Source organism: Hippopotamus amphibius, chromosome 6 (assembly GCF_030028045.1).
Source record: "Hippopotamus amphibius kiboko isolate mHipAmp2 chromosome 6, mHipAmp2.hap2, whole genome shotgun sequence".
In the NCBI taxonomy this organism is placed as follows: Eukaryota; Metazoa; Chordata; class Mammalia; order Artiodactyla; family Hippopotamidae; genus Hippopotamus; species Hippopotamus amphibius.
Window position 1 is genome coordinate 47,008,339 of NC_080191.1, and position 121,896 is coordinate 47,130,234.

The 121,896-nt window shown below is 35.2% G+C and overlaps 3 protein-coding genes across 6 annotated transcripts in view; 2 read left to right on the forward strand and 1 right to left on the reverse strand.

Annotated features, from left to right (window-relative positions):
- The window catches only part of NMBR (neuromedin B receptor), a 15,299-nt gene extending 10,988 nt beyond the window's left edge, over positions 1 to 4,311 (reverse strand). Inside the window, exon 1 of the mRNA XM_057739917.1 lies at positions 3,890 to 4,311. Coding sequence (XP_057595900.1) covers positions 3,890 to 4,311 — 422 coding nt within the window. The remainder of the gene's footprint in view (positions 1 to 3,889) is intronic.
- Positions 4,312 to 38,600: 34,289 nt separating this feature from the next.
- Positions 38,601 to 40,781, forward strand: GJE1 (gap junction protein epsilon 1). The gene is made up of 3 exons (XM_057737998.1): positions 38,601 to 38,639; positions 39,310 to 39,492; positions 40,386 to 40,781. Exons 1-3 carry the CDS (start codon positions 38,601 to 38,603, stop codon positions 40,779 to 40,781), a joined length of 618 nt encoding a protein of 205 aa, XP_057593981.1.
- A 10,650-nt stretch (positions 40,782 to 51,431) lies between these two features.
- On the forward strand, positions 51,432 to 121,132 carry VTA1 (vesicle trafficking 1). Of its 4 annotated transcripts, XM_057739300.1 has the most exons (9): positions 51,441 to 51,597; positions 69,047 to 69,141; positions 74,800 to 74,927; positions 75,560 to 75,635; positions 93,420 to 93,528; positions 106,069 to 106,242; positions 113,356 to 113,436; positions 117,146 to 117,239; positions 120,032 to 120,159. In XM_057739300.1, the coding sequence occupies exons 1-8, from the start codon at positions 51,486 to 51,488 to the stop codon at positions 117,208 to 117,210; spliced, it is 840 nt and encodes a 279-aa protein (XP_057595283.1). In that variant the 5' UTR covers positions 51,441 to 51,485; the 3' UTR covers positions 117,211 to 117,239; positions 120,032 to 120,159. The 4 variants fall into 4 exon arrangements, with proteins under 4 accessions (XP_057595281.1, XP_057595283.1, XP_057595282.1 ...); XM_057739298.1 differs by lacking the exon at positions 117,146 to 117,239 and having other exon boundaries at positions 51,432 to 51,597; positions 120,032 to 121,132; XM_057739299.1 differs by lacking the exons at positions 113,356 to 113,436; positions 117,146 to 117,239 and having other exon boundaries at positions 120,032 to 121,132.
- The last annotated feature ends 764 nt before the right edge of the window (positions 121,133 to 121,896 follow it).

Below are 121,896 nucleotides of genomic sequence, written 5' to 3' on the forward strand. Positions count from 1 at the left end.
TATGTGGCCAATCAGAACTCTCTGAAAGAGTTTAGAAGCACACTCTGAGTGCCAATCTCAGCATCCACTGAGAGGCAAGGCCTTCTCAGAGTACTGTGCAGGGTTATGGACCAAAGGAGAAAGCATCTCCAATCACGGCCAGGTGGTTAATTAGCACCGAGCTTCAGTCAGGAGTTTGGGGGAGAAACCAGCAAACAGATAACAGCATTCCCTCTCACCACTGGACAAAGACTGATGAAAAAACTTCATAAAGCATAGGGAGTGTTAGACCTAGGGCCCATATTTGATATGTTGCAATACTTTAACAAATAATCATTCCAAAGAAAATATCTCTACAGAGGTATATCATCCAAATAATGTTAATGACATTGGCTGTTTAGTATCAGAAAAACCTGGTACATTAAATTAATATTAATTTTATTTTCATTGTCTTATAGATTTTTAAAATTTAATTTAGAAATGCATTTTAGTTAACAGTTTTATAAAAAGCAGGATAAGAAGCTGATACCTAATTTTATCCTTATAAATATGTAAAATGATAAAGTTTATCATTTAGCTCTAGGAATCTGTGAAAATTTTTATCCTATAAAGGAAAAAGGAGAACTCATTCTTAAAAGTTCCTTGCCTTTTAATTACAGGTTTTTAAACACCAAAAGTCTTCAAGAATCAAAGAAATAATATTCTAAGTTTGGAAATGCAGCTACTATAATAGATAGTGAAGGAGATATTAAAATGGTAACCATAAGCAAAGTAAGGCTTATAAGGCCCCCCTTACCTGGTATCACAGCACACATGTCCCAACAGTGGGGGGTGGGAATGTGTGTGTTTGAGTGTGTGTGTGTGTGTGTGTAAAACTGTTAGAAACATGATACAACAGAGAACATGCAAATACTTTTAAGTAGCTATTTAATGTAAACAAGAAAAAAGTACATTTTCAAAATAGTAATAAAAATTTCACCAAGATAAAAGTGAAAATTAACTTAGAGCACTACTATCACTATTTCCGGTCATGCACTGTCTCTCCTCCTTCCGTTATTATTATGATATGCCTCTGAGGCACATCTACGGGGGACATATGTGAACTTTCCTAAGGATGTATCAGCTGAAGCTCCTCAAAATAGTATGGAATGTCAAGAATTAATAATCACATGTACCAAAAAGTGTCACCTGTACCACCCTTTGGCCATATTAAACAAGGTGATTTAGGCCTCAAGGTAGATTCATAAATATTGCATTTGTTTCAAGTCTTTGCTGTTCAGTAGTGCTGTCATCAATTATATATAACATTTAAGTCTCCACCTCACATTGGGATATGCTTTCCCAAATCTAATTATCTTCCTGTTTCTTCTACATTATTGTAATTGTCTCTAATCTCTCTACCTTTATTTTCTTAGGCAAAAATAATTAAGCCATCACCTGAGGATAGGATATTTGGTTTAACAAACAATTGAATTTCTTGTTTAAAAACTCCAAGAGGAAGTTTTTGTGGGTCTTTGTTTTTACTTTTCCTATGCCACAACTACTTTATTTTGAATTCAAGGTTTTTGTTGTTTTTTTATTCTTCAGTTACATTTTACAAGGTTCTTTCATCCAATTGAATCTAATGAATCAGTTTTGCAACCATTTTTCTTTTTTTACTCTTGGATGCTTTGCTTTAAACTTAACTTTTCAATTTGCCATTAAATAAGAAAAGCCATTAGGAATTTCTTATACCTGGGAAAGTAATAATGTGGCTTAACAGTAAAGAGTCCAGCTTTTGAACTGTGTTCAGATGATGTCTCCATCGCTGTGAGATCATGAAAATGTTGCTCATTTTCAAGGATTAGTTTTCTTCACTTTAAAATGGTAATAATTATAGTGCTTGTTTCATAGTATTGTGAGGATAAAAAACACACAAAAAAGTTAGCACAGTACTAAGTGCAATTAGTCTTATACTTGTTTCCAAATCCAGAGGAAATCTAAACGTTTAGTGAGATGAAGTGTGAGGAGGTTAAGTACTAATCAACATTGATTACTATGTTCTAGAAGAAAAATAGAAGTGTAGACAACATATAACAAAACATTTCCAAACCATTTAAGTGAATGTTGGACTGTGTTGTGTAATTTCATTACTAGTAATTCCAGTTCCTTGATTTAAATTTCTAAAATGCACATTGAGAGGCAAGAGTAGGCTCTGGACCAAGTGGAAGAGGCAACCCACCTTTCTTTATCATTGTTATTAAAGAATCCATGCTGTGTTTACAAAGTACATGATAAACAAAACTGAAAAAGTCAGTAAATATATAAAGAATAGCATTTTATCTGACCTTAGTCAGAGCCAATTTACCAATCTCTGTGAAAATAGATTGAGAAAATTAGTATGAAATAAACTCAAGCCCTGGGCCTTGCTCTTAATATCACCTTTAAAAATTCAAAGCATAATGAGAGTAATTTTAACTATTATATTGATAGCTCTTAAGTTTTATGCTAATCATTAAGTAGAATTTTTTTAACTTTCTGATTAAACTGAGTTCCGTAAAGAAGGACAAGTAAACTAAAAAGTCACATTGTAATTATGGAATACAAAAAAACTTTTTAAAAGATAATAGAAATGGTGTCAGAGAAACAAAATGAAGTACATAACTTACCCAAAGTCACCATCCATTTTTACAGGAATGTGGTTTTAGGAAGAATATTACACAAACTAGCATTCAGTTTAAAAAGACAATGGCTCTCCACTCTCCACTCCATTGTGTTTCCTTCAATGAAGATTAACTCCTCAATGCCAAAGTGATATAAGGGTGCTATTGCAAATACCAGGAAATTTACATGGACTGATTTTTCATTAATAATTTAATATGTAAATTAAAGAGGAGGACCATGAACACCACCTTAATCATCCAAGTTAAACTGTTTATCTAAGTTGCTTAAGTCAATGCCTCCCCCCAAGGGAATTAGACCAAGGCTCCATGCAATGACGCCTAATTATACATCTCCCTCCACCCCCATCCAGATATCCCTCCTGCTTAAACGCCCCAAATCATAATTATAGAGAGCCTGGGATAGTGGCACTGGACCAAGAGTACAGGACTGGATTCTCCTCCCAGCTCTACCAGGGGAGCTTACATTCCCTGGGCTTCAATATCCTCACCTGAAAAATAACGCAGTTGAACTAGTTGATCTACAAGGTAGAATAATAGACATTTCCCACCCTTTAAATATGCGGAAAGCAGATTTGATATCAAAGATGTATTTTTACAGCACTGTTTTAAGATACTAAAATTTAGTACCTACCTGTTTGTGGGGGATAAAACCATATAACTTGACGAGGTATTAAAACAAGAAAATGTATAAAGTCATGTCTGAAGACTATATACTAATCTAGTTGCTTTAGCTTCAAATAAATAGCAGAATTTAGTTAGTGTAAATGATGTTTCTCCTTATTTGAAAAAAAAAATTAAAATCAAACACTTCCCCAATATCAAGGCAGACAGTCTTACCTATCAGGGTATTAAACTACTGAATAAGGAAAGTGCACCTCTAAGTTTTTAGGGACACTCAAAAAGCTTCTACAAGATTGTTGCACATTTATTCTGTAGCTTTTGTATGAAATGGATAATAAAGATTCCCAAAATGTGTGAAGGGCAGGGAAAAGTCTAGGCTATGCAATTTTCAAACTACTTTTAAACTAATGCAATTTTAATTATTTTTAAAATAATGCTTTTCTTACATTTTTTCAAGCTTCACATTTCAGTGCATTTTAACTCCTTTTACTCTAATTCCCAGACACAGTCTCCCTTCCTCTTCCCGTCCTCCTCCCAGCCCTTCCTTTCTCTCTCCTCTTCCCAGGTGCACTCCCCGCCCCTCTCCACTACTTTTCTAGGCCACCCACCGCCACCTATGCCCTTACCTGTCGGCGCTGAGGGCAGTGAGAGTGAATACGGACACCCCCACGGAGGTGAGCTGGATCACCGGGATGAGTTTGCAGCCCACCTTCCCGAACATCCACTCGTCAAAGAAATAGCGCGAGGCGTCCACCGGGACGCAGGTGAGCAGCAGCAGCACGTCCCCAGCGGCCAGGTTAGAGATGAAGATGTTGGGGACGCTCCTCATGGCGCTGTTGGTGATGAAGATCTTCACCAGCACGATGTTGCCCAGCAAGCCCACTGTGATAATGAGCAAGTAGAGGGACGGGATCACACAGCGGATCACCAGCTCCGCAGTGGTCCCGTCCGGGAAGGGTAGGAAATCCCTTTCGGACACCGCGGGAACGAAACCGCTCTGATTCACGCGCGCGGTCTGGGAAAGGTTGGAAAGAGACTCGGGGGTCATGGTCTCTTTTCCAGGAGAGTCCGCTGGAGTTTTCACGCGCTCAGGTGCCCTGAAGAGTACAACTCACTCTTGGGCTTAATGGATTTCCTTTCGCCAGGTCAAGTTTACCGCCCGCGGGGATCGCGTTAACACCACTTGTCCAGAGGAGGACGGGGCCGGGTGAGGAGCGGGTCCACACGCTCCAACGCTTCACTTTTAGAAGGGACACATTGGCTCCTGCTGGCTCCGAAATAAAAAAAAAAAAATTGCAAAGCAGTTGAGTTTTTGTTCCAGTCCTGAATGGTTTGTTCTCGCTTATAGCTAGCAAAGAATAGCGCTTTTGTGAACAAAGATTTATCCCTCTGGAATTAATTAAAGTACCTGCCGGACCTTTTGCAGACAGGAGAGGAAATCATCCTGTCGCTGTCCAGCGAACCGCTGCTGAAGCACTAGGAACTACCGTGGGGCGGCTGGCACTTTGCTGGTCCCACAGCTTTGCTCTTATTTCTGCAGTTCCTGCTGCATTCTGTGGGATTGGAGGGGCTCTGAGTCCTCTCTCTCACACTGCCTCCCTGTATAAATCCATCCTTATCCGCCTCTGAGCAGGAGGTGCCCCAGACAGAAGTTTGTGAACCTCTGAAGATTTGGGGGCGGATTTGGCGTGTCCCTGAAGTTCTCACACTGAATTTAGGAAAGAAAAGGGGTGACAAAAGAGGATGTAAATGGATGGAATTCCTTCCCTACTTTTCTTCCTTGATCCACTTTTCTCACTCCAAATATAGAAACTCTTTCCTACAGCTGGCATATTATTAACTTACATTTTATTGAAATATAGTGTGCGTAGGGTACACAATTCTTAAATGTACAGCTCAATCTAACCACCATTCAGAACCTACAATCTACACTACAATCTAACCACTATCCCCTAATGTAACCACTATTCATTCTGCCTTTTATCATCTAAAATTAGTTTGCCTGCTTTTTGAGCATCATATAAATGGAATTATAAAATGTTTAATCATGTGTCCAGCTTCTTTTACTCAACATTATATCTGTGAGATCCACCCACGTTTTTGTGTGCAGTATTTTTGATTCCATATAAATATACCACTGTTCAAGTATCCCTTCTAATGCTGATTGACATTTGGATTCTTTATAGCTTTAGCTAATTTGAATGTTTCTGTAAATATTTTTGTGTCTGTGCATATTTGAATTACAGGTGTGGATGTGCTAGGTCACAATGATTATGTTCAACTTGACCAGAAATTAACAATTTTTCAAAGTGAATTTCAAGTTTTTTCTTTTGGAAACTTGCTTGACAATATTTATTAAGGCTGAACATATGCATGTCTATGACTGAGCAATACCACCCCTAAGTATAAACTCAATGTACATCTGACACACTATTTTAAATAGAATGTCACTAAGAATGAAATAACTCTTTAAATTAACACCATTTGAGTCTAATATAAACTTCTCAGAAGTGCACAGTCTGAAGTTAGCCAAACACTTTGTACATTAGGGAAAACATTTGGCTAGTTCTTGGTTAAAGGATAAAATTGTATGATGACAAGAAAATTGATCAAGGACTGCCTACAATGATCTAGTCATAAGGTGATGAAATGTGCCAAGCCATTTGTAAAATTTAAATAATTTTTTCAGACATTGCTGACCAAGAACAGCATTTAGTTATCATAGTTTAATTAGGTAAACATTTGCATTGTAATCAATTTTTTGTTTTTCTAACTCAATTACAAATCCTAATTATACTCTTCCTGGATTTCATTAGTTAAAATAGTCTGTTATTGAGGTTGGCTAAATAGAATTCTTATATAACACGTTTGAATATGTGTTAATGAACTTTGTATTTATATGTTATAGACATCAAGGCAATTAATATTACATATAAGTTGAAAAAGTCTTTAGGAATTTTATCTTTAAAGCTATTTAAGTTTTCACTTTAAGCATTCAATCTCATTATGCAAAGTAAATTAACTACAAAGCAATCTCTTAAATTCTGAACTCTCTCAACCTTTCAAACTGCAACTATCCATTTTAACCTATTTTATATAAAAACATATTGTAGTCTAAATTGATGTATGCTTAGCCATATTCTCTTCTGATTGTGTCTGACTAATGCTAAGGATTTAGATAAGAAAAATGTCTAGTCTAAGACTGGGTGAATAAATATCCAATTGCCTAGCATTGTAGAAATAAGGCATTTGAATTGTTGATTTTTTTCCATTTCAAGTGAATCCATATGCATTTACTCAAAGGCTTGGGTTCTTGGGAGTGGAGAGTAATAAACGTGTTAATAATGATGGCCTTCCTGATATTCTATTAAAATATGTTATACAGTCATTATGTATGTATTATTTAGATACATCATCAAGTTACACACAAGTACATGAGTGTTGTCACATTTGTATAGAATCAATATACATCAGAGATAAATATCTACTGAAGGGGCAAACTTCTTTATTGAAATCAATGCATCATACACTACATTAGATTCCTTAGCATCATATCTAATTTAGAGTTTATAAATATTCTATGAAGTAGATATTTGAATCTTAATTTTACATATGAGGCAATCAAAACTCATAGAGACAAGATAACTTGTTTAATTTCATAAAAACATCAGTAAAGCTGCATTTTGAAGCTTACTGTATTTGACTTCAAGGTCTATTGTATCTCATGGTTCCCAGGGAACAAAATTGCCTGGGAAAATGTGATTTCTGTATAATTGAAGGATACATTTTTTTTAACAGACAGTAAACAGCATATATTTAGAGTGTTCAATTTGGTATCCCAGTCTCCCAATTCATTCCCCCCCAACCTTCCCTGCTTTCCCCACCTGGTGTCCATATGTTTGTTCTCTACATCTGTGTTTCTATTTCTGCCTTGCAAACTGATTGATTTGTACCATTTTTCTATAGTCCACATATATGTGTTAATATACGATATTTGTTTTTCTCTTTCTGACTCACTTCACTCTGTACAACAGTCTCTAGGTCCATCCATGTCTCTACAAATGTCCCAGTTTCAAAGAACCAGCTTTTAGTTTTATTGATTTTTGCTATTGTTTTCTTTGTCTCTATTTCATTTATTTCTGCTCTGATCTTTATGATTTCTCTCCATCTACTAACTTTGGGTTTTGTTTGCTCTTCTTTCTCTAGTTTCTTTAGGTGTAAGGTTAGGTTGTTTATTTGGGATTTTTCTTGTTTCTTGAGGTAGGATTGTATTGCTATAAACTTCCCTCTTAGAACTGCCTTTTCTGCATCCCCTAGGGTTTGGATTGTTGTGTTATCATTGTCATTTGTCTTTAGGTATTTTTTGACTTCCTCTTTGATTTCTTCAGTGATCTCTTGGTTACTTAGTAGCATATTGTTTAGCCTCCATGTGTTTGTGTTTTTTACAGTTTTTTCCAGTAATTGATTTCTAGTCTCATAGTGTTGTGGTTGGAAAAGATGCTTGATATGATTTCAATTTTCTTGAATTTACCAAGGCTTGATTTATGACGCAAAATGTGATCTATCCTGGAGAATGTTCCATGTGCACTTGAGAAGAATGTGTAATCTGCTGTTTGGGGATATAATGTTCTATAGATATCTATTAAATCCAGCTGATTTATTATATCATTTAAAGCTTGTGTTTCCTTACTAATTTTCTGTGTGGATGATCTATCCATTGGTGTAAGTGGGGTGTTAAAGTCCCCCACTACTATTGTGTTCCTGTTGATTTCCTCTTTAATAGTTGTTAGCATTTGCCTTATATATTGAGATGCTCCTTTATTTGGTGCATATATATTTATAATTGTTATCTCCTCTTCCTGGATGGATCCCTTGATCTCTATGTAATGTCCTTTCTTGTCTCTTGTAACATTTTTTATTTTAAAATCTATTTTATCTGATATGAATATTGCTACTCCAGCTTTCTTTTGATTTCCATTTGCATGGAATATCTTTTTCCATCCCTTCACTTTCAGTTGGCATGTGTCCCTAGGTCTGAAGTGGGTCTCTTGTAGACAGCATATATATGGGTCTTGTTTTTGTATCCATTCAGCCAGTCTGTGTCTTTTGGTTGGTGCATTTAGTCCATTTACATTCAAGGTAATTATCGAGATGTATGTTCCTATTACCATTTTCTTAATTGTTTTGGGTTTGTTTTTGTAGGTCCTTTTCTTCTCTTATGTTTCCCGCTTAGAGAAGTTCCTTTAGCATTTGTTGTGGGGCTGGTTTGGTGGTGCTGAATTCTCTTAGCTGTTACTTGTCTGTAAAGCTTTTGATTTCTCCATCGAATCTGAATGAGATCCTTGCTGGGTAGAGTATTCTTGGTTGTAGATTCTTCTCGGTCATCACTTTAAATATATCGTGCCACTCCCTTCTGGCTTGTAGAGTTTCTGCTGAGAAATCAGCTGTTAACCTGATGGGAGTTCCCTTGTATGTTATTTGTCGTTTTTCCCTTGTTGCTTTTAATAACTTTTCTCTGTCTTTAATTTTTGTCAATTTGATTACTATATGTCTTGGCGTGTTTCTCCTTGGGTTTATCCTGCCTGGGACTCTCTGCACTTCCTGGACTTGGGTAGCTATTTCCTTTGCCATGTTAGGGAAGTTTTCAACTATAATCTCTTTCAATATTTTCTCGGGTCATTTTTCTCTCTCTTCTCCTTCTGGGACCCCTATAATGTGAATGTTGGTGCGTTTAACATTGTCCCAGAGGTCTCTTAGGCTCTCTTTAGTTCCTTTCATTCTTTTTTCTTTATTCTTTTCTGCATCAGTGATTATCACCATTCTGTCTTCCAGGTCACTTATTCGCCCTTCTGCCTCTGTTAATCTGCTATTGGTTCCTTCTAGTTTATTTCAGTTATTTGTGTTGCATATCTCTGTTTGCTCTTTAATTCTTCTAGGTCTTTGGTAAACTTTTTGATCTTTGCATCCATCCTTTTTTTCAAAGTCCTGGATCATCTTCACCATCATTATTCTGAATTCTTTTTCTGGAGGGTGCCTAGCTTCTCTTCATTTAGTTGTTTTTCTGGGGTTTTATCCTGTCCCTTCATCTGGTACAAAGTCCTCTGCTTTTTCATTTCCTCTGTCTTTCTGTGGCTGTGGTTTTCAGTTCCACAAGATGAAATACTGCTGATACTGCTTGATACTGCTGTCTGCCCTTTTGTGGAGGAAGCTATGTAGGAGGCTCATGGGTGCTTCCTGATGGGAGGGACTGATGATGGGTAGGGCTGGGTGGGCAGAGCTCAGTAAGACTTTAATCTGCTTGTCTGCTAATGGGTGGGGCTGTGTTCCCACCTTGTTGGTTGTTTGGCCTGAGGCTACCTAGCACTGGCGCTTACAGGCTCTTTGGTGGGGCTAATGGCAGAGTCTGGGAGGGCTCACGCCAATGAGCAGTTCCCAGAACCCCTGCCACCAGTGCCCCATCTCCTTGGTGAGCCACAGCTGCCCCCCACCTCTGCAGGCAACCCTCCAACACCAGCAGATAGGTCTGGTTCAGTCTCCTATGGGGTCACTGCTCCTTCCCCCTGAGTCCTGGTGAGCACACTTTTTTGTGTGCCCTCCAAGAGTGGAGTCTCTGCTTCCCCCAGTCCTGTGGAGGTCCTGCAATCAAATCCTGCAGGCTTTCAAAAGGTGATTCTCTAGGGATTCCTCCTCCCATTGCTGGTTTCTCAGATTGGGAAGCCTGATATGGGGCTCAGAACCCTCACTTTAGTGGGTGGGCTTCTGCAGTATAACTATTCTCCAGTTTGTGAGTCATCCACCCAGCATTTATTGGATTTGATTTTAATGTGATTGTGCCCCTCCTACTGTTTCATAGTGGTTCCTCCTTTGTCTCTGGATGTGGGGTGTCTTTTTTGGTGCGTTCCAGTGTCTTTCTGTCAATGATTGTTCAGTAGTTAGTTGAAGGATACATTTTTAATACTGAGGTAGTCAATGTTTATAAAATATACATTATACATTTCATTACCTTAAACTGAACAAATGCTGTTTGGAACTATATATAAACATTTCTTGCCATTTCAAATTCATGCAAATAAGTTGGAAACCACAACCAAAAATAAAGAAAATATCAGCCTATTGAAACTAAGCCAATAATGGCACAGATGATATAAGTAGATAAGGACATTAAAAATGTTAGCAAAATCTTATTTCATGAGTTTGAAGAGGAAGAGGAAAACATTAGCATGTAAGGAGAGACATGGAGAATATAAAAATACATGTATTGAATTTATATACAGGAAAAAAAATGTCTGTGATGGAAAATAAACTTTATAGGATTAAGAGCAGATCAAACACTGCAGAAGAAAAGGTTAAAGAATTTGATAATATAGTAAGAGGAGCTATCTGAAATGAAATACAGAGAGAAAAAGACTGAAAATAATGAATAGAATATCAGGGCACTATATCTGTAATTAGGTCCCTGAAGGACAAGAAAGAAAAGAAAGTCTTTAAATATTTGAAGAAATAATGGCCAACAATTTCTCCAGTTTGATGAAAGCCAATCCCATGCAGAAGAAACATGAAGAAAACTCCAGCAAGATTGAAAACTAGAAGCTTTCCCACTAAGGTCAGAAACAAGGAAAGGATGTCATCCTTCAGCACTTGTATCCAACATTGTACTGCAAGTTCTAGAACTGCAATAGGGGAAAAGCAAATGTAAATGAAAGGTATACTCAATAGGAAGGAAGAAAGAAATAAAACAGTTCTTGTTAGGAAATGGCATGATTGTCTATGTAAAAAATCCAAAAAAAAAGAACTCCTGCAACTAAAAAGAAATTATAGCAAGGTTGCAGAATACTAGGTTAATATATAAAAGTCAATTGCTTTCTTATAAACCAGCAATAAACATGTGGAATTTGAAATAAAAAACACAATGCCATTTACACTAGCACCCTCCAAAATAAAATACTTAGGTATAAATCAGACAAAATATGCAACAGATCTGAGATTATTAAAGCAGATGAATCCATGGGGAACCCAACTGGGCTCAAATGCTGGAGACCACATTACCTATAATCAAGGTGGCCTATGGGAGACCCTCAAGGCACACACAAATAAAGGTATATTTAGGGGTAACCAGTATCACATGAATTTGCCTTGCAAATTTTTCTGCACAAATGTGTTTCCTAATGTCACTCTGGCAGTGAGCATACAGTAGATACAACATATATGGTAGATAAAATGAAACTGAACTACCATGTCAAAGAGACCATTAGGGGAAATGAGACTAGGCACAGATAAATCAGCACAAACAGAATTCACCTTTAATGCAAAGAGACATTCAGAGGATAAAAACTTCTTGCAAGAATATGGTGCCCATGATATCTTATTCTAGGGAGAAGGCAAATGATAGCAAGCTTCTTAGTCTAGTAAAGAAGCTTTAACTAAATTTCTTCCAAAGGGAAGAAATGTTAAGAAAATGTGAATGAACAAAAGGTGGGAAGGAGTTTGTACTCTGAAACAAACAGGGCTTTTAGCTATATTATTACAAATAGAAGCAGAAGTAGCCCAGGTTGGAGGACAATTTCTGGAATGGCAGCACAAAGAGCTCTACAGACATTCTCCTAGTGAAACAACCATAATTGGTGAAAATTATAAATAATCACTTAATGTCTCTAGAAATTGTCCAAAGTATATACAGCAACAGAAGAAATATTATTTGATATTATCTACTAAATCTCAATGAAAACATCCAAAATCTATTTGAGACTCAGTCCTCTTTTTCTATCCCCCACAATGCTAACTCAGCATGACAAAAATTCCTCTCCATGTGGGTGCAGCCAAGAACACAGGACTCCCTCTCGTCACAGCAGAGAAACCAATCATTAAGCACCATGAAGAACCATGATAATGTAATATCACACACACACAAAATGACAATTCTCCAGAAACAAAACTTAAAGTCATGGAATATTGTGATCCAACTGATAAAGAATTCAAGATAGCTGTCATGAAGAAACTCAATAAGCTATAAGAAAACTGAGAAAACTGGTTCAGTGACCTCAGGAGTAAAAATAATGAACAGAAGGAATCCTTTATCAAAGAGATTGAAACTCTAAAAACAAACCAAACAGAAATTCTAGAGTCGAAGAACTCAGTAAGTGAGATGAAGAACACATTAGAAAACACTGGAAATAGAGAAGGCCATATGGTAGAAAACATTAACGAGCTCAAAGATAGAAATCTAGAAATGATACAAATAGAAAAGGAGACAGAATTAAAATGTTTAAAACTGAAGAAATTCTATGGCAACTATCTGACTCCATTAGGAAGGGCAATGTTAGAATGACGGATATTGCAGAAGGAGAAAAGAAGGAGAACAGAGCAGAGAGTTTATGTAAAGAAACAATAGCAGAGAACTTCCCAAACCTGGGGAAGGAACTGGATATACAAGTCCGTGAAACTAAGAGCACGTCAAATTACCTAAAAGCAAAAAGGTCTTCTCCAAGACACACTATATTAAAGCTGTCAAAAGTTAATGACAAAGAAAGAATTTTAAAAGCAGCCAGGGAAAAAAGAATGGTAATCTACAGAGGAACCTCCATTAGCCTATCAGCAGATTTTTTTCATCAGAAACTCTATAGGCCAGGAGAGAGTGGAATGACCCACTCAAAGTATTGAAAGTATTGAAAGATAAAAGCTCTCAGCCAAGAATACTGTACACAGCAAAGTTATACTTAATATATGAAGGAGAAATAAAGGCTTTCCTAGACAAACAAAAGCTGAGGGAGTTCATCGACACTAGGCCTGGAAATAATGAAAGAAGGAAATAATGAAAGAAGCTCTTCTAACTGAAATGAAAAGGGAAAAGTACACAAAACTTTGTGTAAGGTGATAAATAAACATACAAAAAACTGCAACTCTGTATCCGAATAGGTTGTTAAAAACTTAATTGTAGCACAAAGGTTAAAGGGGGAAATGCAGTTAAAGCAACTGTAACTAATTTGGTAACAAACTTATAACATAAAAAGGGATAATTTGAGACAGCAAAAACAAAAATGGGAAAGAGGAAAAGAATGGAACCTATATAGGCAAATAAGATAAGATATATCAACAGGAAAAGGATTATTTTATCTAAGAGATATTTTGCACAAATCTCATAGCAACCACAAAGTATAAATCTAGAGCAGAGACACCAAACACAAAAAAGAGGAAACTGGAACTTCCCTGGCAGTCCAGTGGTTAAGATTCTGTGCTCCCAATGCAGGGGGCACAGGTTCAATTCCTGGTCAGGGAACTAAAATCCAGCATGCCTCACAGCATGGCTGAAAAAAGAAAAAAAAAAAAGAAAAGAAAAGAGGAAAACTGAAAAAAATGAATAGAAAACCACCAAACTAAAATGACAGACTGAAAAAGAAGGAAAAAGAAATAATAGAAGTATATAATAACCAGAAAAAAAGATAAAATGCCAGTATTAATTCACGTTTATCAGTAATCACTCTATATGTAAATAGATTGAATTCACTAATAAAAAGACACAAAGTGACTAGATAGATTAAAAGACAAGACCCAACTCTATGCTGCATCCAGGAGACTCATCTCAGCTCTAAAAACAAATATAGGCTCAAAGTGGAAGGATGGTAGATGATACCCCAAGCAAATGGTAGCCATAGGAAAGTGGTTATAGCCTACTTATATCAGACAAAATAGACTTCAAGCCAAAAAAGGTAACAAGAGACAAAGAAGGACATCATATCATAATACAGGGGGAAATTCATCAAGAAGACATTACAGTTATTATATGGATATAACATAGGGGCACTAAAATTTATAAAGCAATTATTAACAAATCTAAAGACAGAAATTGACAGCAACACAATAATAGTAGAGCTAATAGTAGGGGACTTTAACACCCCACTTGAATCAATGGCTAGATCACCCAGAAAAGTCAATAAAGAAACAGCAGCCTTAAATAAAACATTAGACCAAATGGATTTAGTACACTGCCACAGAACATTCCATCCAAATGCAGCAGACTATACATTCTCCACAAGTGCACATGGAACATTCTCAAGGATAGACCATATGTTAGGAGACAAAAAATGTTTTAATAAATTTAAGAAGATTGAAATCATGTCAAGCAACTTTTCTGATCACAATGGTATGAAACTAGAAATCAACTAAAAGAAGAAAGCCAGAAAAACCACAAATATGTGGAGAAAAAACAACATGTTACTGAATAACTATTGGGTCAATAAAAAAACATCAAAGGAGAAATTTTAAAAATACCTGAAGACAAATAAAAATGAAAATACAACATACCCAAATCTATGTGATGCAATAAAAGTGATACTAAGAGGGAAGTTTAGAGCAAAATAGACTTACTTCAAGAAACAAGAAAAATCTCAAATAAAAAATCTCACTTTACACTAAAGGAACTAGAAAAAGAAAAACAAAGAAAGCCTAAAGTCAGTAGAAGGAAAAAAATAATAAAGATCAAAGCAGAAATAAATGGAGACTAAAAAAATGATAGAGAAGGTCAATAAAGCTCAGATCTGGTTCTTTGAAAAGAAACAAAGTTGACACACTTTTAGCTAGTCTCACTAAGAAGAGAGAAGTTTCTGATAATCAAAATCAGAAATGAAAGAGGAGAAATAAGAACAGATACCACAGAAAAACAAAGGATTATAAGAAAATATTATGAAGAGCTATATGTCAATAAATTAGATAACCTAAAAGAATAGAAAATTTTTTAGAACCATACAACTTTCCAAGACTGAACCATGAAAAAATAAAAATCTGAACAAACCAATCTCTAGCAAGGGGATTGAAACAGTGATCATAACCTACCAAAAAACAAAACTCCAGGACCAGATGGATTCGCAGGTAAAGTCCACAAAGCAGTCAAAGATTTAATAACTATCCTTCTCAAACACTTCCAAAATATTGAAGAGGAGAGAATATTTCTTAACTCATTTATGAGGCCAACATTATCCTGATACCAAAACCAGACAAGGACAACACAAAAAAAGAAAACTACAGGCCAATATCTCCAGTGAACATGGAGGCAAAAGTTCTCAACGAGGATCACACATCATGATCAAGTGGGATTTACCCCAGGAATGCAAGGATGATTTAATATCTACAATAAACCAACATAATACACCACATTAGCAAATTGAAGAATAAAAATCATATGATCATCTCAACAGATGCAGAAAAAGCTTTTGACAAAATTCAACATCCATTTATGATAACCCCAAAAGACGGGGTATAGAGGAAACATTCTTCAACATAATAAAGGTCATATATGACAAACCCACAGCTAACATCATATTCAACTGTGAGAAGCTGAAAGTATTTCATTTAAGATTAGAAACAAGATGAGAGTGCCCACTCTTGCCACTCTTATTCAACATATTATTGGAAGTCCCAGCCAGAGCAATTAGGCAAGAAAATGAAATAAAAGTCATCCAAATTGAAAAGGAAGGAATAAAACTATAACTATTTGCTAGTATCTTGATTTTATATATAGGAAACCCTAAAGACTCCACCAAAAACCATTAGAAATGTTAAGCAAATACAGTAAAGTTTCAGGGTACAAAATCAATATATGAAAATGTTTGCATTTCTATACACTAAAAAAGAACTAGCAGAAAGAGAAATTAAGAAAACAATCCCATTTACAATTGAATTAAGAAGAATGCAATACCTAGGAAAAAATTTAACCAAGGAGGTGAAATACCTGTACACTGAAAACTATAAGACATTGTCGAAAGAAATTGAAGACAGAAATAAATGGAAAGATATTCTATGCTCATGTATTGAAAGAATTAATATTGTTAAAATGTCCATATTACCTTAAGCAATCTAAAGATTTAATACAGTCCCTATCAAAGACCCAACAACATATTTTCACAGAAATAGAACAAAAAAAAAATCCTAAAACTTACATGGAACCACGAAAGACCCCAAATAGCCAATGCAATCCTGATAAAAAAAGACAAAGCTGGAAGTATCACACACCCTTATTTCAAACTATATTACAAAGCTATAGTAATCAAAGCAGGATAGTAATGGCAGAAAAACAGACACCCTCATCAGTGGAACAGAATTGAGACCCCAGAAATAAACCCACAAATATATGGACAATTAATTTATGACAATGGAGTAAAGAAAACACAGTGGAGAAAGGATTGTCTCTTCAATAGTGGTGTTGGGGGAACTGCTACATGCAAAAGAATGAAAATAGACCATTATCTCACACTATACACAAAAATCAATTCAAAATGAATTAAAGACTTGAAAGTAAAGCCTGAAACCATAAAACTTCTGGAAGAAAACATGGACAATACATTCTCTGACATCAATCTTAGCAATATCTCTGGATATGCCTCCTCAAGCAGGGAAACAAGAGCAGAAATAAACAAATGGATTAAATAAACTAAAAAGCTTCTTCACAGCAAAGGAAACAATCAACAAAATAAAAAGAGAATCTACCAAATGGGAGAAGATATTTGTAAATCATACATCTGATAAGGGGTTAATATCCAAAATATATAAACAACTCATACAACTCAACAACAACAGCAAAAATCTGATCTAAAAATGGGTAGAGAACCTAAATAGACATTTTTCCAAAGAAGACATGAAGATGGCCAATAGGCACTTGAAAAGATATTCAACATCACTAATTATTAGGGAAATGTGATCAAAACCACAATCGGATGTCTCCTCATGCCCTTTGGAAGGGCTATTATCAAATAGGCAAAAGGAGAGGATGTGTAGAAAAGGGAGCCATCGTATATTGTCAGTGGGCATGTACATTGATGTAGCCATTATGAAAAACAATAGGGAGGTTCCTCAAAAAATTAAGAATAGAACTACCATATTATCCAGCTTTTATCTGAAGGACATGAAAATGCTAATTCAAAATGATATAGGCACCCTTATGTTCACCATGAGCATTATTTTTTCTATTGGAGTATGATTGCTTTACACTGTTGTGCCAGTTTTTGCTATACAACAAAGTGAATCAGCTGTATTTATACATATATCCCTATATCTCCTCCTTCCTGTGACTCCTTCCCATCCTCCCTATCTCACCCCTCTAAGTCATCACCCATCATCGAGTTGATCTCCCTGTGTTATGCAGCAGCTTCCCACTAGCTATCGATTTTACATTTGGTAGTGTATATATGTCAATGCTACTCTCTCACTTCATCCCAGCTTCTCCTTTGCCCCCCACCCCACGTCCTCAAGTCTGTTCTCTACATCTGCATCTTTATTCTTGCCCTGTCATGGGGTTCATCCGTACCATTTTTTTAGATTCCATATATATGAGTTAGCATACAGTATTTGTATTTCTCTTTCTGGCTTACTTTACTCTGTATGACAGACTCTAGGTCCGTCCACCTCACTACAAATAACTCAATTCCATTGCTTTTTATGGCTGAGTAATATTCCATTGTATATATGTGCCACATCTTCTTTATCCATTCATCTGTTGATGGGCATTTAGGTTGCTTCCATGTCCTGGCTATTGTAAATAGTGCTGCAATGAACATTGTGGTATGTGTTTCCTTTTGGATTATGGTTTTCTTTGGGTATATGCCCAGGATTGGGATTGCTGGGTCATATGGTAGTTCTATTTTTAATTTTTTAAGGAACCTCCATACTGTTTTCCATAGTTGCTGTACCAATTTACATTCCCACCAGCAGTGCAGGAGGGTTCCCTTTTCTCCACACCCTCTACAGCAATTATTGTTTCTAGACTTTTTGATGATGGCCATTCTGACCAGTATGAGGTGATCCCTCATTGTGGCTTTGACTTGTATTTCCCTAATTATTAGTGTTGTTGAGCATCTTTTCATGTGTTTGTTAGCCTTCTGCATGTCTTATTTGATGAGCATTATTTATAATAGCCAAGTTATGAAAACAAACTAAGTGTCCTTGGCTGAATAAATGGATAAAGAAAATGCGGTATGTATATAATGGAATACTACCCAGCCATAAAAAAGATAAAATCTTGCCATTTTTGACAAAACAGGTGGACCTTGAGGATATCACACTAAGTGAAATGTCAGACAAAGACAAAGTATGATTTCAATTATATGTGGTATACTTTTAAAAATAAAATAAAATAGATGAACACACCAAACAAAAACAAACTCATAAATAAAGAGAACAGAATAGTAGTTACCAGAGGAGGAGGGGGGGCTGGTTTGAGGGGAGGGCAGTAGAGTAAAGGGGTCAACTATATGGTGATAGATGGAAAATAAGCTTTTAGTGTTAAGCATGCTGTAATGTATATAGAAGTCAAAATATAATGTTGTACACATGAAACTTATAGAATGTTATAAACCAATGTTGCCTCATTTTTTAAACAGTTTGTTCTTTGTTCTTTGAAGAGATCAACAAAATGAAAAAACTTTAGCTAGACTACAGAGAAAAAAAGAGAGAAGACTCAAATTACCAAAATCAGGTATGAAAGAGGGGCATCATTTTGGTGCTTTACAAAACACAATCAAGAAAGAGGAGAGACAATCCACAGGATGGAATCTATAAATCATGTATCTGAAAAGGGACTTGTATCTTGAAAATATAAAAAGCCCATACAACTCTATAATAAAAACATAAATAAGCAAATTTAGACATGCACAAAGGATCTGAATAGACATTTCTCTAAAGAAGATACATAATTCATCAATCAGCACATGAAAAGATGTTTAACATCATTAATCATCAGGGAAATGCAAATCAAAACCACACTGAAATACCACATCAAACTCACTGGGATAACTATAATAAAAAATAAAGACATCGGGAATTCCCTGATGGTCTAGTGGTTAGGACTCCATGCTCTCACTGCCAAGGGCCCAGGCTCAATCCCTGGTCAGGGAACTAGGATCCCACAAGCTGTGGAGTGCGGCCAAAAAGAATAAAATAAAATAAAAGTCAAAAACAAGTGTTGACAAGGATGTGGATCAGAAATTCAGATCCTTAGAGAAATGAAAAATGGTGCATTCACTGTAAAAAACAGTCTGGCTGTTCCTCAAAAGATTACACAAAGTACATGTTACCCGGCAATTCCACTCTTAAGTATATATCCAAGAGAACTGAAAACTAAAGTTACATAAACCTATACATAAATTATCAGAGCTTTATTCATAATAGCCAAAAAGTAGGAACAACTCAAATATCTACAAACTAATGAATAGATAAATAAAATGTGATATATCAATACAATGATAGTCCTATATTGCATTAAGGAATCAAGCACTGATATGTGCCACAATGCAGATGAAATCTGAAAATACTATGCTAGGTAAAAAAGCTAATCACAAAAGACCACATAATATATGATTCCATTTATATAAAATGGAATTTATGAAATTTATATGAAATGTTCAGAATGGGCAAATCTATAGAGATGGAAAGTACTTTAATGGTTGAGTTGCCTAGGACTGGGGAGTTGGGGGAAATGGGAAGAAATGGAAGGAAATACTAATGGGTATGGGTTTGTTTGGGGGTAATGAAATATTTTTAAATTGATTGTGGCAATGATTACACAACTGTGAATATATCAAAAACCATTTAATTGTACACTTTAAGGGGGCAAATGGCATGGTATGTGAGTTAAATATCAATATTTTAAGAAGAGGTTGAAGAAAAGGAAGAGACATTAACTTGTGTTTACTACTTAACCTATTTACAGAAAATCTGTGAACCCTCTGAATTATGGAAGTTTCTAAACGGGGAATATAATTCACATCAGTCTCCTTGACAGCTTTGGTTTCACAGGTAGATCAAAATAAGCCATACCCAGTTGTTGACTTTGTGGGGACTGGGAATATTTTACATTTCTCTCAGACAATCCCACCGAGAAGTTGCTTGGCTGCTTTAGAAGACCCTTCCTATTGGGAAGCTATTTCAACTAAATCCTGTAAAATGATAAAAGATCTGTGGCTATGTCCACAAAATACTCGTATCCTGAGCTCACCGATGCATATCCTTTGGTTTACACTACTGTACACAACAAAATCTGGTACCTGGGAAGAGGTCATTTCTGTTGGGAAGAGGCAATGAATACAACCGTTATAGTTTCTGATTTGCTGATAAAAACAAAAAAAATAATTTTATTAATGAAAAACTTGCTTTGATTATATAATAATGAGATTTCTCTGACTTTTCTAGTTATTAATGTTACTTGTAAAAAAAAAATTAACTAGACTGCCACTTACAAGCAGCGCCTTCACCATAGTCATTTAGAAGGAACTTTGAAATAGTTCTATACACCTGCTGGCTTCAAATAGGATTCACAAAAAATGGGAAAAAGATCATTTGATACAAATTAGAACATGGAATTGGGATGAGATTGTATATTAATGGAAAAATTGGAGATTGGAAAACTTAGGGTACCAGAAATGTCAGTGACCATTTAATCTGTGTAGAAATGTGACTTCAAAGAATATGCATTACTGTATTCTTAGTAAACTCCACTGAATTCCCATTTAAGATAAAGCTCGTTCTCTCTTTGTAGGATATCTCTCAAATAACTTGCTCAGGAACCACCAAGTCACTACCTAACACACGAGGAAATAATATTCGTGTAGCTTAATTATTAACTTGACAGAGTAAGTAAATACTTCAATTCTGTCTAATTAAATAATATTTTCCTATTTTAAAAAGTTCATTTAATTACCACAGCAGGTTAGGTTTTCATTCTAAATGTTTAGTAGAGTCACAAAACAAAACATAAAAATTTCAAATTGGAACAGTTGACCTGAAAGTGAAACGGGTAAATTAACTGCCAGGTGTCTCTCAAAAATAATCAGGATTATAATTTCTTGGGTGTTAGTAGCTCCCAAGCATCTCATTCGAATTCCATATGTTGTGCTTAAAGGAATCACCACAATGTTTTCCCCTCTTGCAGCATATAACTGGAAAGTAATTCATACAGGCAAACAATGTGGTTTAGTTTTCAGTAGAAGAATGTGCTTTATTTTTTTCAAATATTATGCAGTAGACAAGAAAGAATAAATATTATCTTCAAATTCAGTATAAAGTAGGGATTGAATACATCTCTAAAATCATTTGATGTGGCATCAGCACTCCTCAAATACGAGACAGGATGACTAGTACGTCTTTACCCACTAAATCCTTATTACTAAACTGTAATATATCTTCACTGGCAAGATGTAGCTGACAATCCAATATTTTGTGTCTCATTAGCGCCACCTACTGAGTGCTGGTCAAATTTCAGATATCTCAGTTACAAGTAAATGCAAAAGGAACAAAATCAAAGTAACAAAAGGATGACAATAGAATGATTATATCTCCAGCATTTTCTTTTCACCCACACTATTTAAGTAGAGGTTCAGTAATCAGAGCACTGAATGTGAGGTCAAAAAAAGAATTAGCTTTAAATTTTATTTATGTAAGTATGATACTTAATTTGATTAAAATATTTGACAAAAGCAAATATTAAGCCATACCTGTCTTACCAGAATTATAATAAAAATTATACAAAATAATGCATGTGAAAAATCTTTGCAAACCACAAAATGCTGAAAAACATTTAAAACATTCTATACAGTGTAACCCATAATGGAATGTCATTTTCAGTTTAATTTTTTTCAAAAAAATTAAGAATGCTACAACTAAACTTATGATCTAAGCTAGGCTCCTACTTCAAGTTCGATTAAACAAAGCATTTGAAAGAGCTGAACTATTTCATTTCACCAGAAAGAGATTTTCTATATTTGATGTTTAAACCCCTTTCTTAGCATCTTCTCATTTCTAAAAATGAAGGTAGGGCTATTTTTACAGCCTAAAGTCGTATTTTATTTTTCAGTTCTGAAAATTCATTGAAACATACACACTGAACATGGCATATAAAGACTCAGTTGATGAAAATGGAGTGGTAATTCAAACTTCTGACTTCACTGAAACTACTGAAAGAGTCAAGAAGCATGTGAAGAACTTAATGTGGTTAGGTATCGAGTTTATTGATATTCAACTGTCAGTAAGTTTTATAAAACAGTGATTCTATTTAGAAAGCGTTCTTCTCACAAACTTTACCTCTTTCACTGCCTTCCTGGAGAGCTTGTCTGAAGTAATAACATAATAAATAATAAAGTAACATAAACTAATAACTAATAATAAAATTAAAATTCTATAATTCCATATATCTGGTTAAATACATTCATTACACTTTTTTTTTTCTGCCATGTACATAATGCAGGTAGGACACCAGGACTGAGAAATCAAACAATGCTCCCATTACATGTTTTCTCATCCACATTTTCCAACTGTATAATTTGGAAGCATCTAAATATTTGTAAACATTTAAATATTTGCCACTTTTTCCTGAACTTTGTATTTTGTCTGAACATTTCCTTTTCACATAGAGCTGTTGACATTTTGAAAATATAAACATAGCCAAAATATTGAAGTCACTCGTACTCTCCAAATGCAAATATATGAAGGTTTAGCAGAAATCTTCCTCTGGTCCAATTCCTTCCTACATTCACATTTTCCTGGCTGTAAACCTCTGGTGAAGCCCCAGAGTTTTCTCAGCATGAAGAGCCCAATTATGAAATAGGAAAAGCTCCACTCAAAGCTGATGCATGCAGTTACAAAGTGCTCTGGAGAGGTTAAAAGACTGATATGAATTTGGTCCACTGAATATAACCTGCAGCGATATTGCCAGAGAAGACAAGAATTTGAATGAGCGTAGGTTGGAAAAATAAATTACCTTGTCGCCTTGAAGGCAATCTCCTTGGGTCAAGGCTAAGGCCTTTTTCTTTGGTGTTGTGTGGAGAATCATCTCTATCACTTTTTTTTCCCGCATAACTAGGTGGTTTGTGGTCAGTAATCTGCTATTTCTTCACAAATTGGTTTTCAAAAAATGGAACGTGTACTCATTAGTTGAATGGGAATGATTGATCATGCTAACAAGTGTCTTTCTCAAAATCCATCATACCTTTAAATCAAGGTCAAGGTATTAACAGGACTTCTACCTTCCTCGTATTTATTTTCTCTCTCTGGGTTTGTATGTCAGTATGTGTCTAGTTAATGTCAACAGCAGAAGAAAATAACATCATGCTTCAAGAAATGCAGTTTTGTTAATTTTTACTTAAGAGGCACTGATGTGATACTGATCATCAGTAAGCATTTCAGTCAAAAAAACAAAAATGCACTTATGTGTTTAATTTCCACAGCAGAAACTTTAATTCAAGGAGAAAACAGACTAGTCCTGAGGCTAAGGATGGTGCATAAAACATAATAATTGTAAAGGTCAGTACAACTTACCAATTAGGGTTTCTATGCCAAATAACTAGCTAGACAATATGCGTTCATCATCTCATGTCTTATTCTTACCAACACTATGAACTCCATACTATTATGCCTGTCTTACAAGAGAGGTAAACTAATATAGCCAAGGTCACCCAGCTAGACAGTGACAAAAAAGAGAACTGAAGTCTAGTGAATCTCCATTCACCAGGAAAAATGCATCCTGGCACGGAGCTACATGTGCTAGGGTTAAGAGGTACTTTTTTCTAATTCACTTAGAATCAGAGTCAGCTCACAAAGCTGTGTGCATGTCGGACTGTCTACCCAAATTGAGTGAGTTCTTCTCATTTATACAAAGATGTCATGGTCTAGTATTAGTCCTGTGTGTTGCCAAATGTTCTAAAAATTCAGAGAAGTTTGCCATTAGCTCAGTTGATCAGAAATGGGATCATACACATAAAATTTAAATTTAGCCTGAAAAAATTTAAATTTAGGTTTTAACTAGGAAGATGAAGAGTGGGAGGGTAAACTAGAACATTTTTGGAAAATGAAAAGGATCCACCCATTGCTCTGTGTATTCTCTTAATCTCACCAAAACATATACCTACACAAACACATATACCCACACCCACACAAAAACATATCTTTAGCCTACAATTACTATAGGAAGCTGTGCGTAGAACATTTGGCTCAAAAGGAGTGTGCAGCATTATTAAAATCTTGTTTGAACACAGATAAAGTCCTCAAGGGGTTCTATTTTTAGAACCTTTTAGGAAGAACTCGTGTTCAAACCATACTTCTACTAACAGTCTTGAAATCTTAGTAGGTTGTTGATGCTTTTGAGTTGTGACCTCTCAGGAATCAGGAGAGGTTCTATACCATATCTGTGATACCACTCAATTCCAAATTGCTCTGTCTACCAACTCCAGGGTCTTGCTTTTCACAAGATCTCCTTGAGTCATTTGACAATTGATAATCAGTTTTCAGCCAAGTATGACTTAGGCATTCTTTTATTTTCTTATCCATCAAATTTCCATTCGTAACTGCTACGTATTTTAATAGGCTTAAGATCTACTGGCAATAAATCATTTTTCAGATCATTTTATTGTAAATTTTATCCAGTTTGCCAAATAACTCCCTACTTATTATTATCTTTGTTGTTAACATAATTGCTTTAAACAAATTAACTTCTAGCATCGTCATTAGAAACCTGCCACCTCACCCAAAATAAGTTGTCTTATATACATTTTATAGGTAAAAAAATGTTATCAGGAACTTGTAGCACATAAACTCATCTTAAATTGTTTATATCTCAATAACATAAATGCTGGGACTGGTTTCCATTAGCTGCGGTGCACAAGGATGCTTGTGATGCTAAGGTCACTAAAGGTCTCTAGACATTCACAAAACCTTTCACTACCTCTTAAAAAGTATGTATCCTGAATGTATAAAGCTGGAAAAATCATTCTTTCTAAAACTATCAGAGACTACGTGATGGTTTTAGTTCATCTGACTCATAAAACTCGAATAATTATAGTCAGTAGCATATTTATATATTCATCTCACATATGGTTTCATATTTTACCAGCTCCAGTACATTTGCATCCTGAAATCTATATTAACATTTTAAAGATAAATTAACATATCCTAATACTTAATAAGTAGGAATTCATAGAAAAATGGACATTAAAATTTGCTTCTAAAGGGGAGAAAAGGTGGTTTGTGTATTAGGTGTTCATAACAGGGAAAGGCATTAATCAGCTTTCAAAAGCTAAATTTGTCTCAAGTTCATTATTATTCAAAGCAATGAATTTTCCCTGGTAACATGTCACAAAGGGAATAAAGAACGGAAGTTCTAATGATAGACCAGCAATTTAGCACAGGGCTTTAATTCAGTAATCTGGAGTTTATGCACATAAGACTGATTATATGCACAAAAATTTGATTCTACAAGCATTTCATAAATTAAAGAAATGCTGTGTATTTCAATAATGTACAATATGATTCAATATATACTGAAATTAAGAAGCAGTTGGAGTATAGTGCTTTGCCAAACATAAAACAATCATTAATTTTCTCCATACTAAAGCATGCAACAAAAGCATGTACATTTTCTCTTTATGTCCAACATTGGAAAATTACAGCAAATTGATCACTTATAGAACCTATGTTGATGAAAATTGGGGTGAAATCAGGGATAAGCACTGACAAAGGAGTAATATTAAGGCTGGGCTTCTGAGTTTGACTCTATAGCAAATAATTTCATAAAAACCATTGACTGTCATATGTTTAGTTCCCTGCAGGTATTTGGTTCACAGAAAATAATCTAATAAAAACTGAGGATGAGTAAATTTTAAAATTTAGTATTTTTCAGGAAGGTGAATAAATCCTCCAAACAATAAATCTAAAGGGCCTCGTTACAGCGCCGTAATGCTTACTAACTCCTTTGGTATTGAAGTAATTTGAAATAATATGAAAACCTGGGCATGTTAAAGGTATAGGCTAATACACATATTTGTAGTCATCTCTAAGTTATTGCTAAGAATATTAATCATGTGAACATAGCCAATCCTAATACCTAAGTTTCTCATTTGCTAATGGCAATTTGTGATAACTTCAGATAAGAGCCCTCCAAAGTCAGGTCTGTTGATAAAAATTGTCTCATATAGGGAGAATCTGTTAATTGAAGGATTTTCCTAATACACTTTCAGGTTTATCTAGGAATCACTTTTAGGAGAAATGCACATGTCTGAAGATCTTTTGGAATACGTGGACTATTCAAAAAGTGTCAGGAAGCATGGAAACTTTGGGAAAGTTGATATGAATATGAGACTTAAGAAATATTCCATCTTCTGGCACATCTGAAAGATGAACACCTCAGCTACCTAGAGCTATCTTTTTCTTTTTTTCAACAGTGCAAGTTGTTCTAATTACTGCTTCCCTTTCTACACTTTCTCCATATCTGTCCTTCCTTCCATCCTCTTTAAGCTTGAAATGTATTCAGGAACACGTATTATGAAGGTTTCCAGTTTAAAAAGAGAAAACATTTCCAGATTCATGTGGGTGGCAGAAGGTTGTTGTTAAGAACCTCAGGGAAGGAAGGCATAGGAAACCATCTTAGCAGTTGTGCAATAACTCTTGATCTCAATACTCCTGATTCAGAGGCCTATGTCAGGTCTCAAAAAGAGCCCGAGGAATGGATCACCTGCACGCCGAATTACCACTCTCTCACTTGGGTGTGTCTCACTTTCATGCTGCCCAAGTGTCTCAGACGGGTTTTCACAGGAACGGACTTTGAGATGATGACATGTGTGCAGGTTTATTGAAGAGTGCTCTCAGGAGTTGACACTGTAAGGAAATGAGGAAAGCAAGACTGAACAGTTGAAGAAACACCTGCAGTGGGGTTGCAACTGACCTCTCCATCAATCCCAAGGGTTGTTCCAGAGCTGGAATGGCCCTTTAGAATTGTTCTGAAATGGGATGGGAGCAGGACTTCTAGCTCTGCATCAGCCAGTTTCTGCCCACATATTCCCTTCCCTGTGGAAGGGACACAAGCTTGGGGGAGGCATTTCCCTGCAATGGAGGGCTATATTCAGTAAAGAATATAACAGTGCATTGCCAGCAGCCAATATTCCCAGCAGCCGGGGAACGGTGCAAAGGCAAAGCGCCATGGCGTCCACCACCGAGGAAGAGAGCTTTGACTCAGTCAGATTTGACTTTAGATCCCACTAAATAAGAACACGTCATTAGGCCTGGCCTTCTCTACCATACCTACACATGGCCAGTTTCAGCTGGTGCCCTAAGAGCTTGTTCAGTCTGTTGAGGCCAAGTAAATTTGTCTGCTTTTACCCAAAACATAAAGCAAGGACTCTAGCAAAATGGGTACTTAAATGTTGATAGATTCATCTTCAGTACAACAAATGGCCAACTTCTCAATAACAATCACATCAACAAAAACAATAAAACAGTATTTTATGTTAATTTGGTACTTACAGTGCTAGGTACTATGTTAAATACTTCTATATAATCTGTCTTATTTAATCTTGACAGCAATCCTATGAGATGTGTGCTGTTATTTTTATATTACAGATGGAAAATTGAAACCCAGAAAAAAACCAGAAAAAATGTATTTAATATCGCGTGACTGATGAGTCATGGAACTTAGGTTTCACATTCTATCATTGTAAGAACTTTACTAAACTATCTGCACAGCTTGACTTATTACTAACCATATACTACTTGACACTTTAATAGAATTCTGCTTTCATTTTATTATTTTATTTTATGCCACACCTGTGTGGCATGCTTGGGGGATCTTAGTACCCTGACCAGGGATTGAACCCATGCCCCCTGTGGTGGAAGTACAGAGTCTTAACCACTGGACCACCAGGGAAGTTCCTGAATTTTTAACTTGAAATATAAAGTTAGAGCTACTGTGTTACAAAGATTGCAAAATTGACATTATACTTATTCAAAGGTCATATGATCTTAACTCTTCGAAACATTGCCAACAACTATGAAACCAGTGTAAAAGGGTTTTATGTTCAGACAGAAATGGAGTAATGAAGATTGAGTGTTCTTTTCTGCTTTCTGCTTAACAACAACTAGAAAACTGGATCAAAAAAGGCAACCATCATTGTGAAATATGAGGCAGCCATTGGAAAACAAGCAGCACAGGACTGTAATCACCGAGAAGAGGGAAGCAAACCACAGGAGGCTTGAATGCGAGGACTTACTGCCTAGAGGCAGTTTTCAGGCCACTGGTCAGGAAGTGGAAACCCTAATAGAGCCCAGTGGCATCACTGAATTGAGGAACCAGAATTAGCATCTGAGGAGGCAGAGATAGCTAGAATTTGGAGGGCAGAATATGATCAAGGTGGGAGCTAAACAGAGAGAACTTCAGAGTTCTGCAGGGGGTGGTCCACTTAAGGTTTTGACTGAATACTGATCTGCTTATGCATGAGAAGGAACTTTCAACAGCCAGAGAAAGAACCACCCATTAAGATTTAAAGTACAAACTGGGCTGAGAGTAGTTTGTGTCTCACAGGAGAGCAGAAAGACCTTCTAAAGCAATGTGTACCCTGCAGAATACTTAGAAACATTATTTTAGTTGTGAGCCTAAATATGCCCCATACTATGAGTGTAAACTCAGCTTTGCAATGCTTCGATCAAGCCTCAAATGTGTCCAACCGATTCCAGTGATCTACCTGCATGCTAAAGCAAATTCTAACACTATTGAAGGGATGACAATACAACACAGCAGCCAAAGATATCAGGCATCCAGTTTAAAAATTATCAGTTATATAAAAAGCAGGAAGATATAACCCATAATGAAGAAAAAATCAACCATTAAAAAGAGACATAAAAATGACAGAAATGATGGAACTAGAAAACAAGGACATTAAACAGATATTAAAATATACTTCATCCTCAACATCACTAATCATGAGGGAAATGCAAATCAAAACCAGAAAGAGATGTCACCTCACACCTGTTCGAATGGCCATCATCAAAAAGACAAGAGATAACAAGTGTTGGTGAGGATGTGGAAAAAAGGAAACCCATGTGCGCTGTTGGTGGGAATGTAAATTGGTGCATCTATGGAAAACAGAATGGAAGTTCTTCAAGAAATGGAAAATAGAACTACCACATAATCCAGCAATTTCACTTCTGGGTATTTATCTGAAAAAAAACAAAAATACCAACTTAAAAAGATATATGCACTCTCATGTTCATTGCATCTGTGTTTACAATAGCCATACGTGGAAGCAACCGAAGTGTCCATCAATGGATAAATGAATAAAGAAAATGCAGAATATATATGCAATGGAATATCATTCAGCCATAAAAAAGGAGGAAATCTTGTCATTTGTAACATGGATGGAACTTGAGGGCACTACACTAAGTGAAATAAGTAACTGAGAAAGGCAAATATGATATGATCTAATGATTCTAACACTTAGAATCTAAATTTTTTTTTAAAAAATTGAATTCATAGATACAGAAAACAGATTGATATTTGCCAGAAACAGGACATGGGGGGTAAGTGAAATGGGTGAATAATGTCAAAAGGCACAAGCTTCCAGTTATAAAATAAACAAGTCTGGGATGTAATGCACAGACTGGTGACTATAGTTAATAATACTGTATTGTATATTTGAAAATTGCTAAGACAGTATATCTTAAATTTTCTCATCAAAATGGGAAAAAAATTGTAACTATGTGTGGTGATGGATGTTAACTAGACTTCTCTTGATCATTTCACAATATATAAAAACATCAAATCACTCTGCTATATGCCTGAATCTAAAATAACATAATGTTATTTCTCAATTAAGACAAAAAGTAAAATAAATGTATATATTCCACCTACATTTACAAAGGTAGAGAAAAATGTGAATATGATGCTTAGAGAAATGGAAGATTAAACAAAGACCCAAATTAAACCTCTAGAGCAGGGTTGAATCTAGAAAGATTGGCAAATTTTTTCTTAAAGGGCCAGATAGTAAATATTTGGGGCTTATGGGCCATATGATTTCTGTTGCAAATATTCAGCTCTCACACAAGCAACCACAGCAACACACAAATGAATGAACATGACTGTGCTGCAATAAAACCTTATTTTACAAAAGAAGTGGCTGATCCACAGACAATAAATAGTTTACGGAACCCTGTCCTAGAGATAAAAATATCAGAAATGAAAAATGCCCTGAATAGGGTTAACTTCAGATGGGATCCTATAGAAGATCAGTGAAGTTAACATAGTGACTATTCATGATGAAACACAACGAGAACAATGATTTACAGAGAGAATCACATATGTTTGGCAATATATCAAGCACTCTCTCTTTCTCTCTCTATATATATATGTATATATATAGAATATATATATTCTTAGTCCCAGAACAAGAGGTGAAGGAGAAAAAAAAATATTTGAAGAAATAACAGCTGATTTTTTTTCCGAATGCGTTGAAAACAAATCCACAGATGTAGAGAGTTCAACAAATTACAAGCAATTGAGGAAACTGAGGTTTAAAATTGTTAGGTAATTTTCCCAAGGTATTTTCATTACAAGATATGATTCAAATTCATGTTTGCTGATTCAAGAACCCATGTTTTTACTTATTTGGTATGCTTCCTTTCAAACTTGATAGAATTACTCTAGTCTCCATAACAAGAGCAAAGATCATATTTATTGAGAAACCAACTATGCATCAAGCACTGAGCTCCATGTTATAGCAGATATTCTCTCATCCAATTACAATCTCTTTATTAGGTAAGAATAACTTTCCCCATTTTACAGATGGTAAAACTCACAGTTAATACGAAATGTTTAAATAACAACCAGTAATGGAAGAAAAAGATACAAACTCAGATTTTCTGGATTTACAGGCTGTGTTCTCCTATAGAGCTTGGCTATATGGATGGAGTATCTGAAAAAGAAATAAGGCATATATGTTATATAAATAGAAACCATGCGGCTTAGGAATATTTAAAATACAAACTCATTGATAAAGAAGGAAAACAAGCCCTTCGATTTAACCATTAGGTCAAGCAATTACTGGCATCATACAAATTACTGGCAATAAATCTCAGAGCTAATAAATAGCTCCAAGTACGGTTATAAGACTTAGAATCAAAAAACCATCATAGATTGTAAAATTATTTACAAATCATAGAATCCAGTCTTTTCATCTTGGAGAAATGGAAACACACCCCAGAAAGTTAAATAACTTGCCTAAAATAACATCATTGGTTATTGACCCTTTCTTCTAAGCCATCCCCAATTCCATTCCAGAAAACATGAATTATTCATGCAGAAAGACAAACCCAATTTTGGCAGGTCAGAGATTTCAATGAGATGTGAATTGGTTAAGGATTGTGATTTATGAATTGAGGCAGCTATCCAGATTGCCTTATCTCAGCTGTCCTTCTGTGCAGCACACTGTCGTGAGCACCTAAATCCACCTCTATTCCAATCCATTCAACCGTCATCGGATAGCTCATGTGGAGGAGGATAAATTACTGTAACGGTGCAAAAACTTATAAAGAAATCATTTCTGCTTGTTTGCCAGATGTAAAATAACCTAAGATAGTTTGTGACCCTATTCTGAAGGACTAAATACAAATCATGCCTCATTTTAAGCAATTTCTCAGCAGTTATACACGTCAACTACATACATGTATACAAATGTACATATATACATGCATACGTACAACACAAGCACACACGCTTTTGTGTAAGCCCCATGAAGGCAGGGCCACATTGTTCTTGCACATTCCCAATACCCTACACAGCAGTTGATACTGTAGGTAATCAATATTTTTTGAATGAATGAGAAAAAATGGGTAAATAAGCACAAACACATAGAAAAGTATAACTCTAGAGCAATACATATAATTTGATTTTAAAGTACTAATTTAGAGCAGATTATTACATAGTAATAATAAATAACATGTATGAATTGATTTTCATGTGTGAACTATCATGAGAATGCTTTTCTACACTTTTAATTTATTCAATCCTGTCTTGGGTTCTGCACAAAATTAGCAGTTTATCTTCTTTCTGGGTTAGACCACAAAGGTCTTAAATGTTTCTAATCTCAGAAATTTTTAGGACAGCAAGAATATCTGTCAAAAGACTACGCGTGACTTTCAGGGTTTAGATTAGTACTGGATGATAACATCAATCAATAAATGCCAGCAATTTGTGTGTGTGTGTGTCTATAGCAGTAGTAGCAGCAGTAGTAGTGCTAAATCTGAGCTTGCCTTCACCCCACTATCTGAAGTTAAAAGCTTAAGCAAGTTTGAGCAAGCAAGCTAGTATGGTTGCCTCAAATTTTAGACCATTTACCTAGGAAATTGATAGAGGTGTCCTGGTTTTTTTTTAAATCTTTGAGTCTGGGAGAGCAGAGGTAGCTTTTAATGATTAAATTCACTCAAAGCTCACTGGGGTTCAATCCCACTAGTCCTTGCTGAGCAAAAGTCCATGTCTTGGCATTTTAGTAATGGACTCTAGTGGAAGAGACACCCCTCCCAAATTGATTAAACAGAGATGAAGAGATAGACACTGAAAATAGACATGGCATTTATATATGTTATTTATCCTTCCCTAAAACATTCTTACTCTGGTCAACACGAAGTTTCTTTATGTTGAAGAAAGTAATGGCTCTTCCTTGTTTAAGGAAAATTTTTACTATGTTAATATCCAGTAGTCTCCACAACAATGAAAAATTAATAGAAAACAATAGATGGCTCAGGCTATCATTAAAGACAGGAGTAACAGTCCCCCAAATGCTTTAATAATCTACATACAACAACCCTATGAGGTAAATACTATTGTCATCCCCAGTTAAAGAAACTGAGGTTCAGAGATAGTAAATTTTCCTGAAATCTCAAATCTAGCCAAGTGGTAAAACCAGTGTCCAAACACAGATTTTCTGACTCCAGAGCCCATGATCCCAGATCGCATGTGGTCCTCTCTCCTCATACTGCGGCCCAGCGGGAAAGAAACATTAGCTGCATTTATTGCTGTGGAGTCCTTCATGTTTCTCAGGTACTCCCCTAGCATGTATTATATTTGGTTAGTTCTGTGCATGGCCTTTCATGTGCACATGGAAATCTGGCCAGGAGCGTGGGATACGGTCCAAGCTCTGCAGGACCATCCAGCTGCTGTGTACCCCTGCAGCCCTCTGAGCTCTGCACAGGAGAAAACAAGAACGTCTGAGCTGATTTCCCCTTCAGCCCCTGTGTTTCAGGATCCTAGTAACCTACCAATTGATATCTTCAATAACATCCTTTAGCCTGCCATTTAACAAGTAACTCATTCACTGTCTGTCCTACCTGGTTTTGCCACTTACTAACTGTAACTCTGGATAAATTACTTAAACCCTCTCGTCCTCATCTGCAACATAGACCTATAAGAGTACATACTTTATGGATTTGTAAGAATTTAGAGAATTTGTTTAAAACAGTAGCAAATAGAAAGTATTCAATAAGCATTATTATTATTAGCTTTTAAGTGTCGGAGAAGTTTTTTTCCCATCTTTCTAGTTCTTCTCATGTTCCTTTCACATTAGGAAGTATGGGCTCAATGTAACTGCACACAGGCATGACCTCAAACTTTAGTTCTCATAAACTGATTCTAGGATTGTCTAGGAAAGAAAGTACATATCCATGATTCCCAAATTGCATTCTGAAGCAGCCAGATTCTTTTTTTTTTTTTTAATTTTTTTACCATTCTCAGTTTTTAAATTTCTATTTATTTATTTATTTATTGGCTGTGTTGGGTCTTCATTGCTGCACCCAGGCTTTCTCTAGTTGCTGCGAACGAGGGCTACTCTTCATTGCGGTGTGCGGCCTTCTCATTCTGGTGGTTTCTCTTGTTGAGGAGCACAGGTTCTGGGCACGTGGGCTTCAGTAGTTGTGGCTTGTGGGCTCTAGAGTACAGGCTCAGTAGTTGTGGTGCAAGGCCTTAGTTGCTCCACAGCATGAGGGATCTTCCCGGACCAGGGTTCGAACCAGTGTCCCCTGCATTGGCAGGTGGATCCTTAACCACTGTGCCACCAGGGAAGCCCCCAGCCAAGATTCTTCAATATTAGACTTACTTGATTAATGCCCCCAGTCAAGTGGTAGATTTAAAATTACTGCAAATTCTTCACCTTTCCACATCCACGCCATTGGAATGTGACTTCAGATCTTCCCACTGAGCTGGAATCCAAGTTTGCTGTGAGACTTGCTTTGGCCAATGGAACAATAGCAATCATGAAAAGCAGAAACTTGAAAAGCTCTTGCACATTTGGGCTTTTCCATTCTTGCTGCTTTGGGAACTTTGCAATCACCACCATAATAAGAAGCTTGGGCTAGTCTCCAAAATGACAAGAAACACGTCACCCTGATCATTCCAATCAAAGCCTGCCAACTACCAGACATGAGTGAAGTCATCCTAGATAATCCTCCTGGCAGCTGATCTGCCTACTGACTGCACGTGCACGTGAGAACCCAGCAGATGTTCTCAGAGCCAGCCCAGACCAGCAGAAATAATCACCCAAACCATAAGCTAAAAAAGTGTTTGCTGTTTGGCCATTAATTGAGTGGCTTGCTATGAAAAAATTTCTTAACTGATATAGATATTGGTACTAAGGGTCAGGGGCTACTAAAACAAATACTTAAAACAACATGGCATCATCTTTGGGACAAGGCAGGAGGCAGAAGGTAGAAAAGTAACAAAGAAACTATTACCAATGTCAGGGAAAGCAATGAGAAGCTATTAGTGAAGGCTGGAAAAGCAATGAGGAAACTACTGTGGCAGGCTGGAAATATGATAACCCTTATTATATAGTATTAAGATAATTGGCACAAGAGTCACCAGAGATAACTTGGAAGGTAAAAAATTTATTCATTAAATGTTGGGTTTGACTAAGGAACAATCCAGAGACAATACTAAAAGTAACAGTTTGGTACTCCTGGCCACATTTTGATAAGGTATAAGAAGAGAGAGATTACCTAGTGAAGGAGACTAGAGATGAGTTTGCAAGGAAAATTTGGAGAAAATATAGAGGGATCAGGACTTGCTACACAGGAATTCCTTTTTTTTTTTTCATCCCTAGTGTTGGCCAGTAAAACTTTCTCATGTAAAATATAGTTTGAAGGTAAAAAATAAATCAACGATATGGCTATAGCATCCTTGATAAGACTCAAATATTTAAGGCATGACTAATGATCATCTCAATCAATTAGACAAAAGTTTTCTAAAATTCTTAAAAGCATGGTCTCAAAGAAGCTTAATCCAAAAATAGTAGTAAATAAATAAATAAATATCTGTAAAGTAATTGTGGGTATAACTTTTTTTTCCAATTTAATTGCGTTAAATCTGATACATAGAAAACCCAAAAAGTGATTAAGAGAATTGTACCAGCAAAAGAACTACTAATTTCAATTAAAATAAGGTAATGGTGATGATGGTGCAGTAGTTAAGAATCCTCCTGCCAATGCAGGGGACACAGGTTTGAGCCCTGGTCTGGGAAGATCCCACATGCTGTGGAGCAACTAAGCTGGTGTATCACAACTATTGAGCCTGCACTCTAGAGCCTGCAAACCACAACTGCTGAGCCCACGTGCTGCAACTACTGAAGCCCATGTGCCTAGAGCCCATGCTCTGCAACAAGAGAAGACACCAGAATGAGAAGCCCACACACCACAACGAAGTGTAGTCCCTGCTCACCAGAACTAGAGAAAGCCCGCATGCAGCAACAAAGACCCAGTGCAGCCAAATAAATATATAAATAAATAATAATTTAAAATTAAAAAAAAGATAATGTGAAAATGTAAAAAAAGACCTCTGGTCCGCCAATTTTCTTCTAACAAGAAATTGTTTGAGGAAGCTAATCAGCTTCAAATATAGCCATTTTTTAAAATGAATAAGGGATGATGTTTTCAGCCAAGAACACAGAGCATGGAGGCACAGTCCATTGACAAAAGTGAATCAGGGAACCACTTCCACTAAGCAGAAGAGTATAGTAACCTAGGGAACAGTTTTCAGAGAGTAGTACTATACCTTAATCATGGACATTCTCTGACTCCAGAGTAGGAAGAACTGGCAACATTTCCCCTGCAAGATTTCATAGTTGTTGTGGACCAGTGACAGCAGTGTGCCTCCTGTTGGAGTGGAAGTGTCTATTGGACTCTCCTACCCCTTTCATCACTGTACATTGATCTTGTATGGAAAATAACTTTTCCTTTTGTTTCGTTAGATTCTGGGTCACCAAGAGTCACCTCTGAGCCACATCCAGATTTGCACATGACACAAATCACAGAACCCTGGACTCCAACTTTAATTCTATAATTAGATGAGAGTTCTGACATCCTGGGATTAAGGTGAAGACATGTGGAAGGGATATGAATATATGTGATTATAGGGCACACTGTGGTAGAATAAAAAGTTGGCCACAGGTTTTTTCTATTCCTGTACCCACAGCTCTGCAATATAACTTTGCAGTTCCATCAAGACATAGAATCTATTTCTTGAATCTGGGTTGGGATTGTAATTTGCCTTGCCTAATGTAACATTAGCAAACATGAAGCTAGCAGAAGCCAAACAAGGATTGCACATTGGGGATTGCCCTCTTTTGCTGCTTTTGGAAACTTCCAACTGTTAACATGTGAGGAAGCTCAGGCTGTCACCCTAATTAGCAGCCCTACCAAGTGTCATACATGTGAGGCCAACCTCACTATTTTATCTGATGAATTCACCTTACATTTGGAAGGTAAAACTGGGCATACATCATTTATTTCTGAGTACTTTCCCCTTGGGAGCAAGTTGCCCACAGAGATCAGTAGCTCTACTTTGCTCTTTTCATGGGTAAATCTTATGCAGGAGAGGGGCACTCCATTCCAGAAGGGCAGTCATGATACAGCATTGACCTGGCCTGCACCTGTATCTGTCTGAAAGTCACACTTTCTCAAAGGCTATGCTATGTCCCTCTTCCAACCAAATCTTTATGGTAGTTAAGAATGCAATAAAGGTGACATTTTGGCCCCCATCTGCCTTATTCCTTTGTCTTATGATTCAGTTGGGTCATAACCCACAAGGGAAAAACTAGTATTATTTGGCCTCTCGTAGATCCCAGCAATGAAAATAATGATGCATTTTCCTCTTCTACACACGCAATTAAGGTTCAAGCCAATTTCATTCATCTCTGAAAAAGCACAGGAAGAACTTCGATGATTTTTATATGTCTGACACTTGAATATAATTGTCTAAACAAAAACACGTATTACTGTACAATGGTAGAAGTCATAGTAGGATTCCTCTCATGCAAATGATCGTTTTGGCTTTTGGATACCCCTTAGAAGGAATCAGCAGATAGTGAATTTGGAATTCTGTTTCACAGAAGATGAGAATATACACCGATTTCTCCTACTCAACAGTTCTGAGGGGTGATGACATTGCCCATTTTTACTTTTTCCTATCCAGTACAACAGTCTGCTTCAACAAGGTCACTGCCTCTTGCACATTGTTTATAATTACTTGTGTTACGAGGTCACTTCTCCACTTGACCGCGAGAGCAATGAGGTCGATTGGAGTTAACACTTTCACAGATAACAAACAAAACTAAGATGAGGAAAGCAGGTGAAGAAAGCAGGTTTGATCCCCCATTGGCTGAATGGTGTTATAGGTGGCCGGAAGATAGCAAGCAGATATATCAGTTAGAAGGGGCCATGTGCCTGTCTTGGCCCCTGCTCATCCTCGGCACCCATAACAATGTCTAGCAGATGATGTGTCTACTGAAGGACAAAAGAAAGGGAGGGTGGGATTACTCACGTGATTTGTGCTAGCTCCTGGTCTTATCTAGGTTAGCAGTATCCTATAATATCTTTTTCCTTAGAATAGGGATCTAACTGCAGATTTTTCCATATCTGTGGTAATGATTCACCAAAATGACAAATATAGTAACATCAGTAATATTCAATGATGTAATAGCTATCATAACCTGCTTTATAATTTCTTAAACGTCTCAAAAATCAATTTTATTCCATAGAAGGAAACAAGAAGAGTCAGGAATATTTCCCATGTACTTATCTTTTCAGACATACCTAAAAGGAAGCCCCCAAAAAATAGATCACTTGACATGTCAGAGAAAACTCTAAGCTGAAGAGTCCACTGATTTACATACAGGCAATTCTTAGGTAATTGAGAGGCAGTGAGTGTCCGAGCCCTTGCCAGGCTGGCCTCCTGCTTTGCTGGCACTCCTGTCTGGCTGGCTGGCTATGCTGACAGTGTAAGTCAAGGGATTATTAGACTGACCACATGCCCTAGGCTTTTGTTTCTTTGTTTTTGTTTTGTTTTGGGAGGGAGAGAGGAAAGTTGACTGGGGCCCCAGAGATCTATGAAAAAAAAAGGGGGGGGGCAGAAAAGGAGGAGGGGAGGGAAATGTGCAGTGATAAGTGCTTTCTGTTGTAAAAGTCATGACAGAAAATAAGGGTTTGGTTCTGGCAGAAGCAAACTGGCAATGTGGGTCAAGGATTAACCCACAGGGATGCAGGGATAACATCTCGTGAGACATGTCTCTAAATTACATCAAAAACTTCTATGAAGGATGCGTAAGTATTATATAAACAGCAACAACAGCAATTGTATGAGTCCTATCTGTGTATTTTAACCTGATTTGCACTAGTGCTGGTGAATAAGGTCCTCTACACATATGGAAAATATAAATATCCACCATTTACTTCAAAATATTCTGAATTTAAATTAAACTGTAACTAGGATAATTTAGGAAGTACTTTTAGCTGTTGGTGCTTTAAAGCAGCTCACTCTCAATTTGGTAACTGAGAAGAGAAGCTGTAATGACGGCTAAACAAACATTATTTGGTTGTTAAGATAGTGTGTATACTAATGAGTTTGATGTTGGATTTGTTATCCAATTTTTTAAAAAGGTGATGGATATACTAAGATTACGTTGATTTTATTGCAAAAGGAGTGCAGGGGTACAGGACATTAATTGAATTCAAAGATTTTTACAAATTTCCAAAATTATTTATGTCATTAGCAACAAGTCCCTATTTGACTGCTGTACTACATATTTTCAGTGTAAAGGGAAAGAAATCTCATAATGCAGGATTTGAATTGGGCTTGATGATCTCTAAGGTTCTTTCCTCAAAACTTCATAAATCTTAAATTTTTTAAATGTGATAATGAAAACATCCTTTAAAATATCCTCCTTTAATGTTTGTTTTCAAAAGATTCTTTTTCCCCCTAAAACTGTAACAGATGAAGCCTCCCACCGTCATCGGTCAATTCCACACCCTTTTCTTTGGATCAGTCCGAATGTTTTTCCTCGGGGTGTTAGGCTTTGCAGTCTATGGGAATGAGGCTTTGCACTTCAGTTGTGATCCAGACAAGAGAGAAATAAACCTCTTCTGTTACAATCAGTTCAGGCCAATCACTCCGCAAGTAAGTTTTTCTGTGTGCACAAATGTAAACTTTACACTAGATACAAATGTTTTCTTTTTAAATGTAAAATAATGTCGTAAGAAGATGAGAAATATTCTAACAGGTATTATTTCTAGAATAATTACCTTTTTTAAAAATTAGCTGTATATTGCTGTAAAAAGGAATGAAACTGGGACATTTGTAGAGACATGGATGGACCTAGAGACTGTCATACAGAGTGAAGTGGGTCAGAAAGAGAAAAACAAATATCATATATTAACACATATATGCAGAATATAGAAAAATGGTACAAATCAACCGGTTTGCAAGGCAGAGATAGAGACCCAGATGTAGAGAACCAATATATGGACACCAAGTGGGAAAGCAGGGAGGGTTGGGGGGAATGAACTGGGAGATTGGGATACCAAATTGTACACTCTAAATATGTGCAGTTTATTGTATGTTAACTGTATCTCAATAAAAGTTCTTAAAAAAATTAGCTGTATATTTCAGGTAAATTAATTTGGATTGGTCAAGAGTTTCTTTCAAGTCCAGCATTCTCTTATTTATTATGTTAGAATTATACTCCAGGCTTGTAATTAGAAAGTGGAAACTGGGCAGCTACTAAAATAAAGTACGTCATCATTATTAGTAATTGGTAGGTGATGACAGTAAAATTACACTACTTTTTCACAATTACTAAGTGTTTAAAGTTTTAAACTCTAAACGTCTTGGTAATTGAATGAGATATGTCCAGCATTACTACTTTTGTTATATTATCTTTATCCTCATAAGACTTACAAAACTTAAAATTTTTAAGTTAGCCTCTATTGAGGGTCAGTGAATTGTTTTTTTAGTTTATTTTTTCATTACATGCTGATTGATTTGACCAAGATATCTCTGACATACTTTAGGTGTTCTGGGCATTACAACTAGTGATTGTCCTGGTTCCTGGAGCTGTTTTCCATCTTTATGCTGCATGTAAAAGCATCAATCAAGAATGCATTCTTCAAAAGCCCGTCTACACTGTGATTTATATCCTCTCTGTTTTCTTACGAATTAGTCTAGAAGTGGTAGCATTTTGGCTTCAAATTCACCTCTTTGGTTTCCAGGTAAAACCTCTCTACCTGTGTGATGCTGAGTCTCTTGGGAAAAAATTTACTATTATAAAATGCATGGTGCCAGAACACTTTGAGAAGACCATTTTTCTCATTGCAATGTATACATTTACTGCAATTACAATAGTATTATGTGTTGCTGAGATTTTTGAGATCATATTTAGAAGATTATGCTTTCTAATTAGGCAATGACCGAAAGGTGGATTACCTGCTGTCATGCCACCGTTATTTATCAACCATTTTTATTTAGTTTTATCTTATTCAGTATCTCAGCTTCAAACATAAATATCTGTTCTTCAAATTTACCTCAGTGTGCCTGAAATTTATGTCTAGTATAAAATACAATACTAAGTTCTAAGGCAGGGATTCTTGAACAAACCTTTCGTTCCATTTTAATTTTGTCACGCATTAGGAAATATACATGGAACTAACGTTAACTCATTTTTAGATAGTACTTTTACAGAATTCTTTCATGTACATCTTGATTGATCACAGTATTTTATGGCCAGAGAAACTTTTATTAACTCTTTTACACAGAATAGTAAAATAAGGCTCAGGGAGATTAATATATGCATCCAAAGTCACGCAACCAGACTAGGATTCAGCTTTCCTAACTATAAAGCCATTTCCCTTTCCACTTAACTATGCAGCATAAACTTTGAGGATGTAATTATTGTTGCATTCATGTAAAATATTACTTAAAGTACAAAAGTTGTCAATTATTAAAACAGTCATTCTATAATTTGATGACTAACGAAGAAATGGAGCATTTACATTTTTAATATTATACTCATACTGTTTTCTTGAAATTTTTAATATTATATGATATGGTAATATGGCCACCAAATAAATAAAAAATGCTATGGAAAACACTGTACATGGTTTCCTTGTTTCTTCTTGGAGAAAAAAAACTCTCTGTGCTCATAGATATACTATAACTATAGTTTCTATATTCAAGATTATTGAAATAGAAAGTTATGTGTACATTAAGTTAGACTTCCTAAATAGCTATGAAATGATTTCAATAGCAGTTTTATATTAATTCAGTGCATTTCTTTTTATCTGTCTGTCTTACCAATAATCATGTCCACATAATATAATTTAAAAACTTTATGTATGACTGCCTTATACTGGTGCTTTATTAGGGAAATAAGTATAGTCAGTCAAAAACAGAGGTTTTCAGCTTTTTCTTAAGCATTATTCAACCTATAGTTGATATTGTGAATTTCTACATTTAGGATTTTTAAATCATTGAGGCTTTCTCCACATGAAAGCACAAGAGAAAATCCAATTTACCTTCATTCAACAAATAGCTGCTTAGTATCTACAAGGGTGAGTCAAAAATTATCCGCACTCTGGCTGTAGAATTTATTTTAATTAACTTTTAGAAAAGACAAATACATCATTTTTCAACATAATCTCCTTGCTTTTCAATACACTTTGTCCATCTGTCAACAAGTTTTCATTTTCCCTCATAAAAAATGTTTTAGGCTGAGCTGTGAGCCATGAATGCACTGCTGTCTTCACTTCATCAGAAGTGAATCTTCATCCTCGTGGGTTGCTTTCAGAGGACCAAAAAGGTGAAAGTCCGATGGAGCAAGGTCAGGACTATAGGGAAGATGCTTTAACCCCTCAAAATGAAGTAATCCACAACAAATTTAAGTTTCAAAAAGTTTCTGCAAGATGGGTACCAAAACAACTCACAGAAGAGCATAAACAGAAGTGTTTGGATATCTGCAAACAAAATTTGGACCAATACTCTAAGGAAGGTGAAAGTTTCTTAAAGAGAATCATTATTGGTGACAAGACATGGATTCAACACTACGAGCCTGAAAGTAAACAGCAGAGTAGAACGGAAACATTCTCAATTGCCGACCAAAAAATAGGTTCAAAAGTCAACCATCAGCTGGAAAATTGATGCTTACAGTTTTATGGGATTCTCAAGGGCCAGTATTGGAACATTATCAGGAAAACGTTAAACAATCAACAGTGCTCATTACAGTGAGATGCTTATTAAAGAGCTGAAGCCTAAGCTTTGGATTAAACGCAGAGGACTGCTATCCAAGGGCGTTGCGATCTTGCATGACAATGCACGCCTGCACACGTTTGCCCACACTGTCAACACTCTGCAAAAACTTCATTTTAGGTGTTAAAGCATCCTCCCTGTAGTCCTGATCTTGCTCCATCGGACTTTCACCTGTTTGGTCCCCTGAAAGCAACACTACAAGGATGAAGATTCACTTCTGATGAAGAAGTGAAGAGAGCAGTGCATTCGTGGCTCACAGCTCAGCCTAAAACATTTTTAAATGAGGAAATATGAAAGCTTGTTGACAGATGGACAAAATGTATTGAAAAGCAAGGACATTATGTCGAAAAATGATGTATTTGTCTTTTCTAGAAGTTAATTAAAATAAATTCTACAGCCAGAGTGTGGATAATTTTTGACTCATATTATTAAACATGTACCACATCAAAAGTTCAAATACAAAGATAAACAAGAGTTAGTACCCTTATAAGATCATGTTCTAGTGAGTGGCACAGTGGCATGACAAGAGGGTGGGGGCTGTTGGAAATAGCCTACTCTGATGGGAAGGAGTATTTTTTCATTATTTTTGTTTAGAATCACTGGCCCTTAGTGCTAATAAACAGCAACAATGTTTAGTATGTTTTATTCTTATTTTTAAGTTATCTGTAGATAATATACCCTTTATTGCCTGTATCTAGGGTGGACTGCTCCTACCAATTCTCCCACAAACACATACATCTTTAATTTCTCATATTTTCCTGAATCTTTAGAAGGCATGTAATTTTTTATTGGATACCAGATATCATGTGTTTTACCTTGTTGGATGCTGAATATTTTTGTCTTCCCATGAATAATTCTTAAATTTTATTCTGGGGCACCAGTTAAATTACTTGGAAACAGTTGATCTTTGGTACTTTCTTTTAAGCTTTGTTAGATGGGAGCAGTGTAGCCCTCCCTGAAGGACTAATTTTGTCCCATTACTAAGGCAAACCTTCTGAGTGCTCTATGAGATGCCCCTTTGGTGCTTTGGAAATATTATCTTTCCACCATTCTCTAATTCTTGAATTCCTTCCTCAAGCTGGCTGACTCATTATCTTAGTCCATTTGGGCTGCTATCAGTATTACAAAATACCTAGACTGGATAGTTTATAAACAAAAGAAATTTATTTCTCATAGTTCTGGAGGAGAGAAGTCTGAGATCCGGGTGCCAGCATGTTCAGGTTCTGATGAGAGTCCTCTTCTGCATTACACACTTGTCACTGTATCCTAACGTGGTGGAAAGAAGGCCAGAGAGCTCCCTAGGGTTCCTTTTATAAGGACACTAACCCCATTCATGAGGGCTCCATCCCCATGACCTACTTACCTCCCAAAGGTCCCATCTTCTTTTTTTTTTTAATAAATTTATTCATTTATTTATTTATTTATTGCCTGTGTTGGGTCTTCGTTGCTGCACTTGAGTTCTCTCTAGTTGTGGTGAGTGGGAGCTACTCTTCGTTGTGGTGCAGGGGTTTCTTACTGTGGTGGCTTCTCTTGTTGCAGAGCATGGGCTCTAGGTACACAGGCTTCAGTAGTTGCAGCACGTGGGCTCAGTAGTTGTGGCTTGAGGGCTCTAGAATGCAGGCTCAGTAGCTGTGGCACATGGGCTTAGTTGCTCCGTGGCATGTGGAATCTTCCCAGCCCAGGGTTCAAACCAGAGTCCCCTGCATTGGCAGGCAGATTCTTAACCACTGCGCCACCAGGGAAGTCCAGTCCCACTTTCTAATACCATCACATTAGAGGTTAGGATTTCCAAAACATGAATTTTGGGGGGACACAAACATTCAACCCATTGCACTCACAGTTGCACCAGAAATTGCGGCAGCTACAGGAAGCAGGTCTTTGCTGTGCCCAAGGAAAGAAGGGGAAGAAGACATTCTTCTTGTTTGCCTCGCAGGATTTTTCTAAGGGAAGATTATTTTAAAACAAACAAACAAACAAACAACAACAACAAAAAGACTTCCCCATAATATGTCTATTCACAGATGAACACTTTGCTTTATTCTTATTCTGATTCATCCTAGGACATTGTCAAAGTATGCCTCTTTTTAAGAGACTTTCTACCCTAGCTGTTGGAAAAAAGTAACTATTCTCAGTTTTGTGCGAATCTTGGGTATTGTTCCTTTTAATCCTTTCAGGTTGTTCTTTTCCGCAAAGATGTTTAAAGATGTTAAACTAAGCAGGACTCAGTCAAAGACCCTTTACAGATCTGTGGAGCTCTCACGTTTTGCAGCTTCTCCCTCTAAGGTAGTCTGTCCTGTGAAATCTAGCCTCCTTAGCCCTGGACTCTGCTCAGCTGACAAGGAGGAAGGATAGCATTTCTAAGCCACTAGAAGAACCCTGGTCACCTCTGCTTCTTTTAAGTAAACAGTGTGTATTGTTATGTGTAAAGATACAGATCCTATGAGAGTCGGTATGGCCAGTCTTTTTAATTCCTTGATGATCTATACTATTCTATGATTTCATTTTGTTAGTAACTATATCAGGATTGTTAGCACGCAGCTGTATACTCCTGCATATTAAATGCTACATAAAAATACAGCATTTGTAAAATATAAATATAAGATATTTATATACATATGTAATATAGTTTAAAATGTAAAAACTGATTTTTCTAACTATATACAAATGTAGCAAAAATTAACAAGAATGTCAAAGATAAACAAATGACTAACCATTTGAAAATATATTTAAAGTTATTCCATAAAAAATTTTTGGGTCAAATAAGGTAATTCAAACTGAAGTTTTTCAGTCTGTTTATAAATGAACAACAGTCAGAATACTACATATTAAAACCTTTAGGATATTGCCAAAATTGTAGTGCATGGCAAATTGACAGTGGAAAATACATTTCTTATTTAAAAAGAAACAATAAATGTAATTCAAACAGCATACACAAGAACTTCAAAATAAAACTAAGGAAAACAAAAATAATTTAATAAGGATAAAGACAGTAATAAATTAGAAAACGAACAGCATACAGTAGATAAATCCAAAATTGTTCTTGAAAATAACAATTAAATAGACAAATGTGGCATATCAAATCAAGTGTGGAAGTATATCCTTGTAAGATTTTATAATTTATGTGAAGTTATATATTATTGCTTGAAGTACACTGTGATAATTTAAAGATGTATACTGTAAAATACAAGACAACCAGAAAAATAAAACAACAAAATTTTGGCTGCTAAGCCAACAAAGGAAATTAAAACACTCAGTTAATCCAAAAGATGGCCAAAAAAGACAAAAAGGGAACAAAAACAGATGGGACAATGAAAACAATAACAAGGTAGTAGAACTAAAACTAAAAATACTGACAATTGCAGTAAATATAAAGATCTTAGCACTCCAAACCAAAACAGGGATTGCTGACTGCATTTTTTTTAAAATCCAGATCAGACTATTAACAAGAACGCAACTTTAAATATTTAAATATTTAATATTTAAAACATTTAAATATTTTTACAAATAGATAATAATAAAAAGTGGGAAAAGATATATCATGCAAACAGTAAGCATTAGAAAGCTAAATTAGCTGTATTAATATAAGAAAAGTCAAGCAGATTTCAGGACAAGGAATAATGACAGGGATAAAAGAGACATTTCATAATGATTAAAGTATAATTTCATTAGGAAGCATAACAGTTATAAATGTGTATGCCAGTGCCAAAATATAAGAAGCAAAGCCTGCTAGAACCGAAAAGAGAAATATATCCAATTATAATTAAAGATTTCAACATTCTTCATCAGTAATCAATTGACAAAGTAGAACATCAGGAAGGAAACAGAACACTTAAACGTTACCAATAAGCAACTTGAACTAATTGATGTTTAGAGAACAACTCCAGCAGACAACAGCAGAATATACATCTATTTCAAGTGCATGTGTAACATTCACCAAGGGAGTTCATTTTCTGGGTCATGATAAAGTCTCAAGGATTGAAATCACAACAGAATTAAACTGGAAATTAGTAAAAATAAGATATTTGATATATGCCCAAATATTTGAGACACTAACAATACATTTTTATTAACCTATTTATTAAAGAAGAAATTACATGGAAAATTTTAAACTACTTTAAACATAATTTATCAAAATTTGTGGAAAGCAATTAAAACAGTTCTTGACAACATATTAAAAGTTCTAAATATTGCTAGAAAAAAAGAAAGTTATAAAATGATTTTAGCTTCCACTTCAAGAAATTATTTTTAAAAACACAGTTTAAATACAAATTACATAGGAGGGAAATAAAAATAAGAGCACGAGACATTGAAATAGAAAACTGAAAGATAATAGAAAAATCAATGAAATGAAAAGCTGGTCTTTGAAAAGATCAGTAAAGTTCTAGCTAGATAGACTGAGATAATAAAAGAGAAAATGAAAACTACTCATATCGTAAAAGAAAAAAGAAAGGGACATCACAACAGAACATTTAAATTATTGTAAGGAAACACCATGAACTATGTTACGCCAATAAGTTCAATATTTAGATGAAATGGAAGAATTCCTTGAGACACATATTACTAAAAACTGACTCCACAATAATCAGAACATATGAATTTCTCTATACCTATTAAAGAAATTGAATTTAAAATCAAAAGCTCTCCCAGAAAGAAAACATCAAGCCCAGATATCTTCATTGGTGAATTGCATCAGATGTTTAAGGAAGAACTAATACTCCACAATCTCTTTTAGGAACTAGGAGGGACTACTTGCCATGTCATTTAATGAAGCCAGCATAACCCTGAAATCAAAAATTCTTAGCAAAAATAGTCTAGCATATGTAATCCAGCAATATATATAAAGATAATACACTATGTTCAAGTGGGGTTTATCCCAGGAATGAAAGGGTTTTTTTTAGCATTTTGAAAACCAGTTATGTAATTCAACTAGATTAATGGAATAAAGGAAAAAAAACCTCACGTAGTCATCTTAATAGATGCAGATAAAAGCATTTGATTACATAACACCCATTTATAATGAAACAAACAAAAACCCAAATCTCTCACTGTGAAAAGGAACTAGTTAAATTTGATTTTAAAAAAAATCTAAAAATACCTACAGTAAATATCCCACTTAATACTGGAAGAATGAATAATTTCCCCTATAATCAGGAAAAAAGGTAAGGCACTTTTGCCACTCCTGTTTAACATTGAACTGGAGGCCAATAAGAGTAAACAGGGGACTTCCCTGGTGGTCCAGTGGGTAAGACTCTGTGCTCCCAATGCAGGGGGCCTGGGTTTGATCCCTGGTTGGGGAACTAGATCCTGCATGCATGCCACAACTAAGACCCGGAACAGCCAAAATAATAAATAAATAAATAAATAATTTAAAATAAAGAGTAAACAAAACAAAAGATACATGTATATTTTTAATATATACTTATTCAATAAATGACAAAAAATAGATGTACAGATTAGAAAAGAGGAAATATGGTCTTTTGTCACAGACATCATCATGTAAATAGAAAATTCTAAAGGATGTACTAAAAGTTACTAGAATTTGTAATTATCAACGTTAAAATTTCTGTAGAGTAATAAAAAATGAAATTTAAATTTTAAAATGTCATTTACAATACTATTCATAAACATGAAACAGGTAGAGACAAATTTTGCAACAGATGTGCTAAACCTGTACAATGAAAACTACAAAATACTGTTGAGAGAAATTAAATATGTTTTAAATAAGTGGAACAATAAACCAAGTTCATGGTTTGGAAACCTTAATCTTTTATAACTTCAGTCACTCCAAATTGATGTGTAGATCCAATACAATTCCAGTCAAAATACCAGCAAGCTTTTGTAGAAATTAATAAGCTGCTTTTAAAGTTTATGTGGAATACAAAAGACCTAGAATAGGCAACATAATTTTGAAAAGGTAAAATAAAAATAGATGACTTACATTATGTTCTCTCAAGACTTACTACAAAGGTACAATAATCAAAACAGGGTAGGTTCGGCATACATAGTCATATTGATTACAGGAACAATGGAGTGACCAAAAATAGTTCAGCACATATACAGTTGTTGTTTTTGTAATTCTCTAATATAATTCAATGGTACTGAAACAACTGGATATCCGTGTTGAAAAAATAAACAGTAATTTTTTTTACCTCTACCCCTTCTCAGCCATGGATATGTAAATGGACCGGCCCAAGTCATCAGTCTTCTCTTTCAGTCTTCTGCTAGCAACTGTAGGAAAAACAAAACAAACAAACAAACAAAAAACTCTAGGGGATGCTAAAAATCAAAACGTGAGTCTCATATACTGCAAGCCAAATTTCTACCATAGAGAGTGTACCCAAAAGAGACAGCTATGGGTTTATACCACCCTTATTACATTGGTTGAGCCCTGTCATTTCCCATCAAAATATCTGTGACCACAAATGTAGAACAGAAAGTTTTGCTGTGAGATAACTACAAGCACATTGGAGTCCAGGGAATGGTACAAGACATTTAACTTTTCCCATCAACACACCAGTCAGTTCTGGTCTCTCTCCCTTTTCTTCTTCCTGTGGTTGCTCCTAGCTCCTATCTCTGCTCTTCCATAACTTGCCAAGATTCTAGTCCCAACCCATAGGGTGATATCAGGTCCTTCAGCAACTGATCAGAGTCGGCTGGAGGAGAGTTTAGGTGTTTCTTCATAGTAAAATATCAGTAAATTCTTAATTGTAAGTCATCAGCCAGAAAAACCAACCTCACGTTGTTAATATTTACTTTGTTTCACAGCATAATTTCAACGTGCTGTTACGTTAACAATATCTGTTACTTTTCTCCATCATATCAATTATCCTCTGGAGAAGAGAGTACAGTACTTAGAAGGAAGAGAGTATGTGTCAGCAGGTAGAGTAAAATCCAATTCTAACCATTTCACTTATTTATTTTGTCCCTCCCCTCCTAGAAGGTATGCAAATGACAAAGAAACCTTGAGCAACCTCCAGTCCTGGAGGGAGCAATCAGCAGAAAAACAGGAAAGTAGAGCTTTCACTAGGAAGAGGAACATTTGATTTTCAGACAAAGGATTTTGCAACAAAGATAAAACACAAGGATATATTGGTTTAGAATGACATTAAAAGTCAAGTAGTAATGGTTAGGTTCACAGGCTCTGAAACCAAACTACCTGGACTTTAAGGTCAAACACTCATACTTACTGGCTGTGACCTAATGCAAGTTCAATAAATTCTATGTGTCTGATTTCTCGACCAATCTAGCAACTTCTGACTGGAGAGTGGAAATAGAGAAGGAGAAAGAAACCATACTATCTTTGTTCAGGTTGCTGTAACAAAATACCACAGACTGGGCAGCTTATAGACAACAGAAATCTATGTCTCACAGTTCTGAAAACTGGAGGGTCAAGATTCAGGTTGCCAGCATGGTCAGGTTCTGGTGGGAGCCCTCTTCCAGGTTGCAGAATGCTGATTTCTCATCGTATCTGCAAATGGTGGAAGGGCAAGCTAGCTCTCTGGGGTCTCTTTTATAAGGACATTAATCTCATTTATGAGGGCTTCCTGCATGACCTAATTATATGCCAAGGCCTCCACCTCCTAGTATCATCACCTTGGGCATTCAGTTTCAACATATGAATTTTGGGGAGACAAATATTCAGTCCATAGTACATACACCCTCAAATGGTAATGAATGTGTTGCTGAAACTGGGGAGAACACAGAACTCAGTTTCTTGTAAAACAAGCAGCCCCGTGAGTAAGGTGATGTACTCTGCAAACAGATGTGGACTGGAGGTAACATAAGGACATAGAGCAGGTTCTGCTGAGGTTGGGGATGGGGGTAGGGTGGAGTGTTGATTAGAAAATACTAGGTAGAGGGAAATTTCAGAATTTGAGATCTTGTTTCCTGGAGATGGTGTGATTTCAATGAAAACCAGTTTTAAGATGAACTCTCAAAACTGGGGACTGAGATAAAATAAAGAAATAAAGATGGTTATTGGAGGAGATAAATAGAGTGTAAAGTCCTGATAGTATGGGATGGAGAAGAGAGAAAAAGAATTGATGTCACTGATGGGAGAAGGAAAAGTTGATGCTTATCTACGATGGTATGTTAGCAGCATTGAGCAAGAACGATTACCTGAACGCCTTATGTGTGCATTGACAAGACAGTAACTTTCAAATGACTTTGCAAATCGTTCATTACTCTCCAGAAACAATCTACAAATTAACCATTCACTAGTGTATATGCTATCCAGCTCAGAACAAAAGTTCAATTTTATTCAAGCTTAATGTGTTAGTATTTATGTTGAAAAAGTACTTGGTTATTTTATCCAATGTGTCCCTACAGAAGAGTGTAATTTAAAATTTTAAACAGCTCATCTCTTATCTTACGCAAAAATTGAATTTAAAGTTTCTAAAATCAGAAAGGCTTGTATGGACGCTATTAACATAATCTGAAGTACTGGAAGCGGTAATTCCTGAAGGCAATTCCCAAAGGCAATTCATGTCTTTAACTTTTATCCCAATCAACACACATTGTTTTCTTTTTCTTTTTCCCTTTCTATCCGTCCTTCAAACACAAAACGGGGGTCGAGGGTGGAAACAAAGAGAAATAAAAGAAAATCTCTTCTCCCTCCTGCCAGCAGCCAGCAGAGAGCGCTGGTGCCACAGGCGGCCTATCCGCCAAGCTGCTCGGCCTCCTCTGAGCTCTAACTGCTACGAGCCAGGCGCACTGGGGTGGTCCCTGCTGGGAACCGTAGTTGCCTCGCAGTCGCTGAGCAACGGGGAAATGGGCGGGATTTGTCGTGTGCGTTCGTGCGCGCACCCTCCCAGACGGAAGCGGAAGTGCCGGTGGCCGGCGAGTAGGAAGTGGTGATTCCTGGGGTGGAGATGGCCGCGCTGGCTCCGCTGCCCCCGCTGCCCCCACAGTTTAAGAGCATACAGCATCATCTGAGGACGGCTCAGGAGCATGACAAGCGGGATCCTGTGGTGGCCTATTACTGTGAGTCTTTCTGAGTTTCCTCCTTATTCTCCGGGGCCCACACACCGCTCCCTGGTTCTTAAGGCAGGCCCCGCCCCTCCAGCTTTAAGACCGGAGCTTTGACCTTTGACCTTCCCTGGGAATCCCTTGGGGCCCCGCCCTCCTCAGGGATTCCCCGAGTTCTTTCCGACCCCTCGCAGGCCCCAGAAAGATAAAATTTAAAAAGCACCGTGGTGTCCACCACCTATCCAGTCTCGTGCTTAAGTATTTTTAAACAGAATACTTGGGCTCGTGTACTGTGGAACACACTGTTCTAAGGTTTTCTTTCTGTGTGTACACACAAGAGCCTTCTGTCTCCACCAGGGAATCCTGATAATAACCTGGGTAGTTAAGTAATTGAGTTGGGGCTGAAACGAAGGTAAGGTCCCAAAGACAGTAGCGATGTGGACAAGTGGAAGAGTGACTAGTTGAAAATATAGTAATGAGGTCAGGTTAATTGACAACATGCAAGCCTATTCAGAAATTCATAAATGGAGAGTAGCTGTTACAAAACACGCATTTGGATTTGCCCATTCCTCCTTCTGCATTCAAACTGCTCTCTCCCACCAATGAGAATTTTCAGTCTTGATTTTGAATAATACCTGGGGGTGAGACATTTGGTAGCAATACTCTCACTTTGGTTGACTGTGATAACATATAATCTACAGTTGATGAAAAACACAGATTAAATTTGTTGACACTTTTTCCTTTGCAGTGAAGACAGTAGGTCCAGTAAACTCTTTTTAATATTCCATACTGTACTGCAAATAAAACAAGTGACTAAGCTACAAAAGGATTGTTAGCCATGAGAAGCTCAATATAATGTGTCCTCTATTGTGGACATTATAAGATTAGGTAAAATATGGTCCACTTTCATCCCTGCCACACTCCAGGTGTACCTCATTTTCATTTCTCAAATTGCAAGGTGCTTCCAAAACTCCGCCTTCTTCACTTTCTTGAAACGTCTAACCTTTTTTCTCCACTTGGCAAACTCCTCATCATTCAGGTTCTAACTCAAATGTCACCTCTTCTGTAGGCAGTAAGTTGATTACTCTCAAGGCTTTACCTCAGTTTATTCAAATCATAACAGCATTTTTCCATTATACTTGTTTTTCAGGTTCCTCAAGCAGGGAACATTAGTCATTCATTCAGCTTGTATTTATTGAGATTCTACCTGTGTAAAGCATTACCAGGCACTGTGGCTACAGTTCCTGCATTCTTGGAGCTTACATACTGTGGGATGGGGAGATTAAACAATAAAATGAGTATGTTATATAGAACATTAGAAGGTTATGAAGAAAAATAAAGCAGAGAAAGAATAGAGAGTACCAGGAGTAGGGTGGTAGGAAGTGAGGAAGGAATTTCATTTTCAGAGTGGTCAGAGAAAGCTTCACTGGGTTCACATCTGAGCAAGACTTGAAAGGAGTGAAAGGCAGGCTTTGCATCACCTGGGAAAGAGTATTCTCCACAGAGAGGGTAACAAGTACAAAAGTCCGGAGGTAAGAGCGTGCTTGAAGGAAGATCAAGGTGGCCATTGTAACTGGAGTGGATAGAACAAGGAGAAAAACCATGTGATTAAAGTAGAAGAAGTTATCTCTTCTAATGATGAAATACAAACCTTTAATTCTGTCTAAAATGTATCCCTGTTTATGGGCTCTGTATTATATCTTTGTGACTACCCAGGGACTCTATTTTCTGTGTCATTATCCTCCCTCTTTTGCTGTTTCTTTCTAAACTTGCCCTAGTTTCCTTTATTTAAAAAATAAAGGTGTCTCTGTGATGTTCCCCTAAAGTTGCAGTCCTGTCTGCTCAGCCTCAAGGGTAAGCTTGAAATAGTTGTCTGTAGTTATCTTTACATACTCATCGAACCTTTTCAGCCCATTGCAGTCTGCTTTTCATGCCCATTATTTCACTGAAACTGCTCTCAGCAGGGTCATGAATAAACGTTTTTATTGCTAAATACAATACAGGTGGCACTTTAAAAATATTTTTGTTATGAAACATATGCATATTAAAAGACATATAATGTGTGTATACAATTTAAGAAATAGTAAAATGAATGCTAATGTACTCACCATATTTGCTGCTATTAGACTTTTAAACATTTGCTGATCTGGTGAATGTGAAGTAATGTCTCATTGGAATGAAATTTGCAATTCACTGAGTCTTAATAAGGTTGAGCATCTTTTCATATGTTAATTAACCGCTTGCAATTTCCTTTTGAATACCTATTGTTTTTGACCATTTTTCTATTTCATTGTCTTTTCTTAATAATCTAGCTACTGATCCTTTGTTATATGCATTGCAGATGTCTTCTCCAAGTTTATAGTTTGATTTTTCACTCTATTATGAAATCCTTTGATGTGCAAAAGTTCTTAATTTTAAAATATGGCTGATTTATCAATCTTTTCCTTATGCTTTATATTCTGATTTTCTAGGCCTTGATTTCTTTTTGTGTACCTTATTTGGTACTTTGACTTCCTGAGTTTGTAGATGGATGTCTTTCATCAAGTCTAGAAAATTCTCTACTATCATCTCTTCAAGTATTGCTACTCTGTTATTTCTATTCTCTTCTGCAATTTTAATTAGGTGTATTGCATTTTTCTCCTTTAGCTTCTTTGTCTCAATGCTTTCGTAGTTTGTATCTGTTTTCTCTCTGTGCTACGTTTTGTATAATTTCTTAGGTCTGTGTTCACTTCCATATATACTGTTGTATAACCCATCTGTTGAGTTTCTATTTTCATTTTTTATTTCTAGATGTTCTTTTATTTTGTTTTTAAATCAGCCTAACCATTTCAGATAATCTTTTGTTAACTATGTTTTTAAAGCACTCATTTCTTTAACTGCTTTAAAAATATTTGCATTTATATTTGCTGTCTGATAATTCCTGCACGTGCTGTATTTGTAGGTCTGGTTCTGTAGTCTAACAGAAGATGGCTCTCAGATGATGATGCCTAACAGATGATGACTCTTTTCCTTGTAATTTGTGCTCTAGACATACTAAATCAGTGGTCTTCAAACTTGAGTATGCAAATAATTCTACAGGAATCATTTTCACAGTTCTCAACTTCTGTATGTTTCTTTCCTGACAAAGTTCCTTTGGTCAAGGGCAAAGTAATAGGCTTCTTTTTTTTAGCATATCCTGTTCGCAGTTGCTGTTCTCCTGCTTTGAAGAAGAAGGGCATACTTGTGCATCATCAATATTTTTGTGATGTATTGCCCTGGGGGAGAAGGTGGAAAATCCTTCAGGGTGTCCAGAAAAAAAGGACAATTCAAATTACTGGTGTTAGTGAAACCTCCATTAATTAAGGTATTACGTAGAGCTGTGTCTTTCTCATCTTACTTGAAAGAAAATCAGTCAGAGCAAAGAATAAGCCTTTATTTAAAAATGCTGAGCATGAGAAAGAAGGGATGTCAAAGCAACATTCTAACGTATAACTTTTTATAAGGGAAGTGACCTGGAGTTTGTCTCCTTTCAGGAGTAATTGGTCTAGATTTATTCTCAGAAGAAGGAGGAATTGTTCTTAGCTATTAGCAGCCATTGTTTGATTATTTTGGATTTTGTTCAGAGTGTAGAGGGACAACTTAGGACCAAGGTCAGTGCAAGATGATGTGGGACAGATTAGCTGTGGGAACAAGGACATATAAGAACCACAATAGAAAATTCTCTGTATTTCAGATTCTCTTACACTTACACACATATATCTGTTAAGGGTAATGCCTCATGTTCAAAACTGACCTGTTTTGAAGTGTTCTGAATGTTCAGAATGGTAAGACTTTTCATTATATGACCTTACCTTTTAGTTCTCTGTTCCTTACAGAAGTGTCATTCCTGAGGTAAGAGAAAAAGGGAAATGCTGAAGGGGGGCAGTGCCTTATTTCATCCAAGTGACAAGCTCATGTAAAGGTCTGTAGGTTATCAAAATTTTAGAATTAGAATTCAGAAATGAGATGGAGTGTGTGGAGACCTGTGATAACATATTTACTCAGATTAGAGAAGTCATATTTTTCTGAAAAAAGTAAGCCTTCAGAGGCTGATTGGTTAGGCTTTAACAACTGGTTTTGCCATTTATGTAAAATGGTGGACATTCTCCGTAAGTGAGGTAAATCTTTAGCTCTGAAGTGTTTTGTTTTTTCAGAAATACATTTAAAACAAGTGATAAGATTAAAATTTTATAACTTTTTTTTTTCCTGCCAGAGGATATTGAAATGAACAGTATTTCAGTTTTCCCAGTCCTGTCTCCATGTCTTAGGATAAAAAGAAGCCTTTGATTGGAAGAAAATGATGAGTCTTTCCGTATAAGATCTTTTCTGTATACTTCACAGGAATTGAGAAAATGAATACCCTAATGATGGGGTGACAAATTCTTTTCTAGTCTTAAAACAAATTTTGAGGCAGACCTTATTAAAGTGTCAGCTAAGCGAGATTATTAAAAATATTATTTGGTGATAAATAATGACGTGGTTTTTAATCTGTAACCCAAAAGGAATTTAAGGAATTCAGTGATTTTGGTGTGACAGAGCTTCCATTCTCATCTGCTGCTTTATGTGAATGAATTTTCTCCCTTGTTAAATTCATAAAAATGAAAGTAGGAATAGAACCAATACTCTAGTTCTTTATGATGATAAATCATATTAATTCATAGATAGGCAATTAAATTCATTATATGATGCATTTCCAAGAGAATTTTACTTTTGATACTTAGTGATTATTAAGACAAATAATATTCATGTTTTGATCAATTATACAGAACAATAATTGCAAAAACTCAATTCCAGAAGAAAGATTTTAGCACATAGTACCTTTTCTTGCAGGAAATTTTGTAAAAATTTAAATTTCAATTTTTGTATGCTTTTTGTTGCAGAGCAATGTGATGAGATAATCAAAGTAGGACTTTTGAGCATACAAATACATTTTTTATAATAAAATGGTATAGGATAAGTATAGATATAGGATAAGTACATAGAAATATGGGTTAAAAGAAAATACAACAGTGTATTATTTCTGACTTAAAAAAAAGAGCTTTTTGTATCTTAAAATAGATTATAATAGATACCAAATTGCTGTGGTGTTTGCAGTGCAAAGAGTGATGTAATTTTTAGATGTCAATATTTGATGTAGTACAGGAGTTACATTTTTTTACCTATTTAAACTTCTGATGAAAAGTGTGTAAATGTCAGCTTAAAAAATGTGTGAAGGGATACATTTCTTTAAACTTAGAGCAAACGAAAATTTTCTAAATTCCTAGAGCAGGGAAGAATTTTTTTGTTAGAAAAAAATTCAGGATTGTTTTGGGAGAGTACTTGCTGATTTGTAAAAGTTCCATATTTGCTTTTATTTCTGAGGCTTTATGTATGTGGCTCTCTGCCTAGAATCCTCTCTGACTTCCTCTTAATCTGACTAATTTACTCTTACTGACTCAGTACTTCTTGCAGATTGGTTTTCCTGATCTCATAGGATGGTCTAGAAATTATTTCAGGTATGTCCCTCATCTTGATCGCATTGTGTTATAAACACCTTTACCTTTCAGTCTCCTGCATTCTGTCCTGGAGGACAGGAATTGATACCTTGTTTTCTTTCATCACCTGGCACATAATTGGTATCATAAATATTTAATGAATGCCATTGTTCTAAATATTGTAAATATCCCATTCTTTCTAGGATGTACACTCTGTGAGAGCAAGAAGTATGTCTTAAATTGATTATCATTGAATCTCTTAACTCCTAATACAGTACCTAAGCCATGGTGGATAATTGTAAATTATGTAATTTACATGTACTATCTGTTGATTGAATAAATGAACTATATGGTAATTCATAGTTTTTTCACATGTTCTTACAGCAGTAAGGAAACGTAATCAAAAGAATTTCAAAACACAGTATTTTATAACTTGTGGGTATTAGATTAAGTCATAGACATGTCATATGATGTGCCCATTGGTGCTTCTTCCTTTCTAGAATTCTGTGATTTCCAAAAATGATTTATACCTGGCCTTAATGGGAATACTCAGTGTTTTATCATTTTTTAAATTGTTAGCTTAATATTTGTATATTTCTAACTTGTTTCATCTTTTAGTTTCTTTTTAAGTCAGGAATGAGTGTTGAAATACCATATATCAAATTACTTTTTGACTAATATGCTTAGTGTTTACTTCTTTGAACTTTTTAATGTAGTAGGTAATAAATTATTAAATTTACTCATATTCGTAACATCCCCTCATTCCTGGAAAGAATCCCATTAGACTTTTTTATCATTAAGCTTTTTATTTTGAAATAATTGTAGATCAACATACAGTTGTGAGAAATAATACAAAGCGGTCCTGTGTGCCTTTTACCTATTGTGCCCCAAAGGTAACATCTCGCAAAATTATAGTACAGTATAACAAGCAGAATGTTGACATTGACACAATCCACTAATCTTATTCAGACTTCCCTAGTTTTCAGTGTATTTCATTTGTGTATTTTTAGTTCTAAATAGTTATTGGGTGTAGGTTCATGTATCCATCACCATAGTGAAGATAGAGAGCAGTTTCCTAAGAAGAATCTTTCATGTTACCCTGTTAAAGCCTGAACTTTGTGCTTTGGGGGAAGTTCTTTTATATATTTGTCGATTTCTTACATTTAAAAATTTGACTTGGGCTAATGTTGATGTATTAAAGTTTTCTAGAATTTCTTTTATATCTGTCAGATTTTCAAATTTATTAGTTAGAAATTGCAAGCTGAACCTTCTCTTCCTTTCCTTATACCTGTCACAATTAACCAGTCATCAGATGTTTAAAATTTTACTTATCTCCTTAGTTTCTGTGATATCATACCCTTCCCTTACATCTAAGCTATTGACCAGCTTCCTACCTTCTTCTTCAGGTAATTCCTGTTGCTACTGGAAAGTTCTGCTTTAAATGCTTTGTGAAAAAAACACAGACTGAAAGAATGATAAAGTTAACTAAACATTTAGAGATTCTATGTGACACAAACAGTAAAATTAGTTTATAAAAATATTGCATTAGGAAAAAATATTTCCAATAGATGAGAGACAAAGGGCCAATATCCTTGACCTGTAAAGCACTCATACAAATCCATTTTTTAAAAAACTAAGATTTCCCTATACATGAATGGACAAAGAACGTGTATGTACTACTAGAGGAGAGGGTACTAATTATTAACATTCAGTTTAATTAGTAATAAGTGTAAAATTAAAATGACATCCCATTTTTTGACTGAAGTTATAACAGTGCAAATGAGTATATGGTGAAATCTTCATTGATATGGTTGTATCACTTGGTTCAAAGTTTTATAAAGCATTTTGTCAGAATGTATGGAGTTGTAAAAGTATCTGATGTTCAGTGATTCCAGTTTTGAAAAGCTTGTGCTTAGGACATAATCACTAATACATTAAGACCTTTATACAGAATTCTCTGAATGATTGTTTATACACTTGCGGCAAGCTCTAAACAACCTAAATATATATCATTGTGGAAGTGGTTAAGTAAGGTATGGTATATCCATTAGATAGAAAGTGATGTGATCATGGTAAAATTAGAAAGCATCTTTTGTAACATGGGGCAAAATTGATATAAAAATACAAGATGTAAAATTACATATATACTACAATCCAAACTTTTTTACATGTATATGCATACATATACTTGGAGAAGAAATTGTGGCTTTTAGGTTTATGGATGGTTTTCTTTTGATTATCTTTTTTAAAAATGTTTTCTGTTCTGTAAGTGGGCATGTTTCATACCATAAATACTAAAAAACAAAAGCTTTATTAAAAGCAGAAATTTTTTAAATACATCTGTAGAAGCTCCATCTGAGTATTAGAAAAAATATAAGTGCTTTTAGTGACCACTCATAATTTGAACATGGCATCATCTTTTGTAGTTTTAATCGAACTGAATTTCATTCTGTTTCTAGAAGCTTACTGACTTTCTGTTGTCTCCAAGCTTTCCAACATGATTCTCTCTCCCTTTACACCTCTTCCCTTCCCTACCATCTCCACTCCATTTTTATCCTTAAGATACTAGGTTGAATGTCACTTTTTCTGGGAGACCTTCTCTTAAACTCGCTAGTATTAAGGTGCATCATCTCTGTGTCCTCGTTGTGCCTCATGTGGCTTTACCTTAATTGCTTTTCATTTGCCTGTTGTCTCTTCTAGATTGTAAATTTAAGAAAGCTGCACCCTGCTGGGGGCTCTTTATTTATTTACTGTGCCAGGTAGTGCTAGGCCACTGAAGATATTTACACAATAAAGAATAGGTGCACCAAAAACGTTTGTTAAGTTGACTTGAATTTTAAGGCAACCATGGTCCCTACAGGCAACTATGGCCTTATAACTGTCACTGAATAAAGAGGCCAGATGACTAATATTCATGTAGCTCTTGACATTAATAACAGTGCTTTTCTTCAGGGTATCTGATTTGAATCTTACAACCATCCTAGTCCTTCTGTTAGTAAGTGATGGAGCCAGGACCTGAATGACAGATGCTAAATGAGAAATGGTTATATGAAAAATTGTTGATAGTAGGTAGTAATTAGAATACCAGTTACAGAGTGAAGGTAAATGGGACTGGTTAAATTGGTGAAAAAAGAAGTGGAGAGCCAATGCAGTCATCTGGGAGATTCCTAATAAGTGGAGGGTAGAAATGGAGGACAGGCTTGATGTTATTAACATATCTCTAAGCTCTGTATGTCTCTCTCATTTTGTTTCCTTAATGAAGCCAGCTGAAAGTATTTGAGTCTCTACTAAACATGGGCACCATATGATAAATATTTTGATTCTGTGAAGTTTGGTGGTGTGAATAAAGCTAAAACTAGAAAGATTCCTTCCTCTTAAATTTGCTTAAGTAACTAAATACATAGTTTCAAGTTTGGTTTTTTAAAGTTTCCTCTAGGGGGTGATATTGTACAATTAATAGACATCCAGTGAAAGTGTATAAATGTTCTTTGATAGTCATTTGTTTATATGATCATAGGAAAACTAGTTGTTCAGGAAGTTGTAAATAGATATGGTGTATTTCATATACAAGATGTTATAGGACGCACAAGTGTAAATTTTTTAATTTAGTTTAATTAAGGCTAAATTATATTGGAATTTTTTATTGATGGTGGTGAACCACATGGATATTAGATTTAATAATCAGTTGCCTGTTATTTGTTGTTGTTGTTGATCACACAGAAATTGGATTTTTTAATGACAGATAAGCTTAACCAAGCCAATAAAGGTAAGCAGTTTTTTTCTTTCTTTCTTTCTTTTTTTTTTTTTTTTTGGCTGATTTCTGAATCTGTAACGATTAACTTGAGCCCTTAGTCTCTTGTCCAGGTACTTATTTTTTATTATAAGCTGACTCAGGATACTTTACTGTAGCAATAACAGGTTAATAAAAACACACAGAAAGTTGGAGTACTGGCTTATCCATTAACATTCCATTCTTTTTGTTTTTACAAACATATATACAAACATGCATTTTATATTGTAAAATAGTCATTTTAATAATTACTCCTTTTTTTGTAAAGTAAATCATTTCAGTTTTAGACTCTTTCAACATGTTTCAAAGGTTGAAGGGATAGGCTCAGTGTAGTCAAGTAACTTGTCCTTAATTGTCAGGGTCTTACGTTTGGCACCAATGCAAGTTTAAATCATCTTTGATAAGATTCATTTTTTTGTATCAATTATGATCAAAGTGAAAGCTTACATCCTCTTGAGCAGCACGGGATTATACATAATAGGTTTCAATGCTTGTTAAATTCCCACTTTCATTCAGTTCGTCATTTATTTTTCTGTGGCTTGTCCAGGTTTTTGGTTTTTAGGTGTTTTTTAACCTAATCTGTTGTTTCTCTTTAGAAGCACTTTGGAGTCCATTGTATCTCCACTGTGGGCTTATTAGATATTCCTCTTTGTTTTAATTTTTTAGTGGTTGCTCTAACATTTACAGCAACTCATCACAGTCTGCTATCATATAACATAGCACCTCACATATAAGGTAAGAACTTCACTTTCTTTTCCCTTCTCCCGTTCTTTGGCTGTAGTTGTCGTACATTTTATTTATACATATGCCATAAACCCTAGAATATGTTTTTTTTTAACTGCCCTTTTTAAAAAGAAATTTATAAAATGAAATAAAATTTTTAATTTATTCCCACATAATTATCATTTTCAGTACTCTTCATTTCTTTGCGTAGATAGTTTTAAATCTGGTATCATTTTCTTTCCTGTTGAAAAGTTTATCATTTCTTTTGTAGGATTGCCACCAATTCTTTCAGCTTCTGTTGTGTGAAACAAGCCTTTATTTCATTCTTATTTTTGAAAGATATTTTTGCTGGGTAAAGAATTTTACTTTGTCAGCTGTTTTTGCCACATCTCCCCACCTTTAGAGGGGGGGATTTCAATTACATATATGCTAGAGCACTTGATATTTTCCCACACCTCACTGAAACTCTGGTTTTGTGTTTGTTTTTGGTTTTCTTTTCCATCCTTTTTCTCCCTGCTTTATTTTGAGTAGTTCCTATTGCTGTGTTCTGAGTTCACTAATTTTTCTTTTGTGGTGTCTAAACTACTATTAATCCTGTCCAGTAAATTTTTCATTTCAGATACTTTATTTTTCATCTCTGGATGGTCCATTTGTGTTCCTTTGTGTATGTTCTGTTTCTCTCCTCATTTTATTCATGGTTTCCATTAAATATTTCATAATGGTTTCCCCATATTTTAGTGTCATTGTCTGCTATTTCCATTATTTTATCAGTTTTATCTTATTGTTTTATCTTATGTTCACATTCTTCTGCTATTGCCATCGTTAGTAATTTTTGATTAGTTGCAGAACAGAGTGAATTTTGAGTTCTTGATTGTCTGTTCTTACTTTGAAGGGATTTAATGTGGCCAACAATTAAGTTAATTACGATTCAGTTTGATTCTTTTGTGCCTTATTTTGTTTGTTTTTAGCTTTGGGGGGCAGGTCTAAAGTAGCCTTTAATTTAAGGACAAGTTAACCTGTTACTTAAGGCATATCCCTTTGGGGGTCTCTACTGAATATCCTGGGTAAGCATGTGGTGCTCTCCAAGCCTTTTGGTTGAAACTTGAATGCATCCCAGCCCTGTGTGTGCTCTGGGGACAGTCCACCTCATAGCTTCTGTTCATTCTTTGGCTGTGTGGGGTTTTCTCCTTCACATGCACATGGTTGTGTTCGCCTGACCCTCAGGGTTACCCCATACAGATTTCTGGGTTTCTTTTTTGCATAGCTCCATCCTCTTCAGAACTCTGCCTCTCGACTTACAGCTGCCGCAGTCTCCCTGAACTCCAGTCTGTTTTCTCAGCTCAGCTAGAAGACTGTGCTCTGCTTAGGACTCCCCTCCTACTCCTTAGACTGAGGTGTACCTCCGGGCAGAGTGCTAGTCTAGTATTGGTGTCACCTCCTGTGTTTCCTTTCTTCAGATGTCTTGGTCTTAGCATGTTTGTTTCCATTGTCTGAAAACTTGTTTTGTATATTTTGTCTAGTTTTTTGGTTATTTACAGTGGGATGGCAAATCTCGTTACTCCATGTGGCCAGAATTAAAATCTGTGTTCTCATTTTAGTAATCAAATCGTCACTTAGTGTTGCTAAGTACCAGCACAGTCTCTTAGTAGGAATTCAGAAAGAGCTGTACCTTTTATGTATTTATATCATGCATTTCATATTTTTAGATTTTTTCATGTATAAACAAGGATGTGTTAGAATGTTAATGTTTAGATTTAATGGAACTTTGAATTACACATACCTTCAGGATTAGTAAATGTTTGTCTCCTAAATGCTTCACATTAAATTAAAGTTAGGTTGGAAAGTATTTAATCCTTTTGCAAATATGCCTCATGATTCATCTTCAAATAATATTTATTCATAAAAATAAACACATTTCCTTGATGAAATAAATCAAATATATTATAGATGATTCTAGCTACATATTTATTCTGTTTTAGTAGGTAACTTTCCATGTTAGACATTAATTTTTCATCATACTGCTGCTGCTACAATGAATTACTTGTCCTGAACAGAGTTCTATAAGGAAGTGATCCTTTTTTCCATCCATTATGAAAAGATCTGTTCGTGTATTTATTAATTTTCATAAGTAGATTTAATGTCTTTTCACTTTTATTAATGTTAGAAAATATATCTTGTGATACAACTTAAGAATTGTAAATCATGTAAGATATTCAAAAATGTAAAAGCCAGGCCAATGTTTATCCTAAATCTTTCCAATTCTGAGATGATTCTTTCCAGTCCTTCAATTAAAGGTGTTACTTTATAGTAATTTCCTTGTAATTGCAAGGACTGAATATGCATGTAAGCCAAGAAAAAAATGCATGTAAGTGAAACCATTAATCTGTGTTGTCATTACATTATATTTCGAGTATCAGCCATCTGTATTAAGGTTAACATTTAAATAACAAGAAGCTGACATTTGTTTATATTTGTGTTGTGAGGGAGATTGATGATGGATGTGCTGATAGTGAATTGGGAATTATTTGATTTCTGCTTCAAAGGAAATATAATCTTCATTTTTATTGTAAGCAACACTAGAAGTAGTTAAGAGTAATAAATCAGAAACAGAATTGTACTTTTTACGTAGGAATAAATCACTTTCACTTGCTAACAAGAAAGTGGTGATTAATTTTCTGCATGTTTGCCTAATGGGCTATTACCTATGCTGGATAGCCATTTATCCCCAAAGTTGGTCTTCTAAGTAGCTAACTACATTCCAGAGATAGTAGGATTCGTATACTGTTTACTACTATGGTAAAATAAGGAGAAAGACCCCCTAGGGAAATGAAACTGTCAGTACTGTATTTCCTCACATTATTTGTGTTATTGTGTTGACTAGTAGTATATATAGATAGCAAATAAGTAATGTCTGTTAAATTTTCTCTGTGTGTTTGGGTGAGGTTTTGTTTGAAAGATGTTTGAAATAGTCATTTGAGGTTGGGAAGATAAGGAAATCAATCTTGCACAATTAATTTAAAATGTCTTCAGAGAATGGAGAAAACAGGAGAGAAGCTGGGAAACAAAATAAGAAAACTTTAATATTATTTTCAAGCCAAACGTTTCACATAGGATGCACAATGTTGGCACATCATACAAATATGGATGTTTAAACAACTGCAGCTTGTGCTGTTTGTAGTGATGGAAAGTGTATTTTACTTTGGTTGAATAAATAGTACTGGAACATTCAATATAAAAATATTAAGCTCATTTGAGGTTGATATTATGATATTTATAGTGATGCTGATCTGCCAGTGGTCTCTGTTGCTGGTATGTAGCCATAGGGAGAGAGGATAGTCTGGCTTATATATGAGTGTGCTTTTGCCATAGGAATGTAATCCGAAGATCCAGGGATAGGAGATAGGACAATAAAGTTCAAGAAAAATCTATCATAAAGTCAGAGCTGGTTGCAGAAGGAAGTTAAAGGAGAAAAGGCTGATTGTAATGAAGAAGTAGGGAGACACCAGTGAACTGGAAGCCTGTTGTAACAAGCAGAGTTTAAAGTTGGAAGAAAAGGAACTGTGTTTAGAGTGCTTAGTATACTGACATTAGTGGTACAGCAGTTTGAGATGGTAATTTAGTTATGGGGTGACTGGCATGTAAGGGAGAGTATGTACAGTTATTATTGGAGATCATTGTTGATAAGAATTGAGAACACAACACTGTGTATGCAATTAGAAATAAATTTGCTTTCTTATCACAGAAAATTCAAAATTACAATGGCTAAGTAAAATAAGGATTTATCCCCTCATTTAAAAGGAAGTCTGAAGTCGGCAGTACTCAATGCCAGTGGGCCAATTCTATGAAGTCATCAGGGACTCATGCTCCTTCTAATTTCAAATCTACAAACCAGCACATGATTACCAAGGTCGCCTTGTGGTCCAGGATATCTACTAGAGTTTTAGTCATCTCACTTCTATTCTAGGCAGCAAGGAGGAGAAAGGGGAAAGGGTCAGTAAGATCTTTCCCCTGCTGTCATTCCCCCTTTTAAGATCCATAAGTCTCGCCCAACAATTCCTTGTCATGTGATATTTGTCTTAGGTAATAACATGGCCATATTTTGCTTTGAGGAATACTGGGAAATGTACTGTTTTAGCTAGCTACTTTACAACTCCTTAATAATGTAGGGATCTTGTTAGTAAAGAAGACAGGGAGAAAGGATGCAGGTAGGCAGCTATCAGTCTGTGCCACAAGTATTGATTATCCATGTGAACAGCAAAATTTTCAAGACGGTGAAAAGACAAGGAAAGACCCTGAGGTCCATGGGCAATTACGAGCATAACAATCTAATGGAAGAGAGTGGATGAGCCCTGGACCAGCATATTTAGAAAACATTGAGAGAATACTGTAACAGTGGGATGCAAAGAGAAAACCTATCATACTTGCCAATTGTCTTTTTTAATTCTCTTACATACTAAAAGGAACGTAAGAGAATTAAAACTCATTACTTGGGAGGACTGCAAATAAAATAATTTCTTCAGGTGACATTCAGGTTTTAATTAAGACAAAGAGGAAGAAGGAATCTGAGGAGAGGTAGGGGAGTTTGCTGATTCTGAAACAGTAGTTCCAGGGAATATGACAGAAGGAACAGGGCTGTGTAGAGAAACACAGACTATGTTGAAGCAAAGAAATACAATTTACAGTTGAGAGGAGTAAGGATGCAGTGAGCAGTGATCCTTTGTGATACAGCAAAACATAGTAAGATTAAATTTGGAGGAAGAAAAAGCATATTATCAGTTATAGGTATTATCATGTGAGGAGATGCCATTTGATCTGTCATCTCAGTGAAATCAACTAGCCAAGACATAAAAAGTAAAAACATATTAAAGAAGGAACCACAAATCATTAGAGAAAGAAAGGATTATTTATTGAGTGTATTTGAGACAGATGCCAGTAACTGAGGTAGATACAAGTTATTAAAGAGTTAAATTCAAAGAGGAATTTAACTGGAAAAATCATATAACTCAATATACAGTTTCTTGGAAATAAAAGAACTTTCCAAGCTTAGAATTGGTAGGGGGAAGAAATCACTTTGGGTTCATAAATATTTTAAGCTTCTGTGTTTTAAAACAACATTCAAAAATTGAAAGATGGCATAATATTTGCAGCCAATATGTTTATTTTCCAAAGAGCTCACGTGATGTATTTTTAATAAAAGAAATGCAACAAAACGCTGGAAGAAAAGATCAGAACAACTCACAAAGAGGAGGTGTTGGGGAGTTCAGTCACAATTATAACAAAAAAAGCTGACTAAAACAGGCACAGAGCTTGAACAACTCAAGAGATACAACTGGTTTGAAAGGGGAGAGTGTTCAGGCATGCTGTAAAAGACAGTGGGGAGAGGTGATTAGAACCTGGTATTCAAATGGGTAAACGACCTGGACATGTTAAATATGAATGGTTAAAAAAAGAGAAAAAGACAAAATTTAGTCACGCTTGTGATCAAAGCAATGGATATAATAAGTGCTTTCTTTTGCTTCTCAGATTAGAACCTTTTTTTTTTTGGCAGAGTGATATCCAGTGCTGGTAACTGTGCAATGAAAATGAAAGCATCATGCTTTTTACACCATGAGTCAGTGTAAATCTGTACAATACTTTTAGAACTCCATTTTTCCCTCTCATTAATACCTAGATGGATCAAACCCTTGAATTTGATATAGAAATAAATGCATTAATAAGTTAAACTTAAAGCTCTGTAACATGAGATAGCCCTAAAAGCCTAAGCCTTTGAAAGTAGTTCCCTCAGATACGGCTATTGAACTTAAAAATACACACTGAATACATAACTATGTATTATTAGTATATTAATACATCTTTAAAGAAGATATGATTGGGTAGACGTAATTGAATTGGAAATCCTGAGAGTAGCTAACATACAAAGCCATGTTCTAAAGCTGCAGTAAATAAAGCAATGATAGACCAGTAGACTAGCAAATAACAAAGCAAGATAGACAGTATACAGAATTCGGCCCTCTTATCCCACGAAAACTTAATATATGATAATGAATGATAAAAGTGGCATTTAAATCATTGGGGCAGAATACGCTGTTCTTTCATTCATGTATTTATCTATTCAGAAAATGTTTATCGAAGGCCAAGCACTATCCTAGATGCCAGGGATACATCAGAAAACCAAGTAGACTACAATCGCCATTTTCATGGCATTTAAGTTGGAGTTGTAGTAGAATCAAAGGATAAATAAATTGAAGATGATTACCTGCTGAAGAGAAAATAAAGCAGGGAAGGGGGATAGTGTTCACAAGATTCCATTGAGGGCGTGGACATGATATCCCTCCTTCCTACTGTGTAAAGAACTGCCACACGGCAATTTGTTAAAAAGCAAACAGCCCAACAGAAAATTTGGCAGTTTTTTTTCCTTTTATTTTGATAGCTATTGGTAATTCATAAAGGAGGCTATAGAGCTATGCAATAAATATCTAATACCTTTTAAGTACTGAAAATGCAGAATCAAACAGATGACACAGTCCTGAGATTGATAAGAAGTTTAATATCAATTTTTTGTGAGCTTGGGAGAAACGGGTGCTTGCATGTGTTGTAAATATAACTGCATAATGGTAATTCGTTTTGGAAGAGAGTTTTAAGAGTAGCTCTTAAAGTGAGAAAGGTACACAAAGGACAAGCCAGCAAGTCTCCTGCTTGGTATCTCCCTCAGGGAACTCTTGAATGTATGCTCAGGAAGATCTGGTAGCACAACTTGGTTTGTAATGATGAAAATCTGAGAACTGCCCAAGTGTGCTTTAGTTCAAATGACGTGTCCATACTGTGGAGCACTGCAGTGCTGAGCATATTGTTGAATGTAAGACGTAAATTATAGGCAGTATATGCACACGCCAGTGGTAACAATTACCACCAAACTTCACAGCTCTAACACTGGAAAAGCTATTTAGGATTGTGGTATTAGAGAGGTTTTTAGCTTCAGCCTTATCTCTAATACTTTTATTTTTTTAAACAGATGGTATACTTATTTTTATTTATATATATATATATAAATGACCAAAACAGCTCTCCCTGTTAGCCTCAGCTCAAGTGGCATTTCCCATTGTCCCAGCCCATATTGTCTTTTTTATCAGTATCACTTATCTGGCCCTAGTCAAGTGGTGGTTTTTCTGAATGCTCTCACTTACCTATTAAATTGCAGGTCCCTTTGACAGCTTAGGACCCCGGTCCTTTTATTTTTTAAACGTAATGCCGAAAGAGAAGGTCTTACTTCATAAAAATTTATCTTCATGCATCTTGCATTCTTTGGATAATATTTTTGTGTTCTTCATATTTGTAAGATCCATAGTAAATCACAGTTTTATTTCTAAATTCACTTAAATCTTAAATTATTTATTAGGCAAAACATATTTTAAACATTGAGTCCTGGGAATTGTTCAAATCACTGTATTTTTCTTTGTAGGTCGTTTGTATGCAATGCAAACTGGAATGAAGATTGATAGTAAAACTCCTGAATGTCGTAAATTTTTATCAAAGCTAATGGATCAGTTAGAAGCTGTAAGTTGAACACTGAAAATTTATTTTCTGATTAATGTTTAAAATGCCGTCTTATTTCGTTTGTTTGTGTATTGTGATTTTAGTTCTTCCTATTCGCAGCAATCAGCAGTGTCATAGCTGAGGGAAAATTAGGCACTTTTTTTTTCATTTACATCATACTGCTTAGGGAGTTGTTAGTAAGTATAAGTCGGTTTCAGTATCTTTGCATATACATTATCTCTTGTCCCAGGTTATTGTAGATGACCTTTGAGTCATTCTTTCATAAGTGATGAACCCTTTCTAACCTTCCTTCATGCAGTCACATGGATGATCGATTTGGGAATTCTTAAATAGCTCTTATAATAATGAAATGGGTGACTTCCCTGGTGATCTAGTGGTTAAGACTCCATGCTTCCACTGCAGGGGGTACAGGTTCACTACCTGGTTAGAGAACTGAGATCCCATATGCTGTGAGGCATGGCAAAAAAAATGAAATGGGCTATTTATTTAGTGAAAAGAACTGTGAAGGAAGTTGCCTGTTGTCTCTTCCTCCCACTCTTAGTCCCATAACAAGATACTCTTATGGTCCAGGCATTCTCCTCTGCTAACAAAAATGTGGTAAGTGACTAATGAGTCATCTTGAACTGTGATGTAACTTCACAGGTTATGTAGAAGCACCAATCCTGGGAAAATTAAGGATGTGATTGGGTGTCAGTGCATCAGGAAGGCAGTGTTAAACCATGGTAACCTCACTTAGTAATCAGGGCTCTACCCTGTGCCTCCCTTGCACAGCCATCCCAGTTTCTTTTTTTAACAATGTCATGCAGTCTACTCCTCATTAATTCATCTCCTTCAAGGAAGTTATATTCATAGCTGTGGCTTACTTTTTATTTGCTTATTTGCTTTTTATGTGACCTGCTCAAGAGAATTAGAAACCTAAGTGTGTATTTGATCAGTTGCATTATTTTGTTTAGAGAAATAAAATTGACATATTAAAAATCAAAACACTTATACCAGTCAGCCCAGAACTTTTTTTAAGTGTTGAAAGTTATTCAAATCAAAGCCTACTTGTATTAAGCAGCCATGGGCAGTAGTGTTCCCTCTAACTTTGTGTGAGTGTCAGGCCTCTGACCCAGAATCCTGTCATCTGCTGCTATTAACCATCCAAGGTAGCCTGGTGGCACCACTGATGACAACTCAGCTGCCCTTGGAGCCTGTCTGGGCTTCTACTTCTAACACTGCTTCTGTGGATGCAGGGAAAATTTGAGTACTCTTCTTTTGGAGGGTGGGGTTAGAAGGTGGAAGGAAGAATGTGTCTGACATAGAGCAGTACATTTGTAAAATACCATCTCTTACAAACATTTTATATAGAATATATCTTTATTAATTTTAGTTTAACTATAATCACTAAAATAACAATAGCTTATGGATAAGACAAAACTCAAACAGTTCATTATAATACACAAAATGTAAAATCACATTTATAAAGGGACTTAACCAGGAATTTATTACTACCTACATTAAATAACAAGGAAGTTTATTACATGGTGAGAACATATCTGCTTGTGCTATGATCTTTATATTTATAGTTGGAACACTTCAAGTATATTATGTTTTTGCTGCCAGATTGTTTTATGTTGAAGATGAGATGAAATGACATACTCCCACTAAATTTTTCTAGAAATAAATTGCCTCTACAATTAAATCATTTCACAGTGTGGATACAGTAAACTAGTGTTAATATGTGGGGTTTTTTTTCTGTTTTTGTTTAGGGTAAGCATGCCCACATGTCCTTAAATTCTAATATTCAGTCTCTTCTGGGCCTTAATTATGAGAATATTTACTTTGCTGATTTTATGAAAAATCCTCTTGCTTTTTTTAAATTTAATTTTTTATTTTATAATGTTCTTTGAAAAAAGCAGTTTTTTTTCAACTTCTTATTTTTTTATTTTTTACAGTAAACTGCATATATTTAGAGTGTACAATTTGGTATCCCAATCTCCCAGTTCATTCCCGCCCCCAACCCTCCCTGCTTTCCCCACTTGGTGTCCATATGTTTGTTCTCTACATCTGTGTCTCTATTTCTGCCTTGCAAACTGGTTTATCTGTAGCATTTTTCTATAGTCCACATATATGTGTTAACATACAATATTTGTTTTTCTTTTTCTGACTCACTTCACTCTGTATGACAGTCTCTAGGTCCATCCATGTCTCTCAAAATGTCCTGGTTTCATTGCTTTTTATAGCTGAGTAATATCCCATTGTATGTATGTACCACATCTTTATCCATTCATCTGTTGATGGACATTTAGGTTGCTTTGATATCCTAGCTATCGTAAATTGTGCTGGCATGTGTCTTTTTGAATTATGGTGTTCTCTGGGTATATGCCCAGTAGCGGGATTGCTGGGTCATATGGTAGTTCTATTTTTAGTTTTGCAAGGAACCTCCATACTGTTCTCCATAGTGGCTGTATCAATTTACATTCCCACCAGCAATGTAAGAGCGTTCCTTTTTCTCCACACCCTCTCCAGCATTTACTGTTTGTAGATTTTCTGATGATGCCCATTCTAACTGGTGTGAGGTGATACCTCATTGTAGTTTTGATTTGCATTTCTCTAATAATTAGTGATGTTGAGCAGCTTTTATGTGCCTCTTGGCCATCCGTATGTCTTCCTTGGAAAAATGCCTATTTAGGTCTTCTGCCCATTTTTTGATTGGGTTGTTTGTTTTTTGATATTGAGCTGGATAAAATGTTTATATATTTTTGAGATTAGTCCTTTGTCTGTTGATTCGTTTGCAAGTATTTTTTCCCATTCTGAGTGTTGTCTTTTCGTCTTGCTTATAGTTTCCTTTGCTGTGCAGAAGCTTTGAAGTTTCATTAGGTCCCACTTATTCATTTTTGTTTTTATTTCCATTATTCTAGGGGGTGGATCAGAAAAGATCTTGCTGTGATTTACGTCGAAGAGTGTTCTTCCTATGCTTTCCTCTAGGAGTTTTATAGTGTCTGGCCTTACATTTAGGTCTTTGATCCGTTGGGAGTTTATTTTTGTGTATGGTGTTAGGAAGTGTTCTGCTTTCATTCTTTTCCATGTAGCTGTCCAGTTTTCCCAGCACCACTTATTGAAAAGGCTGCCTTTTCTCCATTGTATATCCTTGGCTTCTTTGTCATAGATTAGTTGACCATAGTTTATCTCTGGGCTTTCTATCCTGTTCCATTGATCTATATTTCTGTTTTTGTGCCAGTACCATACTGTCTTGATCACTGTAGCCTTGTAGTATAGCCTGAAGTCAGGAAGCCTGATTCCACCAACTCCGTCTTTCCTTCTCAAGATTGCTTTGGCTCTTCGGGGTCTTTTGCATTTCCATACAAATCATAAAATTTCTTGTTCTAGTTCTGTGAAAAATGCCATTGGTAATTTGATGGGGATTTCATTGAATCTGTAAATTGCTTTTGGTAATATAGTCATTTTCACAATGTTGATTCTTCCAATCCAAGAACATGGTATGTCCCTCCATCTGTTTGTGTCTTCTTTGATTTCTTTCATTAGTGTCTTATAGTTTTCCGAGTACAGGTCTTTTACCTCCTTAGTTAGGTTTATTCCTAGGTATTTTATTCTTTTTGTTGCAATGGTGAATGCGAGTGTTTCCTTAATTTCTCTTTCTGATCTTTCATTGTTGGTGTGTAGAAATGCAAGAGATTTCTGTGTGTTAATTTTGTATCCTGCAGCTTTACCAAATTCATTGATTAGCTCGAGTAGTTTTCTGGTGGCATCTTTAGGATTTTCTATGTACAGTATCATGTCATCTGCAAACAGTGACAGTTTTACTTCTTCTGTTCCAATTTGGATTCCTTTTATTTCTTTCTCTTCTCTGATTGCTGTGGCAAGGACTTCCAAAACTATCTTGAATAGTAGTGGCGAGAGTGGCCATCCTTGTCTTGTTCCTGATCTTAGAGGGAATGCTTGCAGTTTTTCACCATTGAGAATGATGTTTGTTGTGGGTTTGTCATATATGGCCTTTATTATGTTGAGGCAGGTTCCCTCTTTGCCCACCTTCTGGAGAGTTTTTATCACAAATGGGTGTTGAATTTTGTCAAAAGCTTTTTCTGCATCTATTGAGATGATCATGTGGTTTTTATCCTTCAATTTGTTAATATGGTGTATCACATTGATTGATTTGCATATATTAAAGAATCCTTGCATTCCAGGGATACACCCCACTTGATCATGGTGGATGATCCTTTTCATGTGTTGTTGGATTCTGTTGGCTAGTATTTTGTTGAGGATTTTTGCATCTAAATTCATCAGTGATATTGGTCTGTAGTTTTCTTTTTTTGTAGTATCTTTGTCTGGTTTTGTTATCAGGGTGATGGTGGCTTCATAAAATAAGTTTGGGAATGTTCCTTCCTCTGCAATTTTTTGGAAGAGCTTGAGAAGGATGGGTATTAGTTTGTCTCTAAATGTTTGATAAAATTCACCTGTGAATCCATCTGGTCCTGGACTTTTGTTTGTTGGGAGATTTTTAATCACAGTTTCAATTTCATTACTTGTGATTGGTCTGTTCATATTTTCTATGTCTTCCTGACTCAGTCTTGGAAGGTTATACCTTTCTAAGAATCTGTCCATTTCATCCAGGTTGTCCATTTTATTGGCACATAGTTGCTTGTAGTAATCTCTTATGGTGCTTTTTATTTCTGTGGTGTCTGTTGTAACTTCTCCTGTTTCCTTTCTAATTTTATTGATTTGAGTCTTCTCCCTCTTTTTCTTAATGAGTCTTGCTAGAGGTTTATCAATTTTATTTATTTTCTCAAAGAACCAGCTTTTAGTTTTATTGATTTTTGCTATTGTTTTCTTTGTCTCTATTTCATTTATTTCTGCTCTGATCTTTATGATTCCTCTCCATCTACTAACTTTGGGTTTTGTTTGCTCTTCTTTCTCTAGCTTCTTTAGGTGTAAGGTTAGATTGTTTATTTGGGATTTTTCTTGTTTCTTGAGGTAGGATTGTATCACTATAAACATCCCTCTTAGAAAAGCAATTTTTAAACAGTAGTGTGGTACTCAGATCTAATATTCCAGAAGGTCATTTTACTCCAAAATGACAGTCTGAGTAAAATGTAGGAATTTAGCTTGTTTTTAAAATACTTAAAATTATTGTATGTGTAGGAAAAGGATGTACTGACTGGAAATTTACATGGTTGTAAATTGTGTTGATTTGAGGTATATATTTGTCTAAAATTTTAAAACTTCCATAATCCTACTCTGTTTATCTTATACCTTACTTAGAATTAGATCTCTTTTATAACACAGTATGCTCTGAGAGACACTTTTTTAGGATATAATGATCTTTTTCATCATATTTTTCTATATTTGATAGAAGAAATTGAAATAGGAATAAATTAAAATTTTAAATCATGTATGCTTAGGAAAGAATTTCTTAATTCCATTTTTAGGGTACTTGTTAGTACATTTGAAATATTTGTCTGATGCTTTACATAGTTGATGTATCTTTTTTATTCTTGATTATTTTTGATATTTAGAGCAAAATTATATTTTCAGCTTATCATGAGTGTCTTATCTTCAAAATTTTGTGAACATTGAGTTTGATTATTAGGATTTTTTGTACCTAAGTGTACACTTCTGTGAGTCCAAAATCAAGTTCTGTATCTCATTTTATTTTAGCTTAAGAAGCAGTTGGGGGATAATGAAGCTATTACTCAAGAAATAGTTGGTTCTGCCCATTTGGAGAATTATGCTCTGAAAATGTTTCTGTATGCGGATAACGAAGATCGTGCTGGGCGATTTCACAAGTAAGTGAAAATTGTAAGTTTAGTTACTGTATAACCAGAATTTATCCAGTTTTCTCTTGATTACTTTCAGACTTCCTGATTAATGATTTAGTTTTTTTTTTTTTTTAATCTCAGAATGAATTTGGGTTACAAGAGTGATCCTGGCTTTTTAGAGAAAATGACTAAAAGAAGAATACCCAGAGCAGATTCATTTTCTTAGTAAATATACCCTAACTAGCCATTTAGTAAAATCTGAGTTGATTTTAGCCAAAAACAGCCTGGTCCAATGATACTTATTTTAAAGATTCCCACCCCTGTCGATTCAAATGATTTGTCATTATTATGATAAGACTTAAATACAAAGAAATACACATGGCTTAAGATGGATTCAGATAGTACTGTCATTACATTTTCTAAAATCAAAAGCATACTCTGAAACCTTGTAACATTTTCACTTGTAATATGTGTTGTTACTTCCTCCTAATAACAGGTTACAGAAGGAGCGCCATTGTGTTCTTAAAATCAGATTTTATTTAAAACATTAATTTCAGAGTGCTTTTATAAACATTGGAAGCTTTTTCTTGTAGCTACAAGACTAATTCTGCATTTTACATTTTTCATTTAAATTAGATGAACTCTCTTTTCTCTTCCAGAAACATGATCAAGTCCTTCTATACTGCAAGTCTTTTAATAGATGTCATAACAGTGTTTGGAGAACTCACTGATGAAGTGAGTGTACATTCTTTATTGTCTTATTAGCTGGAGATCAGTATTGTTGCTTTTTATTAGTTTTATTATTGCATTGTTTACTTAGAGCAGCATGTCTGTCAGAAATGTAGTATAAGCAAAACGTGTGATTTTAAATTGTTTACTAGGCACATTTTAAAAAGTAAAAACAAAAGATGAAATTGTTTTTAACAATGAATGTTATTTTTTGTAATAAGTTCTTTAAATCCAACATGTATTTTATACTTTAGCGAGTACATGGCTACTGTATTGATCTCTGAATGCCAGGTTCAGAGGTTGATTTTATTAAGTGTTTAAATATGCTGATCCTGGATGATGTTAGATCTCTATACTATTATTTAGTAAGCATTACTGGCGGCAGAGACTTTTTAGGGCTGTTTTTTTTCCTATTTTGTTTCTAGCCAGAAATATTATTCTTAAAAAATTTGTTTCTGTTGTAAATACATATAGAACTTGATATTTTATGAGATACTTCCTATCCATTTTATCAGTTTGTTTCTCATAACCACTCTAAGGTAAGCAGAGCACATGTTCATTTTCTATATGAGAAAACTGAGGCTAAGTGACAAAGTTATTGCCGTGAGTTCACTGTTTTCAACAGGTAGCAGGCTTTACCACTGGCGTGGAAAATTTGTTTTCTGAGAGGGGAGATATTAATCTAGAAAGAGAAAGAAAGAAGGAAGAAAAGTGAGTTAGAAATGAGACTGATGGAGGCATGTTATATTAGTGATTTGAAATCTATAAAGAACATTGCTTTCTATGAAATGATTTTTTCAAAATGGTGAGCAGCTCAGAGTAAAGTTGCAAACAAAACAAAGTACAGTCTATCCGAGATATTTTACATTTTCATAAAATAATACATCAAAACTGTGCAGTAAATTCTTTGTTTATATGTAGAATGAAGTTAATCTCTAGGCCTGATGATCATAAGCTGAGTTTTTGAGTTGGCAGAGATGTGCAGGACATTCCAAAATTGTGCCGAATGAGGGACACTTTTTTGTTGTGTGTGACTGCCCCTTTTATTTCAAAACATCAAGTATCCCTGGTCCTTGCTCGCACAGCATTCCCCAGTCAGATGACTAGAAACCACCAACAGATATTTCCAAATACCCTCTAGGGTATGAGGCAATGCCCACTGAGGGCCACTGCTGTCAAGTTTCCTTGAAATTAGAAAAGTATAAGAGAAAACTGAGGCCTGGAGTATGAAAACCAGAAAAGCTTCTCACTTTTTTGTATTTTAAAGGCCCTGTGGATCCACTGTTTAGCTCCCTTTCTACTCCTGTCTCCTGTTACTACTGATCTGCATTTTTTCCCTGTTTTATTAGCATGGTGCTCTGTACTATGTAGAGCATACAGAGGACACAGTTAGGTGATTTAAGCATGACATTATGGAAAGCTGTAGACAGGTAGTAGAGGTTTGGAGAGTACAAGGTAGATAAAAGAGAATAATCAGACCAGATTAGGAAAGTAAGTTATAAGCCAGATCAGACAGATGATAAAAGGCCTGGCATCTTCAATTAGGGAATTTTTTTGAATAAAAAATCATACTTTGGAGTGCTTTGTATGATAAGAATCTATAGCACGAAGTGGGGTAGGGAAGAGCTACAAACCATTTGGCAAAAGAACTAGTTAATGGTTTCCGAGGAACTTCGTACAAAGTGGGTTGTCTTTGACCTGAGGAAAAATAATATGTTTAGACTTAGATTTTAAAATTTGAGATGCAGGTATAGCATCCAAAAATAAATCACCCACAAGACTCTTGGAAATAAAAAGACAAGGTAAATGCAATATAGAGGTGAAAGTTCAAGTTGGGAGATTAGCCAAACCCTCAGGTAAGAAGATAGTTTTGAAAGAGAGAGAAGATGGTTAGGTAAACATCCTGATAAACACCTCTATTTAAAAGGCTAGAGGAAGAAGTGAATAAAGAAACACATTAAAGAAGTGGATAGAAATGTAAGATATCAGAAGACAAGATCATGATAAGGCAGAGTAGCAGATCAGCTTGCCAGATACTTCTGAGATAGCACTTCTCATCTCCCCTACTTCTCCTTACTTAGAGGAGCTGCCTCTCCTACTTCTTACTTAGAGGAGCTGCTTTTGCCCACATATCTCAGAAGCAAGCACGTAGTTCTTTGAAGTTATAACTGCCAACAATGGGGAACTCAGATAATAGGTTAAGTAATAGATACAGGAAAAAGAACAACAAAATGTCCCGAAGTCTTAAGTGAGTAATGTAGGTTTGTTTTTTGTTTTACTTAAGGGACACATAAATACCTCCACACATGATTAGCATGCACTTCATCTGCATTTCAGAAGGAAAAGAATCCAAGTTTATATTTAGGTATCCTTAACAAAGGACAGCTTTCTTAGTTATTTGAACATAGTAGCTAAGGCAGGGACTCTTAATGGGACAAATGAGAGACCTTTAAAGGGAATTGGGGGAGATTTGTTTAGATACTGAGGATACTAAAGACTACATGTAGCCTAAAAGTGAAAGGGACATTTTTCCAAAATGTTTACACTCTTTTCTTTCCCTATCTCATCACCCAGCCTGCTACCTGAGTTTTTTTGCCTTAGTTGTCATTAAAGTAGGAAATAGCATCTGTGTTGGTGGTTAAAGGATCTGGAGAGCAGGAGGGGTCTGAAATGGTATGGAGAGCAGAAATTAGGCATTATAAGGCCAGCATGGAAAGGAAGTCCCTATAGTTATTTGATTGGGCTTAGGTTTATTCTTTGGGCCATTATGTAAATCCTGCATTTCAAATTAGAAAATGTATGTACACACAATTAGTGTGTAATTATATGTAGGTGCTTTTCACTAACTTACATGTATTTGTTATAACATGCAAAGCTTGTACATCCGTTGAAAGTTGTATATATCAAAAGGTATGATTTGTTTGGCATACAGTACTGACATTTCTCATATCCATTATTATACAGTGATCTTATTCCAGTATGACTAGTGAACTGGTTTTTGGCCATGAATAGGGTTGACTAAATAAAGGCAGCCGACAAGGAAAGTAAAATATTAACAAAATTGTCCACACACCAATAACGTAATCCCCCAGCCAACCAGTTTGACCAGCCTAGTTTCAGATTCTGTTTTCTCTTACTTTTAATGTTGGTTTTTGTTCCATCATTTTCCATTTCTAGACCTGGCAACTTTATCATTATCACTGAGATATAGGTTTTTCAAGATAATGATTTAAAATATCATAATTTTAAGTAGTGCTCCGCTTGAGTGGAGTAGGGAGGAGTACACTCTAGCTGTGGCTTTAGCAGCTCCCACCAGAGCAGATGAGCAAGGTAGTCCTCGGCATCAGCCCTCTCTGGTCGGTCGTCATTGTTGTGTGAGGAAAGCTAAGGCTTGTATTTATTTACTTGTGATTTAAGCACTCTGGCTAAGACAAGACACAAACTGTCGGAACATTTCTTATTTCAAAATAGCTATTAAAAACATGAGGTGTTTTAAAAGTTGGGTATAACTGGTTGCTCAAAACATTTAGCAGCTGTAACTCATTCCTTCCTTTCCACTTCTACCTTAGTTTCATCCTGTGCTTTGAAAACACTGGTAGAGACAAAGACAGTAAACAGAAAGGTAGGAAAAGAATAAGTTTAAGGATTTCAGGTAGGCAGATTTTTTTTTAAATATATACTCCTGTAGGTATATTTCAGGAATTGTTATATCTTTTTTGTTCATTTATAAAGGAAATGTGGTGTTATTACCTGCATAATATCCCATAGCTTTTTAATAAAACTGAAACTTTCTTCAAAAAGAGTTTTTTCCTTTGCTTCTCAAAGAATGCTGTTTGAGAAACATAAACGTCTACAATAACAGAAAATGAGGAGGGGAAAAGCGATATAATTATCTTGTAATCTTTAATTGTATTTTTTTTATGAATTTATTTATTTATTGGCTGTGTTGGGTCTTCGTTGCTGCACATGGGCTTTCTCTAGTTGCAGAGAGCAGCAGCTACTCTTGGCTGTGGTGCGCGGGCTCCTCGTTGCTGTGGCTTCTCTTGTTAAGGAACATGGGCTCTAGGCGTGCAGGCTTCAGTAGTTGAGGCACGTGGGCTCAATAGTTGTGGCACGTGGGCTTAGTTGCTTCTCAGCATGTGGGACCTTCCTGGAACAGGGATTGAACCCCTGTCTGCTGCATTGGTGGGCAGATTCTTAACCACTGCGTCACCTAGGAAGTCCCTATTTGTATATTTTTAAATTATCTTTTAATTTTATCATCTTTATAATCAAGATAATGGGGGGTTTTAATTATATTTTTTAAAATGTAAAAAATGGTATGGTTTTTTCCTATCAGCTCTGAAAATTTATTTAACAGAACAGAGACAGTGGTTGTCAGATCCAAGCCTTAATAAACCCCAAACCAAGAGGTCATTTTGCCTCTCTGGAATTGGTTTTTCTTCTGTAAAATGTGAAGCCTGGTTGAGCAGATCTCTGAGGTCCTTTGCAGCTCTACCAGTCTATGATTATATGTTGAAACCATGCAAGAAGAGATGGGAGAAGGAGAATAAAAGATAAGGATGAAAAAGCAGACAAAAAAACAAAAGAAGAGAAGCAAAAATAGTTTTAGATTAGAAGCTCCAAAAGGAGGGATGAAGAATTACCCATATGAGTTATATAAATGATAGTGAAAAGTAGAGCCACCAGAAATTATGATGGCAAAGAACTAATTTCTACGTGGAGGAAAGAAGCGTGACCTGACAGTGTGGTGGTTGTCAGTGTAGGAGGGAGCAAAATGAACATCTGGGGCCTTCTGTATGGCATTTGTACATAAGGATGTTGAGTCTTCTAATTAAATTCCTTTTATTTAACATTCCAGCCTTTTTTTTTTTTTAAAGATCAGTGGTTCACAAGCTACATTACTGCAGTTTACCTAATTAATTTATTTTCCTATTTTAGGCTCTTTTTCCCTGCAGCCTATTCTCCTCTGTCATTGTTTACTGAAGAACCTAAGAGGGACTTTTCCTTTCCTGGCATTGCAATTCCAGGCTGCTTCTTATGGTACTTCTTACCAGTCCCATTTTATGTTTGTCAGACCATTCTGCTTACTGTCCTCTCAGCTTTCTCCATTGTAAACTTTGGGGTTTTAGCCTGCTTTGTGTCAAGTCTTACCTTCTCTTCCAGTCTTAGCTCCATTATTCTAGCCCTTATATGCATTTCTCTATTCTCTCAACTTGCTTAGGATCTTAACTTTATGAATATTACACTATAAATATATTGACTTAAGTTTTGTATATTGGAGTAAATTATACTACAGATTCTTAAAGGGTAGACTTTGTCTCACTCTATTCTTACATCTTCTTTGGCAGTAGCTGTAAATTTGCACATTGGGTAAAATCTCAGAGTAAAAACAGTAGCTATTTAGTAGTTATTTAGCTATAGATAGTTCAAAAGTTGCTATAGTTTAGCTTTCATTTTTCTATCTTTAGATGAAGATAATGTTTGGACTTGTTCACATGGAATTTCTTTCACAACCCATCTAAAATGTAATAGATCTCATTTTCCTTGGTCTATTTGCTGACATTTTTTCCTTTTAATTTCATGTCACTGTTCATAGTTTGCAGTATTCACAAAAATTTTAAAAGTCTGTATTTTCTTCAGTCTTCAACTTAAAAAAAATAGTTTGTTGCTATTCTGTTTCTGAATGCTCCTATCTGTTTAGTTATATGTATTTAATTCTTCTAACTGTGCTTTATATATATAACTCCATCTCAGAGTTTGGTTACATTTGTTTGTCATTGCAGACTTCTACCACTCCTATAACTGTCTTGGAATCAGTGTCCCAGTTTTAGGTATATAGTCCTCAGAATATATATTAAAATTTTTAATTTTGTATTTTAAAGCAAGTGATGTTCAAAACATAAATAAGTTATTTTCCTACTTGAATATCTTGTGTTAACTACTTATGGCCAGTATTGATAGACTTCCTTTTATTGTATTTTAGATTTATTTCACTTCTAGCAGTGTTTGAGGAACAGATACCATTTTGCCTTTATCTGTTGAGTTTCTGCTAATTTGAAGGAATCAAATGAATATGGTATGTTTTCCTGCTCTCACAGGGTTTGTCTTCCAACTTGGAAAGGGAAACAGAGTGAGTATGATTATATATGGTGTGTAATGACAAAATACAGGGACATGATCCACTGCTACCATTTGCCTGGCACTGTGCTTAGACACTTTAGATGTATCTTGTTTCACTTTCACAGCCCTGAATTACAGTGAGAAAACAGAATCAGAAAATATAAGTTCCTTGTCCCCAGATACTGTGGCCCAGAACATTGTTCACAAACTCTCTGTGATAAAGGTTCAGCATTTTTTTCTTCTTAATTTCCATTCCATTGCAGACTGATTGTTTTGTAAAATATAAGTAATGATTAACTAGAAAAATAAAACTTTAAAAAGACACCTAAAATACAAGCCTAATTCACTATGAATTTCCTAAATGCTCTCAATTTCTGTGCTGTTTTGTCACAAAACTGGTAAACAGTTTGCAGGCCAGCTCTGGTTCTGGGGCCATATTTTGGTTGGCACTGATCTGCATTCCTCTGTGGGTGCTCCCAGAGAATCCTGTTTGTATCTCAATCTGGGACTCTCCCTACTCAAAAAGCAGGGCTGCCACATAACTGGAGCGATCGTGTATGTGAATAACTAGCTGCAAAGGAGGTAGTCCATTTAAGGTATTCATTTGCACTGGACGGTTCAGAATTAAGCAACATGTTATTGCGAGCCTAGAAAACCATAGTAGATCAGGAGAAATTCAGCTGCTTACAAAATCATGTGTTTTGTACATATGCCATACCTTAAGTGTTCATGCTCTCACTGAACACTGATGGTCTCATTCTTAGAGATTATAATAATAAATAGATATGAGGGTAGTATTGTCTCTCTTACTAGAGTAGGAATTCTTGTGTATCTTGTATTCACTTTTATATAATAATTGTGGAGAACAGTGTCTTGTACCTGATCGTCAGTTAATTGTAAAAGGAGTATTTTTGCATGCCGTGTTAGTATAATGTGGTTCAGTATACTGCAGGCATCGGCCTTGAAATTCCATATGCCACCTCATAACTGTGTGACTTTACGTAAGTTATTTGACTTATGTAAGCCTGTTCCCACATCTTTAAGATGAAGAAAATTGTAACACCTACTTCATCAAGGTGTCTTGGATTTTAAAAGAGAGAATTCATGTAAAGCCTTTAACAAAGTACTTAGCATATAGTAAATGTTAAAAAACATTAATTTTTGCTTTTATTAGTTGAGGGATAATGTTCTAATGTCCTGTATTTAGAGAGGACATCCACAAATACATGAAAATTTTAATGGAAACTATCCTCACCTACTCAATCTTATATATTAAGATAAATTCATTCAGAAATAGGCATATTATGTATCATTACTACTATATTTGGAGGTCCAACATGTACAATTGGAGTCCAGAAAAGAGACTAGAAAGAAAATGTTGAAGAAATAATGACATAGATTTTCTAAATTGGGTGAAAAAATAGTTATGGAGCACAGAAGCTCAGTGAATCTCAAGTAAAATAAATACAAAGAAACCATACCTGAGAGCATTTACTGGTTGTGATAGTCCAACCAGTAAAGTTCGGTAATGGAAGAGGAATTCTTGAAGGAGTTGTCTTGGGAAGTGACACATTATGCACAAGATAACAGTGCTTTGAAGGATGGTTGATTTCTAATTTTTTTGTTAAGTTATGGCAGGAAGATTATGAAATTGGCGTTTTTAAAGTACTGAAAGAAAAAGCAAACAAGCAAAAGAACCTGACAATTCAGAATTCTATGTAGAGCAAAACTACTCTTCAGATAATGAAGGTAAAATAAAATTAATTCATTACTAGCAGATCTGCATTAAAGATCTAAAGAACAGCAGAAAGGAAGTTTTTCAGGCTGAAAGAAAATGATACCAGATAGCAGCTTGGATTTACAGGAAGGAATAAAGTTCACTGATACAGTGTATAAGTAAATACATTAAAAACTATATATTTTCTCTTCATTTCTTTAAAAAAATATGTTCCATTTAAGTAAAAATTATTGTAACTATACCTATATATTTGGGAAACCCCAAGAAAAGGCAGGGAAAGGGAAGAAAGGGAAACAGAAACAGATAGGACTAATATAAAACAAATAGCAGGGACTTCCCTGGTGGTGCAGTGGTTAAGACTCCACACTCCCAATGCAGGGGGCCTGGATTCAATCCCTGGTCAGGGAACTGAGTTTGCATGCCACAGCTAAGGAGTCTGCGAGCCTCAACTACGGAGCCTACCTGTAGCGACTAAGACCTGGCACAACGAGATAGATAGATAGATAGATAGATAGATAGATAGACAGACAGACAGACAGACAGACAGACAGACAGATAAAACAGATAGCAAATTTTAGTACATACTATAAGTGTAAATTGAGTAACATTGCAATTTGAAAGTAGAGATTTTCAGACCAGATGAAAAAGCAAGCCCTAACTGTATATGATTTATAAGAGATATCCTTTGAATACAGAGACACAGATATTTTGAAAATGAAAAGATAAAAAAATATTCAGTGCAAATACTAAGTTAGCAAAATCCGAGGTGGCCATATTAATGTTAGATAAAGTAAACTTTAAGATGTTTTACCACAGGTAAAATGCAACATTTTGTTCGTCAAGAAGATTTTACAGTTAAGAAGATACCACAGTCATAAATGTCTTTGTACCTAATGGCAGTTTTAAACTGTATGAAAGAAGGAGTGATAGAAATAAAAGAAAATATAGAAAAAAGTCATAATTGTGGTTGGAGATTTTAACATGCCCTTCTCAGTCATTGATAGGATAGTTTAAACACAGTAAGATTAACTAAAATGAATAAAGACTGGTAACATCAAATATTGGCTAGAATGTGCAAAAACAGGAGCTTTCATACATTGCTTGGTGAAAATGTTAGATGTCATAACCACTTTGGGAAAAGATTTGGCAGATTTTTATAAAGTTAAACATACACCTACCTTTTTACCTAGCAATTCTTCAGTGTTTATCCAAGAGAAATGAAAACATATGTCCAGAAAAGACTTGTTCAAGAGTGCTCATAAGAACTTTACTCATAATATCCCAAAGCTGGAAACAACCCAGATGTCCACCAGCAGAGGAATTGATAAATAAATTCAGTTACTAAGATATAAAAAGGGGCTACTGATATACCCTAAAACATGGGTCAATTTTGTAGACATTATGCTGAGCAAAAACCCAAAAGAATGCAAACTGTATGATTCCCTTTATATAAAGTACTACAATAGACAGATTTATTCTAGTGAAGAAAATTAGGATCTTTTTGGTGTGTAGCAAGGGGAAATCAATCTGGAAAGGGATATAAAGGAACTTTCTGGGGAACTAGAATTGTATTTTTGTAGGAGTAATTTTACACAGGTAAATCTTTTTGTCAGAACTCGAACTATGCACTTAAGATTTATACATCTCAAGGTATATCAGTTTTACTGCAAAAAAAAAGTTAAACTATTGTTTGTAGGTTTGGTTTTTCTTGATGGTATTGGGTTGGCAGTTCTAAAACTGCTTACTCTATATTCAAGGATTGTGCAAATGAGTAAATATATTGAGGGAGCCAGGTTTCTCACTTCTGGGGAAAGAAGTTACAATAAGAGGTGGAAGACAACTAGATTGTATTATAGTGTTGGGTTGGAATTGGAGACGTCCATATTAACTTGTGCTTTTAAATATATTATACAAATAAGGCAAAATAGATATATTTATATAAATTGTATGTATACTATAAATGTGTATATATATAATATATGCATGTATTTGTGTACATACAGTATATATATATAAATGTGTATACACATGCACATAAAACATAGTTCCTATATCTCTGTACTGAAAGGACCTAGAAGCAATGATGCATCATTAACAGTGAGCACCTCTGGTGCCTGAGTGTGGGTTCTAAATACCCTTCATCTATAAAAGGAATCAGGACTCTTACAGAAGGGAATCTAGGGCTGGGTCAGGGAAAGTACTAAATGAAGGTGGACCTTCTTATTGTGCCAGAAAGTAAAGAAATGGTTCACATAGTCACAGGGACATATCAGAAGGATCCAGAAGCCAACTTGAAAGGGTTCCCACTGCCTGTGTGTCAGGGACAATTTGACTTTTGAAATATGAATGATATTAATAGGTAACGCATTGAATAAAATAAGAATTCATGGGTCCCTACTGAAACATACAGTGAAATAAATAAATAACAGAAGGATAGAGAAAGCTCCTTACAGTTGAGTTCTGACTAATAAATAGAGAAATAATGATAAAGTTAGAAATCATTAATGGGATTTAAAACTACTGGGTAGAAAATTTGGTGAGGAGCTGGATATTTATACTAGTCTCAAAATGTCTCCCATCACATCGCTTATTAATTTTAGGGGGGAAAATAGTAAACAAGTAATGGAAAAACCTGTCTGACACCACTTTAACCAAGTCGTCAAACCTAACACAATCAATATTGGAACCAGCTGATATTATGTGCCTCCTAATAAGATGAAGTGAGAAAGACAAACTTCGCTTCAGTGCACATCCTGTGGAAATGCATAATCTGAACCTAATCATGAGGAAATATCAGACAAATCCAAACTGAAATGTCAAGGTCAAGAAACACTAACAAAGGCTGTTCCAGATTAAAGGCTAAGAAGACATGACAACTAAATAATGTATGCTTTTTAAGTTAAATAGACCCTGGGGACAGGGAAGGAACTACCAAGGACATCATTGGGCCAAGTGACAGAATTTATTGGGACTGTGGATCAAAACAGTATTCTTGTGTAAATGTTAAATTTCCTGATTTTAATAACCATTGTGTGTGAGGTTGTCCTTGATCTTAGAAAATGCTTAATGAAAGGGTAAGGGGGAAGAGTGACTTCCAACTTACTCTTAACGGGTACAGAAAAAAATGCAGTAAATATTTTGCATATTAATATACACATAGTAAGACATGCATATATGAGTATATTGATAATACGAAATGTAAACAGTTGGGTGATCTGAGTGAAAAATATCCTGTACTAGTCTTAAAACTTTTCTCCAAGCTTGATGAATTATATAAAATAAAAAGTTACTTCACAAAACTACATACTTTCTTTTCTTTTTCTTTTTCTTTTTTTTTTTTTTTTTTTTTTTGTCCCCAGAAGATAATATTGGCTTCTTTTCTTGCCCTGGTAGATTAAGTTTTAGATAGTTAATGCTTATACCTTCTTTGGGTATCTTTTGGCTGATTAGAGTGTACATTTCACTATTATAAAAATAAAGTAAATTTAAGTATTTGTTTATATAGTTAAGATTTTTTGGTACAATTTTACTCTCATTTTTAAAACTTGTCTTATAAAATTCTAGTTGCTTTGAAAAATATACAGGTAAAAATATTTTGAATAAATCTCTAGGATACATGTAATATGTGATCGTAACACTTCAATATTTTAATCATTGTGATGGTAAGTTTGTTGAATATGTATTTTTAAAGTGTTTCTCATTGTGTTATGTGTAGTGTTCCTGGGAATTATATAGAGCCCTTGTTGTTTGTGTAATATACTTGGGAGAACTGAGGGCCTAGGAGTATAAATGCATTACCTGTGGTGTTAGAGATTTTTATTTTCCTTTGTGTCACTAACTACTTTGAAATATTCTAAAAGCTGTGGTATCTCTCCCATGCATATGCATGTTGCTTTTTTTGCATATAATTCAGGGGGTTTCAAGGACACCCTTCACCCTATCCACTGACCATTCCCTGCAAGCTTAAGTCAAACTGTGTACTCAAGTTTAATGTTCACATAACTAGGAAAGCAAGTGAAAAGGGGGTTGCAAGGAGGAGGGAGTACTCAACTTTCCATGCTAACGGGGACAAGTAAGGTGACCTCTAAGCTTTGGATTTAGCAAGAGAGAAGTAATCCTTAAACTTGATAAAAGCAATTGCAGTGCATGCTAGGGATAAAAACTTGACTAGGTTGGGTTCAAGAGGAAGAATGGAGACAGCTAGCATAAAGCATTCTCTTTCAAGGTGGTTTTTTGGTATGCTGATGGAGAATGATTTATATCAGGTTTTCTATAGTTTGGGCCAGGAATTTATTTTTTTTTATTACACCCTAATATGATTCTTATATGCACCAGGTTTGAGAACCCCTGTTTTAAATATGATTGGTACTTGCTAGCCAGTCATTCTTCAGTGTAACAAGTGCAAATGATTTAAAAATTAAATGAAAATTCTTATTTAACCATCACTGACTCTAGTGCCTAAAATTTGCAGACGTCAGTGACTCTCATCAATCCAGTTACAAAACAGGAACTTAGAGGCCAGGGACAAAAGTAAAGTTTCTTTTTATAACTCCTATTTCCCAGAAAGGATGTCTAATCAAATTAGCCAGAAGTTAAAAGATTTCAAAAATATTGACATCTTGAAATTCTCCTCTTCAAATATTGTTTAATATTTAGCCTCCTTTATTTTAAAGAAAATAATTAGAAAATGAATTAATTTTGAGTTACAACTGCCAAAATCTACTCAAAATATAAGCACCAGTTTCTAGGGGTGTCTTGGAAATAGTGTGGAATAAAAATAAGACTTGTGTTGATTTATCTGATTTAGAGGAATTTTTTTTAATGTATTTATTAAAAGGAACCCATTTCAGGTTAATGTTTTTTAGAACTTCACATACTAATGAAGGAACCCAAGGTGGTTTAAATGTCTCTACGCTGTTCATGCTGTGAAATTAGGAATGAAGGAACCTTCTAAAGCATTACAATACAACTTACCCAGCTAAGTCTTTAGACAGTATTAAATTATTTCAGACCAAAGAGAATCTGTCTCATTTTTAAAAGATTCCAGAAGAAGGTAACTTAAACTTTCCTAAGCAATTTATTCATTTCCTTTCAAAATGATTCTCTTTATATTTATCAAAGTACCATTTAAAAGCCCATTTTCCCTTATTTTATATGTTCCTGTCTAAATTTCAAATTTGCAATATGCTAATTGTAGCTTACCAGAGCAGCCCTAAATTGAGTGGCTGGGTTGACTACTAGTGTGACCTTGGCTAAGTCATTTTACTTTTGTAATGCCCCTTCCTCATCCCTATAATATTGGGATTATAGAATCTTAAGAGAAAAAGATGAAGAAAATATTGTGGACTTCAGATAATACAGGTGTCATATTTCGTGATGGAAGTTATTGCCTGGCTTTCACACTAGACTCCAAAGCTCATGCCTAACTTGTTCATCCTGTTATGTCTAGCAATTAGCATGATGCCTGACTTGAGTAAATGATAAATAGCTGTTGACTTGCTGGGAGTCAGGGTAGCTCATACAGGAATAAACGTTTGAACTGAGCCTAAGAAAAGAGGAGGCTTTTGGCAGAAGAGGAAACCGTATGAGATAGGGAGAATAGCATGTGAAAGACTGCAGATGAGGCAGAATGTCAGCTGGATTGAGGGAAATGGTAGGAAATGAGACTGAAGTCATGTCCATAATGTAGAAGGCCTTGAATGCCAGGTTAATCTATATTCACATTGAGCCAGTCTTTCAATGTCTCAGAGCCTTAGTGTGAGTAAAACATGACCTGCCTAAATTTCAAGGTTATGCTAAGGGCCAAGTAAGAGGACAACGTGCTGAAGTGCCTTATAACCCGTAGACTGCTTTAAAGATGTTAGTCTAAGACTTCAACCTTGTTTTGAATTTATCTTCCTTATCCAGCTAATCCCTAATATGTATCTTCTGCCTATGGCAAAATTTATTTCTTCTTCATTCCCTGTATACTTTGTGTATTTCTGCCTTTCTCACTTTACTCATACTTCTGCCTAGAATAGTCTTAATACTGCTTTCCACCTTTCACATCATATCCATCCTGCAAGATTTATTTACTTTACCAGTTATCCTTTGTTCTGTTTTTTCTTCATTTTCTGAACTCTTTGATGCACTTACTATAAGAAAAAGCTTAATACTTCCTACCTACTGTATTTTTATAGTAATACTGGTTTTGTATTCTAGTTCTATATCCATAGCAAGATGATCAGCTCCCTAAGAGTAGAAATAACATATTGACTTATTTTGTATCTCCTATATTGTCTGATTGAAGGACTTAGTTAATAGCTAATATTTATTGGGCCTAAAAAATGTTGAGGTTGGTAATTCCCTGGCAGTCCAGTGGTTAGGACTGAGCACTTTCACTGCCGAGGGCCCGGGTTCAGTCCCTGGTCAGGGAACTAAGATCCCACAAGCTGTGCGGTACAGCCAACAAAACAGAAGCTGATGTTAACTGTGTCTTAGGTTTTTCTTGGAAGAGGGAAACTTTAAATCACTGGTAATTTGAGACAAATAATTACCTTATTAGGTTCCATTGCTGGGATATAAGTTAATAATGATAATTTTTAAATAATATCTTACAAATACTAAATTCAAGGGAACCTGCAAACCTAGAGACTTAAGTCTGATAATAATTCAGTGTTTGTAGACCTTCAGTCCCAGTTGTTCTGGATTTTGAAACTGTAAAACTAACCAGTGTTTTAGCACATATTCTTTACTCTGAAAGAATGAGAGGGAAGGGGGGAAAAGAATTGAACCATAGGATAGTGCTGTTTCTATATGTCAAAAATAGGCAAACACTGGAAATTTCAAAGCATTCTACCTCACTATATAATAAACTTAATTGAACATGCTGAACCCAGTAGTCATTATGCTACCACAGAAAGAATAACTTTTGTATTTGAACAGAATAACTTCCATCAGTCAATGAAGCTATCATATATCAAAGATGTGTATATTTGTTGGACAGCTGCTGTGTGCTGATCACCAAACCAAGTGCTTAGTCATGAACAATAGACAGACATAGACCCCGCCTTTAAAGAGCTTATATTTTAGAATGTCCATGTGTTGCAGTGTGGGGGACTTTATAAACATACCTTTAAAATATAATTGTTAATTATGGTAAATAATATTAAAGAAAAGCTGTCACAGGATTTCTGGAAAGTCAGGAGAACATTTCTGAGGAAGTGATGTTCAATCTGATCTATGAGGAATGAGTTTAGAAGTTAGCTAGGTGAGAAAAAGGAGGGAAGGCAGAGGGAACACAATGTGTAGGCCTCAACGTGTTTAAGAACAGAAAAGAACATGAGTCAGGTACCAAGTAGAGTAGGATCTCTGGCTAGAGAGAGAGTTTGTTTTGTACTTTAAGTACATTGGAGGCCATTGAAGAGATTGACATGAAGGGATTTATGTTTTAGAAAAATCATTGTGTTCTGAGCACTGAATGAGGGAGGTGTAAGTGGGGGTAGAGCAAGAATGTAAGGAAAGAGACAGATTAGGGGCTATTACAGAGAAAATGGGGAGAGGAGGCCCAGATGTGTGTCAGAAGCATGATCAGCTAATTCCTGGAGAGTGAGATGACGGAGCCAGGACAGAGACAAAGAATAAGAGAAAGGTGTGACATGATTCCCACACATTTCTGACTTGGTAGAATGAAATTCCCTGGAGGAGAGAGTGGTGGGGGAAATCACGACAACAGTTGGGGACAAATTAATTTGAGTTGTACAATGGGACTTCCAGGCGTAGTCATTGGATGTTTGTCAGAAGCAAATTCTGGCTAGATACATAAGTTTAAGAATAAAGACATAGTATTTTAAGCCATGAGAATAAGTATGGAGAGATAAGAAAGTAAACTATAAGACAGGAGTCCTGATGCTTGTAGGAATCCGGCAGGAGGTACAATGGATGAAGGCAGCCCGCCGTGAGATAATCAATAACAACTGGTACCTGCTTGAACTAGAGAGTGAGGGTGGAAGAGCAGGGGGCAGGGCAAGAACAGGGGTAGAGAGAATGGATGAATGTGAACATATATATATCTTCTGAAAGGGGCTGCCTCTACTTAGCTCAGATAATTAGTGCCAAATAAATATGGGCCCAATGTTTCCAAATCTCCCTTTTTTTTAAACAAGTTGAGAATTTGGGTTTTCTATGCCTTTTCTAGTATTTAATTATGTGGGACATATAATTCACATTTAAAATTCTATGAGTCAGCATTGATTGAGCCCACCAGATTACAGTCTTGCTAGAATAGGGTAGGATATTTAGGATTATTTGGAGGCCAGATAGTGAATTAGTAGCCAGAAGAGATGGGAGGGAAACCAGAATATAGTGTCATAAAAACCAGAAACAGCCTGTTTCACAAATCTTGGATGGTCCCATGTTTAATATGCTGCTGAGAAGTTTGGTAAGATGATGCCTGAAAGTATTGGTTGGATTTTCCAGAGTGTGAAATAGGCTGTTGGTGACATTAGCAAGAGCAGTTCTGCAGTTGAACTACTTAATACTTAAATGTGGCAAGGCTGTCATGTGTTGGTCCCCTGCCATTAAAAGAGTTGGGCACACTCAAGTTCTTTGACCCTTTGAGTGACAAGAATGAGAACTAAACAGGAAAGAAGAGAAGTTTTTTCCCCCATAGAGTGAATTGAATGATAAAGAAGTAAAGACTTTAAATGTGGATGCTTCTTCTGAAAAGCTTCTCTGTGAAGTTGAACAAAATATAATGTACCTGGAAGAAAATGAGAATCAATGTATGGAACTTTTTTAAAAAAGGAATATATTAGAGGATTGTTTAATAAAAGAAGAAAAATTAAATAAACAAATTCAATAATTTGGAGGGTTACTTTTTTTTTTAGGTTTCTATATTTTGATGCTACTCATCTATATTAGTATGTAGAGAATCTCACATTACGGAATATTCAACTAAGTATCTGGATTGTATGCAATACTTGTGGTTATTGATGACTTAGTGGATCTTTACAAAAGGCAAATTACAGTTATTTTCAGCCTAATAAAGTCATGTGTTCTCTCCAACTTTAATGTGCATATAAATCACCTGAGGGTCTTGATGCAGTACAGATTCTGGTTCAGTAAGTCTGGGGTGGGCTAGAAGAGTCTGTGTTTCTAACAGCTTCCAGGTGATAGCAGTGCCACTGGTCCATGCGTATAATAAAGATCAAATGAAAATATAAACTGAAAATCACTAGTCCATCCAAAATTCTAACAGATTTTACTCTCGTTTTTTAAAGCAAATTTTTGTCTTATTTTATAGCATGTAGCATAAATTTTAAGTCAGGAAAGAAGAGGAGGCAACTAGCAGGTTCTTCACTGATTCTACAGTTCTCTTTACAGCAACCCAATGGTGTCTTATTTTTCCCTTTTTAGAACTGAAGTAACTGAGATTTAGAGCTGGTAAATAACATAAGTTAAAAGGTTAAGTTTGCCTGTTAGTCTAATATTCGTGTGTTTGCTGTAACCACTGTAGCATCTTATTTTTTTTGTTTGTTTTCATAGATTTGTGCAGATCAGTTTTTCCCTCTTTAGTGAAAATCGCTTAATATATTGTTATTTTATATTTAATTTTAAATTCAATTTAGCCTATTTCTCTCCTATGCATAAGAGTTGCAGGTTTTGCTGGAAGGACACTCCTGTAGTTCCATTGTAGACCTTTTCTGAAACACAAAACCACAAAAGAGAGCTAGTTATGTGTCTTGAGGAAGATGACTTTTCATGAAATCTGTCAAGCCTTAGGCAGTTGGTAGAATCCAATGATAAGGTGAGGAGATTGCCAGAACATTTCAGTTGTACCACACAAAAGTAGGTTTTATCTCAGAAGTATGATATAGGTCATCATAATGTATATCTTTATTTGACTTCTTTACTTCAGTCTAACATTGATATAAAAATATTTCTTTTAGAATGTGAAACACAGAAAGTATGCAAGGTGGAAGGCAACATATATTCATAATTGTTTAAAGAATGGAGAGACTCCTCAAGCAGGGCCTGTTGGGATTGAAGAAGATAATGGTATGTATTTATCTAAGTAAAATGATATAGTAGAATCATAATTGCTCAATATATTATTATTCAGAGTTTTTAGAAGCAGTAATACAATTTTGTTTCCTTCATCAGGTCCAAAGTCAGGTGTAAAATTATAAACTTAAGGACAAGTGAAAAATTAAGGCCAAACTGCTTTTAATATCTGTCTGTGTCAGCTGCTCTAACATCTGTGTCCTGCCTCTAATCAGATTTCTTTAGGACAGGCATTCCTTTTGTAATCTATAAAATGTCTCCAAATTGCAAAGAACACTGAATTTATTTTGTATATACCTGAGATGGGTTTCTTGGGTGGAGGGGGTCAGGTAATACCTTCACATAGTTCAAAAGTTATAAAGTATATAAAAAATAAGAAGTGAATTTCCACCTCACCCTTTATCTTCCCAGATTCTACTGAAACCCAAATAGGTAAATAATGTTTTTAGTTTTTTGTGTATCTTTACAGAGATTATTTTTTATAAATTATAAATAGGAATATATACCCTCACTTTTTTGACACAACTGGTAATATGCACACTGTTCTGCATCTGGTTGGTTTGTTTATTTATTCATTCACTTGGAGGACTATTTAGAATTTTATAAGGCCACTCAGTAAAAAGCAGCACTACAGTTCTGCATATAAATACTGTGTGTAGACTATTTTGCAGCTCTTCTCCTAGAGATGCAAGCTTTCATGCATCATTTCAAGTGAATTTTTTTGCTACCTATTCCTGAAGGACACTTCATGATATATCCCTGTTTAATCTTTAAATAGCCTTTTTCACATAGAATGCTTCCTACAGTTACAGATGCCTTGCATGCATATAGTGCCTTAAAACTTGCAAATCATTTTCATGTATTTCATACTCTTGGAAATCACCAAGAGACAGTTGATGTTATTCCTGTTTTACAGAAGAGGAAGTTGAGTTTCCAGGTTTTGGCCTGCCTAATGTCATAGAACCACAGAGAAGGAAAACCAGAAACTGAGTTATTACTCTAAGTCCTGTGTTCTTCTTACTAACACTACTGCATGAACACTATAATATTAAGTTGTTATTAAGTGTTAAAAGTTACCTATTCTAAGACATGGTTAAGTTTTGGGCTTACTTACATCATGACAGTGAAACTGGATTTTTTTTTAAGTGTATTGCCACAGCTTTATTCCTGTTTCATTTAATATTTTGGAATGTTTTACATACTTCCCTCCCTACTTTAATACCGACCACAGTCAGGAATGTTTTATGTCAGTCCTACTGTTTATAAAACCGTTAGTCACTTCTAATTGTCCAAAAGAAAAGATCCAAGATCCTTAGCCTACCAAGCAAGACTTACCATGATCTGGCACTGACCTACTTTACCAGTTTTATTTCCTACTCCTATCTCCTGTTGTCTTAGTCTGCTAGGGCTGCCATAGCAAAATACTATAGACTGGGTGACTTAAACAGAAAGCATTTGTTTCTCACAGTTCTGGAGGTTGGAAAATCCAAGATCAAGGTCCCGTAGAGTTTGGTTTCTGGTGAGGACCCAACTTCCTGACTTTCAAAGAACTACTTTCTTTCTGTTCTCACATGGCAGAGGGAGTTAGGTCTCCACCCTCATGACTTCATTTAACCTGTATTGACCTCTAAAAACTCTACTTCCAAGTATAGTCACATTAGGGGCTGGGCTTCATCATGTGAATTTTGAGGGGACAGTTTAATCCATAACACCTATATAAACCCTTTATTATATCTATAGAAGTTAACAGCCAGAAAGTACCTTTGTCTCTTTCTTTAGTTAAAATCATTTCTCCCTCCTAAATAGTTCATCTTTCTTTACCTGTCTGAATCCTGCCTATGTGTGATAATCTTCCTTCATCTGAATTTCTGCAGAGCTGTTTTATGTATGTATAATTTCTTATAAAATATATATTGTTTAATAAAATGACTGTCTTCATAATTTATGGTAATATTTATAATTTATAGAGCACTTGCTAGGTGTTAGGCACTGTGCTAAATATTTTACATATATTATCTAATTTAGTCCTTATGTAACTTCCAGTGGTAGCTGGGCATCCCTATCCAAGCTCTAAAGACTAGTTAATGGAACCTAGGATTTGAACCCAAATCTTTCTGATTCTAAAGTCTACTTATTCTACACTTAAGTAGATACATTTTTTCCCTCAACCAGTTAACAAGACTTAATACATATTGTGTCTTCTACACTGAGCCTTACAAGAAAGTGTCCCAATCAACCAATCAACATAATTTAGTCTTCCCTTGAGAACATAGTACCAACATTATGAGAAACACTTCTGTGCTTTAGACATGGTATAGAGCCCCATATTTGTAATGACTTAACATCTGCCAGGACAAACCCTTGTGCTTGTATTTTTTTAAATCTTACACGTTTTTTTAATTCATTTTTCAAAAAACTTTTTTTATCTTTTTAATGTCATTTTGTCAGCATTAGCTGGGTACTAGGGATGGCTAAGACATGGTCCTATACTATAAGAGCTTACATTCTCATGGGGAGCTGTAGGTTAATAAGCAGCTATAGTACATATTGGTAAGAGATTGTGCCTGAGCTGAGTCTTAAAAGGTAAATTGAGTCAGGTAAACAAAATGGGGAAGGATGCTACAACTAAAAAGAAAAGCATCTTCAAAGACAGGGAGGCAGATTGAGAAATGGCTACACTATAAGAGCTGAAAGAAAGAAAAAAAGAAAAGAAATGTTTTAGAGAGAATTCTGCAGGTTGTAAGGCAAAACCAGGTGCTGTTAATAATCCAAATTTTAAATAATGAATCTGGGTAAGATATTGGCCAGGGGGATAAAGAGAAGGAAGTATAGTTAAGGAAGTATAATCAGTAGGACCAAGAAGGAGTTTAATGTGAGAGAAGAGGGAGGAAACAGAAAATGATCCCAGTTTCCAGCTTTTGTGATCAGAGGCATGGTCATTCCATTCAAAGAAATGGCTAATAAGAGATGAGCAAGTTGGTGGGAAAAGTCAAGGGAAGCCACTGAGATGCTAATATCACTACTACTTAAAGAACTCCAGTTGTGTTTAGATATTCTACCCAAGATTTCAGAAGAAAGGTCTAGGCTAAAAGTAGAATTTGGAGTTGTCAATCTGAAAGGAAGAAGTGAAGCCAAAGTAAAATGTTGAATCACCCAGGGAGAATGTCTCTCTTAAGAATTAAAACCAACCTAAGTGCCCATCCACAGATGAATGAATAAAGATGTGGTACATGTATACAATGGAGTATTACTCAGCCAGGAGAAGTAACAAAATTGGGTCATTTGTAGAGACATGGATGGACCTAGAGTCTGTCATACAGAGTGAAGTAAGTCAGAAAGAGAAAAACAAATACCATATATTAATGCATATATGTGGAATCTAGAAAAATGGTACAGGTGAACCTGTATTTGCAGGGCAAGAAGAGAGGCACAGACATAGAGAATGGATGTGTGGACAGGGGGTCAGGGGGTGAATTGGGAGATTGGGATTGACATATATACAATACCATGTGTAAAATAGATAGCTAGTGGGAAAGCTGCTGTATAGCACAGGGAGCTCAGCTTGGTGCTCTATGATGACCTAGATGGGTGGGATGGGACGGGGGTAGGACAGAGATCCAAGAAGGAGGATATATATGTATACATATAGCTGATTCACTTCATTGTACAGCAGAAACTAACAACAACATTATAAAGCAACTATACCCCAATAAATTTAAAAAAAAAAAGACAGAAAAAGAATTAAACCAAAGGTGGAACCAACCTTTCTTCACATTTAGTAATCACATTAAATTGGAAACTAAAACAGAAGCACTTCTGTTATCTTATTACATGTAAGTACACATATTTGTAGTGAATGTAAAAATACATGTAATATTTATAATTATTTTCAAACATTTGATTTGAGAGATGCTTTACCGCTTGTGTGTGGTATATTCTTAAATACACCATGAAAATATCTTTGTTGTTTTAAACATATTGTTACTTTTCCTTAGTATTTCAGAGGTATCATTCTAGGTACATTGAAATACCTAATGATCAGTAATTTTTGTTTTGCTTTACCAAAATTGGCTAAAATTGAGCTTGTATTTTTTATTCATTTTCATTCTCTTTTTATAAAGCATCTGGATAGCAGAAAATTGATAGCAATAGAATACTAATAATCCTTTAAAATATAAAGGAGAATATTTTCACTGTATACTTTTCAACCTGTTAGTTTAAAACGTAGCCTGGTGTCATAATTAGGCATTAATGTCATAACATCTAACAGTGTCTGCTCAGAAATGGCTTATGGCTCTAAAAGAGAATATCATTAAATCTGAATATGTATGCAAAAACTCTTCTTTAAAACTGATTTTTCTTTTTCTCAGTGTAGCATATATTTTCTTGTGTTTTTAAATTAACTGATAAGATACTCTAGGTGTAAAAGGTATTCATGTTTAATAAAAGTCTAATTTTCTATTATTCTGGAATTGAATTCTAGTAAAGCTAGTAAAAAATAATAGATACTATTCCTTAGTTAATTTAGAGTAAGAAAAAAAAGAGAAGTATTCTTAATTTTGAAAACAGAACTGTCACCATGTTGTCAAAAAGTATATAAGGAAGCCATATGATTGGTACAAAACAGTGTTCTAGAAAAAGTTTAGGCTCAGCTGTTAACATTCAAATTCTAGGTTTCAACATCCACTTGGTTTATCTGGAAAATGGTATTGTTTTTAAGTGGTCAGTATTAACCCATACTCCAGCAATAAAAACTAATGGAGGTAATTGTTTATTTCAAATTTCTAGTGATCTGAAGTTTCCTTCTTTCAGAAAAGCCTAAGTTATAGTTAACTTCAATATTTTTTAGGCTCAATAAATATTTGTTATTAAGATTGTCAGATAATATGGGAGATATCAAATAAGTCAGTATATAGTTAATGTAAAACTTAGTGTCCTAATCAAATGTTAATGTCATAACTTTGAACAGTATCTCCTTGAAAATGGCTTATGGGTCTACGAGATGATATTTTAGATATATAAAGTTTATTGAAGTATTTGAAAATAAATTGGAGATATGCTCTTTTACTCCATAAGTACTTCATTTAAATTTGATTAGTTGATTCAGTAATGTCCTCTGTAACTTTTTTTTTCCTCCTCCAAGATCCAATCTAGGATCACACATTGCATCTAGTTGTCATGTCTCTTTAGTTCCTTATTAATCTATAATGGTTCCTCAGCCTTTCTAGGTGTTTCTTGCCATTGACGTTTTTGAAGAGTACAGGCTGGTTAGTTGTAGACTATCCATCCCTCAGTTTGGGTTTGACTGATGTTGCCCCATAATTAGATTAAGGTTGTGTGTTTTTAGCAGAAAAACACCAGAATGGGATGGTTTTCTCTCTGCCTCACATTGGAAATATGATTCTGTTGAAATATTGGTGATATTAACTGATCACTCAGATTATGTGGTATCATCTGGATCATTCCGCTTTAAAATTATTTTTTTCCTTTGTTATTAATAAATAGCTTGTGGAAGATACTTTGAGACCATGTAAATATTCTGCCTTTTATGAAACTTTATCCACTGTGTTTAGCATCTCCTGATGAGTTTCTAATACCATCCTTTCTATACATTTTTTATATGTTTATTTAATTTATTTATTTATGGGGGTGAGTTAAAAATTATCCGCACTCCAGTTATATTAAAACTTACATAAATTCTACAGCCAGAGTGCGTATAATTTTTGACTCGCCTTGTATTTATTTATTTATTTGGTTGTGCCGGGTCTTACTTGTGGCAGGTGGGCTCCTTAGTTGTGGCATGCACATAGGATCTAGTTCCCTGACCAGGGATTGAACTCAGGCCCCCTGCATTGGGAGCACGGAGTCTTAACCACTGCACCACCAGGGAAGTCCCCATCCTTCCTTCTGTATTAATTGGCTTTATACTATAAGGAAGAGCTTTTCCTAGCTTCTCCATTTGTATGTTTATTAATTTAATTATGTTAGTATGCAGTCATGAATTTATATACAGTGATTATAACCCATTACTCTCATTCTTTATTTTAATGGTCAGATTGTGTGAGAATCATACAGTGGGAGTTTTCCAAACTGGCTCGTGTGTCTTTTTCATACATTCCTATCATTCTTGGAGATTTGTGCTACCTTGCTTTCTAACTATGTCAAAATGCTCCTAGTACATCTAGTTCTTTCTTTGACTCAGCCCTGGAATCAGCCCTTTTCTTTAAAGAGCTCTGAGTCCTTATTTTAGTGACGAATGATATTTAGAAGTCCTGGGCACTAGGTGTACTCATTGCTGCTGGTATATCATTGCTTCTGGTCCCTCTCAGAAGACAGAACAAGAAAATATTCATTCAGGAAAGTATATTTTAAAAAAATAGAAAACAAAAGAAAGAAAGTATATATATTTTTCAACACTACGAATCCTGGCTTCCACTATCTTTAATTTATTCACTCATTTGTTCATGTCTGGAAAACAGATGATAGAGTCAGAATCATTAATTCATACCAATGTAAAAAGCAAACATACAAATTAGTTTTCTGTTTGCTTCGTTATTTTATTTTAATGTAAAACCTCATACATCTTGAGTGTGTAATGCAATGACGTGATACATAGCCCTCTAAATATAGAACATTTCCATTACCCCTAGAAATTACCTTGAACTCCTTCCCAGTCCATTCCCACCTTGAGAAATAAATGATTTTGTTGCTTGTGTAATCAAAAACTAGTTTGCCTGTTCTAGAGTTTTGTATAAATGAAGTCATAATGTCAAACGTGCCCAGCATTTTTCTAAGCATTCTATATGTGAGATTCCCCCATGTGTTACGTATCAGTACTATAGTCTTTCTTACTGTTGAGTAGTGCTTCACTGTATGGATACCACAATTTCTTTATAGCTTCATCTGCTAATGGACATTATGGCTGTTTCCAATTTGAGGTTATGATGAGTCAAGCTTCTTGAAACAGAAATAGGTATATTTTTCAGAGATATTTCACATGCTCTATGTGAACACACGGCATATGTTCCCTTCCTCTGGGTCAGTAGCTACAACATAATTGCTGTTTAATTTTTAAGAAACTCCCAAACCACCTTCTGAAGCTAGTGTACCATTTATACTTTCATCAGCAATGTATTAGTTTCTGTTGCTCTGTATCCTTGCTAACAACTGGTATTGTCAATAGTATATTTAAATACAGCTGCTCTGACCCATGTGTAGCGGTTTTTCATTGTAATTTAAGTTGCATTTTTTCAATGACTATGTGATGTGGAGCTCTGTGTGTTTATTGGCTTTTCATATATCTTTATTTGTGAAGCAGCTGTTTAAATCTTTTACCCACTTTTTTGTGGTAAAATATACATAACATAAAATTGATGATTTTAACCATTTAAATGTACAATTGATGGCATTAAGTACATTCAGACTGTTTAGCTTGTCACCGCCATCCATCTCGAGAATGATCTTCATCTTCTCAAACTGAAACTCTGCACCCATTAAACAATAATTCCCCATTATTCCCACCACCCCCCAGCCCCTGGTGACCACCATTCTCCATGCATTTGACTGCTCTAGGTACCTCATCTAAGTGGAATCATACAGTATCTACCGTTCTGTAACAGGCTTATTTCTTTTAGCATAATGTCTTCTAGGTTTATCCATGTTGTAGGATGTGTCAGAATTCCATTTCAAAGGCTGAATAATATTCCATTGCATGTATATACCACATTTTGTTTAACATTCATCCATTGATGGATGTTTTGTTTGTTTCTGTCTTTTGGCTGTTGTGAATTATGCTGCTATGAATAAAAGTCCTTGATCAGATACACGTTTTACAGATGTTTATTCCCATTCTGTTACTTGCCTCCTTATTTTCTTAACTGTCTTTTGATTACCAAAAAGCCTTTAATGCTAATGAAGTATGATCTGTAATTTTTAAAATTTTATGGCTATTTCTTGTGTCCTAAGAAATCTTTACCTACCTCAACCTCAGAAATTGTCTCTCATATTTTTAATCTAGAAGATTTTAGTTTGAACCTTTACTCTTAGACCTTAATTAGATCTTGAACGTTTTTGTGCATACCGTGTAAGGTAGGAAACCAGAATTCTTTCCTTCATAAGGATAGCCTGTTAATCCAGCACCATTTGTTATGCACTTTCCATTCCTTCTTGAATTTTTTTAGTTCCTTTGTCAAAAATTCATTAGCCCTGTAAGTGTCATTTTATTTCTGAACTTTTTTCAATATATTTTTCTGGCCTGTACCAATACCACACTGCCTTCTGCCTTGTTATAGTAAATCTTGGAGTCAGATAATTTAAGTCCTTCAACTCTTCCCTTCTTTTGCAAGGTTTTCTCAGCTATTCTGTGTCCTTTGAGTTTCCACATAAATTTTAGAATAGGTTTTCCAGTTTCTATTAAGAACAACAACAACAGAAGCCTACTGGAATTAGGATCGCTATTGCATTGAATTTCGTAGATCAATTTAGGGAGAATTCATATGTCAACAAAATTGAGTCTTTCAATAAATGAACATAGTATATCTTTCCATTTAATAAGTCTTTATTAATTTCCATCAGCAGTATTTTGTATTTTTCAGAGTAGAGATTTTGTACCTCTTTTGTTAAATTTATTTCCAAGTATTTTATGTCTTTTCATGCTCTTGTAAATGGCATTATTTTAATTTAGTTTTCCAGTTGTTTGCTTTTAGTATCTGAAATACAAATTGATTTTTGTATAATCTTATATCTTGCAACCTTGCTACATTTACATATGAGTTTTGGTTTTGTAGGTTTCCTTGGGAGTTTCTATGTAGATAATCATCTCATCTGGAAGGAGAGACAGTTTTGCTGCTGCTTTTCCAATCTTCATGCCTTTTCTTTTTTTCTTGACTATTGTACCAGCAGTGATAAACATGTGCACTGTTTTGGTCTGGCTTTTTTGCCCTGTCTGATATTAAAGAATTTCCTTTATTTTCGTAGGGTGCTAAGAACTTCTGTCATAAGTGGATGTTAAATTCTGTCAAATGCTTTTTATTCATTTATTGAAATTATACGGTTTTTCCTCCTATAGTCTATTAATATGAGTTAAATCGATTGATTTTCAAATGTTAAATCAACCCTACACTCCTTGGTGAACCCCACTTGGTCATGATGTATATTATCCTTATAATATATAGCTAGATTTGATTCTGATATTAAAGATTTTTATGTCCATGTTCAAATGTTTGTGAGTTTTGCTAATCAGGGTTATGCTAGCTTCAGAAAACAAGCTGATAGTGATTTTTCTTCCTGTTTTCTGAAGGTGTTTGCATAAGATTGGTATTATTTCTTATATAAATATTTGATAGAATCCACCACTTAATTTATTGAGGCCAGGTGTTTTCTTTGTAAGAATATTTTTAGCTATGAATTCAATCTCTTTAATAGATATAGCCCTATTCAGATGATCTTGGGTGAGTTTTGATAGTTTGTGTCTATGTTTCATGATGATAATGATCCTGCAGACACTAAAGGATAATGACATTTCCCTTAGGCGTTCCAATTTATTGGCTTAATATTTCTTTGTTGTCCTTATTATCCCTTAATGTCTGTAGGATTTGTATTGATGTAACCTCTTTAATTCTTAATATTTGTAGTATCTGTCATCTCTCTTTTTTTTATAATCTGTATTGTTTATTTTCCACATTTTTTATTGTTTCAACATGCTTTTCTAAAATTTTTTCCTTTTTATTTTCTACTTTACATTTGCTCTTATTCTCATCCTTCTCTGTACTTGAAATTTAATTTGCCTTTTTTTTTTTTCTGTAGCTTCTGAAGGAGAAAATGTAGGGTTTTTTTTTAAACCCTTTCTTCGGGAATTCCCTGGCAGTCCAGTGGTTAGGACTCAGTGCTTTCACTTTGGGGCCTGGGTTTGCTCCCTGGTTGGGGAATTAAGATTCCGCAAGCCATGCATTGTGGCCAAAAAATAATAATAAGCCTTTCTTCTTTTCTAATATAAACATTTAAACATTTAAAGCTATCAGTTTTCTTCCAGGCACTGATTTAATGTTATCCCACAAATTGTGATATCATTTAATTCAACATAATTTCTATTTTCTTTGTGATTCCCTTTTAGTATATTGTGTAATTTAAAAATATTTGGGGTTTTCTAGCTGTCTTATTGTTATTGATTTCTAATTTAATGCTATTTTGATCAGAGAACATGTTTTATAAGATTTCAGTGTTTCAGAGTTCACTAAGATTTGTTTCATGGCCCAGAATATTATCTGTCTTGGTGAATGTTGCATGTGCATTTGAAAAGAATGTATTCTGCATTTATTAGCTGTGGTATTCTGTGAATATGAATGATATAAGGGTATGTTTTAATAGATACTTTCATTGATATTTTATTCTCCAACTATGGGGGTTTTAACTAATTCTGTCAGTTTTTTTTTCACTAAAAACTTTGGTATTTTATTAGGCACATACACCTTTACAACTGCTTTTTTTTTTAATGACTTAACGTTTTTATCATGAAACATCTGATGGTATCTCTGCTAATATTCCTTGACATGAATTCTGTTACTGAAATTAGCCATTTCAGCTTTTGCCTGCTTGATATTTACATGGTATCTATTTTCATCCTTTCAATTTAAACATATCTGAGTCTTTTTTTTAAGCTTTTTATTGGAGTATAATTGCTTTACACTAACATATGAGTCTTAAAGCACATGTCTTTTATTTTTTCAGTTTTTTTTGACATCAGTCTTCAAAATCGTGTTTAGTCCATTTACATTTCATGTAATTATTACTATATTTAAGCCTACTATTTTTACCATTTGTTTTCTATTAGTCTCATCTGCTTCTGTTCCCTCTTACACTTTTCTCTGGTGAGTTTTTCTTCTTTCATTCATTTTGACTACATTTTTCTCTATGGCCTTGAACACATTTATAATACCTGCTTTAAAGTTACTTTCTGCTAATTTCAATATCTGGGTCATGTTGGGATCTTTTTCTATAGGCTCTTTTTCTACTGACTCTGGTCACATTTTCCTCCTCTCCCCACCCCACATATTTCTAGTAATTTTTATTATTGATAACATCTTGTAGCTCTGCATTCAGTTATCTTCCTCTCCAAAATCTTGATTGTTGTTCTAGCAGGTAGTTAACTTGCTTGAACTCAAACTGCACCTCTTCTCTTTCAGCTTTAAGGCTGTTGCTTTCTTCAGGGCCCCTTAGAATCTTCCCTGAGCGTGCATGCGTAGGTCAGGGCCATATAGGTATTTACTTAAGGCTCATACACACATTTCAAGGCTCACTTCTCTGCAGCTCTTTCTTTTGCACAGACTTTTGCGTGCCCTCAGGTGAAAGCACATCTCTTACCTGGTGAGATTTCCTCTCTCAAGAGCCATCTTCACTCTAATTTCTACCAGCTTTTGATCACTCTCCAATGTTTTTAAAAAGTGTTTGTATGTTTTGTTTTGTATTTTTCCTTCCCAGAATGTATAAGTGTTGAGTTCTCTAATATGGGAGAAAATGATGTTAGTATATATAAAGTATAAATACGTCTACAAGTTTACGTAGTAAAATTCCCAAAAGTGGCTAACTCTCTTATTACTCCTTTCTACACAGACAGCTCAATGTGAAATTTTATTCCTTTGTTTTTGTTGATTAATTTGTTGAACAACAAACACAGAGGTAGTCATTAATAGCTAGTAAACAAGTACTGAGTAAAAGGCAGCTGTCAGAAAATAGAGTTCTTATGGAGAGCATAAATGTGACATGTTTTGCCAAAAATGTTCTCCATTTTTCATAAAGTTAAAGAATGGGTTTAAAGAAAATTTATTTTTAAGAAAAATATAATATATGTAAAGATTTTACAGAGTTGGAAAGTATTAATGTAAAGAAATGTTGATCATACGGCCAGGCACAACTGTTTTAAGAAAAGAAAAAAAATTAAAACAATTATTTTAAGAGAAGCTGCTTATCAACTACATTAAATAGAATTGTATTTGAAGGTCTGTTTGTCATGTGTGTATAGCAAAATAAGAATATTTGGCATTTTTTTTTCAAAATACAGATCCTCCTCAACTTACAATGGGGTCATATCCTGATAAGCCATTATAAATTTGAAATATTATAATTTGAAAATGCATTTAATACACCTACCCTACTGAACATCATTGCTAGCCCAGCCTACCTTAAATGTGCTCAGAACACTTGCATTAGCCTACAGTTGGGCAAAATCATCTAACACAAAGCCTGTTTTATAATAAAGTGTTGAATATCTTATGCAATTTATTGAATAGTGTACTGAAAGTGAAAAAATGGTTGTAAGTGTGTTGGTTTTTCACTCTTGTGATCTCATGGCTGACTGGAGCTGTGACTGCCACTGCCCAGCAGCACAGAGAGTGCTGTACTGCATATCGCTAGCCTGGGAAAAGATCAAAATTCAAAGTATGGTTTCTCCTGAATTCTTATCACTTTTACACCATCATAAAACCCATAAATCAAGGACTATCTGGACCTCGTTTAACATTGCCGTATATTGTATAATAGATGTTGAGGAAAATGAAGATGCTGGAGCAGCCTCTCTGCCCATTCAGCCACCTCAGCCGTCATCGTCAACATATGACCCAAGCAACATGCCATCAAGCAGCTATACTGGAATACAGATTCCTCCCGGTGCTCACGCTCCAGCTAACACTCCAGCAGAAGTGCCTCACAGCACAGGTAGGAAATTGAAGCTTAATGAGTTTGAACTCTCCTTTCATAAATAACAACTGCACTTCTTCTCATATTTGTGCCTTAACGTGGTGGTCCTAAAGCATAAGATCTTTAAATTCCACTTGAACCCACAAAAATAATTAAATCCTTCTCATTGAAGTTTTAATATTGTATTTTAGTTGTTTAAGAAATGACAAAATGTTTACGTGTAATTGATTACTATTAACCTCATTTTATTAATAAGTATAGTTTCTATGCTTTTTATGTGTGTTGCTGTTTTCTTTTTCTTCCCCTCTCTTTCTTTCCTCTTCACTGTTGTTCAAGAATAGCACTGAGGTGAGTGGGGCTTATTATAGGATGTGTCTGTCAGGCTCCTACTGTGATCTCAGGATTCATTCCTTGACTCATTCCCTTAGGACCCTGCCTCTGCCCTCAACATGGGTATTATTGATGAAGGAGCAGGCTTTGAGGTACAGAATCTCAATAGCAGTGGATTCACAGACAAGTGAAAGGAGGGGGTTGGGTTTGGGGTTTTATTTTTAATATTACAAACGTGTCTTAAAAATAAACCATAGTGATATCTGCTGTCTTTGAATAAATTAGTACTATATGTCTGTGTTTTCATAGAAAAAAGACCTGACAAAACTAGTCTCCAGGAATAAGTCAGTGTCATAAGATAATTTTTTTAAAGTTGCAGACAGATAGTCTTGTTTATTTGTATTGTTAACAGAGTATCACCCTTACTTTCAAATAGGCATTTAAAATCATAATTTAAATAAATCTTAAATTTAATTAATTTTTTTTTTCCAAAAATTGTTTTTAAACTTTTATCTCAGCATAAGGGTGACCTATGGTAATAAACTACATATTTCAAAATATTTAATTAATAGAATAAAAGTTGCCTTTGAGCCTTGATTTCTACTGTTGCTGTTATTCACCATTACTTCATTGACTTTCAAATTTTCAGCCTCAGTTTACCCAAACCATTTAGGTTATTTTGCACTAGTTGAACAACATTTAAAAGTTTTCTATTTTGACCATTGTAACAGCAATTGTAAATCTCTTTCCTCCTATTTTAAAAGTTTTCAACTTCATATCATCTACAAATACTGCAGACATTTTTGTCTTTAAGCATATTGGTGAATGTCATCATTTTAACACCTATCTCTTTTGGATTCTCATTCTGTATATTTTACCCTGCCTGACTTTTCATTGCCTTATGGTCTATGTGATGACATTAATAGACCAATTTGCATTAGTTTTATAAATAAAATTTCATAGAACACTGTTTTAAATATTTTATTATCTTTTGGGAATATTCAATATTTCCAGTGTAGAATGAAATAAGCAAAACCAGCTGCATACTTAGATGTATTTGCCTTTGATAAATACTGCTCGAATTATAAATCTGTTGATAGTAAGTTTAAACACTAATCAAGAGCCTCCAACACAAGCATCCTTATACAGAAGGGTGAAGTGAGAATAAAATGCACTTGGGAGTCACATCATATTAGTTATTAATTTCTACCCTTGCTAAACCACAAACTCAGCTGTTATTCAGTTCTCAACCTAGGTTTTTCCCTCTTTCAAAATGAAGTTAATCATACTTCCCATGGTTGTTTTAGTTATTAAAGGGGGTTAAGTATGAAAATTGACTACTATTTTGCCTAACCCAAAATCAGTGTTCAGCAAATTAGTTTCCTTTTCCTTTTTTTTTAGTCTTCCTTCCTCTTTCTGTGCCAGAATGACAAGGTATTTAAAAGCAAGCTAATGAACACTTAAAATCATTTTGTGAATCAGGAAAAGTGTCAACAGTTAAGACATTGGTCTCACCAAAAAAATTGCATAAGGGGTATTGCTAAGACAATGTACCTTAGGGCATAGTTGTGGTATAAGCATATATACTTATATTTTTATATGTAGACATATTGTATGTATGAGAGGGAAAGTATACTTCTAGTAGGAGGGTTGTAATAGGTCGCACCAAATGAAATGTCTTTCTGTACAACAAAAGTGATAAAATACTAGTAGTTTCATATGTCCAAACTAACAGACTCCTGCTCAGAATATCCAGACATAAAGATAGATATCAGGAGGTAGTCTTCTATTTCTGTTAGGAAGTTTTCTGGCATGACCAGTTCATTTTGATCCATTTAAATCTGGCATGAGCCTTTTTTTTTTTCCACTCTCATGTTCTTCAGAGTGGGACATAAAACTAAAAACTCTGAAACTGCTTTAGGGCATCAGGTATACATTCTTATAGACAGCATTTAAATAATTATCATAGCTATTTCATAAACTTATTCTAACAGAACTATATTAGATATTGCTATCCTTCATTTACAAACAGAAGAAATTAAGCAATTTTCCCCCAAAAAAATATACATACAAACATACCCAGTAAGTGACAGTACTAGAATATGAACTCAAGTCTTTCAGATCCCATGTTTTTGTCACCTCTCTTCTATTTCCCTTCTTCTATGGAATTAAAGTTGTATCAGATCAAAACCTACATTTCTCATATTTTTCCCGTTAAAGTTGGCTTGAAAATGTGGGAATCTCCTCTTTGCTGGAAGATTTTTTTTTATTATATTTAAAACAGTTAAAAAGAAAAAAATTAGTTCATAGTTGCCTAATAGAAAGTGAAATAACATTTTTAGTTTATAAATATAGCAGATGTTTCCCCTCTTACTCACTTTAAGAATGATTTACTTTCTCTCATATAAAGGTCCAGGATGCACTTTTATCAAAGGGAAATCCTTAAGATAGCTGAAAAGAATAGTATGTACTAATATACAGTTTTTAGTTCTTCCACAGAAAAGCAAAGAGGGTGCAAGGAGGGCGGGGATAGCGATTGTTTGAACAGCCAAGTGTTTGCCTCTTTGTGCTCTCACCAGTGTGTTATATCAGATAGAGGCATACAGCCTAGGGTTTTTTCTGTCTCTTGAAACATGCTTTTTACCGTCTGTAAATATTGAGGAAGAAGATCTCAGTAATAAATCTAAAGAGAGCAAAAGAGTTATTTTAGAATTAATGCTAGCCTTTTAATTGTAACTGCAGCTCACCTCACATGTAGATCAAAAACTTAACCTCTTTTATTGTTGTTCTTTTAAGTGACAGAAGTACTGCATTTGAGTTCTGCTATACAGCTTTCAAAGTGGTTTATATTCTGGCCTAGCCATTTCTATCAGCGCTATTTTCCATGATTATTCTGAGGTTTACTTAACCCAGTCTTCTTACATTTGCTTACAGTGTTCCTCGTAGTTAGCACTTCTTTCTCTTTCTCTGCCTCTTCAAATGCTACTGCCCTTCCAGGTTCTGTTTAATTATACTTTTGCATCGTCTTCTCGAGTTTTCTAACCAACATCCATTTCTCCCTTTTCAGAATCCCCATGCCTCATAGTCAGTAGAGCAGTTTAGTACTAAATTACAAATCATGTAATGTTTATTCTTGAATATATATTAATCTCATCATATAGGCTGTGTAACAACCATGTGCTAAAAAATTAACCAGAAGTTACTTGCTAACATTTCTTTTTGTTTTTTTTTGTTTTGTTTTTTTTTTTTGGCGCACGGGCTTAGTTGCTCCGTGGCATGTGGGATCTTCCTGGAGCAGAGATCAAACCCGTGTCCTCTGCATTGGCAGGCGGATTCTCAACCACTGCGCCACCTAGGAAGCCCTTCTTTTTGTTAAGTAAAGGAAAGAAAGAAATTTCCAACACAGTTCTACTTTCCCCCCAGGAATGTTTTTGTGGTGACATCACTCCAACATATCGTGATCTAGGGAGTTGCAACCCATTCACAAATTGACAAATGAAATCTTTGCAAATCGAGAAAGAAGGAAAAATAACTAGATTCGGGCATTTCAAAAAATAAATGAATAACATAAACTAAAAACCAATTTTACTGATTTAACAGGTATTTATGTGCTTAGTTGAGCCTGTATGCTAGGCCCCCACGGGAACATGTCACGATGGCTGCTAGGAACACAGGCCTTGGTCCCTGTGCATGGAGACGGACGAGAAGCAGTGTCTTCTGACTGCTGCATGAGGCATGTTGAGCAGCCCATGCTGTCAGTTCAAGTCTTGGTTAAATGTGACCAGAGTTCTTTTTTTCTCCGCCTCCATCTTTATTGGCGTATAATTGCTTTACAGTGTTGTGTTAGTTTCCGCTGTACAACAGAGTGAATCAGCTATATGTATACCTATATCCCCTCATCCCATCCCTCCTGAGCCTCCCTCTCACCATCCCTATCCTACCCCTCTAGGTTGTCACAAAGCATTGAGCTGATCTCCCTGTGCTGTGCAGCAGCTTCCCACTAGCTATCTGTTTTACATTTGGCAGTGTTTGTATGTCAGTACTACTCTCTCACTTCATCCCAGAGTTCTTAATAAAATGCAGACTACCTGTGGTTTTTTGTTTTTTAATGTCACTCAAATAAAATTTTACTACATAACTAAATCCTCTCTCTTAACTTCTGTTTTGTTCTTGTTAAATAATATTGCGTACTTAATTAATCATCTGGAGATGTACAAATAAGCACTTAAAAATTAGTGCAGCATGCTGACCAAAGAAAGTATGCCTTCTCCATAGAGAAAGGATTTGTTAGGAGGATTTTAATTTAGGCAGAAACACAAATTACTTACTACAGAAAGGCATTGATATCCAGATTATATGTGAGAGGGTTGTGAACTTACCATTTTTTCTAAAGATGTGTGTGAAGAATATATACAGTCACCCACCTGTGTTTTTATGCTCAGCTGCTTCACATCACTGGACTTCACCAGATAGTCTCTGAAGAGCCCTCTCAAATCTTGCATTCTAACTTAAAAACATATATTACATTATATAATTATGTGCCTTTGAAAGTTCAAGTTTTGTGAGGAGAATTGTCATATGTTTATAGTTTAATATATTTTGTTAGCATTTATCAAAATCAAGCAAAAGATAGTCATTGGTTGGTCAATTTAAATTTGTATGTCTCCTGACTTTGCAGTTATACATCTATAATTTTTTCCTGTAAATATATTCATACATATATATGTATACAGTGTATAAGAATATTCACTGTAGTATTAGCTATAGCAGCAGAAGTTTGGAAAGAACCTAAATGTCCATCAGTAATGGATAGCATTATAAATTATGGTTCATGCATAGAATGGAACAATATGTAGCCATTAAAAAGAACAAGATGGATTTATATCTTTTAATTTGGAACTGTTGCTAAGGCATATTAAGTGAAAAATGCACAGAATAGTACAGGATGCAGACATATTACCACTGGCAAAACATACACACATACCAAAGTATGCCTTCTCCATAGAGAAAGGAGTTTGTCCAGAGGGTTTTGATTTAGGCAAGAACACAGATTTCTTCGCGGAGTACATTTATTTCTTTACACACACACTGGCCTGGACACACACATATTTCTATGTGTGCGTAGAAGAGTACCCTAGAAACTAGTGATAGCCCTCAAGTGACCTGAAATAGGAATGAGAGTCAGGCTTTTCACCTTTTTTTTTTTTAAACTGTTTAAAATTTGTACTTGACTTTTCATCTGTACCCCTTTGTACTTTTAAAATTTTTGTTCAATTTTTAGTTAAAAAGTAAGATTTTCATGACTTAATAGCACCAAGGCGGTAAAGAGAAACGCTTGCCCTAAAGCAGAATTTAATGAGATAAATAGTATATATTTAAACCATTTTTTCCTTTGGACAGGGATTGAGGAGGTCCTTCAAAGTCAAGACTTCATATCCGCAGAATATATTTTAGAACTTCAGTCAACCGTTGCAAAACCATAGCTCTAGAACTCTCCTTGGCTGTGTATTTGTGCCGCTAAGAACTTCCCAGTTTATCTTCTCCTCTCTTCTGTTCCCTTCTTCTTGTCCTAGTTTCTTTCCTACTTTACCCTTACTACAGATTGCCTATTCAGATTTAACCTCTTAGCTTCGGGCAGAAGAATCCTGTTTTCCATTTGAGTCCATTGATTTAGAGTAATCAACTTTTCTTCTTCATTTGCTTTCATGTTAATTGAATAACGTGTCTCTTTTGGGAAGTTTCAGCAGTTTGTGTTAATTTTTTAGATGATTAATAATCTTCAACTCTAGTATATTACTTACCATTAATCAAGAATGCTAGTTATCTACTGAATATGACAGTCATGACAAGTTCTGATAGGAAGTCAAAACTAATCACTTACTGGATATATAAAAATATTATCTTAAAAACATATAAATTGGAAAATTGGGATATATAATTTATAATTTCATTCATAGTGATGAAATGGGACTCATCCCATAAGTTAAACTAAATCATAATTATACCCCACGTTGTCCCCCAGATTATTTAATTATTTATTTAAGATATTAAAAGGTAGGAAAGGAGTCTTACTTCTACAGATATTAGGTAAGCTTTTTTTTTTTAGTACATCTTTATTGGAGTATAATTGCTTTACAATGTTGTGTTAGTTTCTGTTGTACAACAAAACAGCTATATTTATACATATATCCCCATATCCCGTCCCTCTTGAGCCTCCCTCCCACCCTCCCCATCCCCCCCCTCTAGTTTGTCACAAAGCACCAAGCTGATCTCCCTGTGCTATGCAGCAGCTTCTCATTAGTTATCTATTTTACATTTGGTAATGTATATATGTCAGTGCTACTCTCTCACTACGTCCCAGCCTCCCCTTCCCCCATGGTGTCCTCAAGTCCGTTCTCTGTGTCTGCATCTTTATTCCTGCCCTTGTTGCTAGGTTCATCAATACCATTTTTCTAGATTCCCTATATATGCATTAGCATATGGTATTTGTTTTTCTCTTTCTGACTAGGTAAGCTTTAACTGAGAAGCAACTTGAAGCATTAGACATGATAGAAAATGCAAAATACATAATAAGAAATGTGTGACCAATACATGTGTGTGAACTCTCCAACGTATTTTTCTGCATATGTCCTATAGTAGCCTCGACCATCAAATAAGTATATCAAATTACAGTTCATTAAGGTTTTAAGAAAATAATTAAGTGAAGTAATTAAATTCCTCCATGATCCTTTGAGTGCTTTCCTAGTACATAATTGAGAGGTATAACACTGTTATAAGCATCTATGGCTTTCTGATTTGCAGGTGTAGCAAGTAACACTATCCAGCCTACTCCACAGAGTATTCCGGCCATTGATCCTGCACTTTTCAGTACAGTTTCCCAGGGTAAGTCAGCTGTCATATGAGAAACACCTATTTGGGGGCGTTGTTTTGTGCTTTTATCTTAGGAGTGCTGTGTATTTGGATGTCTAGGTAATTTGAAACACATTTCTTTGAATGCCTTTATTCACTAGTTTCTCCAGTAAACCAAGAACGTTGCTTATTATCAAAAATACCTAAATCCCAAGCCATTCTTTTTGTTGTTGTCGTTGTTGTTGTTGGCGCACAGGCTTAGTTGCTCCGCGGCGTGTGGGATCTTCCTGGAGCAGGGATCAAACCTGTGTCCTTGGCATTGGCAGGCGGATTCTTGACCACTGAGCCACCTAGGAAGCCCCCCTTTTTTTTTTAATCTTTTCAACTTTTGTTTTTATTTTCCCCCACTTGGTTGTTCTGTTTGTATAATTTGGTCTTTCTTATTCAGAGTTTCCTTTGTATGTCTGTTGAGATTAGTACTTTTATAGTTAGATTGAAGACATTGATTGATTTTTCCAGTAGTTGTTATTGAATTTTCCCTGATGCTGTCTCTGCAGGTCTGTTTTCCCACTTGGTTTTCTATTCTCCCCTGTGGGTGAGAACAGGCCATTCAGCTTCCTCCTGCATCTCAGCCATGGATGAAGAGATCTTTTCTTGGAGGGGGATAGCAAGTGGTGTACCACACATACCTCATCAGTCCTAAGTCTGTCCAGGAAGTTAATTCCATAATTTTAGAGAGACATTCTCTACCTTTTTTGCCTAGGGTCTCGTTTGAGAGGTGGGAAGCCATTAGGGCTGAGGGTGTGCAGGTATGCAGAGGTTGACAGAGTGGGGAAGGATGTGAAACTAGATAATTTTTTTAGACCGACTCAGTAAGACCCCCACTCCCACTCCTCATACAGCTAGACCCTCTCTCAAGTTTCTATGAATAGGCTCCACAGTTGCCTCCTATATTACATGTTCTGAGTTGGGATTTTTTCCCACTCTGTTTTATCTAACAGCATACCTCCACTTAATTTTTGCTTTTCTAGAAATTTCTTTAAATCTCTTACCAATTATCTTTTCCAGTTTTTACACTCTTTCTCTTTTCTGCTTTTCCTTCAATTTTAGAATTCATTTCCTTTTGTTTTACTTTATCACTTTAATATCATTTCAGAAGGAAAAATAGTCAATTATGTGTGCTTAGTCTGCTATCTAGACCTAGAACCCTGGAATTTTTTAAGATTTTTTTTTTTATTTGGACCATTTTTAAAGTCTTTATTGATTTTGTTACAGTGTTGCTTCTGCTTTATTTTGGGTTTTTGTTTGTTTGTTTTGATTATTTTCCTGGCCACGAGGCATGTCGGATCTTAGCTCCCTGACCAGGGACTGAACCCGCATTCCCTGCATTGGAAGGTAAAGTCTTATCCACTGGACTGCCAGGAAAGTCCCCCTGGAATTCTTTACCCAACAAAAACTATCAGGTGTGAAGGCAAAAATAAATACTATTAAATATGTAAGGATTCTGAAGTTTTGCCTACCACATACCGTTTCTAAGGAAATTACCAGAAGATGTTACTCCATTAAGAAAAGAATGATAACCAAGAAAAGAAATATTAAGAAATGGTGAAATTAATCTTAGGTCACCTAAAGAAAAATTCCATTGACAGCTTTTCCATAGGCTTGAAAAGCAATTGTTCTAAAATTAGAATATAAAATCAGAGCTCCCCTCCTTTAAGAAAAATCAAGTGGATTCCACACAATATGTAGAATAAGAAGCTGTAGAATGGAAAGAAATGGATAAGAAGCTGTAAAATTCCTTTCCCAAGAAGAACAAAAAGATCCAAGAAAACATTTTAAAGTGTACAAGAAATTTCAAGTAAGAAGCAAATTGAAATATGCCATGATTTTGAACAATAATATAATTATGAAATATAAGAAAAGGAATTTTGTTTGACTTGGACACAAGGAACATTCTCCTTGAAATGGCATAGGCTTATCACAAACAGAATACTTTATTCAGGGCAGAATATCAATCAAAGTGAAGGTAGAGAGATATTTCTGGAAGTTGAAAGGTAGAATAAGAGAAAGCTGTTATTAGGAGTATCCAGAAGTGAAATGTTGCAGTTTTTTTTCTAGAGTTGAGGAATGAAAAATCAAAATGGAATGAGAAGACAAAAGTAAGCAACTAAGGAATTTAAAAGCACTAATAAATTTAGGAGGAGATAGGGCAAGAGAGGAGAAAAAAGTGTAAGTGAGCTAAATTCTTTACCTCTCATAGCAGAGTGTCAGTAGATAAAGTCTAAAAACCAATAAATCGAGAAACGGTGGTATAAGCTTATCCATTGGGGTCAGGGAAGTAACCTAGAGAAAACAAAAAAATAGAAATATTTTAAAAGTGGGGAGGGGAAAGATAGATGACTTATTTACGTATATGAGTTACATTAGGTTTATTCTACTTTTCCTTGTTTTATTAAAAGCAGGTAAGTTATAAAACCTAAAATCAAGCACTGCAATGGCCTTTGAATTCTGAAAGGCCTAATTTAAGAGTATGTGTATGTTTCATGGGGGAACATAGTGCTAAGGTAAGAAGAGTAGATAAGGAATCTATAATAAACTAGCAAATTACCAAAGAGCATAGTGGAAAATATCCATTAGCAGACAGATAACCTGCCCAGCAAATACTATATTCCTCTGTTAAACTTGTTTTCCAGATTCCTCTCTATAGTCTCATATGTCTGTAAAAGCTCTCCCTAAAATCTGATGTGAAAATACCTGAAGGAAAATACAACAGTGAAACAGAATAAGGAATCTAATAATCAGGTCACACAGTATGGGAATCATTAAAATAATGACAAAAGCAGCATTTGGGTCAGTGCAGCAAGAATGTATATTCAGAACTGATGTTAGAAAAAATATATGTTAGGTACTATCCCCCAGTTCTTGTATCTCATTTGGTTGTATCTTAACAGGTTTGACTAATGAAAAGTAATAAATTGCATACAGCAAAAGATTTTCTCTCCCCGCTTGGTTGTTAAAATGCAACTAATAGACCAGGAGGAAGTCGACAGTTAAAAAATAATTACTGTTCAGAGCATATATAAAGATCTCCTGCAAATAAATAAATAAAACTTAATTCAGTAGGAAAAAAAAAAAAACACCAGAGGATATGACATAGGGAATGACTCTTGTATACTGTTAGTGGGAATATAAATTGATGAAGCCTTTTTCCATAGCATTCTGTCACTATCACAATTGCAAATGTTTTTTTGACTCAGCTATTCCACTTTTGGGCATCTATCTTAGAGAAATACTTAGACATGGGTACAAAATGTATTTACAAGGATATTTTATTTCAGCATCACTCGTATTAGTAGAAAACAATTTTAAGTGTCTATTAATGAGAAATTATGGTGCATGTGTCACATGGAATACTGTGCACATATTAAAAAAGGTTAAATACTTCTGTAATGAATTTGTGGCTCACTCTAGAGAGGAGAATGGAATTGAAAAGGTATGTATTTGAAGCAAAGTATTTACTTTTTTTAACTTGTATATTTCTGTATGAGAGTGTGAATAACAATTTACCTCACAAAGGTTTTTTAAAAATTAAATGGAATATATGAAAAATATTTAGCATGGTTTGTGACATAATAAAATTCTGCTGCTAATCATTACTACCGTTGTTGCCATTATTAAGTGATGTGTCCTGGCAATGCCTGGATTTAAGGGTTCAGTACTGTACTTTATATTTACCTCCAAGATTTACTGCAGGTCAGTGATTCCCGTATGATTCTGCCTATGCCTTCCATTCAAATCAGAGGATAATTGAGTACGCTAGGATCACATTATCTAAGGTACTTCACATGAATTTCTAGAACTACCTAGTTAAGTAGGAAAAAAATCTCTAAAGACCCATTTTGAAAATATTTACAATTAAGTATTCTATCTTCTGTCAAGGTTAGATAAATCAACCTTAGAAATGGATGCTTTTGTCAACTGAGCATGCAGGGATTTCTCTTTACACCAAAAAGTGTTATATGTGATCACATGCTGAGCCTGGCTCCCCCAGCCCCAGAAACAGAGAACTTGACTGATAGCTCCATCTCCCTCTGCCCTGTTCATGTCCTGCCCTGTGAAGGGGAGAAGCAGCTCTATGATAAAGACAGTCTTTTTGAAGACATCTGGAGCTTACAAGCACAGATTTCAGAGAAGAGATATTATATTTATATTATATTATATTATATTATAGACAACTTGTCTAATTCTTTAGACACAGTGTGCTCTCTCTGGTTCTGATTATGGCTTCTGGTAATTTTTTTTTAATTAATATATATATTTATCGGCTGTCTTGGGTCTTCATTGCTACACATGGGCTCTAGTTGTGGTGAGTAGGGGCTACTCTTCGTTGTGGTGTGCAGGCTTCTCGTGGTGGCTTCTCTTCTTGTGGAGCACAGGCTCTAGGAGCATGGGCATCAGTAGCTGTGGCACACAGGCTCCGTAATTGTGGCACACGGGCTTAATGTCTCCAAAGCATGTGGGATCTTCCTGGATCAGGGTTCGAACCTATGTCCCATGCGTTAGCAGGCGGATTCTTAACCACTGAGCCACCAGGGACGTCCTGGCTTCTGGTAAATTTTAATGATAGAAAAAAAAACAGCTTTCCTTTGGGTGCATTAAGGGATATTTACTATTTTGAATATAAAATCAGATAAACTGAAATTGAACAGTTGTTCTCTTCCTGAAATGTGTTTTCCCTTCTTATGTCTTTTTCACTTTCTCTATTTAGTTTTTAAATGTTAATTTAAAAGAATCCTAAATAGTAAGCAGATTTTATTTTTATTTAATTTAAAATTTTAATTCATGTTTTCTTAATAGACAATATTTTTAAAGGATGGAAAGCTTGAAATGCTACAAAATAAATATATAAATATTTATTTATAAATATATAATTATTAAAAATAAATCTAACATCTATATAAATCTATAGTTTGCATCTAAATCTGTAAGTTGGTTATTATCTTCTAGTTATTACATTTCACATGATAGTTACATAGTTTGTCATATATGCTATAAGCTATATATTACATATATGTAATTATAGTTTTCTGCCAAGATATTTTATTCACATTTTATAAATATAATGTATTATTCACATTTTATAGATATTGTTATTCCATGAAAAGTAGTATTTTTTGTGTTTTAAAATAGTTTTATCATTAGTGGGTAAGTTTAGTTTATAAAATCTAAAATAATAGCAGAGTTCTTACCAGTGTACACATTTTATCTTACTAATAAATAAATGATATGTCAACAAAACATGTTAAAGCTGATGCTATAGGGCTTCCTAGATGGCACAGTGGTTAAGAATCCACCTGCCAATGCAGGGGACACAGGTTTGATCCCTGCTGCAGGAAGATCCCACATGCCACAGAGCAACTAAGCCTGTGCGCCACAACTATTGAGCCTGTGCTTTAGAGCCCATGAGCCACAACTATTGAGCCCATGTGCCGCAGCTACTGAAGCCCACACCCCTAGATGCATTATTTTAATATTCTTTTTTGAAAACTTTAGAAAATAATAATTTGGATAAGAATTTAGTATCAGAGTACCTGGAATTGCCATGTGCTTTGAAATCCTTGCCTATGGAATGTCAGAGTTTTCATTTTATGCTGTATTATCTGGCAAAATTAAAAGCAAATAAAAAAAAGTAATTATATTAATTATATTTATAACTGCAAGGTTATAAACAGAATCAAAATATATATTATCATTTTGTTATATTCTGTGCCCCTAGCCTTCTGATCAGTTCTCCTTAGAATCTTCATAAAAATTTCTAAAGAAAATGGTATTTATTTCCAAAGATAAGACACAAAGTCAGTTTTTAATTTCACCTTTAGAAATATATATTCCAGTATATTCAAATCCTAGATTACATGAAATGTTTTCTGTGTGGTTTTTTTTACCCAAATTATTTAGCTGGGCTCTATCCATTATTAATCATTTGTGTAACTAGAAAACTTGCTGAGGATAAACTTTGGACAAATAATTGGTAAGGGTTGTTTACATGGTTAATTATGTAGTTTAATGATATATCTTAGTTAAACTTTAGAGTTTTGTATATGAACAGCACAAAAATGCAAACTGTTTTCATGCTTAAAAAAAAGTTAGATGACACGTAATTTTTTACATAAAGCTTGTTATTTAGTTTTTCATTGAGTTATATTTATATTCTGGTTCACATGAGGGTTGAATGGTTTAGTCTGTGTGTCTTGTTCCATGAAAAGAGAAGCTCAGCGATTCTAACATAGACACCAAAGCTTCTTTCCTTGTTTTAAACAGAATATAATTTTTTTGCACTTAATTTGCAAAAATATAAAAGCTTCCACTTTATGACTTCTGGAAGGAAAAATCTTGCTCACGTAAGTTATTACGTATTGGCATATGTATGCTTTATATTAGTAATTTAAAGTTTTTAAAGCATAAAGAAAATATATTCAAATACAACCGGGGATTGGGGGGAAAAAGGTTCATATTTTTATATAACCTTAAACATTTTCTGTAATCTTGAATATAAGCATTTACCTAGCCTAAAAGAACACTTTTTATAGTCTTTATAAATATCTTAATTACTCTGTTTTTCACTTAGGAGATATACGACTAACACCAGAGGACTTTGCTAGAGCTCAGAAATACTGCAAATACGCTGGCAGTGCTTTGCAGTATGAAGACGTCAGCACTGCAGTGCAGAATCTACAGAAGGCCCTCAAGTTACTGACTACAGGCAGAGAATGAAGTCTTTGTACAACATCCATGCATTTTTGGCTTAAAGAACTAACAGTCCACTACTCTCTTCGGCCTATCGGGGCACAGTTTTAAGGAAGATTTCAGTTCCATTGACTATAACAATGAAATCTGTGTCTATGTATCAGAAATTCTGTTGAAGCATTCATCAGCAGCCTCAACCAGTTTTCATTGTCCATTTAGTGGATTCAGTAGTCTCTGGGTATATAGGGCTGATGTGAGCATAGTCCTAAAAATGCCCATTGAATCCTGCTTGTTCAAAAAATGAAAACACACTTCTGTAAAATGTATTGGGAATTAGCTTTGTATCTTAATCTACCTAAATTAAGGAATTTTTTTTTTATCTATAACTTGGACAAATAGACCATATTACTTTGCTATAAAATTCTAAATTTAACTTTTAATAAAGGTTGCCAGAATATTCTAGAGATCATGTTTTTGTTTTCCTCAGGACTTCTGAAACAGATATGAACATCCTAAACTGTTAGTTGAATCTGAAAGAGCTTATGTTCAAATTTCAATTTATATTCATATTAAATATAGTTACATTAAAAATTAAAATGTTCATGGAAGGAAATGTAATAAGGTAAAGAGGTAGAATCAGTTTTAGACATAAGAATAATGTTGGTTGCTCAGCTGTTTTCCCTTATCCATTGACGCTTAAGGTGAATTGGTATTTGCTTCCTAGGCAGTTTGACTGCATGTATTAGAGAATGAAAACAAGACGTTTGTAGTAATGCCTGGAAACTTGGTGCTTTGAGTTAAGGTTCTCCTCTGCTGCTATGGAATGGATTCCATAGAGTGTATAGCTATGAATGATGCAAAAGATTATAAAAACATAGATTCTCAGTTGTTAAGTTTATAAGTTTTGTGGGGAATTATGGACTTACGTGTCACCTGCATTTGTGCTGTGTAAAAAATAAATACAAGGATTCTTTTAACTAGTTCAATTTATTACAGAGCCAAATGTCTGTTTTGCATGCTAAAATTGTCACTTTTCTAAAGTCATTATTTCTGGTTACAAGAATATGGATGTTTCTATAATAAGAGACAGTATTTAAAAAGAGAACGAGAGAGAGAAATTTGGCAGATTTACCTGAGATTTATCTGGTCCATTTCATTCATTCCACTAATATTTGGAATATTTTAACACAGGGGTCAGCAAACTGTGGTCCATGGACTGGCCACTTGTGTAAATAAAGTTTTATTGGAAACAAATCATATCCATTTATTTGTTTTGGGTTTGGTTGCTTTCCAAGATGGCAGAATCATATGGCCTCAAGTCTAAAATATGTACTACTTGGCCCTTTAAGGAGAAGTTTGCTGACCTCTGTTCTAACAGTCTGTTTGAAAGAAAATGAATCATTAACTCAATCTCTTATGTGTTTCTGTTTTTCTTTGCATAAGTGTAATGCTATTGTATAGAGTTTGATAGAATGAATATTCAGACAGAATAAACTGTTCTAAATTATTGCAAAAACAAGCCCCCAAAAACATGCCTCCTGAAAAACGTTTTCATATCTTTCACAGCTAAATTCTTACAACATTTGTAGGGGTCAATATTTGCATCTGGAATTCAGGACTCTAATATAGTTCTATAGAACTTTATTGAAATAGAGAAATGACCAGGATGATCTTTCATGTTATAAAAGGTAAATGTAAAATATAGTTCAGCAAATTTTAATTCAAATCCTAACATGTCTGACTGCT

What these genes read in the sequence shown, in the direction of transcription:
- GJE1 (XM_057737998.1), top strand. Translation starts at nt 38,601, where the DNA reads ATGTCTCTAAATTACATCAAAAACTTCTATGAAGGATGC. An exon ending in AAAACTTCTATGAAGGATGC is followed by an intron (nt 38,640 to 39,309) that starts GTAAGTATTATA and finishes AAACTGTAACAG; the next exon opens with ATGAAGCCTCCCACCGTCAT. An exon ending in TCAGGCCAATCACTCCGCAA is followed by an intron (nt 39,493 to 40,385) that starts GTAAGTTTTTCT and finishes GACATACTTTAG; the next exon opens with GTGTTCTGGGCATTACAACT.
- VTA1 (XM_057739298.1), top strand. Translation starts at nt 51,486, where the DNA reads ATGGCCGCGCTGGCTCCGCTGCCCCCGCTGCCCCCACAGTTTAAGAGC. An exon ending in TAATGGATCAGTTAGAAGCT is followed by an intron (nt 69,142 to 74,799) that starts GTAAGTTGAACA and finishes ATTTTATTTTAG; the next exon opens with CTTAAGAAGCAGTTGGGGGA. An exon ending in AGAAGTGCCTCACAGCACAG is followed by an intron (nt 106,243 to 113,355) that starts GTAGGAAATTGA and finishes TCTGATTTGCAG; the next exon opens with GTGTAGCAAGTAACACTATC.